This window comes from Macaca nemestrina, chromosome 1 (assembly GCF_043159975.1).
Source record: "Macaca nemestrina isolate mMacNem1 chromosome 1, mMacNem.hap1, whole genome shotgun sequence".
NCBI lineage: Eukaryota > Metazoa > Chordata > Mammalia > Primates > Cercopithecidae > Macaca > Macaca nemestrina.
Window position 1 is genome coordinate 144,378,168 of NC_092125.1, and position 101,882 is coordinate 144,480,049.

General features: G+C 38.7%; 3 protein-coding genes and 1 long non-coding RNA gene across 5 annotated transcripts; 2 read left to right on the forward strand and 2 right to left on the reverse strand.

Annotated features, from left to right (window-relative positions):
- Nucleotides 1-19,211: 19,211 nt before the first annotated feature.
- Nucleotides 19,212-65,936, forward strand: LOC105482816 (guanylate binding protein 7). 2 transcript variants are annotated; one of them, XM_011743164.2, is made up of 11 exons: nucleotides 19,212-19,367; nucleotides 23,374-23,582; nucleotides 32,431-32,558; nucleotides 45,322-45,431; nucleotides 45,635-45,831; nucleotides 47,525-47,770; nucleotides 48,554-48,834; nucleotides 50,368-50,580; nucleotides 56,496-56,598; nucleotides 63,275-63,468; nucleotides 64,320-65,608. In XM_011743164.2, exons 1-11 carry the CDS (start codon nucleotides 19,324-19,326, stop codon nucleotides 64,536-64,538), a joined length of 1,944 nt encoding a protein of 647 aa, XP_011741466.2. In that variant the 5' UTR covers nucleotides 19,212-19,323; the 3' UTR covers nucleotides 64,539-65,608. The 2 variants fall into 2 exon arrangements, with proteins under 2 accessions (XP_011741466.2, XP_070939286.1); XM_071083185.1 differs by lacking the exons at nucleotides 19,212-19,367; nucleotides 23,374-23,582; nucleotides 32,431-32,558 and adding an exon at nucleotides 42,643-42,806 and having other exon boundaries at nucleotides 64,320-65,936.
- LOC105482815 (isocitrate dehydrogenase [NAD] subunit alpha, mitochondrial-like) lies at nucleotides 27,949-28,977 on the reverse strand. Its single transcript, XM_071071752.1, has one exon. The coding sequence runs from the start codon at nucleotides 28,468-28,470 to the stop codon at nucleotides 27,970-27,972; it is 501 nt and encodes a 166-aa protein (XP_070927853.1). The 5' UTR covers nucleotides 28,471-28,977; the 3' UTR covers nucleotides 27,949-27,969.
- On the reverse strand, nucleotides 48,735-50,373 carry LOC139359649 (uncharacterized). The gene is made up of 2 exons (XR_011615887.1): nucleotides 49,464-50,373; nucleotides 48,735-48,794 (listed from the first exon to the last, which is right to left on the reverse strand). It is a non-coding gene; the product is annotated as an uncharacterized lncRNA (long non-coding RNA).
- Nucleotides 65,937-69,024: 3,088 nt separating the features above from the next.
- Nucleotides 69,025-96,052, forward strand: LOC105482809 (guanylate binding protein 2). Its single transcript, XM_011743155.2, has 11 exons — nucleotides 69,025-69,269; nucleotides 73,172-73,378; nucleotides 73,896-74,023; nucleotides 74,871-74,980; nucleotides 77,404-77,600; nucleotides 77,943-78,185; nucleotides 80,877-81,157; nucleotides 82,775-82,987; nucleotides 93,812-93,914; nucleotides 94,208-94,401; nucleotides 95,828-96,052. Exons 2-11 carry the CDS (start codon nucleotides 73,189-73,191, stop codon nucleotides 95,942-95,944), a joined length of 1,776 nt encoding a protein of 591 aa, XP_011741457.2. The 5' UTR covers nucleotides 69,025-69,269; nucleotides 73,172-73,188; the 3' UTR covers nucleotides 95,945-96,052.
- Nucleotides 96,053-101,882: the final 5,830 nt, after the last annotated feature.

The following is a 101,882-nucleotide window of genomic DNA, read 5'->3' on the forward strand; positions in this document are numbered from 1 at the left end:
CATCAAAAAGCTTATCCACCATGATCAAGTGGGCTTCATCCCTGGAATGCAAGGCTGGTTCAACATACGCAAATCAATAAACGTAATCCAGCATATAAACGGAACCAAAGACAAAAACCACATGATTATCTCAATAGATGCAGAAAAGGCCTTTGACAAAATTCAACAGCGCTTCATGCTAAAAACTCTCAATAAATTCAGTATTGATGGAATGTATCTCAAAATGATAAGAGCTATTTATGATAAACCCACAGCCAATATCATACTGCATGGGCAAAAATTGGAAGCATTCCCTTTGAAATCTGGCACAAGACAGGGATGCCCTCTCTCACCACTCCTATTCAACATAGTGTTGGATGTTCTGGCTAGGGCAATCAGACAAGAGAAAGAAATAAAGGTATTCAGTTAGGAAAAGAAGAAGTCAAATTGTCCCTCTTTGCAGATGACATGATTGTATATTTAGAAAACTCCATCATCTCAGCCCAAAATCTCCTTAAGCTGATAAGAAACTTCAGCAAAGTCTCAGGATACAAAATCATTGTGCAAAAATCACAAGCGTTCTTATACACCAGTAACAGACAAACAGAGAGCCAAATCATGAGTGAACTCCCATTCACAATTGCTTCAAAGAGAATGAAATACCTAGGAATCCAACTTACAAGGGATGTAAAGGACCTCTTCAAGGAGAACTACAAACCACTGCTCAGTGAAATAACAGAGGACACAAACAAATGGAAGAACATTCCATGCTCATGGATAGGAAGAATCAATATCGTGAAAATGGCCATACTGCCCAAGATAATTTATAGATTCAATGCCATCCTCATCAAGCTACCAATGACTTTCTTCACAGAATTGGAAAAAACTGCTTTAAAGTTCATATGGAACCAAAAAAGAGCCCACATTGCCAAGATAATCCTAAGCAAAAAGAACAAAGCTGGAGGCATCACGCTACCTGACTTCAAACTATACTACAAGGCTACAGTAACCAAAACAGCACGGTACTAGTACCAAAACAGAGATATAGACCAATGGAACCGAACAGAGTCCTCAGAAATAATATGACACGTCTACGGCCATCTGATCTTTGACAAACCTGAGAAAAACAAGAAATGGGGAAGGGATTCCCTATTTAATAAATGGTGCTGGGAAAATTGTCTAGCCATACGTAGAAAGCTGAAACTGGATCCTTTCCTTACTCCTTATACAAAAATTAATTCAAGATGGATTAGAGACTTAAGTGTTAGACCTAATACCATAAAAACCCTAGAAGAAAACCTAGGTAATACCATTCAGGACATAGGCATGGGCAAGGACTTCATGTCTAAAACACCAAAAGCAACGGCAACAAAAGCCAAAATTGACAAATGGGATCTAATTAAACTGAAGAGCTTCTGCACAGCAAAAGAAACTACCATCAGAGTGAACAGGCAACCTACAGAATGGGAGAAAATTTTTGCAATCTACTCATCTGACAAAGGGCTAATATCCAGAACCTACAAAGAACTCAAACAAATTTACAAGAAAAAAACAAACAACCCCATCAAAAAGTGGGCAAAGGATATGAACAGACATTTCTCAAAAGAAGACATTCATACAGCCAACAGACACATGAAAAAATGCTCATCATCACTGGCCATTAGAGAAATGCAAATCAAAACCACAATGAGATACCATCTCACACCAGTTAGAATGGCAATCACTAAAAAGTCAGGAAACAACAGGTGCTGGAGAGGATGTGGAGAAATAGGAACACTTTCACACTGTTGGTGGGATTGTAAACTAGTTCAACCATATGGAAAACAGTATAGCGATTCCTCAAGGATCTAGAACTAGAAATACCATTTGCCAGAAATCCCATTACTGGGTATATACCCCAGGATTATAAATCATGCTGCTATAAAGACACATGCACATGCATGTTTATTGCGGCACTATTCACAATAGCAAAGACTTGGAATCAACCCAAATGTCCATCAGTGACAGACTGGATTAAGAAAATGTGGCACATATACACCATGGAATGCTATGCAGCCATCAAAAAGGATGAGTTTGTGTCCTTTGTAGGGACATGGATGCAGCTGGAAACCATCATTCTCAGCAAAACTATCACAAGAACAGAATACCAAAACACCACAGGTTCTCACTCATAGGTGGGAACTGAACAATGAGACCACTTGGACTCGGGAAGGGGAACATCACACACCGGGGCCTATCATGGGGAGGGGGGAGTGGGGAGGGATTGCATTGGGAGTTACACCTGATGTAAATGACGAGTTGATGGGTGCTGATGAGTTGATGGGTGCAGCACACCAACATGGCACAAGTATACATATGTAACAAACCTGCACATTATGCACATATACCCTAGAACTTAAAGTATAATAATAATTTAAAAAAGACTAAAAGCTTCAACTATGAAAATGTTAGTCAAATATCGACAATTTTTTTTTATCAGGTTTTAAGGAATATTCTGTTATTTAAACTTTTCTCACATGTTTCCCCTACTTAGTGGTTCCTCACTACCTTGTTTCGCATTTATAGATAAGAACAATTTCACAATTTTAGAAACGTATTTCCTCATATCACAACCTTAATTGGAAATTACCATATGTTAAATGAGCATTAAAAATAACTTTAAGATTTTAATTTACACAAAAAGTTTACCTAAAACATTTATCCCATTCATTGTACTCAATTCTTTCACTTTTAACAAGGGAGACATGAGACATCAATCAACATAAGTAAAATGAACCTTGGTTCAGTCCAGAAAAGTGGGACAACTCAAAGTGGGGAGGGGGTTTAGGGGCTTCCAGGTCACAGGTAGGTGGAAGACAAAGGGTTCATTCTTTAGAGTTCCTGATTAGCCTTTCCAAAGAAGGCAATCAGATATGCATTTATCTCAGTGAGCAGAGGGATGACTTTGAATAGAATGGGAGGAAGGTTTGGCCTAAGCATTTCCAGCTTGAATTTTCCCTTCAGCTTGGTGATTTTGGGGGCCCAAGATATTTTCCTTTCATAAATTACTCTCATTCATCAAAAGGAAGCATACAAACCAAGATCATCTTGTATATGATGTGTTTAGCTTGTATATCTTGTATAGCTGTGTTTATATTTTATAACCTTCTATGCCAAGCACTGACATCCCAAAATATCTAGCAAAGACATACTAAAATCCAGACAAAATGTCTACTAGCAATTCTAAAGGCATTTCTATTTTTATTCTACCAATAATTTTAAAGCCAGCTTGTTCAGTAAAGATTTAAGTATAAATCACATGAACTTGAAAATTGCTTAGACTTGTTTATTTAATTTATGTGTGCTCTTTTACTTATAAGCTAATTTGGTAGACACATATAACAATAAATGTACATACAAATAAACACATCTAGACATGTATACACACACATAAATGAAGATCCAGTAGCTTGGAACCTTAGTATTGAGACAGCAGTATAAGCTTAGTGGTTTTACTTTGTTTGCCCCAATAGATAATCCAATGAAGGCTGTGAACCAAAATTTTGGGTAAAGCAGTTTCCATGGCAGTTTGATTTTTAGAGGTCAAACCTACCTGGACTCCAAAGAGCACTGGGGCCAAACAGCACCAAAAGAGAGCATCACACATTAATCAGGTCCCCTGCTTAGAACAGCAGCACAAAGGCCTGGATACATGCAACGCCATCTCACTTTCCCATTCAACAGTAAACTCCAGACTCCAAACAATATTGGGCCAAACAGTATCGCAACTCCAAGAGAAAATTCTAAGGAGGGCTTAGTACTAGAACTCAGAACCTCTGCAGAGAGTGTCCCCTTTGGAGAGGCTGAGGTGTGGGGGATTCCCAGTGTAAAAAGTAAAGTAGAGGTTCCTCTTCAAAGACTTTCCTCCCCATCTAATTAGGAATAAATAGTAACTTCTCCTAGAAGCAAACTTCATTCAAAGATCTGTGCTCCTAAATATTTCCCCTGGCATGCTTATACTGGTCCAAGCTAGCACTAGGTCATAGCCTGTTCCTATTCTTTATTTAAAAGTGTTTTTACCTTTCTCAGCATTCCACAAGTTACATCCTCCTTCCTTTGTTCTCCTCTACCTTTGCCTCTTTTAAAAAGTTCTAAGTTGCTAACCAATCGGGACAAATACGCAATGTGAGGTCCTGTTCCATCCAATGGAAACCGGTCACAGCAGTAGAGTGGATGTATCAAGTTATAAATGACCCTGTCTCCTTTGTTCGGTGTACTCTTGTGGTAAAACTGCTGGCAAGTGTACCCTTTCTGCAGGAAGTAAAAATGGCCTTACTAAATAAATTAAATTTATGTTCAAGTGCTATTTCTTTACGGCACTGGGGAAGAAGGATTTCAAACACCAGGGTGTCTCCCTGAGGGGTTCAATCTTAGAGTGTCAGTTGTCTCTGACCTTAGGTGGGCACCAGTGCCACGTGCATGTTTTCCCTCCAGGTGCAATGGCCTACTATGAGCTTTATAAGGATAGCCATGAACTCTAATGATAGGAATTGGAGGTTGGGTGGGCTTCTTTAGTCCTTAGCTAGTACAGTAGGGGAAGGGAAGAATTTAGCATAGGAAAAGGAGGTTTAAGTCACCTGAAACATGTGTGAGTTTGCTCCAAGTTGCACCACATGTAGGGATCAGGTACCACAACTGGAAAAGATAAAAAAGAGTCCTTCCCCCTTCCAGGCAGGGCAGTTACCCCCGTTGACTGCTTGGCCTTCAGGCAACACTGGAGAGTGACCCCCAGCCAGTTGCCCACAACTTCCAAGGAGCTGCTAGGAAGCAACCACTGAAAGACTGAAAAAGAAAGAAAAGAGGAAAAAAAAAAAAAAAAAAGGGAAAAGACTCTGGTCACTTAAGTGAATCTGGAGGTGGTGGTTAGGTGCTTCCACATGGAAACCCCTTAGTTTCACTGGTCACGGCAGAAACTTGCAGTTGCCTTCATGTTTAGGTGCTGCCCACCAAGGGTCCTGAGTCGGAAAGAAAAACAGAGAGAGACTGAGACAGATGGAGAGAGAGAGAGGTTGATTCTTTGTAAGGAGCAGAAAGGAAAAGGAGAAAATAAATCCCAAACTTTGGGCTTACCTCCTCCTGGCTGGCTTATCAAAATATGTTACCAGTGGAGGGAGTCCAGATTTTTGGCATCCTGAACAAAGAATTAGACAAAATGCACAAACAAAGCAAGGAAAGAAGAATCAACGAAAGCAGAGATTTATTGAATGAAAGTACACTCCACAGTATGGGAGCAGGCCCAAGCACAGAGGCTTAAGAACACCATTACAGAATTTTTAGGGGTTTAAGTACCCCTCTAGAGGTTTCCACTGGTTACTTTGTGTATGCCCTATGTAAATGGAGAGGATGAAGTAAAGTTACAAAGAAATTTACTCAGCTTACACCTTATGTAAATGGAGAGAATTGAAGTACAGTAACAAAGTCATTTACTCAGCTTACATCTTACGTAAATAGAGAGGATATTTCCTGTCATAACTGAAGTGTGAATTAGCCTTATGTTCCCGGCTTTCAGACCCTATTTTCCTACCTCAATATCACCCATGATAATTAATTTTCAAGGAATGAAGTCACCACTGTTAGGTCCCTGCACAATCATGATGTTTAAAATAATAAAGAAAGTGCCAGTATCATGCAAACCTCTCACTTCTACCATATTTCTTCTATGATTTCAGGCCACTTCTGGTGAAATAAAACTATTCTCTTGTGAACCCCCAAAATTTGAGACAGGTCTCAGTTAATTTAGAAAGTTTATTTTGCCAAGGTTGAGGATGCACACTCGTGACACAGCCTCAGCATGTCCTGATGACATGTGCCCAAGGCAATTGGGGCACAGCTTGTTTTCATACATTTTAGGGAGACATGAGACATCAACCAATATATATATGAAGTGCATTGGTTCCATCCAGAAAGGCAGGGACAACTTGAGGCAGGGAGAGGGCTTCCAGGTCAGAAGTGGGTAAGATCAAATGGTTGCATTCTTTTGAGTTTCTGATAAGCATTTCCAAAGGAGGCAATCAGGACATGCATCTATCTCAGGGAGCAGAGAGATGACTTTGAATACAACGGGAGGCAGGTTTGCCCTCAGCAGTTTCCAGCATAAATTTTCCTTTTAGCTTAGTGATTTCGGGGGCCCAAGATCTTTCCTTTTCACACTCTTCAATATGATGATCAAAACCTCTCTGAAAATGAAATCCACAGGCTGACAGAGTAGAATAATCTACACATTGTCCATAAAGCCATCAGATAGCAACACTGTGATTACTCCTCATTTCTTCCTTCCCTCTAAAGTTGTAATAGCCTAGCTCTACTTTTTTCAGGGCTTTGAAGCAATGCATAGGCGCCTTCCAGTTTCCCCAACCCAAACCACTAGAATAAGTCTTGCAGCTGAGCCAGTCACCAAATAGCCATTGGTACTACTCAGAGGAATGCCCTAACACTGCCTATCTGGGTGGTCTGGAAAAGGACAATGAGGGGGCAAGAGAGAACCCTTCTTTCCCATTAATTCTCTCCAACACATGACCAGCAATGGAGATATAAAACAGTGACTAGAAAATGCTGGCATGAAATTATAGCTTTTTATACATCAGGAAGGCATCATATTGGAAAATGTTCAGTGCCACCAAGTGAAAATAGCACTCAGGCAAAAGTTTTCTCAGCAAGGCAATTTACTTCTATAGAAGGGTGTGTCTCGTGGGTGGAGCAATGGTGAGAACACACCATACAAGGGACGGGAAGGGGTTCTTATCCTAATGCAGCTAGACCCTACTGCTATGTCTTCCCCCTATTGGTTAGGGTTGAACTGCACAGTCTAAGCTAATTCCAATTGGCTATTTTAAAGAGAGCAGTGGTATGAGCCAGAGTGGCAGGGTAAGCAGTTTTGGTAGGAAGGATGGTTACAGAGCAGGTGACTAAGGATGCCTAAGGACGGAACAAGTGATAGAAGCTAAGAGAGGGTTGTTTACTGGAACTAGGGGCAAGGAAGGTAAAGAACAAGGAAGTTAAACTTTGAAATGGAGGACAAAGAACAGGGAAGCTGACATATTAGTTCTTTGAAGAGGAACTCAGAACTCCTACTTAACAATTTTTCTCCCTCTTGAATTTTAAAGGAAGTTAACAGGCTAAACTTTGAAGAGGAATTTACTGTATCCTACAATCAAGAGTGAGAATAAGGACAATAAAAGCAGAGAAAATGATTCTCCACCCACTTTGATGTTCAAGCATAAGTTATCATTTCTTGAAATAAAGTTATATACATCCAAAATAAGGCACTGGGCAAAAGGCCTCTCACATACTTAAAAATTACTAAATAATTGGTTAATTGCTGAATTTCTCAGACTTTGTCTGAAGAAGAAATTAATGAAATCAACTATAACCAAATAGTAGTAGTAATATAAATTTTAAAATCCTCCTAAAATTGCTGCAAACTGTGACCCCTCCCCCCCCATCCCTTACACTCAAGTTAAAAGAGAATATTAACAGCCTGTCTTCTCTTTGTGGTCAGCGGACCTTATCTATACTCCCCAACTCCACATTCCTCAAAGTTTATTCCTCAAAGGCCCAGCGAGTTCCTACTTACCTCCTGCATGGCTGCAGGGTCACAAGACTGATAAGTTTAAGTTGCAAGACATGTTTCTCTCAAGATGTAAGAAATGTTTAATGCTGCCTTTGTTTCTTGCTTCTGTAACTCACTTCCTGCCTCACGTAGTTCTCGCTTTAAGATGTTTAAAAGTAGGAAAAGCCCTTTGTTCGGGGCTCAGACTTTCTGGACCTATGTCCAGCTGAGTCAGTGATCACCTTAATGTAATAAACTCTCCTGAACCTTTTTCGGTCTTTTAAGTCTTTGATTGTCCCACAACATTTCTGGGGGCCTATCCAGGATTCGGGATTGGAGACAGCAGATTTTCTGTCTCCTTTGCCTGTGGGTTAGAGCCCCAGGACAGGGGAGACCTGGGGTCCTTGGCACCACTGGGAGAGTTTCAGCCCAGAAGGAGAATGGCCCTCTTGTGTTCCAGAGCCTTCCACCAACAGTGCAAATGGAACCAGTGGAAAGGGTTGCAAGACAGTCACGGGAGCTGTGTGCAGACATCTGAACAGCAATAAGGTTTGGGCCCTAAGGCAAGACCTGTCCCAAAAGGATGGAAGGGGAGCCTGATCACCTCCCAGGGCATGATGACTTGTCCGATCTGAGGGGGTTGGGACAACGGGAGAGGCCCGTTGATTCAGATGAAACTCACACCCTAACCAACACCAGACGCAGGTAGGGCTCGCAAGTCAGTCAGAAAGGAAAACCGTTTTGGGGACGGGGGAGGCGTGTGAAAGTGTGTGAAAGAGACGGCCTCAGGAGAGACCCGTGTGGGGCATGGTGTGGGGAGGCAGAGATCTCTTAGTGTGGACTGTGTGCTGTGAGGTGAGTGTGGGAAATACCAGACCTAGGACACTGCATACAACCTATAGGACCAGTTCCATGGCTGCATCTAACTGTGACAGGAATTAAGGCACACTCCTGGCTAAGCAGTGTCTGAACCTCCGGTGATAGGACCCAGTCTGGTGGATCCAAGAGTGAAAGTGTGAGTGAAAGTGTGCCATGAGGGAGGAAACGGGAGGAAAAGGGTCAAAGCCTACGCCACTGGAGTGCATGCTGAAAAACTTTAAAAAAGGTTTTAATGTGATTATGGGGTTAAGCTAACTCCACAGAAACTGAGAACCCTTTGTGAGATAGACTGGCCGTCTTTTAATGTAGGGTGCCTGTCTATGGGGACAATAGATGGGGAGATAATTGGCCAAGTGTTTTGGGTGGTCACCAGGCTTGGAGAACAGCCCAGGCACCCAGGTCAGTTTCTGTATATCCACTCCTAATTAAGTGTAATTCAGACCCACTCTAAGTGGCTGCAGACCAGCATTGAGACCTACTGTAAAACTCTAATGGCCCATACAAAACCATAGAAAGAGACTGCAAGGCATCAGAAAAAGAAAAGGAGTCACAGGAAAAGAAGAAAAAAAACATGTCCTACAGGCTTCACCTGTTAGGTGAAGAGTTAGAAAGTCCACCCCTCTATGCACCAATTTATCCATCCCTGGCAAGCCTTAGACAGGAAACTGCCCCAGCTGCTTCTGGAGATTCAGACTCAGAAGAAAGCACCTCTCAGGCAACACCATGCAGAGAGGAGCCAGTGCCCTTTCCTGAAAAGCCAAGGGAATAACTCCAGGGGGATGAGGTCAACTGCCTTAGTCAGGCCATGCCCGAGCAATGCTGATGCCCCTCCAAGAAACACAGGGACAAATTTACTCGAATGCACAGAATGAAGTCCAAGGAGAACCGTTTGTCGTTTATCAGCCCTTCTCTACTACTGATTTCTTAAATTGGAGACAACATACTCCCTCCTATACAGAGAAGTCTCAGGCTCTTATAGATCTAATTCAGTCCATTTCCCTAACTCACAATCCTACCTGGGCTGATTGCAAACAATTTCTGTCATTATTTAATATGGAAGAGTGTTGTAGAGTTATACAAACCACTCTCCAGTGACTGGAGAACAATGTGTCTGCAGGCACAGGAGATATCAGGCAATATGCACAACAAGCACTCCTGATAGAGGCTGACCCAGGCTGGGGCCCTAACCGGGCTCAAGGGTTACAAAGTTTGCAGCGGTATCGAGAGGCACTCCTAAATGGAATAAAGGCTGGAGGGAAAAAGGCCACCAATATTGAAAAGGTCTCAGAGGTCTGCCAGAAGCCAGAGGAAGGTACCAGTGAATTTTATGAAAGGTTCTGTGAGGCTTACCAGCTTCACATGCCATTTGACCCAGAGGCTGTGGGTAATCAGTGTAAGATTAAAGCAGCATTTGTAAGCCAGGTGCAAGGGGACATAAAGTGAAAGCTTCAGAAGATAGAAGGTTTTGAAGGAATGAATATTACCCAGCTTATCCAGGTGGCTACTAAGGTGTTTGTAAATCAGGATGATGAGGCCAAGAGAGAAGCTAGACGCAGAGCTAAGGAAAAGGCAGACTTGCTGGAGGCGGCCTTAGTTGGAAGAGAAACTGGTTTTGTAAGAGGACATGGTTGTGGTCACGATCATGGTAGAGGACAAATTAGGCAACCAGGAAGCTAAACCAGGACAAGAGGGCTGACCTAAGCTTGAGAGTGATCAGTGTGCAAGATGCAAGCAGATGGGACACTGGAAGAATGAATGCCAAATTGTCTGGTGCCCTTGTTAGGAAAGGACTTGCTCCAGAAATTGCAAGTACAAATCTCCTTTAAACCAAAAGGGGACATGACTCTAAACCTAGGTCAAAGAAAAGCCATAATAATGACCCTTACTGTCCCAACAACAGAGGAATGGTAATAATTCGGATGCCCCACATGGTCATCACCCTGAAGGAGCAGAGGGGGCATCGCTGGCTTTCTAACCCTAGGTTGTTAAGATATCAAGGACTTTTGTGTGAAAATCCATGCATAACCTTGGAGACTGTGAATACTCTAAATCCAGTCACACTGTTGCCAATAGAATGGGTGGAGCATGGAAAGCCCCTGTTGTGTTTTCTCAAGCTGAAAAGACTGAAAGGACCAGCCCTTAAAAGATCCAGATGTTGAATACTTTACTGATGGAAGCAGCTTCATATCTGAAGGTGTCAGCTGGGCTGGATGTGCAGTGGTAACACTAAACTCAGTAGCCAAAGCCCACCCTCTGCCAGTTGGAACTTCAGCCCAAAGAACTGAGCTAATAGCTCTCACTAGAGCATTGATCTTGGCCAAAAGAAAGTCAGTAAACATCTATACTGACTCAAGGTATGCTTTTGCCACTTTGCATGCCCATGGAGCCATATATAAAGAAAGAGGATTATTAACTACTGAAGGAAAGGAAATCAAAACTAAAAAGGAAATAGAGCAGCTCTTAGAAGCCATATGGGCTCCAAAAGAAGTAGCAGTCATCCATTGCAAAGGGCATCAAAGAGGAGGAGGTGATGAGGCTGGAGGAAACAGGCGAACAAAGAAGCCAAAAGAGCTGCAACAACAGAGGTAACTAAGAAGGAAGAGGAAACCCTTACCATGTTCTTACAGGAGCATCCCCTTACAGAACCCCCTAACTACTCCTCTAATGAAAAGGCTTGGTTTGAGCAGGAGAGTGGAAGTTACCAGAAAGGAGGATGGTGGAAGTTCTCAGATGGGAGGCTTGCCATCCAGAAGCAATAGCCTCCCGGTTCATAAAGCAGTTTCATCAAGGAAAGCATAGGGGAAAAACTGCATTAGAGACTCTTGCAGGATGGCATTTCTATGTGCCACAACTAACTGCCATCGCTTGAGCCGTTTGTGAGCAATGTTTAACTTGTGCCCAAAACAATCCATGGCAGGGGCCAATACAATGGAAACTGCGTACAGCTTATCACCCACAGAGTTCTGGAAAAGTTGAAAGAATGAACTGGACACTCAAACAGTTGTTAAAGAAGTCTTGCCAAGAAATTCATCTAAGGTGGGATCAGGTGCTGCCCATTGTCCTTCTCCAAGTTAGGTGCACCCCTACTAACTTAACTGGTTATTCGCCCTATGAGATAGTGTTCGGCCTACCACCCCCGATCATAACTCAGATAAAAGGGGATTTAAAAGAAATTGGGGAATTAACCTTAAGAAGGCAAATGCAAGCCTTAGGTGAGGCCATGCAGGAAATACAAGGGTGGGTAAGAGAAAGAATACCTGATAGCCTCACAGATGCAGTACATCCCTTCCAATCTGGAGACTCTGTCTGGGCCAAACGATGGAACCCAACCACTTTAGGGCCTTTATGGGATGGTCCCCATATTGTGATCTTGTCTACCCCCACTGCTGTTAAAGTTGCAGGTATCACACCTTGGATTCATCATGGCCAGCTGAAACCAGCAGCAGCTGCCACCCAGCACCAGTGGACCAGTCACTAAAACCCAGACCACCCGACACAACTGATCCTGCAGCAAAACCAAGCCACTACTGACAAGGACAACTGCCCTGCTCTCATCACACCGGAGGCTGGTTGGTCCACGCACAGCTGAAGCTTGAGGAAACATCGAGCCCTGCTCCAGTCACACAACGGGAAGCTGACTAGTCTACACATGGCCGAAGCCTGAGGAAGTCAATGATAGATAAGTAAATGTGGATTGAATTTACAAACGTAGTTATACTCTTATTTGTACTGATTTTTGCTGTCATGTTATCCTTGCAAATACTGCCAAGCTTGTTGCCCAAAAGGGTGCCCAAACATAGTATAAGTTTAATCATATTAGTAATATTAAAGCCACTGACACTTTCACCTATGGTTATAAAAAGGGACCAGGAAGACTGTCATCATTATATGATAGAAGCCTGGTCTGGAAAATGTGTGACTAAAACTCTGTTATACCAGATCTACTATGAGTGTACAGGGACTCATAGGAACTTTTGTCTACAATCAGACCAGTTATTTTCTCTGTGATCCTGGCAATGGGCAGCCCCAAGTATGTTACGACCCAGAGTTCTTATCCAGTGACTTCTGGTTTCAAGTCCAAATTGGTGAACCCCTAATGTCATCATATACAAACCCTACAAAAACCAGAGTCTGTAAACTTGTAAAGAAAACAAAATTTCCCTTACTCGCATAAAGGGCCTGTGTCCATATATTTTGATGCCTGCAAAGCTTCACATCTCAGTAAACTAATAATATTGGACTGTCTGTAAAAATCTAAGACAAAAAGAGTAAGCAGCAGAGCCACCAAGGACAGACATACCACCACCTGAATAATGGCTCTGCAAAGCTACCCACCAGTATCCCAAGATGAGTACGTACTCACTCAAGAAGAAATAGCTAACTGTGGTGCTCTTTACTAATCTACGTTTTTGTCGAGCACCAAAAGCAGGGAATGAAGAAGGAATTAATGAAATCAAATATAACCTAATAGTAACAGTAATATAAATTTTAAAATCCTCCTAAAGTTGCTGCGAAGTGTGACCCCCCATACCCCTTACACTCAAGTTAAAAGAGAATATTAACAGCCTGTCTTCTCTTTGTGGTCGGTGGACCTTATCTATACTCCCCAACTCCACATTCCTCAAAGTGTATTCCTCAAAAGCCCAGCGAGTTCCTGCTTACCTCCTGCATGGCTGGAGGGTCACAAGACTGATAAGTTTAGGTTGCAAGACATGCTTCTCTCAAGATGTAAGAAATGTTTAATGCTGCCTTCGTTTTTAGCTTCTGTGACTTGCTTCCTGCCTCACATAGTTCCCACCTTAAGATGTTTAAAAGTAGGAAAAGCCCTTTGTTCAGGACTCAGACTTTCTGGACGTGTGCCTGGCTGAGCTGGTGATCACCTTAATTTAATAAACTCTCCTGAGCCTTTTTCAGTCTCTCCGGTCTTTGATTGTCCCATAACATGTCTATAGCCTACCTCAGTAGTGCTATCTTCTCACTTGTTAGGTTGAGCTTGAAGATCTCTCACAGACTCTATTTCTTACGAAAACTCTTCAGGGTTAGAGTAGAAGTTAGGAGTGGAACCTTGTTAGAAATACAAAGGAAAATAGGGCATCTCTCCAAGAATACTAGTGTGAACCATGAAAATTAGAGACAGGTCTTAGTTAATTTAGAAAGTTTATTTTGGCAAGGTTAAGGATGTGCACCCATGACACTGCCTCAGGAGGTCCTGACAACATGTGTCCTGGGTGATCAGAGAACAGTTTTTTTGTTTGTTTGTTTGTTTGTTTGAGACGGAGTCTATTCTAGGGAGACATGAGACATCGATCAGCATATGTAAGATGAACATTGGTTTGTCCCGGAAAACAGGACAACCCAAAATGGGGAGAGGGCTTCCAGGTCATAGGTAGATAAGAGACAAACGGTTGCATTCTTTTAAGTTTCTCATTAGCCTTACCAATGGAGGCAATCAGGTACGGATTTATCTCAGTGAGCAGAGGGGTGACTCTGAATAGAATGAGAGGCAGGTTTGCCTTAATCAGTTCCTAGCTTGACTTTTCCCTTTAGTTTAGTGATTTGGGGCCTAAGATATTTTCCTTTCACACTAGAAATAGTTCACAAAAACAAAAAGCTGAGGAGACAGTGTTGCTTGGTCTCCTTTGGCCTCCTTAGTCAGATGAAATCATGTCACATGTATGTACATCTAAGTGGCATCATTGTCTGGATAAAGAGAAAGGAGAACAGCTGCCTCTCTTGTGAGAGAGAGAGGCACCCAAGTGAGAATTCCAACCCACAGCAGAGTGCACCAGATTTTATAGACAGGCTTGAGGAGGTGGTGTCTGATTTACATAGGGACCACAGATTGGCTGGACCAGCTGTGATGTTTATATAACATGCCCGGAAGGCTGGCTACCCCACCCTAATCTTATTATGCAAATGGACTTTCCATTTGGCCGGAACCTCGTTGTCTGATTCTTACTGTACATGTGGCTGACAAAGAGAAGAAAGAAGAGAGCCACAATTTGAACATGCCTAGTCCCAGGCTCTTGTTGGCACAACTGCCGGTATTCACCTGTGCAAGCTTCTAGCTTGCTGGTATATGTTTGCAGCTCAATTATACAGGTTGCTCTTTGTTAGAAAAGAAAATTATTTGGGGGCTGCTTTTCATTAAAAGGAAAACCTTACCAAGGATGCCCGTACCCTCACTACCTGCCTAAATAATTTATTCTTTACTCCTATATCACATTGAATATGATATAGAGAGGAAGTAAAAACATTTAAGCGATGTGTCTGCTCCCAAGGGACGTTCCCTGTCTGTGAAGCAAACACACCCCAAGGTGGACACAGCGAGGTCCTATAGCCTCGCAGGTAGACCAGAGACAGGATCCTGTCTGGAGTGAAGGAAACTGGGCAGCAGCTCCAGTCCCTGAAATACAGCACAACTAGGATAAGTTATCAGGGCTTTGACATACCTTTCGCCATATTCATAAACGCAAACTGTGTGACTAGTTTACTTTTCCTAAACTATAACTGCCCAATGGGTTCACTTTGCCCACTGCTTAGACAGAGCTGATTTATCAAGACAGGGGAATTGCAATGAAGAAAGAGTAATTCACACAGAGCCGGCTATGCATGAGACCCAAGTCTTATTATTACTCAAATCAGTCTCCCCAAGCATTAGGGGATCAGAGTTCTTAAAGATAATTTGGTGACTAGCGGCTTGGAAAGTGGGAAGTACTGATTGTTCAGGTTGGAGATGGAATCATAGGGGATCGAAGTCCATTTTTCTTGCTGGTTTTTGTTCCTGGGTGGGATGACAGAACTGGTTCAGCCAGATTACTGGTCTGGGTGGCGTGAGCTGCTTGGGCCAGATGACTGGTCTAGGTGGTGTCACTGATTCATCAAGTATGGGGTCTGCATAATATCTCAAGCACTTATCTTAGATTTTGCAATAGTGATGTTATCCCAGGAGCAATTTGGGGAGGTTCAGACTCTTGGAGCCAGAGGCTGCATGACTCATAAACTGTAGTTTCTAATCTTGTAGCTAGTTTGTTGGTCCTGCAAAGGCAGACTGGTTCCCAGGCAAGAAGGGGTGTTTTCAGGAAAAGGCTGTTATCAATTTTGTTTCAGAGTCAAGCCATGAACTGAATTCCTTCCCAAAGTTAGTTTGGCCTAGGCCCCAGGATGAACAAGGACAGGTTAAAGGTTAGAAGCAAGATGGGGTCAGTTAGGTCTGATTTCTTTCACTGTCACAATTTCCTCAGTTATAATTTTGGAAAGGTGATTTCAAAGCAGCCTTATACTTTAAGCCCCGTGACTTCACTATCGTATCAATCCTATGTCAACGAAAAACCCTTTGTTCTTAATACAGAAGAAAAAGAAAATGCTTCCTGTGCTAAATCACTAAATCACAAAATGTTTATTTCAGACTAGGGCAATTCACATAGTCATTAACCACCTCATGCAACTATATCAAACGCCTTTGATTTCTGTCCACATCAAAAGAATAAGATTTTCATTTTAAGTACCCTTTCCTACCTGACTTGCCTTAATATAAATACTTCAATTGTATACAATTAAACACTAATGTATGACAGACTTTGTGTGTAGTCATTTCTTGTTAAATATCTGTCTTACAAATAAATGACCAATGGATTACAATACCAAATACCCAGCAGAAAATGATTATTTAAATAAGCGATCTTCTTATTCAACAGGAAAATGACTTTCTTGATGTGTATGTGTTTTCCTGGGATGATAATTTAGTCATTGAAAAAAGTCACAATATGCTGGAAAGTATAAAAATAAAAAATAACTTCTAATCTCATCAATGAGTTAGAAATACTGCTAATTTTACAGTAGATATCCTACTACTAGGCTTTTGTTCTTTGTCATTGATTTCTAGGTTTTTGAAAAATAAAATTATTTAATATGTACCATGAATTGAATTAATCAACATATTTAAATTTACCTATAGGTAACAACTTTAGTTCTTCTGGAAATGGGTATATAGGGAAAGTAGTAAATTTAATTCTTTCATATTGTTGGTGAAATAAAAGTTGTAACAAAAATGTTGTCTCCACAAAAATTTAGAAAAAATGGAATACTGTTTTATTATTAACAAGAACCAAATACATGCAGATAGGTATTCCACAAATGACTGCAAAATCAGGTTGAAAGTTCACAGAATTTATACATCCTAACACATAAGATCTCTTTATACTGCACTATTTTATTTTTATTTTTGTTGTTTGTTGTTGTTATTGTTGAGAGGAAGTCTCACTCTGTTGCCAAGGATGGAGTGCAGTGGCGCGATCTGGGCTCACTGCAACTTCTACCTCCCAGGTTGAAACGATTATTCTGCCTCAGCCTCTCAAGTAGCTGGGATTATAGGCGTGAGCCACCAGACCCAAACCTGTGCAAGCATTTCTTACTTACACATTAAAATTACATATCCAATATATATAAAATGCAGATGTAGTGTCTTTTCTTATTCATGTTTTATAAAATAGTTTTTTGAGACAGACTCTCACTCTATCACCCAGGCTGAAGTGCAGTGGTGCTATCTTGGCTCACTGCAACCTCTGCCTCCCAGGTTCAAGTGATTTTCCTGCCTCAGCTTCCCTAGTAGCTGGGAGTACAGGCATGTACCACTACACCCGGCTATTTTTTTTTTTTTTTTTGTATTTTTGTAGAGTCGGGGTTTCACTGTGTTGACCAGGCTGGTCTCAAGCTCCTGACTTCAAGTGATCCGCCCACCTCAGTCTCCCAAAGTGCTGGGATTACAGGTGTGAGCCACCTCGCCCAGCATTTACACTGCGCTGTTTTTAGCTGGTTTATATAACATGTTTCCTTAGGATCAATGCCATCCTGTTTTCCCATGACAGAACTGACGACATAATTTGCTGTTACATTCAGAACTTTGCTATACCTTCCTTGTATTCTTCATCCTATGCTCACCTTGGAAATGTAGTAGCTATTTACTTATCTGAAAGAATATTAAAATTTATCTCCCTTGGAGGAAATGGCTACAGACAGGATAGGCACGGGGCTTAAGCTCCCAAAGTGTGAGGAAGCCTGTCTTTCTGGATATTTCCATTTCAAAAGACATGGAATCCAGGCTCCTGAAGACATCTCTGGGTTGTAAAGCTGGCAATGATATTTAACCTCTAGAAAGCTCTATTTATATTCAAAAGGTTAAAGAAAGGACTCTGGCCCACTAGTCTCCAAAGAAACTCTCTAAAAACAAGTTGGGGTCTGGCATGATGGCTCACACCTGTAAGCCCAACACTTTGGGAGGCCGAGGCAGGTGGATCTCCTGAGATTGGGAGTTCAAGACCAGCCTGACCAACAGAGGGAAACCTCATCTCTACTACAAATACAAAATTAGCCGGGTGTGGTAGCTCATGCCTGTAATCCTAGCTACTCAGGAGGCTGAGGCAGGAGAATCACTTGAATCAGGAAGGTGGAGGTTGCAGTGAGCCAAGATCATGCTATTGCACTCCAGCCTGGGCAACAAGAGAGAAAATCCATCTCAAAAAACAACAAGTTGGGAAAGTGGAATCTTTTTTTCTTATAAATATATATACCCTTAAATTATACATAATTCACAAAGATTCAATTTTGCCTAGGGCTATTTTTTGTTTGCCTGATATAAACAATAGATTTTAATGCTTAGAAAAAGCAGGTGATTTCCTAGCAATAGCTCTGTTTTGAAATAACCCTGCCTTACTTTCACTTTCAGTCTCATCAATATTCTCACACACACACACACACACACACACACATGCACAGGTCTTACTCTCTGCTCTCCATTTCTCTCTCTTTCTTCCCCTTTTCCCACCCTCCTCTCTTTTAGAGACAATATGCCATAGCGAATCAATGTGATTTTAATCAAATGGATTTTCAAGTTTGAATCTCACTCAATTACTTGCTACCTTGGTGTGTAGCTCAATGGCTTTAGTTAGACATATTAATTACCCATTTTCTGATTATTTTTCCCCCTTGGACAATGGGGATAATAAACACCCTTTATCTTGAGGTATTTTTATATTTAAAATGGTATGTGTAAAGAATATGGCCTAGAATGGAACTGATGAGGAGAAAACACTGTTTCTGTACACTAAGCAAACACAGAGTATTTTAATGAAGTGATTGACAGGAAGACTTCTTGGGCCCAAATCTTATTTAGTAGCTCCGTAATTGTAACAAATTATTACATTTCTCTTTTAACATTGTGGTAAAAGTATTCCTGATAAGAATACAATGGGATAATCTATGTAAACAAAATGGGTACTGCCTTCATTATCATTAAATGTTAAGTGCCAAGACCTGAGTTAGGTGTTAATAATTCAAACATGTGTAAGACGTGGACATTCCCTCAGAGTACTTACAGTCCTCATTTCTAAACGCAAATAATGAGGTCCATTTTAAAAGAGTCTAATATTCAAGTGAATTGAACCTAAACAATATTATATTAAGCTTTCTCATTCCTGCACTTCTCAACGTGGCCCACAAACATGAGATGAATGTCATTATTTTAAATGATTCAATGAAGTTTTTTTCTTTAAGTAATTGCAAGCTGTCTCTAAGATCTCTTCTAATAATAAAATTGGAAGATTCTGTTTGAGAAATTATGTCAAATCCTCTCACTAGCACAGCTGTCAGCAATTTCTTTTATTGTTGCTAAATCACGGACTGTCATATTACTCTATTTATTCGCAGAGGTTGCGTTGCTTTTTACATGTATAAATACAGGTCTCTAGAAAGTCTGGAAAGCCCCTGACATTAGAGAGGTAAGGTAAAAGTCCAAAGTTCCAGCAAGAAAAAAAGAGGGAGAAAGCAGTGCAGCCAAATTCAGAACTAAAGAGAAGAGAATAAAGACTTGTAACTTTCTCATGGAAGCTGCCTTCTTACCAACTCCGGAGGATCTCTACTCTGGGTAAGACTAGGACTTATAAGGATTTTGTGATTTATAAGGATCCATTAGTTTTCTCTAAGTTGACCATCCCCAAGGTACGCTGCAGTTGAGCCAGCTACAGGATACAAGTCTAGATGAAATCCTGGCCTTAGGTGACTGCATGTACTTTACTGTGCTCTAATTCCTGCTGTGTCAAATTAGGCTTCAGTAGAAGTGGAACAGATATTCAGAGAAGCTAATGTTCTAAGATTGTTATTTCTTTTCTGGCACCATCTTAAATTACCGTTATCTTTAAATATCTGCCTAATAGACTCTGTCACTTTCTTTATTGCCAACATTTATAGCTATAGGTAAATGAAGGTAGGTAACTTGGGAGCTGCAAAAAGAGGCAACACATTATTATAATCGAGGAGCTTATAACATCTTTGTGCCACCACCTTTTCTGAGCCAATGATTGATTGATTCCTATTTTATGGTAGCATAGTATAAGCTATGGAATTGGACAGACCCATACTGTGTTTTCACTCATCTTCCATAGATACCCAATCTTTTTAGTTTCTGGTTTGCCCTTCTTGCTTGCCAGCAGATCCTGTAGGCCATTGCTATAAGAGGAAATGGGTCATGATCACAGAAAAATAAACGGCGTTTTTTCCATCTTCTGTTGAAGTGATGGGAAGACAGATAATTTAATAGAAGCCTCCAGTGGAACAAGTCAGAAGTAACTAACTCTATATGGAAGCAAACCACTCTTTATTATAGGATAAAAATGAAAACTATAGTATCTATCATCTATATTTGCTTGTATCTTAAAGAGATTATATACTTTGTATAATGATCACATAAGTTATAAGGATTGAGACATTCAACTTAAAAACACAAAATTAAAGCATTACTACAAGAAGGCTTTTCACTCCTTTTAACTTTACAAAACTATCAAAATATTTAATTTATCAAGTCCTGGATAAAGATAGCAAGATTACAATTGTGCACATGCTACTCCCTATACGGCAGAGATCAGACAAAAAACAAGCCATGGTTTCTCAAAGAATGTTTCCTGGTGTGACTTCATTACATGAAATAATTAAAAACAATATGCAGACTGATATACATGGAGGTAATAAAGAATCAATCTTAAAATGCAGAGAATTCAAAATCTGGTAACATAATTGAGTCAAAAATCAACAGATAAGTGTCAGGTGCGAGCTATCAGGCTTGCATGAATAATGTGTGAATGCCGATGCACAGTGAAAGGAGAAAGCCATTGGGTAACCTGAGTCCCACAGTCTGACCAGACCCTGCCCACAGAGGGGCTTGGAAGAAATCAGGACCAAGGATGGGTTAGAATGGTATCTATGTTTCAAAATATGCAGATATGTATGACACAATGTTCCCTAGATGAAAATTACTATTACTATACACATGAGCTCAGCGAGCTCAGCTTTGCTCAATCCAAAGATCTAAATGTGAACGTAAAAAGCTTCCAAAGGAAATTTTGTAATTAAGTCAGAAGAGTAAGCAGGGCACCTCAGAAACATTCCATTTTCTGGAAAATGACATACAAGATGAGCTGGTGGGAATGCAGCCTTGTACAACCTTCTGTAGAGGAACTTGGCAATATCTACAAAATTATATACTCTCATCTTTTGACCAAGCAATCCTGTTGGTAGGAATCTATCCTGAAATTACTCCTGTAACAATATAAAAATACACATTGCATAAAGTTACAGAGTTATTCATTGCAGCATTGTTTGTAATTGCAAAATATTTGAGACAATCTAAATGCCCATACATTGAAGAGTGATTGAATAAACTGGGGTATAATCCACATAAAGGAGTAGATAAATGTTAAAAGGATTTTAAAGGCTTTCTATGAACAGATGTGGAGGGATTTCCAAATTTCTATATGATATGATCTTCGTGTTAGAAAATGTGAAAAAGAAAATATGTACATTCTGGTTTGTGAAAAGAAAATCCAAGAAGGGTAAACCAAAAACTAACAAGATTGGGTATCTACGGAGGATGGATTGGAATGTGGTAGAAAGAATAGAAGACCAGTGCAATGGGAGTGGAGTGGTAAGAGGAAGGAAAAGTGACACTTCTCTGACTGTAACTTTTTGAAAAGCTCTGAATTTAAGAACCATGTTGTTTCACAAACTCAAAAAATAAATCATACTTAAAATCAACCAAGAGACCAAGATGTGAGGGAGGCCAAAATGAAACAGAAACAGTAACAAATGTAACTAACTGTTTTACAAACGAATAATTTAATCATACTGAAGAAGGTGAAGGACAAAACTAACCTAAGCAACTTTGAAGTGCAATGTTTTGAGTGTGTATATAAGGCTAAAGACCAAAAGAACTGTACGCTAATAATTTTCTTGTAGTAAGTAAATTTATTTTTCCACAGATTTATTATCAATTTTGATACTACTATATGAATATACTAGGATTGAGCAAGGAAACAAATGTATTACCTATTAGGAGACCAAAGTCTAGCTTATTTAGAGAAAATAGTTTAAAAAGGAAAGTCAGAAGCTTGAATGAGCTCAGATGTGTTGGACTGGAACTGGAAATATCAACAGAATCTCAAGCTTTATTACAGAAATGTACAAATAAAAATAAATACAGATGTGTGCTAGTATACATACATATATTTCTCACATTTGCCCCTGAGTGGGTCTAGAAATAATTAACACACCTAGAGAGATATCTTGGTGTCAAAATACCATTATCCAATGAAAGAAACCAAAGATACTGGGAGAAGTGGTGGATTCTAGGGATAAAGCAGGAAAAATGCAGATGTGTTTTCTAGAATACGTTGTGGAGCCAAAAAGAAAAGAAGCACTGAAAATATGATGGAAGCATGTGAAAAAAGAAAAAAGAAAAAAAAAGGATCCAGCTTGAAGAAGCTCTCAATGATGAAATCTAGGACAAGTTGAGTAACAAAATAAATATTGATTGTAAAATATTGAAACCCTCAGAGTAAAACTAATATCTCTGAGTCTGCATTGATACAAGTAAATGATTAAATGAGCAAACAAAATAAATAAAGAAGGAACAGCCCTTGCTCATGGTAGAACTCCAGTTAATAAATATAGAAAGAATGACTATAATAAAAAATCTATTTAGTCAAACACTACAAAAAGAATCGTCAATAAAAACTAAAAGTAGTGGCTGAAACAACAACAACAACAACAACAACAAAGTATGATGAGATTGTATTTGCATAGTCTCCAAACTGTTTCTCAAAATGGAAATGTTTTAGTGACAAAGTGGCACAAAACTCTTTACAGTGGAGAAATCTGAAATCTGGCAGCAAGCACTTTAACCAAGTGATCAAAGTGAAGGTCGCAGCACCAGAAAAAGTCATGTCAACATCATGAATCTCTTAATACAAGACACTGAAAATGGCAGAACATCACTTCTGTGACATTTGAAAAAAAAAAAAAAATGCATAACTTCAATCAATGAGGAAACATCAGAAAACTCCAAAGTGAAGGATATTCCTCAAAATCAAAGGCCAGTACTATTCTAAAATGTCAAAGACATGAAAGACAAAAAAAGAATAAGGAACTATCAAAGATGCAAGAAAACTACAGAAACATAATGACTAAATGCAATGAGGGATCCTGGATTGGATCGTGAAGCAGAAGGACATTAGTGGGAGACTGGTGAAATGTCAATAAGGAGTGTAAATTAGTTATCATGTTAAAATGTTAAAATCCTGGTTTCAGTAATTGCTCTATGGTTATGTAAAATATTAACATTAGGGGAAGCCAGGGAAATGGTATATGGGCACTCTTCATACCTATCATGCATCTTTTCTATAAGTCTGTTTCAAAATTAAGTTATTTTAAAAGGCAACCAGTGGCCCTGTCTATAGGACAACCTTAAAGGGCCACAGGTCTTCTTAGAAATGCACAAGAAACAATGCTCAAGAATAATAAACAAAAATTTATGCCCTATTGTAGAATTCAGCTCAATTGACTGACCAGACATTACTTTCTGCTTCATTTTTTCCTTGCAGACAAAGGAACGGTCCGAACATGGCATCAGAGATCCACATGCCAGGCCCAGTATGCCTCATTGAAAACACTAAAGGGCATCTGGTGGTAAATCCAGAAGCTCTGGAGATTCTGTCTGCCATTACACAGCCTGTAGCAGTGGTGGCAGTTGTGGGCCTCTACCGCACAGGCAAATCCTACCTGATGAACAAGCTGGCTGGGAAGAACAAAGGTGAGTGGCACCAGCAAAGCATGGATGAACCCCATCTGTCCAGTTACACAGTCAGTCGTGTCCAGTTTGAAGATGAGATGAAAGAAAGTTAGTGTTGGAGATAAATATTGATAGCTAACTTTGAATTCATTAGCATACTCTTTACATTCACTCTGGAGGATTAGAGTCAACTGACTCTTCCCACTTTGCCTTTATCTTCACATTTCATATATAAATAAGGTATTAATAAAAAATTAAATAATGATGCATTATTAAATATTTACTAAAATGTTTATGTAGTAATAGCAAGTTTCCACAGAACTTTAAGATAAAATGAATGTTTCAATACATATTGGATATTCTAATTTCTCTATTTTTTGTAATTAAGGTCACTATTGGTTACAATTTCTCTCTTTTACATGAGGCTGTAGTGTCAGGGACTCAGTGTGGTTTATAAAGCACCAAGCTACCAGTTAGAAGCCTGATGTTAAAGTGTAGTTTGTATGTCTTTCTAACTAAGCCAATCAGTTACTATTTCTACTCTTCATTTTCATCATTCAGGAAATGAATGATTTGACTACCATATCTTGAGTTCCTCTGTCAACTCAAAATAACAACAGATAGTCACTCTCCAAAGAAATGAATATATTCAGGAATAAGTAGGGGATTTGTAAATTCTGGAAATGCATATAACAAATCATAAGTTCGTCTGGAAATGTTAAGGCAGTGAGAAACTTTTAAAGACAAAAAGGAGACATATATGCCAGTTAATGTAAAATGAAAGTTCACTGGTTTACAGGATCATATTGCAGGTGAGGACATGTGCATTGGCTGCTGCTTGAGAGAGTTTTATGGAGAGAACCCTGACTGCAGGGACCCTGATGGCAGCAAGTAAGGCCACTTGCAAGATTGTGGTTAGGACTGGCTATTACTGGAAGTACAGAAGTAGCCTTTGTTGCAAGGTTGTAGTTTGGCAATGTCCTAATGGCAATTTCCACCACAAGAAAGTGTACAGGAAAGCCCTTCCTTCATGAACTCCTGACTCCATTTTGTTAGGGTTTGGCATAAGTGACTCCATTTTGCTTCTGACAACTTTTGCAGTTCCCCCTTTGATCAAGATCTTTCTCTGAAAGCATCTCTGATCAATCATCCTGTAGTTATGCATTATGTGTTCCTCAGTGCTTGGATGCACTTGATTTAGTTGGTTTGTTCCCAAGTCAGTCCCAAGTGATTGGTGACTGGGAGTCAGTTTCAAAACACTTTTAGCCACATTTGAGCAACAAGGATGTTTGGAAGGAGTGGGTTTCAGGCTAATTCTCCCTGGAATTCATTATGAAGTCAATTTTTTCAATTCAACATTTTTGGCATATCCTTTAAGTGCTGAGCCAGCATTATTATCTCAGGAGTGTCATTTCTGCAGAAGTCAGACAGGTAACAGGTACAAAGCTTAAAGAAAATAATGCAAAGCAAAACCAACAGGAGCATAACAAATTCATTTTGGACGATGGTTCTGAACCAAGAGCTCAATTAAACAAATTAAAAGACCATGTGGGACTGGGTAAGATTTGGTATAGGCATTGAGTCTTTTACATAGTTTGGTTAGTGATTCTATTATTTAGTATCTCATGACTTGGTTAAATTAAAGCTGAGAGTGCTAACTCTGTAAAAAGGGATCATTGGTACAATTTGAACAAAAAGTTGTGTTAAGAATATTGCCAAAGTTATTCACTACATGGAAGAAAGCATCTCTTAGATCATGTAAAGATTTGGGATTGGCATGACAGATCCAACATTCCATCAGGTACCCACAGAAGCTGATGATTATGAAATTATAACTATGGCATTATCCTGTCAAATGAAAAAGAAGGCACAAGCAAAGAAAATTTAAGAAGGATAATAGTCTCATTTTTGTAAGTATTGTTCTATCATTCTTAGAAAAAGCTGTCCATGGCATGAAACCATCAACTTCTCATACTGGTTTACACACTAAATGTCTTTGGGTATGGCATGGAGTGGTTCGGTGAACTTTCTGTGTGGCCCAAACACGAGACATGAGATTCATCCCTTGAAATTTACATTGAGTTGTGTAGCTTTAGTGTATAGAGCTTCAGGAACAGAGCAGATTTTTATTTTAGCAATTCCAGGCCAGAAAATTGGGTTGGACGAACCTAGAAGAATTGGAAATTTAGTCCAGGTTGTAGATAAATAATAATAAACTCAAAAGCAATGCATAGGGCTGCAATCTAATAACAGATAAAGTATAGTTTTCCTTTCTTAATAATAAATTTTCTCCTCTAGTCGTTGCAGTTTTTGCCAAGATAAGGCTTGTTTCAGAATAAATTTAACCTCATCAAACAAAGCCTGATTATTTATACAAGTACAGCAAGAATAGTCAAGAGACTCTTTTACGTTTGCTTTGTTGACCCTTTAAGCCAATTAAATAGAGCCCTTTCACATATCTTGTAAGCCAATTAAATAGAGTTCTTTCACATATCTTGGAAGAAAATTATTACATACACAAAACATGCAAACATAAATACACACACAAGCAAAGATCACAGGGTTTTCCACTTTAAAAAATTTAGTCATAACACTGTAAAACATAGAGATTCAAACTCACTTGTTTGTAAAAGGACAGCTAAATCCAAACTATTTTTCTGAAAAAATAGAATAAGTTAAGGTTACTTGCTCAAATGGCTAACCTTTGAGATTTTTCATTTGCCTTTAACTGTTAATTCTGTGGAGGCTGTGGACTAAATTTGGGGTAAACTGCAGTTTCCACAACAGTTTGGTTTTTATTATTATTATTTTTTAAATTTGAGGCTGAGTTTCGCTCTTGTTGCCCAGACTGGAATGCAATGGCGCGATCTCGGCTCACTGCAACCTCCGCCTCCCGGGTTCAAGCGATTCTCCTGCCTGGGATTACAGGAGCCCGCCACCATGCCCGGCTAATTTTTGCGTGTGTGTTTTTAGTAGAGACGGAGTTTCTCCATGTTGGTCAGGCTCCTCTTGAACTCCCGAACTCAGGTGATCCGCCCACCTCAGCCTCCCAAAATGCGGGGATTACAGGTGTGAGCCACCACGCAATGTTATGCAAGGGCCAAGGGAGGCCATGAGTTGTGTTTGGTTGTGGGGCCAGAGGGTAACTGTTCATGAAAATAGTGAGTGTATGAAGATTAAGAAAATCATGCTGCAGTGGAAGATAAGGGAGAGGAAGGCAGGAAGAGAAAGGAGATGCCTGAGGGTCTAAAGCTGAGCCCAAGCCTAAGCCCAAGCTCAAGTCCCGGCATGGCACAATTTTGTGAATTAACTCAGGCTGAGTTGCCTGCAATCTTTGGAATGTCATCTTATACTGGTAATGCTGAGGCAGAGGGCAGTAATTGGTGCTTTGGGATAGGAGAAGGGGCAGTTGCTGAAATACAAACTTAATATCATCCCGAGTTCCTCAATTGCAGCCAAAATAACATGTGTTCAGGCCTTTCGGCAGTATGGCCCCCAGAACTACCAGCTGTAGTGTGGTCCATTCCCAGACAGCAACATGCAAGAATAAGTTTACAATACGCTCAGCCCTTCTGGCTTAAAATCAGGGGCTCAGAGGCTCAGAGGCTGTGACAACTCATGATGCTGAAAATGCCTCCAATGAAAATGAAGTACTAGCTCTCTGCTTCATTAAAAGCTCTTGGAAAGAATATTAAATCTCGAGACAGCAAAATAATTGAATGCACAATACATTTTTCGTGTCTTTGTATCCAATATATTACCTTTGTCTTATTAATAAAAATTATATCTCTCGTTATATACTTCTTGGATGTGAAGTTTTTATTCATACTCTACTGTGAAGGACAAATCTGTCTCTATTTTCCATTTCATTTAGAAATATACCACATTCACTCTTTTTGATGTGAACTTTCCCAGGAAATTTCTCTTGTGCCCATTTAGTTTTATAAGAGTGTCATTTTGTGCTATTACATCAATATCCTGTTTTATTTCCATTATGTTTTTCAAAAACCAAAGAAAACAAGGTTTTTCTTAAAAAGTTTGACATTTTCTCTTGTTAATTCTGTATCCTGATATTTACAGCTGAAGATAAACTATTTTAACTTAAGTGTAAGATGGTTTAGAATAGCAAATGATACAGTCCACTCAGATTTTACAAAAAAAAAACATTTAGCAGGTAGACACTTAATAAACAAAATAAGCACTTGGAGAAAGTTCTTTGAAAACAGACCTAGGGACATCCACCTGCATGCATCTTTTGCACAGATTTTGTTAAGAAAAGGCCAGATCTAAAAATGTATTGTCAAGAAACAAGTAAACCAAAGCATACATCCCTAGGTATTCTAAACAGAGGTTTATGTGGGGTCCATTTAGAGTGACTGATGCAAATACCAGTTGTAGAAGCGTTAATCTAAATCTTTACTCGGCGACAGATTTCCTCTGTGAAGTCTGAGCATTTTGCATTGCCTCCCAAATCTTTTGTCAAGCTCTTTCCATCTTTAATTGTAGCAAAACACGCGGCCTCAATTCTTGCAGCATGGTCAAAAAGTCCCATGTGGCGCAACATCATCACAGAACTGAGCAGGAGGGCTCTGGGATTCGCCATGTCCTTGCCTGCAATGTCCTTGCCTGCAATGTCTAGAGCCGTCCCATGAATCGACTCAAAAATTGCAACCCCATTGGCTCCAATGTTGCCACTTGGCGTCACACCAAGACCTCCGATCAATCCTGCCCACAGGTCACTAAGGATGTCTCCATACAAATTTGGCATAACAACAACATCAAATTGGGAAGAATCTTGTACCATATTCAAACATACTGTATCAAGGTACATCTCATTAAATTTAATATCTGTACAGTTTTCTACAACTTCCCTGCATTTTTGTAGAAAAAGCCCGTCTAACATCCGCATGATGTTGGCTTTGTGCACCGCCGTGACTTTGTTCCGGTGGTTGTTCCGGGCATACTCAAAGGCAAACTCAGCAATGGGCTTGCTCGCCCCCTCGGTGATGAGCTTGATACTCTGCACAACTTCATCAATGATCACATGCTCAATTCCACTGTATTCTCCTTCTGTGTTCTCTCGAATGGTCACAATATTTACATCGGTGTAAGGGGTTTTATAGCCTTAGATAGAGACACATGGCCGGACATTTGTGTAAAGCTCCAATGTTTTGCGCAGCGGCAAATTCATAGATGGGTGACCGGCTGCTATTGGGGTCTTCAATGGGCCTTTCAAGCCCATCTTGTTCTTATCCATGGACTCTTTAGCCTCCGAAGGGATCGTCCACTTTCCTCCAGGTCCTTGAATGGCAGTGACGTTCCACTCCTCCCACTGAATAGGTGCTTAGGCAGCATCAAAAATCTTCATAACTGCAGCTGAAATTTCTGGGGCAATACCATCTCCTGGAATTAAAGTCACTGGCTGAACAACATCAGTAAAACCTCTAGTCACCTGTTTTGGGTTGTGGAATACCCCCAGCAGCAGACAGACCTTGGAGATCCACCCAGGCCCAGCCTTCGCTTCCCCTCCTGGCTCTGCAGAGACCGACCCCTTCCAATTTTAAATTCTCTTCTTAAAATGCAGTTCTTGAAAGTTCATCTGGAATGTCCCACATAATGGCCATTGTAATTCTAAATTACTTTTGGTGTAATTTCCCCATCAATTGAGAAGTGTGCATGAGATGGACCATAAATACAGCTGGCTAGAGTCCCAGAAGAAAGATTATTCTGGCATGCCTTTAAATTTGGGTGTCTTATTTTGTTTCTCATTAATCTCTGAAAAGAAAAAAATAAAATCCTATGAATCTGGTTGGGAATGTCAGAAGTTTGGACTGGTGTTTTGTTTTACAATGTACCCGGTCCAGGGTATTTGTTTTAGTTGGTGGACAATCATTGCCTTTGTTGTCCAACCCATGACCACATTTTCCCTGTTGAATAGAAATTTTCTTAAGTGTGGCAGATGCTCTAATGGTAACCTTGCCTATCCATGGCCCGTTTACCTTCACACAAAATACTTCATCTTCAGAGATTGGAGTCACTCCTTAATGATGGCACTGCCTTAACTGGTTTAAATTGGTCAACCCATGCCTACTGTTTGGTACATTTATTTTTGCTCTTGGCAGATGTTTAGAAGTAAGAAAAGACTCAATTCACCAAAATTTTAAATCAGGCAGGCAGACCAAACAAAATATTAAACCAGGCATGCAGAAGTTAAAAAAAAAAAAAAGAGTACTCACCAGAAGGACAATGTTCTTATCTCATAAAGGGCTTGCCAGAAAAAGCAAAGTCATTTTTAGGCTAAGAAGGGATTCAGGGCTTTTTATTGAGGTGACCTTATCCAAATAAGATCCTGAACCAGACAAAAAGAAGGGATTTTAACCCAAGGGGAGACTCAACACAGTACAAAAGGTCAGATGTGGAAACGAACAGATCAAAGGGCTCAACAAGGGAATACCACTCATGGTTTCAGGGGCTGCTGATCATTCCAAGATGAGCTCACTTTAGATCCCACTTCCGATGCCAGATTATGTCAAGCTAAAGTAACAACAGAGAAAGTAGCTCTCCAAAGAAATGAGTTTATTTAAGAATGAGCAGGGGACCATATGCATACCAATTCAGGTATGCACACTATAATAAATCATAGGTTGGTTGAGACAGTGGGAACTTTAAAGATAAAAAGGAGAAGTACACGCAGGGTGTTTTGAAACAAAAGTTTATTTGTTTACAGGAGCTTACTCACAGGACTTAATATGTGTACTGGCTGTTGCTAAGAGAGAGTCTTCACAGAAGGGACCCTGATTGCAGGGACTCTGATTGCAAGTTAGACCACTTGAAGTTTACAGTTAAGACTGGCTATTACTGGAAAGATGTCCTCAGAATATTAGCCTTTGTTGCGAGGTTGTGGATTGGCAACATCTTCAGTGGCAGTTCCCATCACAGGAAAGTGTGCACGAGAGCTTTTCCTTCATGGTCTGCTGACTTCATTGCATTCAAGTTTGGCATTTTGATGCTGATAACTTTCACACTTTCAGCCTTTAAAATTCTAGAACTCTTTTACTAGTCCGAGGTATAACTTTTTAATTCCTGCAGTATTCTAATACCTCATGGATTTTCTTAAATATTTTGCTGATTTTTGTCATCATCCATGTGAAACACTTCAATGGGTTCCATTACTAACAAACCTGGTCTACTTGGCTACATACTCAGGAGTTCAAATCACAGATTCCTCAACTAAATTTCAAGATTTTATTCTCACTACTCCACTCCTGGAAACCATTTCAACAGACCATACTAGAGTGGATGCTTTATACTGTCCTTTCCATGTCAGAATCTCCTCTGTTTGGATATCCTTCTGTTCAGGTGGCACCTGCATAAGGAAAAAGAGTCACTACATGAAGATGAGCCCAGCACTTGGACCTCTTGTCTCAGCCCTCTCCCTAATTTTACTTATGAATGCATGCTTTTTTCTTCCTCTTGAGCGTTGCATAAAAATACACAGGTGTCTTAGTCTGTGTCTGCCACTAGGACAAAATACATTACACAGGGTAATTTATAAATAATAAAAACTAATTTCTCACAGATCTGGAGGTTGGGAAGTCCAAGATTAAGGCACAAGGTGATTCAATGTCTAGTGAGGGCTTGTTACTCAGAGGGGGTTTCCCATTGTCCCCAAATGGCAGAAGGGACAGAAGGAACAATCAAATTCCCTCAAGGTCTTTATATATATATATATATATATATATATATATATATATATATATATATATATATATATATGTGTGTGTGTGTGTGTGTGTGTGTGTGTGTGTATATATATATATATACACTTTAAGTCCAGGGATATATGTGCAGAACATGCAGGTTTGTTACATAGGTATACACGTGCCATGGTGGTTTGCTGCACCCATCAACCTGTCATCTACATTAGGCATTTCTTCTAATGCTATCCCTCCCCTAGCCCCCAACCCCCAACAGGCCCCGGTGTGTGATGTTCCCCTCCCTGTGTCCATGTGTTCCCATTGTTTGACCCCCACTTATGAGTGAGAACATGTGGTGTTTGGTTTTCTGTTCCTGTGTTAGTTTGCTGAGAATGATGGTTTCCAGCTTCATCCGTGTCCCTGCAAAGGACATGAACTCATCCCTCAAGGCCTTTTATAAGGGCATTAACTTTATTACTGAGGACATGACCTTTCATGACTTAATCACTTCTGACTTCTTTTTTATTTTGAGACGGAGTCTCACTCTGTTGCCAGGCTGGAGTGCAGTGACGCAATCTCGGCTCACTGTAATCTCTCCACCTCCTGAGTTCAAGTGATTCCCTGGCCTCAGCCTCCCAAGTAGCTGGCACTACAGGCGCGCACCACCATGCCCGGCTAATTTTCTGTATTTTAGTAGAGACGAACTTTCACCATGTTGGCCAGGATGGTCTCTATCTCCTGACCTCGTGATTTATCTGCCTCGAACTCCCAAAGTGTTGGGATTACAGGTGTGAGCCATTGCACCCACCCCACTTCTGACTTCTTAATATCATCACCTTGGGGTTTGGTTTCAGACTTCACTGAAGTTCCAACGTATGAATGGGGGATTGGAGGGATTAATGTTCAGACCATAGTAACAGGTTAATAGAGTTTACATTAATTCTGTAATATAACTTATTTGAGCCTATGGTTAGATATGAAGTGAATAGGGGACCCAAGTACCTTCTGAGAAAGTCATTTATATAAATAAAGATTTGATTGATTTCTTTGCTGAAATGGAAGCAACCCATTTCCCCTGCCGAAAACTTACATTCTTATACATTTAACCGGTTTAGGCCTTGTCTGCCTGGATTCTGCTGTCACTATATGTTGTTTCTCCTCTTCCCTTGAAGGCTTCCCTCTGGGCTGCACAGTGAAGTCTGAAACCAAAGGCATCTGGATGTGGTGTGTGCCCCACCCCTCTAAGTCAAACCACACCCTGGTCCTTCTGGACACGGAGGGCCTGGGTGATATGGAAAAGGTAAGACAGAGCCATAGAGAAATCTTCTTTACCCTTTGATTCTCTTTTTATGTTTTTATGCATAATATCAATCCAACTTCTCTGGCCTATTCCTGAATCACAAATCTGATTATGGAAACAAAGCTAAATTTCATTTCTGGGAACTTACTTTCTGGGTAAGCTCAAATATTTTGAAGTATTAGTGATAGATCTTCTTATTTTTAACAGTTGGATGAATTATAAAATTTAATAAATACTTACTGCATAGCAGAAGTCTAGGGCTGTGTGCTAAATACAGAATCCTGAATTTCAAAGCTCTATGCTAATCAGTGAACCAGGTAAATGCTCAGAGCCTAGTGGCGAAGACAACATTGTGATCATTTAGAGTGCTTAGATGCTGGAAGTGAGGGCCTAACCCAATGATACAATTTAGGAGAAAGCTACCTGGAAGACGCTGTAACCGGTGGGATTAATGGGTGCTACTAGTTAACGTGTGTGGGGTTCGTAGGCTTGAAGGTAGAAATCAGGAAAATAGAGTTTCACTGAAATAATCTATTTTTAAATGCATAGAAAAGCACCAGCTAGCCTGGCGCGGTGGCTCACGCCTATAATCCTAGCACTTGGGGAGGCCAAGGCGGGTGGATCATCTGAGGTCAGAAGTTCGAGACCAGCCTGGGCAAAATGGTGAAACCTTATCACTATTAAAAATGCAAAAATTAGCCCAGCGTGGAGGCGGGTGCCTGTAATCCCACCTATTCAGGAAGCTGAGGCAGGAGAATCACTTGGACCCGGGAGGTGGAGGTTGCAGTGAACTGAGATCACGTCACTGCACTCCAGCCTGAGTGACAGAATGAGACTCCGTCTCAAAAAAAAAAAAAAAAAAAAAGAAAAGAAAAGAAAAAAAAAAAAGAAAAAGAAAAGCACCAGCTATACCAGGAACATTTATAAAAGTTTTTGCCCAATTTACAGGGGCAGGCAATGTAAGCATCACTGACTTCTAGAAGAGCATGAGCTAGCCCCAGACAAAAATTTGCAAATTGGATAATTCTAGATAATTTTGCTTTATAGTATTAGGTGCTGTCTTTTCCTATATTTATATTAGTCTGAGTATAAACTGAAAATAGAATTAGTCAGAAACGACAGAGGGATGTTACCACTGACCCCACATAAATACAATATTATGAAAACCTCCATGCACATAAATTAGACAATCTACACAAAATAGACAAATTTGTTGACAAATACACCCTCTCAAGACTTAACTAGGAAGAAATTGAATCCCTGAACAGACAAATGATGAACTCTGAAATTGAGGCATTAATAAATAGCCTACCTACCAAAAAAAAAAAAAAAAAAAACAGCCCAGAAACAGATGGATTCATAGCTGAATTTACCAGATGTACAAAGAAAAGCTGGTAGCATTCTTACTGAAAATATTCCAAAGAATTGAGGAGGAGGCACTCCTCCCTAACTCATTCTATGGGGCCAGCATCATCCTGATACCAAAACCTGGAGAGATACAACAACAAAAGAAGAAAACTTCAGGCCGATATCCTTGATGAACATCAACGCAAAAATGCTCAAAAAAATACAGGCAAACTAAATCCAGCAACCCTTCAAAAAGCTTATCCACCATGACCAAGTAGGCTTTATCCCTGGAATGCAAGAATGGATCAAGATATGCAAATCAATAAATGTGATTCATCCCATAACAGAAATAAAGACAAAAACTACACAATTATCTCAATAGATACAGAAAATGCTTTCAATAAAATTCAAAGTCCATTCATGGTAAAAACTCTCAATAAACTAGGTATTGAAGGAACATAGCTCAAAATGATAAGAGCCATATGTGACAAACCCACAGTCAACATCATACTAAATGGGCAAAAGCTGGAAGCATTCCTATTGAAAACCAGCACAAGACAAGGATGCCCTCTTTCACCACTCCTGTTCAACATAGTATTGGAAGCCTTGGCCAGGACAATCAGGCAAGAGAAAGAAATAAAGGGCATCCAAATAGGAAAAGAGAAAGTCAAACTATCCCTGTTTGCCAACGACATGATTTTATGTCTAGAAAACCCCATAGTCCCAGCCCAAAAGCTTCTTAAGCTGATAAACAACTTCAGCAAAGTCTCAGGATACAAAATCAATATGCAAAAATAACTAACATTCCTATACACCAACCACAGTCAAGCTGAAAGCCAAATTAGGAACAAACTGCCATTCACAATTTCTACTTAGGAATACCGCTAACTAGGGAGGCAAAAGATCTTTCCAAGGAGAACTACACTGCTCCAAGAAATCAGAGATGACACAAATAAAAGGAAAAACATTCCTTTCTCATGGGGAGAAAGAATCAATATTGTTCAAATGACCATACTGCCCAAAAGCAATTTATAGATTCAATGCTATTCCTATTAAACTACCATTGAGATTATTCACAGAATTAGAAAAGAACTGTTTTTCTGAGACGAAATGGATTTCAAAACCACAATGAGATACCATCTCACACCAGTTAGAATGGTAATCATTAAAAAGTCAGGAAACAACAGGTACTGGAGAGGATGTGGAGAAATAGGAACACTTTTACACTGTTGATGCGATTGTAAACCAGTTCAACCACTATGGAAAATAGTATGGCGATTCCTCAAGGATCTAGAACTAGAAGTACCATTTGACCCAGCCATCCCATTACTGGGTATATACCCAAAGGATTATAAATCATGCTGCTATAAAGACACATGCACACGTATGTTCACTGCGGCACTATTCACAATAGCAAAGACTTGGAATCAACCCAAATGTCCATCAGTGACAGACTGGACTAAGAAAACGTGGCACATATACACCATGGAATACTATGCAGCCATAAAAAATGATGTGTTTGTGTCCTTTGTAGGGACATGGATGTAGCTGGAAACCATCATTCTCAGCAAACTATAGCAAGAACAGAAAACCAAACACCGCATGTTCTCACTCATAGGTGGGAACTGAACAATGAGATCACTTGGACTCGGGAAGGGGAACATCACACACCGGGGGCCTATTATGGGGTGTGGGGGAGGGATTGCATTGAGAGTTATACCTGATGTAAATGACGAGTTGATAGGTGCTGATGAGTTGATGGGTGCAGCACACCAACATGGCACAAGTATACATATGTAACAAACCTGCACATTATGCACATGTACCCTAGAACTTAAAGTATAATAATAAAAAAATTAAAAACAAAATAAAATTTTTTTTAAAAACCTGTTTTTAAAAAATTCATATGGAACCGAAAAAGAACTCAGGCAAAAAATAGCCAAGGCAATTCTAAGCAAAAAGAACAAAGCTGGAGGCATCATGCTACCCGACATCCAACTATACTACAGGGCTACAGTAACCAAAATACATGGAACTGGTACCAAAACAGACACATAGACCAATGGAACAGAACAGATAACCCAGAATTTAAGACTGCACACCTACAACTATCTGATTTTTGACAAACCTGGAAAAAAAAAACCAAAAAAACAAAAAAACAAGCAATGGGGAAAGGATTCCCTATTCAATAAATAGTGCTGGGATAACAGGTTAGCCATATGCAGAAGATTGAAATTGGACCCCTTCCTTTGACCATATACAAAAGTTAACTCAAGATGGATTAAAGACTTAAATATACAACCCAAAACTATAAAAACCTTGGAAAACCATCTTGACCATATCATTCAGGACATAGGCATGGGCAAAGATGTCACGATGAAGATGCCAAAAAAGCAATTGTAACAAAAGCAAAAATTGACAAATGGGAACTAACTAAACTAAAGAGCTTCTGCACGGCAAAAGAAACCATCAACCGAGTATACAGACAACCTAAAGAATGGGAGAAAATGTTTGCAAACTCTGCTTCTGACAAAGGTCTAATATCCAGCATCTTTAAGGAACTTAAATTCACAAAAATAAAAATAAAAAGTGGGCAAAGGACATAAACAGACACTTTTCAAAAGAAGACATACATGCAGCCAACAATCATATGAAAAAAAAGCTTAATATCACTGACCATTAGAGAAATGCAAATCAAAACCACAATACTATCATGATCACACCAGTCAGAATGGCTAGTATCAAAAAGTCAAAAAATAACAGATGCTGGCTAGGTTGTGGAGAAATAGAAACACTTATCCATTGTTGGTGGGAGTGTAAATTAGTTAAACCATTGTTGGAGACAGTGTGGCAACTCCTCAAAGACCTAAAGACAGAACTACCATTTGACCCAGCAATGCCATTACTGGATATATACCTAAAGGACTATAAATTGCTCTATTATAAAGACACATGCACGTGAATATTCGTTATGGTGCAATAACAACGACATGGCATCAACCTAAAGTCCCATAAATGATAGACTAGATAAAGAAAATGTGGTACATATACACTATGGAATACTATGCAACCATAAAAGAAGAACAAGATCATTTGCAGGGTATGGATGGAGCCAGAGGCCATTACCCTTAGCAAATAGATGCAGGAACAGAAAACCAAATACATGTTCTCACTTACAAGTGGGAGCTAAATGATGAGAACACATGGACACATAGAGGGAAACAACACACATTGGAGCCTATCAGAAGGTGGACAATGGGAGGAGGGAAAAGATCAGGAAAAATAGCTAATAGGTACTTGGCTAAACACCTGGGTGATAAAATAACATATGCAACAAACCCCCATGACACAAGTTTACCTATGTAACAAACCCCTGTTTTGCAGTATGAAAGCCAAAACAAACTAATTCTATTTTTTTCAAAATAAATTTTTTAAGTGTTGTTTTTAAGCATTTGGAAAGGAAAGAAAGAAGCCTTTATTGTGATCAAATTAATTCTTTTTTATCCCCTCAATTTCTGCTTTTATTTATTTACTAAATACATATAGCACTATGTGTCAGGCACTATTCTAAGCACTCTATAAATAATAACATGTTTAATCATACAATGACCCTATAAAACATGTACTATTATTATCCCTACTTGTCATATGAGGACACCAAGTAGAGAGAGGTCGAGTAACTTGCCCATGGTCACACAGTTACCAATGGTCAAGCTGGAATTTCAGCCAGGCATCCCATCTGTGAAATCTGTGTTCTTCCCTTTGCTTCCTCCCTAAGTGAAAATTAATCTCATTTTAAAATCTTCACAGATGAGGAAGTTAAGTTATATTTTTTTCATTTTTTTATTATACCTTAAGTTCTAGGGTACATGTGCACAACGTGTAGGTTTGTTACATATGTATACATGTGCCATGTTGGTGTGCTGCACCCATTAACTTGTCATTTACATTAGGCATAACTCCTAATGCTATCAATCCCCCCTCCCCCCATCCCATGACAGGCCCCAGTGTGTGATGTTCCCCACCCTGTGTCCAAGTGTTCTCATTGTTCAATTCCCTCCTATGAGTGAGAACATGCAGTGTTTGGTTTTCTGTCCTTGCAATAGTTGGCTGAGAATGATGGTTTCCAGCTTCATCCATGTCCCTGAAAAGGACATGAACTCATCCTTTTTTATGGCCGCATAGTATTCCATGGTGTATATGTGCCACATTTTCTTAATGCAGTCTATCATTAATGGACATTTGGGTTGGTTCCAAGTCTTTGCTATTGTGAATAGTGCCACAATGAACATACGTGTGCATGTGTCTTTACAGCAGCATGATTTATAATCCTTTGGGTACATACCCAGTAATGGGATGGCTGGGTCAAATGGTATTTCTAGTTCTAGATCCTTGAGGAACCACCACACTGTCTTCCACAATGGTTGAACTAGTTTATATTCCCACCAACGGTGTAAAAGTGTTCCTGTTTCTCCACATCCTCTCCAGCACCTGTTGTTTCCTGACTTTTTAATGATCACCATTCTAACTGGTGTGAGATGGTATCTCATTGTGGTTTTGATTTGCATTTCTCTGATGGCCAGTGATGGTGAACATTTTTTCATGTGTCTGTTGGCTGCATAAATGTCTTCTTTTGAGAAGTGTCTGTTCATATCCTTTGAACACTTTTTGATGAAGTTGTTTGATTTTTTTCTTGTAAATTTATTTAAGTTCTTTGTAGGTTCTGGATATTAGCCCAGTGTCAGATGGGTCGATTTCACAAATTTTCTCCCATTCTGTAGGTTGCCTGTTCACTCCGATGGTAGTTTCTTTTGCTGTGCGAAGCTTTTTAGTTTAATTAGGTCTCATTTGTCTATTTTGGCTTTTGTTGCCATTGCTTTTGGTGTTTTAGTCATGAAGTCCTTGCCCATACCTATGTTCTGAATGGTATTGCCTAGGTTTTCTTCTAGGGTTTTTATAGTTTTAGGTCTACCATTTAAGTCTTTAATCCATCTTGAATTAATTTTTATATAAGGTGTAAGGAAGGGATCCAGTTTCAGCTTTCTACATACGGCTAGCCAGTTTCCCAGCACCGTTTATTAAATAGGGAATCCTGTCCCCATTTCCTGTTTTTGTCAGGTTTGTCAAATATCAGATGGTTGTAGACATCTGGTGTTATTTCTGAGGGCTCTGTTCTGTTCCATTGGTCTATATCTCTGTTTTGGTACCAGTACCATGCTGTTTTGGTTACTGTAGTGTTGCAGTATAGTTTGAAGTCAGGTAGCATGATGCCTCCAGCTTTGTTCTTTTTGCTTAGGATTGTCTTGGCAATGTGGGCTCTTTTTTTGGTTCCATATTAACTTTAAAGTAGTTTTTTCCAATTCTGTGAAGAAAGTCATTGGTAGCTTGATGGGGATGGCATTGAATCTATAAATTACCTTGGACAGTAGGGTCATTTTCATGATATTGATTCCTCCTATCCATGAGCATGGAATGTTCTTCCATTTGTTTTTGTCCTCTTTTATTTCATTGAGCAGTGGTTTGTAGTTCTCCTTGAAGAGGTCCTTCACATGCCTTGTAAGTTGGATTCCTAGGTATTTTATTCTCTTTGAAGCAATTGTGAATGGGAGTTCACTCATGATTTGGCTCTCTGGTTTGTCTGTTACTGGTGTATAGGAATGCTTGTGATTTTTGCATATTGATTTTGTATCCTGAGACTTTGCTGAAGTCGCTTATCAGCTTAAGGAGATTTTGGGCTGAGATGATGGAGTTTTCTAAATATACAATCATGTCATCTGCAAACAGGGAAAATTTGACTTCATCTTTTCCTAATTGAACACCCTTTATTTTTCTCCTTCCTGATTGCCCTGACCAGAACTTCCAACACTATGTTGAACAGGAGTTGTAAGAGATGGCATCCCTGTCTTGTGCTGATTTTCAAAGGGAATGCTTCCAGTTTTTGCCCATTCAGTATGATATTGGCTGTGGGTTTGTCATAAATAGTTCTTATTATGTTGAGATACATTCCATCAATACATAGTTTACTGAGAGTTTTTAGCATGAAGGGCTGTTGAATTTTGTTAAAGGCCTTTTCTGAATCTGTTGAAATAATCATGTGGTTTTTGTCTTTGGTTCTGTTTACATGATGGATTACATTTATTGATTTGCATATGTTGAACCAGTCTTGCACCCCAGGGATGAAGCCAATTTGATTGTGGTTGATAACGCTTTTTGATGTGCTACTGGAGTCAGTTTGCCAGTATTTTATTGAGGATTTCTGCATCAATGTACATCAGGGATATTGGTCTAAAATTCTCTTTTTTTATTCTGTCTCTGCCAGGCTTTGGTATCAGGATGATGTTGGCCTCATAAAATGAGTTAGGGAGGATTCCCTCTTTTTCTATTGATTGGAATAGTTTCAGAAGGAATGATACCAGCTCCTGTTTCTACCTCTGGTAGAATTCTGCTGTGAATTCATCTGGTCCTGAACTGTTTTTGGTTGGTAGGCTATTAATTATTGCCTTAATTTCAGAGCCTGTTATTGGTCTATTCAGAGATTCAACTTCTTCTTGGTTTAGTCTTGGGAGGGTGTATGTGTCCAGGAATTTATCCATTTCTTCTAGATTTTCTAGTTTATTTGCATAGAGGTGTTTATAGTGTTCTCTGATGGTTGGTTGTATTTCTGTGGGATTGGTAGTGATATCCCCTTTATCATTTTTTATTGCATCTATTTGATTCTTCTCTCTTTTCTTCTTTATGAGTCTTGCTAGTGGTCTACCGATTTTGTTGATCTTTTCCAAAAACCAGCTTCTGGATTCATTGATTTTTTGAAGGGTTTTTTGTGTCTCTACCTCTTTCAGTTCTGCTCTGATCTTAGTTATTTCTTGCCTTCTGCTAGCTTTTGAATGTGTTTGCTCTTGCTTCCTTAGTTCTTTTAATTGTGATGTTAGGGTGTCAATTTTAGATCTTTCCTGCTTTCTCTTGTGGTCATTTAGTACAACAAATTTCCCTCTACACACTGCTTTAAATGTGTCCCAGAGATTGTGCTCTGTTGTGTCATTGTCCTCATTGGTTTCAAAGAACATCTTTATTTCTGCCTTCATTTCATTATGTACCTAGTAGTCATTCAGGAACCAGTTGTTCAGTTTCCAGGTAGTTGAGCGGTTTCGAGTGAGTTTCTTAATCCTGAGTTCTAGTATGATTGCACTGTGGTCAGAGAGACAGTTTGTTACAATTTCTGTTCTTTTACATTTGCTGAGTAGAACTTTACTTCCAATTATGTGGTCAATTTTGGAATAAGTGCAATGTGGTGCTGAGAAGAATGTATATTCTGTTGATTTGGGGTGGAGAGTTCTGTAGATGTCTATTAGGTCTCCTTGGTGCAGAGCTGAGTTCAATTCCTGGATATCCTTGTTAACTTTCTGTCTCATGGATCTGTCTAATGTTGACAGTGGGGTCTTAAAGTCTCCCATTATTATTGTGTAGGAGTCTAAGTCTCTTTGTAGGTCTCTGAGGACTTGCTTTATGAATCTAGGTGCTCCTGTATTGGGTGCATATGTATTTAGTATAGTTAGCTCTTCTTGTTGAATTGATCCCTTTACCTTTATGTAATGGCCTTCTTTGTCTCTGTTGATCTTTGTTGGTTTAAAGTCTGTTTTATCAGAGACTAGGATTGCAACCCCTGCTGTTTTTTGTTTTCCATTTGCTTGGTAGATCTTCCTCCATCCCTTTATCTTGAGCCTATGCGTGTCTGTGCATATGAGATGGGTCTCTTGAATACAGCACACTGATGGGTCTTATCTCTTTATCCAATATGCCATTCTATGTCTTTTAATTGGAGCATTTAGGCCATTTACATTTAAGGTTAATATTGTTATGTGTGAATTTGATCCGACATTATGATGTTAGTTGGTTATTTTGCTTGTCAGTTGATGCGGTTTCATGTTAGCATCAATGGTCTTTACAATTTGGCATGTTTTTGCAGTGGCTGGTACCAGTTGTTCCTTTCCATGTTTAGTGCTTCCTTCAGGAGTTCTTGTAAGGCAGGCCTGATGGTGGCAAAATCTCTCAGCGTTTGCTTGTCTGTAAAGGATTTTATTTCTCCTTCACTTATGAAACTTAGTTTGGCTGGAGATGAAACTCTGGGTTGAAAATTCTTTTCTTTAAGAATATTGAATATTGGTCCCCACTCTCTTCTGGCTTGTAGAGTTTCTGCTGAGAGATCCACTGATGGACTTCTTTGTGGGTAACCTGACCTTTCTCTCTGGCTGCCCTTAACATTTTTCCTTCGTTTCAACTTTGCTGAATCTGACCATTATGTGTCGTGGAGTTGCTCTTCTCAAGGAGTATGTTTGTGGCGTTCTCTGTATTTCCTGAATTTGAATGTTGGCCTTCCTTGCTAGGTTGGGGAAGTTCTCCTGAATAATATCCTGAAGAGTGTTTTCCAACTTGGTTCCATTCTCCCCATCACTTTCAGGTACACCAATCAGACATAGATTTGGTCTTTTCACATAGTCCCATATTTCTTGGAGGATCTGTTCATTTCTTTTTACTCTTCTTTTCTCTAAGTTTCTCTTCTCGCTTCATTTCATTCATGAGATCTTCAATCAGTGATACCCTTTCTTCCACTTGATCGAATCAGCTACTGAAGCTTGTGCATGCATCACATAGTTCTCATGCCATGGTTTTCAGCTCCATCAGGTCATTTAAAGTCATCTCTACACGATTTATTCTCATTAGCCTTTTGTCTAATCTTTTTTCAAGGTTTTTAGCTCCTTTGTGATGGGTTTGAACATCTCCTTTAGCTCGGAGAAGTTTTTTATTACCATTCGTCTGAAACCTTCTTCTCTCAACTCATCAAAGTCATTCTCCATCCAACTTTGTTCCATTGCTGACGAGGAGCCGTGTTCCTTTGGAGAAGAGGTGCTCTGATTTTTAGAATTTTCAGTTTTTCTGCTCTGGTTTCTCCCCATCTTTGTGGTTTTATCTACCTTTGGTCTTTGATGATGGTGATGTACAGATGGGGTTTTGGTGTGCATATTCTTTCTGTTTGTCAGTTTTCCTTCTAACAGTCAGGACCTTCCACTGCAGGTCTGTTGGAATTTGCTGGAGGTCCACTCCAGACCTTGTTTGCCTGGGTATCACCAGGGGAGGCTGCAGAACAGCAAATATTGCAGAATGGCAAATGTTGCTGCCTGATCCTTCCTCTGGAAGCTTTGTCTCAGAGGGGCACCCAGCTGTATGAGGTGTCAGTCAGCCCCTACTGGGAGGTCTTTCCCAGTTAGGCTACTCGGGGGTCAAGAACCCACTTGAGGAGGCAGTCTGTCCATTCTCAGAGCTCAAACTCTGTGCTGGGAGAACCGGTACTCTCTTCAAAGCTGTCAGACAGGGACATTTTCTCAATTTTCCTTTTTTAAACTTTTATTAAGTTTCATGGTATTTCATTAAGTTCAGGGGCACCACTGAACTTAAAATAAAATATTTTGACTTATTTATTTTATTTTATTAAGTTTGGGGGTAAGCCTGAACTTAAATTAAAAGTTAAAAAAGAAAAAGAAAAAGAAAATAGAGGCCAGGAGCAGTGGCTCACACCTGTAATCCCAGCACTCTGGGAGGCCAAGGTGGGTGGATCACCTGAGGTCAAGAGTCCAAGACCAGCCTGGCTAACATGGTGAAATCCCATCTCTACTGAAAATACAAAAATTAGCCGGGCATGATGGCAGGTGCCTGTGATCCCATCTACTTCGGAGGCTGAGGTGGAAGAATCACTTGAACCTGGGAGATGGAGGTTGCAGTGATTGCACCATTGCACTGCAGTCTGGGCAACAGAGCAAGACTCCATCTCAAAAAAAAGAAAATAGAATTAGTGTGTTTTCGTTTTCATACTGCAAAAATTACAAATGTGTGTGGGGTCTCATTTAGAAACAGTGAATTTAAGGATACAGTTCTAAAGTTATCAATCATCATTTCAGTGTACAACAAAGATGAAATATTGATTTGAAATAGATTGTAATGTGCATAAACTTTTTTATTTGCAAAAGTATGACTGTTCAAGGAACCAAAACATACAAATATATACATGCTTGATGGAAGCAAAATTACTTGTTGGTCTTGGAATTTGTGGATTTGGTCAGCATTTAATTCTATTTATTTTAGAATTTAGAAGGCAAGACCTTCATGTCTTGCCCTGAATAGTATTTCTAGCCTTGTCTTCTCCACATACCTATTCACTCATTCAGTTGAATTAAATAACTGTAATACCATTATATGATCATACCCTAAAATTTTTGACTTGGATTCTGTTGAGTCTTTCACCTTTTTAATTCTTTCATTTCCACAAGTCCTCATTTTATGTACTCCTTAACGTCCAGCTCTTTTCAACCTACTGTCATCTTATTCTAGTTAGACACAGTAACTTCTTGCTCGAACTCACAGAGCATTTGTTTCTCTTTATTTTCCTTCCTTCTCACCTCCCATTTTTTAGATTTTTGTTTGTTTTGTTTTTTACATTATGACTTTGGTTCCACTCCAGGCAGAAATTATCATCTTGGTTGCACTTTTATGTTGACAATGCTATCTGCCACTCCTGAAAGTCATCTTCTTGTGATTATGGAACTTTGCATCCACAAAACCAAAGGCAGCATCTGCATTTTGTACATAGCTGAACAATTTTTGGTGAATTTGATTGATTAACATTTGCATTACTAATATAGCCATGATTGAGAAAATCTGCCGAAGGATTATTGTTCACTAATGACTTCATACTTACTATGCTTTAGGCACTGCATTGAATATTTTACACATTGACCATGTCAATTGCTACTTTTAATATGTAAAGAAAGTGATGCCCTGAGAAGATCAATATAAATGGCAAAAATACAGTTTGACTTTAACATGATCTTCAAAATTCATATTACACGCCTTACTATTCCGTTATATATACTACAGCTGAAATAGTGAATGGACAACCAAATGAATGAATTAATAAGTGAATAAATTAAAAGGAGACTCTTAAGTCCTAACAGTAATGTGCTTTCAAGTATCACAAATAATATCAGATCAAGTTTGGAAAAATTTAAATTTATTGCATGCAAAAAGTGGAGAGCATCGTTCAGGAGACTTCAAACCAAGATGTTCTCCTTACACAACTGATAAAGCATAAAGGAAGAAGTATATTTACTTATCATGTGATTGGGTATTATACATTAACAACATTTTTACAGAAAATAGAGATGCTTATGCTGCTTTTTCTATAGCTGATTTATTTAATTTCACCAAATCATGCTGACAAGCATATAAAGCTTACATTTGTGTTTCCTTTAGACACAGCATTTTGGGAAAACTGGAATGACTTAAGTTTTGGTTACGTGGATACAAATAGTTGACCTTGAGATGTATCTAAACTGTGGCTTCCTTTTTTCTATTTCTTTAACACTAGAGTGACCCTAAGAATGACTCTTGGATCTTTGCCCTAGCTGTGCTTCTAAGCAGCAGCTTTATTTACAACAGCATGAACACCATCAACCACCAGGCCCTGGAGCAGCTGCAGTATCCTTCCGGGAAGTGAAGAGCAGGTTTTATGGAGTTTAGGGGAATGGAAACTGATACTGTGTCTTCTTTGCTGTGACTCAGTTGTCCTGGTTGAGTAAGAAAAGACACAGTGCAAAAGGGAACGTGTATAAAACTTGTTTCTAAGTGAGATGTGGAAACGATGGTATAGGGTGCTACTACTTCCTTAGCTGAGATCCCAGCTATGTGACTGAACTAACAGAGTTAATCAGGGCAAAATCCTGCCCCAAGCCTGATGAAGTTGAGGACTCCAGCGAGTTTGTGAGTTTCTTTCCAGACTTTATTTGGACTGTTCGGGATTTTACGCTGGAGCTGAATTTAGATGGACACCCCATCACAGAAGATGAATACCTGGAGAATGCCTTGAAGCTGATTCCAGGTATCAGAGCATAAGCCTAGATGGGAGAAGGTTCAGTAGTGGGTGGGCTCAACTAGGACCTGCTCTTCAACACCTGACACAAATTTTTATATTGGACCTGACTGAGGCCCTTGCTCGTGGTGGTTGGTGATTGACAAGTGATTATGATTTTTGTGGTTATTTTTACTTGAAATTTCCCAGAGGCTGAGGTTCAAATTCATTGAGGAAATTTAAAACTCAAAGTTCTATCAAATGATTTTAGACCAATAAGTACTGTGAAAAATATATTAAGGATTACAATTAATATTGTCACATCCTAAGACTCATATATTTGTGTTACTTATTAACTTCAAGTTCTCCTCCTATTCTATTTGGAGAAAATTACCTAATAAGTTTGGAAGCTCGTAAACGCAGAATCACAAGAAGGCAAATGATCAAATTTTGGAAATATATTTGACTTGGTCTATTTTATTAGCCTGGATAGTTATATCCTTTAGAGAAAAAGGAGATTCATACAGTTAATGATTCAGGAAATTAAAAAAAAAAGACACTGACATGTGCTTCCAATAGGACTGTCAAATCTTTTATTTTACTGTTTTCATAACATCACCTACTTCATTCTACAGTCTCATATAATATGTTGTCAATCTATTATACGTTTGTTAAACAGATTATATTTAGCAGAGTGGATACCTGCTGGCACCTACAATCAATATCCATGTTTGTTCATTTGTTCATCCTTTCAACAAATATTTGTTTTGAATAACTGATACATGCCACAGAATCCCTCTGCAAGACAATGTTAGACCTAATATAATCTGACCTGAGTATTTTCTGTCTCTTTCCGACATTTTCCCCAGCCGCATCTTGTCCTTGTTTCTAGCATTACTTTATTTTTAAGCCCTACATTTCATTTCTGACATGGGGACAGTAAGATTGAGAAAGTCCATGATGCTATGTAATATTAGCCAGAAACAGGAAGAAAAATATGACAGGACCTCTTTTCTATATGGATTCTATTTTAAAACATCAAATACATAGAAACAGAGAGTAGAACAGTGGTTACCAGGGCACGGTGAGGAAGGAAATGAGGACATGTGGGTGAAGGGTACAAACTTGAAGTTATATAGGGTGGGAAAGTCTAGGGATCTAATACACTGCAGGAGAACTATCCTTAACGATATTGTATTTTACATTTAAAATTTACAGAGATTAGATTTTAGGTACTCTTACCACAAAAAAAAGGGATGAAAAGTATAGAAGGTAATGGATATATAATTTGCTTACTTAGTAGTAATTTCACTGTGTACATGCACATCGAAACTTCATGTTATAACACCTTAAATATATACAATTTTTAAAGAAAGTACTTCTTATCATATTTTAGTTAATCATAATTCAGCAAACATTTAAAAAATCATCAGTCTACCAGACATCATACAGCGGCTGAGGAAACCAACCATAAATTCCTTCACTTGAGGTGGAGGCCTTCCCTTCCTTTCCAGAAGTAACTTTCTGACTCTGCTTTGTGCAGAAATTGACTTTTCATAACTCAAGTAGATTAGCATAAGTTTGGTTGCATGAGAGGTTTTGTTGCATAGATTCACAGACATGAGAGACTGTAGTGGTTGATGCAAGGAACTTTGGAAATGAAAATCTTCAGGCTCGCTTAAAAGCTGTTCTTCAGTAGTCACTTTTTTCACTAATTCTGCAGGCAAGAATCCCCAAATCCAAAATTCTAACAAGCCCAGGGAGTGGATCAGGCATTTCTTTCCAAAACGGAAGTGCTTTGTCTTTGACCGGCCGACAAATGACAAAAATCTCTTACTCCATGTTGAAGAAGTACCCGAAGACCAACTGGATAGTAATTTTCAGGTGCAATCAGAAAACTTCTGTTCTTATATCCTCACCCATGCAAAGACCGAGACTCTGAGGGAGGGAATCCTTGTCACTGGAAACCGTGAGTCTATTTCCCTATATGGGTGTTTATTGAGGCCTACCGTATCTCAAAAACTAGTAAACTAAGCTTATAAGCACGAACAGCTGGTAAGGAGATAACATCTGTGTTATGAGGTGTGGGATAAGTGAAGGATGTTTTTCTCAGTGAGGGCATAAAAGACGTGTTGTGAATTTACACAAAACAGAAAGTAAGTAGCATGTCATGAGTTTCTGCAAGCCTAATGAGATTTTGAGATACAAAATTCAGCATAATCTTATAAACAAAGCTGGCTTCATGAACATGTTACCTGTGCAGTCTTTTAGTGCTCTGTACAGAAAAGAGCTTCTCACAGGGTTTAATGTTCTGGCACTCTCTTAACTGTTTTTATAAAGGCACCTGCGTTTACATTCAGAATCATGATCCACAAATGATATAATTTACTTTGCTGAATAAATGTTTTTAAATTTTTACTTAAGCAGAAAAGTATTCTTTTTCAAGAAACCCTTGCTCCATATTGTTTGTGATTAGTAATTAACTTTGTAATGTGATGAGTTGGAGAACAAAATAGAAAGAATAAATAGGAACACCAGGGACGTTATTGTAAGAAAGTGGCTTCGTAAAAAGTAGTAGTAGTAGTAATTAAAAGAAGGAGAAGGAGGGAAAAGTAGAATTAAAAGAAGGAGAAGGAGGGAAAATTCATGTTAAATGGAATTTTTTGTGATTTTTAGAATGATGATACATACCACTTGTAAAACAATGAGTGAAAACTTTCTATCTATTCCCTAAATTTTCTAAATCATTCAGGGCTGGGGATGCTGGTGGAGACCTACCTGGATGCCATCAACAGTGGAGCGGTTCCTTGTCTGGAGAATGCAATGGAAGCTCTGGCCCAGCGTGAGAACTCAGCGGCCGTGCAGAGGGCAGCTGACCACTACAGCCAGCGGATGGCCCAGCAAGTGAAATTCCCCACAGACACGCTCCAGGACCTGCTGGACGTGCACACGGCCTGTGAGAGGGAAGCCATTGCAGTCTTCATGGAGCACTCCTTCAAGGATAAAAACCAGGAATTTCAGAAGAAGCTTGTGGTAATCTTCGTATTTTTTTTTTCTTGATTCCTGCCTTTCTGGAATGGTACTTATAGCCCACCTTTTTAATGCCATGGTTCATCTCTTTCTCATGGTAAAGGGAGCTTGGATTATTTTATGTGACTGAATTTAATGGGCTACAGTTTTTGATTTTTCTAAAATATGGGAAATTTATTAATTTTCTATCATATATAAGAAATTATGATTGTAGCCCATTTAACAACACATTTATACAACATACTAACTACAGTTAATAACAATGTATTGCATTCTTGAAAATTACTAAGAGAGTAGTATTTAGAATGACAAATATTGGAGCTAATATATATGTTACTTAGCTTTAGTAATTTCGTAATCTATACAAGTTAAACAGAATTCTTAACTTGTACAGATTATGTTACATTTCATGTTACATTTCAAAATAACATGATGTAAGCATTATGCATATACAATTTTTGTTTTTTTATTTTCTAAAAAGGTAAAATAAAGAAGCACTTGCCTGACTCTGAGTGTGAAAAAATGCGTAAGCTCACAGCTCTGTAAGTCAGAAGTTCTTTTTAGGGCATCTGTGTGCTCCCCTCAGTGTATCACAAGCTGAAAACAAGGTGTTGATTGAGCTTACTTCTTACCTGTATGCTCAGGGGAACCTCTCTCCATCTTCAAGTCAGCAATGATGCATCAAATGTTTCTCTTGTTTCTAATCTCTCTGGCTTTCTCTTCCGCCTCAAGGTAAACAAAAAAGCTCTGCTTTCAAAGAGCTCATGTGATATGGTAATTCTTACATACTTTCTTGAGTATACTCAGTACTACTTGAATACTCTCCATTTCTAAAAGTCAACAGATATCATATAATGTTACCTAAACACTGGAGTACACTCCATCGTATTAATAAGCCCAGGGACTATGGAGAGTGTGGAAACTTCGGAGGGGAAATCCTGGGAGATATCTTAAATCTGCCGTTGGCACTGTTATTGAATAACCTTCTTTCAGTCTGTCTATTACCAGTCCACAAGTGACAGAAATCTCTTAGTACATATTGAGAAAACCCAGATGCAATCATAGCTTACAAGTGTAAGCAAAAAATAATAATGTTCCCATATCTTCACATGTTAAGATCCCTTTTGGAAGAATTTCAAAAGAGTTCCAAGCTCTGTTCAGAGTACAATCAAGTCATTACTGGGCTGTGATTATACCAGAAGGGTTGATTTTCTGTGTACACATTTTATCCATAGCAATCCATGCTCTCTAAGGACACTACTACTGCCACAACTGAATTGTCCCTTGCTTATTTTTCATAGTTAGATCACCGTTGATCATCTTTTGCTGAAGGAAAGATAGAGTTCATGAACTTTCCACAGGCCATGCAGAGAAATGATTCAAACTGGAATTAAAACAAGTCTTCTGACTCTTGGTCTACACCATATCTCAGTCCGCTCTGAGGCCATCAGACTACTTCTTCCAAGAGGATCACAGTTGGACCTTCCCTTCTAACAGCTTCTTTCTACTGTTTTTTCCCCTACACTTTTCTGGCAGGACACCATGGAGAAAAAGAAGGAAGACTTTGTGCTGCAGAATGAAGAGGCATCTGCCAAATATTGCCAGGCTGAGCTTAAGCAGCTTTCAGAGCTCTTGATGGAAAGTATTTCAAGAGGAACTTTCTTTGTTCCTGGAGGGCACAATATCTACTTAGAAGCAAAAAAGAAGATTGAACAGGACTATACACTAGTGCCCAGAAAAGGAATTAAGGTGAGGAATAAGGGGAGAAGGGAATGGATGACAGAGGACAGTCAGAGGGTCCTTGTTGCCCCTTCTGAAAATCTAAGAACAGAGCACCATTTATGGACAAAAAGTGAAGCACGGCAATACCTTGATGTTTTAAATCTTAAAATCCACAATTATTTAGCTACTCTTACTAAAATAGAACTATTTTTTTCCCAAAGAGGATTTAGAATCAGAAGTCCAGGTGAAACAAACCGTTTCTTTTATTTATCAAATAATGTGATAGTTTTTGTGCTAAATACAGAAAATACACTATGAAAGGAAAAGCTTTGTTTTCAGAAGTTTATGGTCTTACACAAGATGGACAAATTAATACTCAATTGGATATGGAGTGTTTATGCTTATCATACTGGCATACATTGATAGTGATGATGATGATGGTGATGATCAACAGAAAGGTTCATAGACATTGAGCATTCATTTTGTGTATCAGATATTGTTTTAGGTGATTTTGTTGGATTATCAATTTCATTCTCAGAATAATGTAAATTAGTTACTACTATCTTCCGCATAGGCAATTGAGAAATGTTAACGCACGAAGAGGCTAATAAAGTTCCTAAGATGACACAGTCAGCAAGTGGTGGAGCTGATGGGCTGATCTATGTACTTAAAAGCCATTGGAAACTCATGATTTTTCTTTTTGAGGAAACTGTCCTGTGTTCTATGATGACTATAGTAATTCATGTTCCTTCCAATGGTGTCTAAGCGTTCCCTTTTCTCTACATCCTTGCCAACGCTTGTTATCTTTTGACTTTTTGGTAATCATCATTCTGTGTGAGGTGATATCTCATTATGGTTTTCATTTGCATTTCTCTGAAGTTTAGTGATGCAGAACATGCTTTCACATACTTGATGGTCATTTAAATGTCTTCTTTTGAGGGATGTCTGTTCAGGTCTTTTGCTCATTTTTTAAAAATCAGTTTTGTTGTATTTCATTTTGTTGTGTTGCTATTGAGTTATATGAGCTCCGTATATATTTTGGATATTAAGCACTTATCAGATATATGGTTTGCAAATATGTTCTATTCTGTATGTTTTTTCTTTTTTCCTTTCTTTTTTCTATTGAGTGGTAACTTAGTTTGATGTAGTCCTGCTAGTTTCTTTTAGCACTCGTTGCCTGTGCTATTGGTGTGAAATTCAAAAATATCATTGCCAAGACCAGTGTCTAGGAGTATTTCCCAGGTTTTCTCTTAAGAGTTTTACAGTCTCTGATCTTATGTTTAAATCTTTAACGAATTTTTAGTTGACATTTGTGTGTAGTACAAGGGTTCCGTTTTCCTACCACCATTCCACCATTTATTAAAGATACTACCTTTTTCTCTTGGTGTACTCTTGGCACATGTTTTTTTAAAGTCTTTGCCTGTAAACATGTGGGTTTGTTTCCTGACTCTCTATTCTGTTCCATGGAGTTAGATGTCTGTTTTTATGCCAGCATTGTGCTACTTGATACCTTTGTAGTTGATTTTGAAGTCAGATAGTATGATGCCTTTGGCTCTGGTTTTCTTGCTTTGGCTATTTGGGGTCTTTTATGGTTCCAAGTGAATTTTATAATTGGTTTTCTTACTGCTGTGAAAAAAACAGCATTGGAATTTTGATAGATATTGTGTAAATCTGTAGATTTTTTAGATAGTATGAACATTTTAACAATATTAATTTTTCCAATCAATGTACATGGAATATCTCTCCATTTACTTTATGTCATCTTCAGTTAATTTCTTCAGCATTTTATGATTTTCAGTGTACAGATCTTTCACCTCTTTGGTTACATTTATTCCTAAGCATTTTATTATTTTGATGCTATTATAAATGTGATTGTTTTCTTATTTTTTCATATAGTTTGTTCTTAGTGCATAGAAATGCAGCTGAATTTGTATGTCAATTTTGTATCCTCCAACTTTACTGAATTTATTAGTTTAACGGCTATTGGTGGACTTCTGGTTGTACTTCCGAAGGAACTAAAGTCACTATCTCAAAGAGATATTTTCACTCCCATGTTCATTGCAGCATAATTCACGATAGCCAAGACATGAAAACAACCTGTGTCCATCCACAAATGAGCAAGTGAGAAAATGTGATATATATGCATATCTATATGTAAATATAGATATATAAAATAAGGTATTATTCAGCCTTAAAAAGAAAGAAATCTTACCACTGGCGACAACATGAATGAACCTGGAGGACATTATGCTTAGTGAAATCAGCCATTCTTAGAAAGACAAATACTGCATAACGCACCTTCATGTGCAATTATTTAAAAAGAGTGAAAGTTGGCTGGGCACAGTGGCTCAGGCCTCTAATCCCAGCACTTTGGGAGACTGAGGCAGGTGGATCACAAGGTCAGGAGATTAAGTCCATCCAGGCCAACATGGTGAAACCCTGTCTCTACTAAAAATAAAAAAATTGGCCTGGCGTGGTGGTGCATGCCTGTAGTCCCAGCTACTCAGGAGGCTGAGGCAGGAGAATCACTTGAACCCGGGAGGCGGAGGTTGCAGTGAACCGAGATCGCACCACTGCACTTCAGCCTGGCGACAGAGCGAGACTCCATCTAAAAAAAAAAAAAAAATTAGTGAAAGTCACAGTAGAATGGGTGGTTACCAGGGGGAGAGGGGTGGGAGGAAAGAGGAGATAGTGGGCAGTAGATACAAACATTCAGTTATAAGATGAATAAGTTCTGGATGCCTAGTGTATAGCCTGGTGACTATAGTTAAAACAATGTACTGCATACTAGAAATTTGCTAAGAGAGTGGTTCCTTGTGTTCCCACCACACACATACAAAAATAGATAACTGCATGAGGTGCAAATATATTAGCTTGATAATGGTAACCATTTCATAATGTATACATATATCAAAATATTGTGCTGTTCCTCTTAAACATAATTTTTATTTATCAATCAACTTCAAAAAACTTGTAAAACAAAATTAGAAATTAGCCTATATTATTAAAAAAGGAAAAAATAGCAGATACTGGTGAGGTTGTAGAGAAAAGGGAGTGCTTATACACTGCTGGTGGGATTGTAAATTGTAAATTCCCCTGTGGGAAGCAGTTTGGAGATTTCTTAAAGAACTAAAAATAGAATTATTATTATTATTCAACCCAGCAATCCCATTACTGGGTATAGTCCCAGAGGAAAGTAAAACATTCTACCAAAAAGACACCTGCACTCATATGTTATCACAGCACTATTCACAACAGCAAAGACACAGAATCAACCTATATGCCCATCAACAGTGGATTGGATTTTAACAATGCGGTGCATATACACCTTGAGACACTATGCAGCCATAAAAAGAATGAAATCATGTCCTTTGCAGAAAAATGGATGCATCTGGAGGCCATTATATTAAGTGAATTAATGCAGGAACAGAAAACCAAATACTGTATGTTCTCACTTGTAAGTGGGAGCTAAACAATGAATACACATGTACATAAAGATGGGAACAATATACACTGGGGAATACAAGAGAGAGGAGGCAGGGAGGGGAGTAGGGTTGAAAAACTATCTTTGGGGTACTATGTTCACTATCTGGGTGACTGTTTTGACTGAAGCCCAAACCTCACTATCATGCAATATAGTCATGTAACAAACCTGCATGTGAACCCCATTGATTGAGTTGGGTTATTTGTCCCCACTCAAATCTCATATTGAATTGTAATCCCCAATGCTGGAAGTGAGGCCTCGTGGGAGGTGTTTGGATCATGGGAGCAGATCCTACATGGCTTGCTGCTGTCTGCGTGATAGTGAGTTCTCTGGAGGTCTGGTCATTTAAAAATGTGTGGCACCTCCCCCAACCACTCTGTCTCTCCCTCTCTCTTGCTCCTGCTTTCGTCATGTGACATGCAAGCTCCTGCTTCACCTTCCACCGGGAGTAAAAGCTTCCTGAAGCCTTACGAGAAGCCATGTTTCCTGTAAAGCCTGCAAAACTATGAGCCCATTAAACTTCTTTGCTTTATAAATTGCCCCTGAACTTAAAATAAAAGTTAAATAAAAAAAAAAAAATTAAATGTAGATCCTAACTCTAAACCTAAATCATTATTGCTCACTCACCCTACAACAGTAGTGTCCAAAAAACTATTTTAAATACAGATCAGATGAAAATAAATAGCTACTTGTAATTCTCCTTGGAAAGATACGTATATCAAATCTGAGTATGATTTTTTACTTCATAAGTCCCTACCAGTTAAAGAGGAAAAAGGGCTAAATTCTGAACTGCAAGGTCTTTTGCATTCTCAGAACCAAGCCTAGTACAGGTCAGGTAATTTCACTTATCTGAGTTTCAAAGTCAAATGAAAAGAAGGTGACTGTTTAATATTTAAAAAGTCAAAATTCCAAGTGTTGACAAGAATATGAAGCAACTGGAATTCTCACACATTGCTAATGAGGTATAAATCAGAACATCAATTTGGAAAACTGTTTGGTTTCAATTGCTAAAGTTGAAAAACAAATACTGAATGACCCAGCAAATCCATTCCTAGATATATACATTCACTTAAAAGACTGGGACAGAAATGGTCACAACAGCACCATTCACAATAGCACCAAACTGAAATTTTACCCTAATGTCCATCAACAATAGAACAAGTAAACTAGTGTATTCACATAATGGCATACTATATCATAATGAAAATGAATAAGCTACAATCACACAATAAGAAAAAAATAAATTGCCCAGTCTCAGGTATTTGCAGTAATGCAAGAATGGCCTAACATACCCATTAATCTGATTTTTTTTTTTTTTTTGAAAGAAGGAAACAAGGAAAATAACAATCAAAAAATGCCTAGGTCCTTCCTTCTGTGTTGTGCCCCACCCACCCAAATTTCAGTCACTAATCACATGTTGGCTGAGGTATTTATGCCTTTTTTTCCTTCCCATGTGTGACTGTTAAGTCTATGCAGTGTTGTATTTTCCATGATTGTTAATTTCCCATTTTGGACAACCATGTTACTCCCTTAAAGTTTCAAATTCTTAAAGTTTCTCAGGCCAGGTACAGTGGCTCACACCTGTAATCCCAACGCTTTGGGAGGCCAAGGCAGGAGGATTGCTTAAGACCAGGAGATTGCAACTATCCTGAGCAACATCACAAGACTTCCATCTCTACAAAAATAAAAAATAAAATTAGTACACATCTGCAGTCCCAGCTACACAGGAGGCTGAGGCAGCAGCACTCAGCCCGGGAGTTCAAGGTTGAAGTCAGTACTACTGAGCTTATGCTTGGGTGACAGAGTGAGACTGTCTCAAAAAAGAAAAAAAAAGTTTCTCAACTGTTTAATTTTCCGTTATATTCACCGCTACTCCTGTAAATAGACCAAATAGTTACCTGTTCCGTCTTTTTAAGGTTTTAACTTTTTAAATTAAATTTGAATACATTGTTTACTTTTAGTGAACTATTATCAACATTCTTAACAGTGATCAAAAGTTAATTAATTAATTAATTAATTAATAATTAGACTAGAAAAGCTTCCAGCGAGGTAAGAGCTATTAGGTAAAGTATCAATAGATGTTATCCTAATTTGAAAAGGGTAGACAGGCTTTCAGGCAGAAGAAAAAAGAAAGCAAATAATGCAAACTATGGAGGATGTGGGTTTGTAGAACTGCATAGAAATCTGGTTGTCTGCACCCTGAGGTGGGTGGTGAGCAGCATCCCTGGGAAAAGAGGCTGGACAGGCATGAGGGAGGCTGCTGCACAGGCTTTTCATGTCTCAACAAAGAGCTTGGACGTTTTGTTGTGGCTGTGGAAAGAAAGAAACCGCTGTGGAATCTTAAGAATAATGTGAGGTTTACAAGGTTAGATTTGTGGCTTTGTTGAACGATAATTTCCTTATCACAAGGCAAGATTTCTGCTGCCTGACAGGTCTTTGCTCCTTCTTGATTCTTCAGGCAAACGAGGTCCTCCAGAGCTTCCTGCAGTCACAGGTGGTTATAGAGGACTCCATCCTGCAGTCAGACAAAGCCCTCACTGCCGGAGAGAAAGCCATAGCAGGTACAGGGACGGGGCTCAGCTTTCAGGCAAATGGGTAGGTTCTTGTAATACCCTCTTGATGTTCAGAAAAAAGGATTTTCCTTCTACCAGGAGCTTTCTTCTCATAGGGAACACATGCTCTGCTAAAACTGAAAATAACAAGGGGAGTTGGGATTGAACATTCAGCCACTCAGTTTCTTCCCACAACATTCTTAAACATGCTCATGCTGACATGGCTAGTGGGAGAATTCAGAGATTCTCAATTCCCCACCTTGGTGCTTTTTACAATGTCAGTTTGGCCTCTGAACTCAGGAGAATAGAACTCAGACAAGACTGTTACTTCCTTTTTTTTTTTTTTTTTTTTCTTTCCAACTTGTATTTTAGGTCCAGAGGGTACACAAGTAGGTTTGTTACATGGGTAAATTGTGTGTCATGGGAATTTGTTGTACAGATTATTTCATCACCCAGGTAATGAGCACAGTACCCAATAGATAGTTTTTCAATCTTCACCCTCTTCCCATCCTCCACCCTCAAGTAGGTCCTTGTGTCTATTGGACCCTTTGTGTCCATGTGTACTCAATATTTAGTTCCCACTCATAAGTAAGAACACGTGGCATTTGGTTTTCTAGTCCTGCATTAATTCTCTTAGGGTATTGACCTCCAGTTCATCCACAGTGCTACAAAGAACATGATTTCATTCATTTTATGGCTGTGTAGTATTCTAAGGCATATATGTACAACATTTTCATTATCCAGTTCACCACTGATGAACATTTAGGTTGATTCCACATCTTTGCTATTGCAAATAGTGTACCGATGAACATGCACATGCATGTGTCTTTATGGTAGAATGATTTATTTTCCTTTGGGTATATACCTAGTAATGGGATTGCTGGGTCAAATGATAGTTCTGTTTTAAGTTCTTTGAGGACTCTCCAAACTGCTTTCCACAGCAGCTGAACTAATTTACAATCCCACCAGTGGTGTATAAGAATTCCCTTTTCTTGGCAACCATGCCAGCATCTGTTATTTTTTGACTTTTTAATAACAGCCCTTCTGACTGGTATGAGATTATATCTCATGTGGTTTCTATTTGCATTTTTCTAATGATTTATGATGTTGAGCATTTTTTCATATGCTTGCTGGCCATGTGTATGTCTTCTTTGGATAAATGTCTGTTAATGTCCGTTGCCTGTTTTTTTAATGGGGTTATTTGCTTTGTTCTCAATTTCTTTAACTTCCTTATAGATTCTGGATATTAGATTTTTGTCGGATGCATAGTTTGCAGATATTTTCTCCCATTCTGTAGGTTGTCTGTTTACTCTGTTGATAGTTTCCTTTGTTGCGCATGAGCTCTTTAGTTGAATTAGGTCCCACTTGTTAATTTTTTGTTTGGTTGCCGTGGCTTTTGAAGTTTTCATCATGAAATCTTTGCCAGTGCCTATGTACAGAATGGCATTTCCTAGGTTTTCTTTTGGGGGTTTTATAGTTTTAAATTTTACATTTACATCTTTAACTCCTGTCAAGTTGATTTTTGTATATAGTGAGAAGATGGGGTCCAGTTTCAATCTTCTGCATATGGCTAGCCAGTTAACCTAGCCCTAGAATGAGTAGGGCATTCTTTCTCCATTGCTTTTTTGTTAGCTTTACCAAAGATCAGATAGTTGTAGGTGTGTGGTATTATTTCTGCTTTCTTTAACCTTTTCCATTTGTTTATGTGTCTGTTTTGTTTTGTTTTGTTTTTTGACCAGCACCATGCTATTTTGGTTATTGTAGTCTTGTAATATAGTTTAAAGTCAGGTTGTGTGATGTCTCTGGCTTTGTTCTTTTTGCTTATGAGTGCCTTGGCTACTCGAGTTTTTTTGTTGTTGTTGTTGCATGCGGATGTTAGAATAGTTTTTACTAATTCTATTTTTAAAAAAGTCATGGATAGTTTGATAGGAATAGCATTGAATATGTAAATCACTTTGGGCAGTATGACTATTTTAACAACATTGATTCTTCCTATCCATATGCAAGGAATGTTTTTCCATTTGTTTGTACAGTCTCAGATTTCTTTCAGCAGTGTTTTATAATTCTCTTTGTAGAGATGTTTCCCCTGCCTGATTAAACCTAGGTATTTTATTCTTGGTTATTCACAATGGCTATTGTGAATAGGATTGTGTTCTTGGTTTGACTTTCAACTTGGACATTATTGGTGTGTAGAAATGCTACTGATTTTTGTACATTGATTTTTTATCCTGAAACATTGCTGAAGTTTATCAGATGAAGGAGCCTTTGGGCAGAAAGTATGGAGTCTTCTAAGTACAGAATTCTATTGTCTATGAAGAGAGATAGTTTGACTTCCTCTCTTCCTATTGGATAACTATTTTTTCCCCTTTGCCTGATTTCTCTGACTAGGACTTCCAGTACCACATTGAATAGGGAATTGTGAGAGTGGGCATCCTTGTCCTTTTTTGGTTCTCTAGTGAAACGTTTCCAGCTTTTTCACATTCAGTATGATGTTGGCTGTGGGTTTTTCATAGATGGCTCTTATTATTTTGAGGTATGTTCCTTTGAGGCCCAGTTTGTTGAGATATTTTAACATGAAATATTGAATTTTATCAAAAGCCTTTTCTGTGCCCACTGAGATGATCGTGTGATTTTTGTTCTGGGTCCCGTTTGTGTGATGAATCAATTTATTGATTAGCATATGCTGAATCAATCTCGCATTCCAGGAATAAAGCCTAATTGACAGTGGTGGATTTGCTTTTTAATGTGCTGCTGGATTTGGTTTGCTAGCATTTTGTTGAAGATTTTTTCATCCATGTTCATCAGGAATATTGTCCTGCATTTTTCTTTTTTTGTTGTGTCTCTGCCAGGTTTTTAAAATCAGAATGATGCTGGCCTCATAGAATGTATTAGGAAAGATTCCCTCTTCCCCATTTTTTTGGAATAGTTTAGTAGAATTGGTATCAGCTCTTCTTTCTATGTCTGGTGGAATTGACTGTGAATCTGTCTGGTCTAGGACTTTTTCTGCTTGGTAGGCTTTTTAATACTGACTCAATTTTGGAACTTGTTATTAGACTATTCCAGGTTTCAATTTCTTCCTGGTTCACTTTTGGGAGGTTGTATGTTTCCAGGAATTTATCCATTTCTTCTAGGTTTCTTGGTTAGTGTTGGTTAGTGTGCATAGTGGTGTTTATAATTGTCTCCGAGGATTTTTTGTATTTCTGTGGAGTTGGTAGCAATGTCCCTTTTGTCATTTTTTTATTGTGTTTATTTGGATCTTCTCTTGTTTTGTTCTTTATTAGTCTAACTAGAAGTATATCTATCTTATTTATTCTTCCAGAGAACCATTGTTTTCATTGATCTTTTGTATGGTTTTTCTTGTCTCCATTTTGTTCACTTCAAGTCTGATTTTGGTTATTTCTTGTCTTCTGCTAGCTTTGTGCTTGGTTCACTTTTGTTTTTCTAGTTCCTCAAGGTGTAATGTTAGATTGTTAATTTGAGATATTTCTAACTTTCTGCTGTAGTTGTTTAGTGCTATTAACATTCCTCTTAACACTGCTGTAGTTTTGTCTCAAAGATTCTGGTAGTTGTATCTTTGTTTTCATTAATTTCAAATAATTTATTTCTGCCTTAAAATTCACTGTTTACCCCCAAATCATTCAGAAGCATATTTTCTAATTTTCAAGTAATAATACGGCTTTGAGAGATATTCTTTGTGTTGATTTCTATTTTTACTGCATTGTGGTCTGAGAGTATTGGTATTATTTGGGTTTTTTAAAAAAAAATTTGTTAAGAATTGCTTTATGGCAGAGCAAGGGGTCAATTTTAGAGTATGTGCCATGTGCAGATGAGATGAATGTATATTCTGTTATTGTTGGGCGGAGTGTTTTGTAGATGTTTGTTAGGTCCATTTGGTCAAGTGTCAAGTTAGGTCCTGGATATCTTTGTTAGTTTTTTGCCTAAATGATCTGTCTAATATTGTCAGTGAAGTGTTGAAGACTCCAACTATTATTGTGTGGTTATCTAAGTCTCTTCATAGGTCTCTTTGAACTTGTTTTATGACTCTAGGGTTCTCTAATATTGGGTGCATACATATTAGTATAATTAAGTCTTCTTGTTGAATTGAAACTTTTACAATTATGTAATGCCCATCTTTATCCTTTTTGGTCATTATTGGTTTGGAGTCTGTTTTGTCTGAAATAAGAATAGCAACCTCTGCTGTTTTTGTTTTCCATTTGCTTGATAGATTTTTCTTCATCCCTTTTCTTTGAGCCTATTGGTGTAATTGCATGTGAGATTGGTCTCTTAAACATAGAAGACAGTTGGATCTTATTTCTTTATGCAACTTGCCACTCTGTGCCTTTAACTGGGGTGGTTAGCCCTTTTACATTCAAAGTTAATATTGATTTGTGTGGGTTTGATCCACACTTGATTTTGTTGTTGTTCTGTAGTGTCAATGATCCACGTACTGAAGTGTGCTTTTGTCATGGCCGATAATGGTCTTTCATTTTCATGTTTAACACTCTTTTCAGCAGCTTGTGTAAGGCAGGTCTGGTGGTAACAAATTCCCTTAGCATTTGCTTGTCTAAAAAGGATTTTTTTTTTTTCTTATGAACCTTAGTTTGGCTGGATATGAAATTCTTCCTTGGAATTTCTTTTCTGTAAAAATGCTGAATATAGGTCCCCAGTCTCTTCTGGCTTGTAGGGTATCTTCTGAAAGTTCCACTGTTAGCTTGATGGGATTCCCTTTGTAGAAGACCTGCCCCTTTTCTCAAGCTGCCTTTTATTTTTTTATTTATTTTTATTTTTTTTTTGCGCTGACCTTGGAAAATCTGATGACCATCTCACATGTGTTGGGGATGGTCATCTTGTATAGGATCTCACAGGGCTTCTCTGATTTCCTGAACTTGAATGTCAACCTCTCTAGTGAGATTGGGGAAATTTTCATGGGCATTATCCTCAAATATGTTTTCCAAATTGCTTGCTATCTTTCCCTCTCTTTCACGGGTGCCAATGAGTCATAGGTTTGGTCTCTTTACATAATATCAATATCATATTTCTCTGAGATTTTGTTCATTCTTTTTTATTCTTTATTTTTGTTTGATTAAGTTGATTTGAAAAATGCATTTTCAAGCTCTGAGATTATTTTTTTATCTTGGTCTAGTCTACATTTAATACTCTGATTGTATTATGAAATTCTTGTAGCATGTTTTTCAGCTCTATCAAATCAGTTTGGCTCTTTTTTAAAATAGCTATTTCATCTTTTAGCTCTTGAGTTATTTTACTGAATTCCTTCAATTCCTTGGACTGTATCTCAACTGTCTCCTGAATATCGATAATCTTCATTGCTACCCAGATTCCGAATTCCATGTCTACTATTTCAGCCATTTCAGTTTGTTTAAGAACTATTGCTGAGGAGCTAGTGGACTCATTTGGAGGTAAAAGGCCAGAGTTCTTTCACTGTTTCTCATCTGTGTGGGCTGATACTCCTTTTGTCTTTGAAGTTTCTGTTTCTATTATGGGTTTCTGGCTTTTATATTATTTTATTCTCTTGAAGATTCAACTGGTATAAGTTGGGTTCATTTGACCAAGTTGTTTTTTTCTGGATGATTTCAAGGGGCCAAGGCTCAGATCAGCACTCCTGGGCTGGGGGCTTGAACCTTAGTAGGCTGGGACCAGGCCCATGGCTTTGTTCTCTGGCCCCTCTAGGTTAAGCACCTGCTGTGCTGCAGGGGGCAACTTGTTCCTGGTTAACTGGCAACAACACGCCAATGAGGGGTGCTGGCAAAAGTACTTTCTCAGAGCAGTGGCAGCGGGGTCCAAGGTCATGGGTGAGCAGCAGCAGCAGCAGGGCAGTCGTGCTGCAGGTTCTGTGCACGTGCATTGGTGGTGGCATGTTGACAGGGTCTGCATAGGTGTGTGTACCAGCAAAGTGGTGGTGAGAGGCTGCAAGCGAGTGTGTGCCAGCAAAACACTGGGGAGAGGGTGCATTGAGCGCACGCTGGTGTTAGCCCATCTGCTGAAGCTCTATGATGGTTAGGTAGGGTATGTCAGCAAAGAAGATATGGTGATGGCTGCTGGAAAGTGCTTCGGTTTGGCATCTGACGTTGCACTTTAAGTGGATGCAGTTAGGCAGGGACCATGAGAGAGGCTAGCAGACTTGGAGATGCTCAGATCATACTGGACCCATCCCACAGGCAAGATAGCCCAGTTCTATCCAGGACCAATAGTTGGCAAAAGCCAAAGCCACATATTTGGGCAGGGCAAGCCTTGGGGGATGGGAGATCCTGGTTGTGCTCCACTGCAGCCATTCCTGTGCCAAATATCTAGGCTCCACACGGGCCAGAGTCCTGTCCCTACCAACTCTCCAAGCAGCTGTCTTTGCCAGCTCAAACATCTATGGGAGTTGTGGGGTCTCTTAAAGCTAGGATTCTAGAGGTCCCTGGTGAGAGTGGGCCACTTTGCACCAATTTACCTCACCTGTGCAAGGTTCCCAGCTTCCTCTCCCTTCAGCCTTGGGTCTGCATCCTTCCTTCATCCACTCTCAATGCCTTCCTTCTGAAGTCCTGCTTGGAGTTTGTCAGTCTTCTCTATGGTCTGTTCTCTCAATGGGAGGAGCTCTTCCTGACTCCATATACTTAGCCATCATGGTTCTTCTTCCACCTGACTGTTATTTTCTTCCCTCTGTAAAACCTCTGTGGAACAGCTATGCAGGCTAAGAAGGAGGCAGCTGAGAAGGAACAGGAGCTGCTAAGACAAAAACAGAAGGAACAGCAGCAAATGATGGAGGCTCAAGAGAGAAGCTTCCAGGAAAACATAGCCCAACTTAAGAAGAAGATGGAGAGGGAAAGGGAAAACTATATGAGAGAACTGAGAAAGATGCTGAGTCATAAGCTGAAGGTGAGTCTGGATGAAGCTTGGCAGTGCTTGAGGCACAATGCCAGTTCCTCAGTTAGGGAAGGGCCAAAATTTTAAGCTCAGTCAAGATTCCAGAAGGAAACACAAAAGGTATATATTTCACTTAAATTTCAAATACATGTGAATTCTACTGAAGTCTGTAAGTTTACAAGACTCCAGCACTTTCTGTCACGTTAGACTTTGGAGAGTACACATGACATCCCCCAGGGTGCTGGGCTGCTGTTTGTGGTGATTATAGGATGGTCTCACTGTGCCCCAATTAATTAGGACCTTAGTCCACCAGCCCTTAGGATTCTTGGCACAACCATCAAAAGGACCCAAAATAGATCCATCTGGATGAAAGTATCAGATTTGGCTTAATATGAAATGATACTGAATGATCTCAAATTGCTCCATTTGTTTCTGTATCTGCCTGGCCCATCCTATACAACTAGAGTAAAATATATTCCTTGTCCCAACCTGGAACTTGACGACCTGTGTTTTATACAGGGTCAGCAGTCCCCATTATTTGCTAGATGAGCATGACCTTGCTACATTGGTGAAAAGGGGAATCAATTAGAATTAAACCTGCATTCCCTCTTGAAGGGCATTCATTGTGCTGGAACAAAATTCCTCCCTACCTCCAGTGAGATGGTGCTGAGGAAATGTCACAAAGGTGTAAATCATGGATACTCCCACTATTCAGGTCCAGTCGTCTGAAATGTCAGACAAACCCATCAAAGAGTTTCTAAGATGTTAGAGAAATGGACATGTGTTTAATGAAATTGTTAAATACAAAACTCTGACTCTTAAAAATTGGGAATTTTCCAAAGTAGGCTCTTTTACTTTTATAGGTCCTAGAAGAACCACTTACTGAAGGATTCAAAGAGATATTTGAGTCGTTAAATGAAGAGATTAATCGACTGAAAGAAGAGATTGAAGCAGCTGAAAATGAAGAGCCCTCAGTGTTTTCACAGATTCTTGATGTGGCTGGCAATATGTTTATTGCAGTGCTACCTGGGGCTGCTAAGTTAGTTGATTTAGGGATGAAAATTCTTAGCTCTTTTATGTAATAGGCTGAGAAATCCTGGTAAAAAAATTATGAAATGAGGTTTCTTTTGTTAAAATGGTGTAACACTGTTTCTCATTTTAAAAGTATATGTGTTATTGCAGTTTCCTTTAAGAAAAGTTTAAAATTAAAAAGCAAATTTCAAAGAATATTATGGCCTGAAGTTCATAAAAACAAACTTAATTTTGACTGAAGTAATAATTAATAGAAATGGTGAACAAGTTAGAAGATAAAATTATCCTAGAAAAGATTTAAATAAAGCAAAAAGACAAATGGTAAGATGAAGAAATTATTTTCAATTAATGTTATAGTCACAGAGATAATTTAAGTTATAATTAGCTCTTGTAAATCAGTGAGAAGAGAGTAACACCACATCTTTTAAACAGGCAAAAATATGATAAAAATGTTTAATTTTACTGACAATAAAAGTCGTGCAAAGAAAAACTATGAGGTTCTTGCTTCAATTTATCATGGGCATGAAAGAACAGTTTGACAGGGCACTGAGCTGGCAAGTCTTTGAGGATATTGTCAGTGTCTCATATTTGCTAATAAGAGTGTGAACTGTTGGAATCATATATGAAATATTTAAGTGCACATACTTTTGATCTAGCATTTCCACATTTAGAAATCTATCATATAGATTGATTTACTCAAGTCGAAAATTTTATGTGTAATAGTATTTATGTTGTGGCATTGTTGTAATGCCAAAGGACTGAAAAAAAAAAATTAAAGTCCCTCTTTCAGGTACTGATAAGGAAAATCTTGGGAAATACTTGTAAAGGGATACTCTACAGCTACTAAAATGAAGAGAGAAGCTCTATTTGAACTAATATGAGAAGTCTCCAAGATGTATCATAAGTAAAAAAAAAAAAAAGATGCAGGAAACATGTATAATTACTACCACTGAATTTAGAAAATAATAAATGTGTGCATATATTATCTCCTTCTGGAAAAATAGAAAATAATCTAGTATACATGGTCACAGCAGGGATGAACCTGAATGTTTGAGGTGAGAAATGAGAAGATAACTCATTTCACATCATATATTCTTCTGTGCCTTTATTTTTTTTATAAAAATTGATTGCATTAATGTTATATTTATTGTCTTTGTTGAGTGCTTTAGGTTAACAAATACAGATTTCATTTAGTTCTTACTATAACCTTGAAGGACAAATGTTATCTTTGGTTTATGGATAATAAAAGGAAGATAGGAAGATTAATCTATTTGCCCAAGATCATCCGTTAGGTTGCCAAGTTATGACCTCAACTTGTATTTCATAACTCCAAATCCACTACATGGACTCTATTATCAAGGACTGGAATAATCACTCTTAAACTGGGTTGTCAGACATATCAAAAGCGAAACAAAGATAAGATTGTCAAGATGAACACAAATATAATATACTTAGTTGAAAAAAATGATATATTAAAGGATTCTATACTACTTATAAAGTCTTCTTTTCTTGCATTCCATATAGGGAGCTCCATTTAGTTATAAAGAATTGCTGCCGCAGCATGGATTTGATCTTTGATCTAATTCTTTCAAGATTTTGGGAGGCCAAGCACTGATTGCAAATTCTTATGAAAATCTCTTGTTCTTTCCTCTTCCAAGGTGTCACGAAGTGAGAAAAAATTCCTCTGATTTGTGCACTCCAGAAGTCTTTCACTCTTTTGGCAATATGGTTTTGTCCTTCTCTCTTGAGGCTTTCTATACATTTGTCCTCTTCATGCAGGAAGCATTAACCAGGGTAACCTCAGCACCATAGTAAATTACATTCTATTGTAGCACCTCTACCAACACCGCGAGCACATAGCCTCCACCTCCATCCAGCCTCTCAGGGAGCTGAAAGTACTTTTTATATGCTAATCCACCGAAAAAAAGCATACTTTGTGATCTTCTGTGCCTTTAATATTTTATATGAATGTATTAAGGATATGTATTCAAACACGGATAAAAACAATTATTAAAATTAAAAACAAAATAATAATGATTGGATGGGGGAGTTCCCATGATAGGAAGAAGTGATTAATACCACTAGAAATAGCATAAGTCAGCTCAACAGGAAAAGCCAGCTCATCAGAACAAGGAACTAAAAAGGGCACAGGACATGCATCCTAATTTCATTTTTATTATGACTTTTCAATAAAGATTTCAAAGTTTATTCCAAAGTATATTTTCAGATACAAAGTCCCCTGGGATGTTTCTTAGAATGGTCTCTAAATGCTGTCCCACATTTATAAAGACGATGAAGTAGAAGGAAATTTTTTTTTCAGCTCAACATTTTAGGAATTTGTTTTGGCTTTCTAGTTCTCAGTACTTGAATGAACCCAAACTCCTTATAAGTCCATAAGCTGGGCATGTTCTTTTGACTGAGGGTCTTTGCAAAAGGGGCAAAGATTTCTTAAAACCCTGCTTCCTCACCCTATATCTGTTATTTCTCAGCCCCTGCTCATCCTTAAAGTGTCCTACTTCCTAACTTTCCAAGGCTGGATGAGATGCCCTTCTTGGTTTTGCCATAGCACCATCTTGTCACTCCTACCATTGAAGATGTTATATAATTGTAACATTGAAAATGCCTGTTTACCCTTGTCTACTACCTTTGATCTCAGATGCTAGGTCTTCTTCATCAACTTATCTTTACTTCCAAGCACAAAACCCACCACATAAGCTCAGGTGTGAGCTAAGTACATAAGCTACCCTCTGATATGGCCCCAATTTACCATAACCTCACTGTATTCCCAATTTCTAGAGCTCTCAAAATAAAGGACACAATTTTAGAAACTAGTGCAGAAGGGAGTCACTGAATTAGAAAGAACATGCACACTTGTCTGAATTTACTCTGTCCTCTTTGAGGGACTGGACAGCACATGGTTCCTGTTTCCTCAAGCTTCTCACCTACGATAATCACCCCAGAATGAAGTCACTGCCTTTGGCTCACAGGGCAATTACAATGTTCAGCATAGTGAAGGAAGGGCCAGAAACTTAGGAAAAAAAGGGCTCCTCTAGCTAATAAACAAGTATTCATCTTCATTTACCCTTAAACTATACATAATTCACAAAGATTCAATTGTTCCTGGAGCTATTTTATGGTTCCCTGACATAAACAATAGATTTTATTGTTGAGAAGAGAAAAAGCAGCTGATTTCCTAGAATTACTTCTATTTTGAAATAACCCTGCTCTACTTTCACTTTCAATGTCACCAATATTCACACACACACACACACACACACACACACGATCCTACTCTCTTCTCTCATTGTTTATTTTTTTTTCTCTTTCTTTTAGAGACAGCGTGGAACAGAGATATAATGTGATATTAATTAAATTGATTTTTCAAGTTAGAATCTCACGTAATGACTTGCTAGTTTGCAGTTGCTCAATGGCTTTAGTTAAACATTACTTAATCTCTTTCTCTTTTTCCTCCTTGGACAAGGAGAATAACAAACACCCCGTATTTTGAAGCAGAATTGTGTTGTTTAAATAATATATGTAAATAATCTGGCCTAGAAAGTAATTGATAAATAAGAAATGTTATTGTTGTTCACTCACCAAACACAGAGGTATTTTAGTGAAGTGGTTGATGGTATGGGTTTTAGAGGAAGACTTGGGTTCAAATCTTACTTGGTAGCTCTGTAATATTAACAAGTTGTTAAATTTCTTGGTAACATTGTGGTGAAATTATTGTAGAATGCAACGGGAAATGGGTGCCGTGGTTCAAACCTGTAATCCCAGCACTTTGGGAGGGCAAGGCAGGACAATCACTTGAGACCAGGAGTTGGAGATCAGCCTTACAACATAGTGAGACTTCATATCTACCCCTCCGACACACACGTGCGCACACACACACACACACACAAGCTGGTATGATGTCTCATTGGTAGTCCCACCTATCAAGAAGGCTGAGGCAAAAGGATAACTTAAGCCCAGAAGTTTGAGATTAGAGCGAACTGATTATGTCTTTGCACTCCAGCTTGGACAACACAGAAAGAACTTGTCTCTAAAAAATAAACAAATACAAAATAAGAATAAAATGGTCTGATTTGTATAAAGAAGTTATCACTGTGTCTGTATCAAGTGTGCAATAAATGAGAGTTACCTTCATCATTATTTATTATTTATTAAACGTTAAGTGTCAGGACCTGGGTTAGGTGCTGATAATTCAAAAGTATGTAAGACATGGATATTCCCTCAGGGCACTTAACAGTGCTCAAGCTAATATTCAAGGTAATTGGACCGAAGAAAATATTATATGAGGCTTTCTCATCCACATGCTTCTCACACTCGCCCACAAACATGAGATAAATAGCACTATTTTAAATGACCCAATGAAGGGGTTTTTAAAACTTAATATTGCAAGCAGTCTCCAAGATCTTTCCCAATAATAAAATGGGAAATTCCTGGTTGAGAAATCATGACAAACCCTCTTACTAGCACAACTGTCAACAATTCTTTTCACGGTGAATGAGTCACTGCTTTAGTTGATACTTTCAGTTTCATATTAGCCCATTTCTTTGCAGAGGTTACCTCTTTTCCTTGTCTCCCTTCAGGTCTCTGAAGAAAACCTGGGAAGCCCCAGGACGTCGGAGGAGTAAAGTAAAAGTCCACAGTTACTGTGAGAGAAAAAAGAGGGAGAAAGCAGTGCAGCCAAACTCAGAAGAAAAGAGAGGAGGAAAAGAATTCGACTTTCACATTGAAACAACCTTCTTTCCAACGCTAAAGGATCTCTGATCCGGGTAAGACTGGGGCAGGGATGGGAAAATATTTACCAGGGTTCATCAGTTTTATCTAAACTGACCATTGCCACAATAGGCCGCAGCTGAGCCAGCTGTGGGACATAAGTCCACATAAAATCCTGGCCCTATCAAGTGGCTGCAGGTTCCTTAGTGCCCTCTGCTCCTGCTGTGAAATAGGCTCCAGCAGAGGTGGAGCCTACATAGAGAGACAGGAATGTTTTTAAATTGTTATTTCTTTCTTGACACCATCTTAAACTAACTTTATCATTATTAGCATCTGCTTAATAAAGTTAGGGCTCCATCACATTCATTATTGCCACTTTTATAGCTCTAGGTAAATGCAGGTAGGCAACTCGGGATCTGCAAAGAGAGGGAACAAGTTATCATAATTAGGGAGCTTATACAATCTTTGTGCAGCTACTTTTCTGAGTCAGTCGTTGATTGATTTCCATTTTAAGGTGGTATACATCATGCTATAAAATGAAACAGAAGTCTTGCCAGAAGTCTCTGTGGGCCATTGCTGTAAGATAAAACGAGTCCTGATCACAGAAAAATAAATAGCTTTTTTGCCATTGTCCCCTGAAGAGAGGAGAAACAGATAATGAGATATAAGCCTTCATCAGAGCAAGTCAGAAGTAATCAACTCCATGTTATAAACAAAGCACTCTTTATTATAGAAGAAGGAAAGCTGTAATGCTTACGGTCTATGATGGCACGTTAAAGAAATTATAAATTTTATATCATGATCATTTTAAGTAACAGGGATTAAGATATTCAAGGCAAAAACACAAATTAAGATTTACTACAGGAAGGCTTGTCGCTCATTTTAAATTTACAAAATTGTCAAATTACGAAGGCCTGGTTAAACAGGCTTTTCCTACAATTGTGTATATACTGCTTTACATGAAACAGAAGTCAGAAAAAAACAAGCCCTGGTTCATCAGAGAATGTTTCCTGATGCTGGCCTCATTACCTGAAATAATTGAAAGCAATATGCAAACTGATATACATGCAAGTAATAAAGAATCAATCTTAAAACACAGACAGGTTAAAATCTGGTAACATAATTGAGTAAAAAATCAACAGATTTTCTACATGTTAGATTTGAGATATCAAGCTTGAGTGAATAACAGGTGAATGCTGATTCACAGCAAATATTAAGAACCTGTGATGTCCTGCTGTAGCTCAAAGGGCTTCCTGTATAGTGACAGGAAGAAGCCATTGGGTAACCTGAGTCCCACAATCTGACCAAACCCTGTCCACAGAGGGGCTTGGAAGAAATCAGGAGCAAGGCTGGGTTAGAATGGTATCTGTGTTTCAAAGTGTGGAGATATGTATGACACAGGATTCCCCAGGTAAATGTTCCTATTACTGTGTACGTGAGCTCAGCGAGCTCAGCTTTGCTCAGTCCAAAGATCTAAATGTGAAAGTGAAAAGTTTCCAAAGAAAATTTTGTAATTAATTCAGAAAATGTGACATATCTAGAAAAAAATTCTTTTTCTGAACAATGAGATACAAGATGATCTAGTGGGAATTCAACCTTTGTACCTCCTCTGGAGAGGAACTTGGCAATATCAACAAAATACAATGCTCTTACCTTTTGACCTGGAAATCTCACTTATAGGACACTATCCTAAAGTTACTCCTATAGCAATATAAAAATACACACTCACAAAGTTAGCAGAGGTTTTCATTGTAGCACTGTTTGTAATTGCTAAATATTAGAAACAATCTAAATGTCTACACCTAAAAGAATAGTTGAATAAATTGTGGTATGTCCACATAAATGGAGTAGATGCCTGTGAAAAGAATTGAGAAATCTTCCTATGAACTGATATGAAGAGATTCCCATATTTCTATATGATGTGATCTGTATGTTAGAAAATGTGAATGAGAAAATATACATGTCTATGCTCATTAATGAAAAGAATGTCCAAGAAAGGTAAACTAGAAACTAACAAGATTGGATATCTATGGAGGATAAGTGGGCATGAAGTGGAAAGAATAGAAAGACAGCTGGAATGGGATGAAGGAAAGTGACACTTCTCTGACTACAGCTTGTTGTAAAGCTCTGACTTTCAGCACTATGATATTTCGTATACTCAAAATAAATACATACTTAAAATCAACCAACAAATGAACCTAACTAGTTTACAAATAAATAATTTAACCGCACCAAAGAGAACAGAGGAAGAAAAGGTAGTCTAAGAAACTTTGGAATACAGTGTTTTGACTGTATGTGTAAGACCAAAGACAAGAAGAACTGTTAACTAATAATGCACTCTAGTTAGCAAATTTATCGTTCGAAGACTTATATGAGTTAGCAACTTTAAAACCAATTATATGTACTAGAATTGAGCAAATAACTGAATTTATTATGTATAATGACATACTCAGAGAAAATGTTTTAAAAACAAGGGGAAAGCATGAATACATTTTGTTTTGTTGAATTGGAATTAGAAATATCAGAAGAAACTCAAGCTTATATATAGAAATGGAAAGATGAGAAATAAATGTAGATGTGTGTTTTCATGTGCCAGTATACAAACAGATTTCTTAACTTTCCCCCTGAGAGGGCCTAGAAGTAATGACTACACCTAGTGTGATAATCTTGGTATCTATGTACCATTATCCAATGAAAGCAACCAGAGCCCTTGGAAGAAATGGTTGATGCTAAGGCTGAATCAGAAACAATATTAGATAAGCCTGGCATATATTGTAATGCCAGAAGGGAAGAAGCACTGAAAATATGATGGAAGCATGTCCAAAGAACCTGGGCTCTAGCTTGAAGGAGCTCTCAGTGAACTAATCTGGGACGAGTTGAGCAACGAGATAAATAGCGATAGTAAAGTGTTACCCATAATGATCAAATAAACATCTATAGGTCTACACTGATACAACTAAATGATTAAATAAGTAAATAATATAAATAGAGGAGAAAGGGAAGTTCTTGCTCACATTAGAACTCTAATAAATGTAGAAGGAATGATGAGAATAGAAAATTACCTTTAGTCAAACATCACAGTAAGTTATAAGCAAGAATTATCAATGGATGCTAAAAATCGTGACTGAAAAAATTATGAAAGTATGATGAAACTTTATTTGCATAGACTTCCAACTGTCTCTCCAAATGGTACTTTTTAGTGACAAAATGGTACATAATACTTTGTGGTAGAGAAATCTGGCAGAGAACACCTTAACCAAGTGATCAAAGTTAAGGTCACAGCACCAGAAAAAGTCATGTCAACATCATGAATCCCTTAATACAAGACACTGAAAATGGCAGAACATCACTTCTGTGACATTTGCAAAAAAAAATGCCTAACTTCAATCAACGAGGAAACATCAAAAAACCCAAACTGAGGGATATTCTACAAAATCATAGGCCAGTCAACTTCTAAAATGTCAAGGACATGAAAGACAAGGAAAGAATAAGGAACCATCAAAGATTCAAGGAAAATACAGAAACATAATGACTAAATGCAATGAGGAATCCTGGACTGGATCATGGAGCAGAAGGACATTAGTGGGAAACTGGTGGAATGTGAATAAGGAGTGTAGATTAGTTATCATTGTATCAATGAGATTAGTTATCATTGTATCAATGTTAAAATCCTTGTTCTATGGTTATGTAAAATTTTAACATTAGGGGAAATGATATATGGGAACTTTCCATACCCGTTGTACATCTTTTCTGTAAGTCTATTTCAAAATAAAGTTATTTTTAAAGAAAGCCAGTGGACCAATTTGTAAGACAGACTTAAAGAGAAACCGGGCTTTAAAAAATGTATATGAAAAAAAGTTCAAGCCTAGAAAACAAAAATTTAATCCATATTGTAAAGTTCAGTATAGCTATCTACCTAAAAATTGCTTTCCATTTCATCTTTTTCCTTGCACACAAGGGAACAACACCCTGGACATGGCTCCAGAGATCAATTTGCCGGGCCCAGTGAGCCTCATTGATAACACTAAAGGGCAGCTGGTGGTGAATCCAGAAGCTCTGAAGATCCTATCTGCAATTACGCAGCCTGTGGTGGTGGTGGCAATTGTGGGCCTCTATCGCACAGGAAAATCCTACCTGATGAACAAGCTGGCTGGGAAGAAAAACGGTGAGTGACACCAGGAAAGCTCTAAGCCCCTTCTGTCCATACACACTGAGAACATCCAGCCTAGGGATGTGAGAATAGAAAGTTAGAGACGAGAATGAATGTTGAAAGCTAACTTGCAGTCCGTTAATGGGCTCTTTACACTGAATTTGGAGGATTACAGTCAACTGACTCTTTCTTCCCACTTTACTTTTATTCTATACTTAAGAGTATAAGTGTCCCTTTCTGGAAGGAATACAATGTTAATAAAGAAAATTAACTTCTATAATAACGACTTATAAAACATTTATTAAAGTTCTCATGTAGTGACAGCAAGCTTTCAATGAACTTTAAGAAAAAATGAATGTTTCAGTGTGTATTAGATATCTAATTTTCCAATTTCCAGGATTGTAATTAAGATTCATGCCAGTTGTATTTTCTTTTATCTCTTTTAACTTCAATTATGTTAACTATTATCTCAATTTCCAGAAACACCTACTAAGTAATCGCTTTTCCCTTTTATCCTCTCCTTCTTTTGCAGGCTTCTCTCTGGGCTCCACAGTGAGGTCTCACACCAAGGGAATCTGGATGTGGTGTGTGCCTCATCCCAAGAAGCCAGAACATACCCTAGTTCTGCTCGACACTGAGGGCCTGGGAGATATAGAGAAGGTAAAAAAAATAAATATTTTAAAAATTTCACTTAGGTCGATTAAAATCTACATAAACCAGGTCAGGTCAATAACCCTCTTTGCACTATCACTCCTACTCCTGGATTTAGGACTCTAGTTAATTACATTAATATATTATTTTTTAAATTTATGTGGTATAAGCATTCAGAGTGCACAGTAAGTTCAATTGATTAATTATGGGTAAACCTATGAAATAATGGCTAACGATGTTTTCAGTCATTTTCTTTCATATTATAGTAAAATGTTTTGGTGAGGCTGCTGAAGGTGTTTATAAACTTCAGTAGACATTTTACAAACATGTCTGACTTTTTACAGCGGGATCCCATAAAGGTAGTAAAAACGTTCACATCCACAGGAGCACCAGTAGAAAGAGAAGCAAAGTGTAAAATCTAATAACATCTTTGTTCATTAAGGATAATATATTACTACTCATAAATCTTAGACATAGAAAGTTCTTATTAGAGGAGCTTATTTTAACTACTGTGTAAAAAATGTCTTGCCATGATGTGCCATGGAAATGGAATAGGGTCATAAACTAAGTTTAGGATACCAGTTTGAATTTTAGTAGCTGATCAAAATAGCTTCTGCTACCAAGTGCTCATGTGTTTCCCACTGACGCATACATTTATATATAATACCTTAAATTATACATCATAAATAAAATTTATTCTACAGGTGGAAAAAAAATAGTACATAAGGAAGTGAGTTACCTAAGTTTTCACAACTAATGAGACACAGAACTGGAGTTCAGTCAGTCTTCAGCTATCTGAATTGATTATACATTCTGCTAGTCACTCTTCTGTGTGGCTTCTACAATGACTTAACAGGGTGACAATGAGAATGACTCCTGGATCTTCGCCCTGGCTGTCCTCCTGAGCAGCACCTTCGTGTACAATAGCATGGGAACCATCAACCAGCAGGCCATGGACCAACTGCAGTATCCTTTTTTGTGGTACAGAACAGCACTAAACCTAGAAAATAACAGCTTGATTTTTTCACCAAGTACAGAGGCAGACAGACAGGTACTGAAGAATTCATAAGTCCTCTCTTTAATAAATCTCATTATGCTGAACATCTCATTCTATCTCAATCTCCACCAGAACTTCAAGTCTTCCCAGTTACATGTATCCTTAGACACTCAGCCACCCAAGACTCTGTATATCTTCTATCTGACTTAATCTCCTATCCCTGTCCAAACCCTCAATGCCCTCTAGAATTCATTGTCTCACTTTTGTAACTCTCTATATTCTTATCATCTGCCCTAAGTTTTGCCTTCTGATACCTAGCTATACACTATAGATACTATTTCTCCTACAGACCTCTCCAGTGGTCTTATGTGATGACTATTTTTTATCCCATACCTTGCATATCATAAGTGTAAGAGATGAGTTAGGTATCCTCCTTGTTCCATATTAGAGTTATGGACACTTTCTCATTCCTTTACCATTAAAAAGAGAATCTTCTTTGATACATATGCCCTCAGACAACACCACTATGCTTTGTTGCAATTATCTAGCAATGTTCCAATAAATACATCCTTCATTCATTAAAGATTTTAGCTCCTGGTGTCTTTTTAGAGAATAGCAACCAATAGACAACTATTTAACACCCTGGTGTACTCAGTTCCATCACCTTATTGGAACTCTCCACTCTTATTGTTATTCTCCACTCTCACACATTACTTAACCTAGTTCATTATCAATGACCTCACCATTTCCATTAGCTTAGTTTCAAGCATTATACTGAATTAGATTTCATCAAGATCACCTTCATATTCCTATACGTAATGCACAGTTCTCACCTCATTTGATCTTCCAATCCTCCATAAGCCTTTTTTTTCTCTAGGAGAATTTCATAAATTTGATCCCTTCCACCTTTCTGAAATGCTTGTTTCACTTGGAATTGGTTCCTATTAGAATACCACAGTTTCCTAATTTTTCACCTTCCTAATTTTTCAGATTACTTTACTCCATACTCTTTCTCCTTTTAGCCTCTAAATATTATAACTCTTAAGTTCTTGTGCCTCTTTTCTTTTTCTACTTTCAGTCCCCAGATGATCACATCCAGCTTCAAGGCTTTCAGTAGCACCAATATGTTAATCACCATCAAATCTGTATTCCCAAGCATGAGCAAATTCAAACTTTTGTATCCAGCTTCTGATGCGACATCTCCATTCAGATGTGTAAGAGACATCTCGAGCCTAAAATATACACAACAAAACTTAATTTTCCTGTCCAAAACAACTCCTTCCCAGTCTTTCCAATCACAACAAATTCCCACATCATTCACAGAAGTGCTCAGATCAAAAGCTTAGGAATCATCTTGGATGATTCCCTTTCTTATGTTTTGGAAATTATTAATCATCGAATTCCTTCAGCTCCACTATTAAAGTTATTTCTCTAGACTAGCCAATTCTCACTACTTTCTCCATGATAACTCTAAGTTTCCATTGCCTCTCGTCTTGGTTATCTTTTCAACTACCTAATTGTTTTTTGTTTCAGTTTTGTTTGTTTGCTTGTTTTATTTTGCATATGCACTTGACTCGCAGATGCAATGCCAGCCAGTATGATTTTAAAAAATATCATACTATATCCTCTCTTCACTTAAAACCCACCAATGCGTTCCCATTAACTTTCTATTAAATTTCAAACTTCTTACTTTGGTTTACAGAGCTTGCACATCCCAACCTCTACTTATTTTAACCTTCTGCCCTACCACACTGGATTTCTTGATATATGTTTCACACACTCAGTGATTTCCTATCTAAGGGGCTTGCAGGGTCTGTGATCTCTGTCTGCAATGTTTCTCCAATGGATTTGTACATGACTGGTTTCTTCAATTCATTCAGATCATTGCTCAACTACAATGTCAGAGATAATTTACCTGGAAAACTACATAAACCAGCACCACATGCAGATACACACAGTTATTCTCTGCCTTCCTTATTGGCAGATTTGGGAGACACTAGAGTGTTAGATGAGTGTCTTTTGGTTGCTAGTTTCTAAAAATACACTAGGAGCTAGTTGCCCAGTTCATTTTCCTTCAAGACAATTGTTATCAATACCTGATAATTTATTATATTTTTGTTTACTGGTTCATTGTTTGTCTCCATCATTAGAATGTAAGCTCTCTAATGGTAGCATTGTCTCATTCATTACACCATTTTTAGTCCCTAGGACAGTGCTTGGTTCATAGTAGGTGCTCAATAAATGTCTGTGAGTGAATGACTTCTGTAAATAAATGTTTGTGAATGAATGAATGAGCTAATAAAAAGAAACCAAATTATTTTAGGTAAGCATTAGGATAAAATGTAGTATAAAAAGTGGCATTTTCTGTAGTTTTCTTAATTTAGCGTCTCAGCTATGTGACAGAGCTGACAGATCGAATCAAGGCAAACTCCTCACCTGGTAACAATTCTGTAGAAGACTCAGCTGACTTTGTGAGTTTTTTTCCAGCATTTGTGTGGACTCTCAGAGATTTCACCTTGGAACTGGAAGTAGATGGAGAACCCATCACTGCCGATGACTACCTGGAGCTTTCACTAAAGCTAAGAAAAGGTTAGTGGGTCTGATGGTTGGTTGGGTAATAAATAGAGAGAAAATAATATCAAAATAACCATTTATGTGTAGTGCTAAAAATTAAAATTTTGAACTGTATTTTCCTGACTGTTCTGCTAGAGGAAATGGAGACATTGCTTGACTATATCAGTTGGAATCAATTTTAAATTGCATTACCTACCTCTTCTTGGAGACTTTCCTTTCTCTACCCCTTTAATTTTTTATTTCTTCTTCCTAATTAATTTCCTCCTTACATAGGCTTTGTGAAAATTATAAAATTGAAAGATCATATTTGAAGTAATTAATGTGAAGTTTTACTACCTCTAATTTTCATTCCTGTAGGTACTGATAAAAAAAGTAAAAGCTTTAATGATCCTCGGTTGTGCATCCGAAAGTTCTTCCCCAACAGGAAGTGCTTCATCTTCGATTGGCCCGCTCAGAAGAAGTACCTTGCTCGCCTGGAGCAGCTAAAGGAGGAAGAGCTGAACCCTGATTTCATAGAACAAGTTGCAGAATTTTGTTCCTACATCCTCAGCCATTCCAATGTCAAGACTCTTTCAGGTGGCATTCCAGTCAATGGGCCTCGTGAGTCACTTTCTCTACCCACTTCCTACCTGGACTTTCTCCTTCTGCCCATTGTAGAGGATAAAATGGAAAGCATAAGGGTCACTTCTGACAAATGCATAGTCTATTGATGGCAAGGAAAATACACCATGAAAATCATAATATAAATTTTACATGAATACTAAAACTATAGTATCATCTCATATTCCTTGCAAGGAGAAAAAAAGAAAAGAACTAGAATTGAATTCTGCTGTGGTAAACTTCTCCACCAGCTTCTCAGCTCCCTCTTTATCAAATAAACATCCAGGATATATATACTGAGCAACAAAGAAAAAAGCAAATACTGTATGTAAGTGAGACTTTGCTACTAATTGCAGTACAATTCTCTTGTTCAGCAATTCTAAAATATTTAGGGAATGTCTGTAATGTAATGTACCAACCACTGGGTATAATGATGGATAAAAGAAATGTGACTTTTATCCTCATTCCAGCATAATAGGAGCGAAAGATACTTTTGTAAAAAGTAAAAAAAAAAAAAAAAAAAGTATAATATAAATAGTGATTAACACAATGCATAAAAATAATAGGCTGCTATGGAAGAGTAAAGGGAGAGACAGGGAGATATAATTTAGAGTGTGAGAGAGTGCTCATCTGTGAAAGTCACATGTAAGATGAGAATTTAAAAATGATTGAGTTGGCAGGGCACTGTGGCTAATGCCTGTAATCCCAGCACTTTGGGAGGCTGAGGTGGGTGAATCACTTTGAGCTCAGGTGTTTGAGACCAACCTGGGCAAAATGGTGAAACCCTGTCACCACTAAAACCACAAAAATTAATCAGGCATAGTGGCTCACACCTGTAATCCCAGCTACTCAGGTGGCTGAGTCTGAAGGATCACTTGAGCCTGGGAGGCAGAGGTTGCAGTGAGCTGAGACTGCACCACCACACTCCATCCTGGGAGACAGAGTGAGACTCTGTCTCAAATACATATATACACTTTATATGTATATAAAATAAATGATTAAGAGCTAACCAAAGCACATAGAGGAATAACTTTACAACAAATAATGTAATGTGGAAATGCCCAGGGCAGGAAAGAACTTTACAACTTCAAGAAAATAGAACACAGGAGGCTCATGCCTGTAATCCCAGCACTTTGGGAGACCAAGGTGGGAGAATTCCTTGAGCCTGGGAGTTTACGACCAGCCTGGGCAAAATAGCAAGACTTCATCATTATGAAAAAATTAAAAATCAGCCAAGTGCAGTGGTACTTGCCCGGAGTCCTGGCTACTCAGGAGGCTGAGGCAGGAGGGCCCAGTGTGAGCACAGGAGTTCAAGGCTATGGTTAGCTATGATCATGCCCTGCACTTCAGCTTGGGTGACAGGACAGAATTCCATCTCAATTTTTTTAATGAAAATAGAAGAAAGACAGGTGTTTGGAACAAGAGTAGACTGAATAAGAGTGGTGTCCTAATTGGAGAGGTATAAAGGGGTCAGGTCTTGAAAGGACTGGCAGAGGACTTTGAGGAGATTAGAGTTTGTCTAAGGTCTAGGGAAGATCTTGAAAAATTTTTGGCAGTGAGGTAAGGTTATCTAACTTATGTTTATACATATCTTTTGGAATATTTTGTAGATAATTTGTTGGAGTGGTGAAAGGGAGGGAATGAGAGATGGATGCTATTTCCAGTGGTTGAGCAATAAATGGACATTGGGTGAGTCTCAGATTATGGCAGTGAAAATGGTAAAAATTGACAAGATCCAAACATACTTTGGATATTAAATCCAAAAGACCCATTGATAGAGGGAATATGGATTTATGAGAGGAATAAGAAGGAAATGCCATGCCTGTCTCCAGAGTTTCAAGTTTAGCAATTGCTTGAATGGCTGTGTTATTTAGTGAGATAGTAGTATCAGGAGGAGAAATAGTTTTTCAGAGTGGATGAAGTTTTTACATTTAGATTATTTAATATTGAGTTTCTTCTGATTTATGCAGTAAGAGATATAAAATAGGCATTAAAAATAAGATGCAAAACTTATTTTTAATCCAAAGCCTAAAAGAAATGTCAAAGCAGGAAACGAAATACACCAGCTATCCATACATATAGTACTTAAAACTACAGAGAGATGAGAAGGTACAGGATGGAGTCAAAAAGAATCAGCTCTTATTGTGTGACCAACCACTCCAGTTTGCCTAAGATGAGGTTTTCCTGGTATGTGAGACTGTCATTGCTACACCCAGCAAAGCCCTGGCAAACTCAATGAGTTGATTACCCTATCTGTAGTTCTGACGAGAGAATATCTAAGAAGACATGTTTACCTTAAGCCAGACAACAGACTAGTGGTCTGCACCACTAAAATTAATAAAAATAAAAAGGCTAAGTTTTCTCATTGACTTTTTTCATAAATTAGGAGTGAAGAGAGAAAGGGAATAAAGGGAGAGGTGAGAGAAAAGAAAGGTAAGAAAACACATTGACCTATTATCTCAGCCCCAAAATATCCTAACTTATTCATTTCAGTGTCTTCCTTTTAGGTGAAGGAAATAGGAAAGAGCAACTTCAATTACCTCTGTGACTCGGGTTAACAAATTATTCCATTACTATTCTTTATCCAAAACTTATGTAAAACTATTATTTGTGAAACTCACTTGAAAAGCACCCAAAATACTCTGTCCCACCAACTGATAGTCACATTTTTTAAAAAATTCCCTTTTGCAGGTCTAGAGAGCCTGGTGCTGACCTATGTCAATGCCATCAGCAGTGGGGATCTGCCCTGCATGGAGAACGCAGTCCTGGCCTTGGCCCAGATAGAGAACTCAGCTGCAGTGGAAAAGGCTATTGCACACTATGAACAACAGATGGGCCAGAAGGTGCAGCTGCCCACGGAAACCCTCCAGGAGCTGCTGGACCTGCACAGGGACAGTGAGAGAGAGGCCATTGAAGTCTTCATGAAGAACTCTTTCAAGGATGTGGACCAAACATTCCAGAGGAAATTAGGGGTATATTTGGTGTTCTAGGTCATGAGAGGCAGAAAAATATGGGCCCTTCTTGGGAAAATAATTCTTTCTAGACCCCAAAATAGTTACACTCAGTTATATGTACATATTTGAAATAATTATTAAAAGACTTAGACCTTTGGGAGGCCGAGACAGGCGGATCACGAGGTCAGGAGATCGAGACCATCCTGACTAACACGGTGAAACCCCATCTCTACTAAAAAATACAAAAAACTAGCCGGGCGAGGTGGCGGGCGCCTGTAGTCCCAGCTACTTGGGAGGCTGAGGCAGGAGAATGGCGTGAACCCGGGAGGCAGAGCTTGCAGTGAGCTGAGATCTGGCCACTGCACTCCAGCCTGGGTGACAGAGCAAGACTCCGTCTCAAAAAAAAAAAAAAAAAAAAAAGACTTAGACCTTTAAAAAAATGATACCTAATTTTTTACAAAAATTTGCTTTTGTTAGTTTTTCCTATCTGGGTCCCATATTTTAAGAAAGTAAGTAGATTGTACAACTGCATTATTAAAGACTATTTTAACTTATTTTGTCCTTTTAAATTAAAAATTACATTGCCTTTATGTTCCCTGGTAATTATCAGTGGGGACTAAATTATTTTTAAATAACCCTAATAATTTGTTGTTTTGTTAAATGTGAGCCAATGGTAAAATATTCAGAAAGCCAAAAAAGAGAAATTAATTATATAAATTTTATTAGAGAAATTTTTTTTAATTTAAAACAGCTTTTAACATCTGCCTCATTCCAAGTGAACAGAGTATTTTTGCATGCAGAATCGCCACTTGACAAGTGGAAGTCCTTTCCCTAGCTAGGAAGGCGCCATCTTATAAATGATACATTGCTACATTCGGAGGTTCTGGTGAAGCTAGATAGCCGGTGTCAGCAATTGTCACCCTTCCAACCTAAGGAGGAAAGAGAAAGCTTCGTAGTTAAGTTATGTTGAGTGATTTAATGTAGATAAATGTGCTGTTCTATGAGACTTTATAAATACTGAAAATACCTACGGTACAATCTTCATTACTTTCATTAGCCCTATATTGAGAAAATACACAAAAATATTCTCATATTAAAGAATGTACTAAATAATCATGTACTCCTTACTGAGCACTTCTAAAAAGTCCCTGGGCTTAATAGTTTACATCGCCTCATATAACCCTGAAGAGAAACCTATGTGATGGGTATTACTCCTCTGCTATACAGACGAGGAATCCTCGGTTCACAAAGATTGAGTGTCACAAGCCACAGTGTAGTGGATCTGGGAACTCTAGGCAGGCTGCCTGACTCCAGTGTTTGTGCTCAGAACTATTCCTGAAATGAGAGACTTGGAAAGATAAAAGTTTCATATGAAATGTGTATGTGCTTTGAGAATCATTCTCTGAAGCAGGAAAACTAGGAGAAAGGAGCTTTAGGAAATCACAAACAGAGAAGCAGATCAATTTCTGCAATAAGCACAACTTAGGGATATTCTAGGATCTAACAGCAAGGTGAGGAGCATGGCTCTATTTAGAGGCCACAATTTCTGCAGGAGAAGCATTTTCCAGTCTCTACATAGTTAACATCCTCCTCATGGCTTTATTGAAACATCTGTGCTGTTTTGTCACTTCACAGGCCCAGTTGGAAGCAAGGCAAGATGACTTTTGTAAGCAGAATTCCAAAGCATCATCAGATTGTTGCATGGCTTTACTTCAGGATATATTTGGCCCTTTAGAAGAAGATGTCAAGCAGGGAACATTTTCTAAACCAGGAGGTTACCGTCTCTTTATTCAGAAGCAGCAGGAGCTGAAGAAGAAGTACTACCAGGTGCCAAGGAAGGGGATACAGGTAAACTACACAGTGGGTACCATTTCTTGGAACTCGCTGAGGGGATGCTTTTAAAGCCTACTGGGAAGAAGGTAAATGGCACTGTGACTGGTGCCTACGGGCTCTGCCTTTCATTTTTCCATTTACTGATTCATTCAATAAGAGAGCCCACCATAATGGGAATTCCTCCTCAGAAGCACAGATGTAACCCTCAAAAAAGGTTTATTAAACTGATTCATTTATTTATTCATCTAGGCCTTCAACAATTATTTATTTTGACCTAACTGTATGCCAGGAACTTGTCAAGTTGCTGGAGATACAGCAGTTAAAAAAAGACCAATCTCTGTCAAAGTACACACAGGCAATTAGCAAATTATAGCTTATAAACAAATAATAATAACAGTTAACATTTATGTTGCACTTACTGTGTTCCAGGAGCTGTGCTGAGAGCCTAATTCATTTAATACTCAGAGCAATTCTATAAAATATGTATTACTCATATCCCAAATTTGTATTTTTTTTATTTTTTTACTTTTGTGGGTACATAATAGGTGTATATACTGACGGGTACATGAGATGTTTTGATATAAGTATGAAATGCACAATAATCACATCATGGAAAATGAGGTATTTGTCGACTCAGGTATTTATCCTTTGTGTTACAAACAATCCAGTTATACTTTTTTAGTTATCTTAAAGTGTGCAATTAAATTATTGTTGACAAAAGGGTGACAAAAATTATTAGTCACCCTTTTGTGCCACCAAGTTTTATGCTATCAAGTATGTTGTGCTATACTTGATTTTATTCATTCTTTCTACTTGTTTTTACCTGTTAACCATTCCCACCTCCCTCCCCACACCATCCCACTACCCCTCTCAGTCTCTGACAACCATCCTTCTACTCTCTATCTTCATGAATTCAATTGTTTTGATTTTCAAATCCTACAAATAAGTGAGAACATGAGATGGTTTTCTTTCTGTGCCTGGCTTATTTCATTTAGCATAATGACCTCCAGTTCCATGTTCTTGCAAATAACAGGATCTTATTTTTGTTTATCAGTTCTAATAGTTTTTTTGGTGTGGAATCTTTAGATTTTTCCAAATATAAGATATCATCTGCAATAAAGAATAGTTTGTCTTCTTTATTTCCAATTTGGATGCCCTTTATTTCTTTCTCTTTACTGATTGCTCTCGCTAGTACTTCCAATAGTGTGGCAAATAACAGTAGTAAATGTGGGCATCTTTGATGTATTCCAGATGTTAGAGGAAAGTATTTTTGTTATTCTTCCCATTCAGTGTGATAACAGCTGTGAGATTGTCATATATGGAATTTATTATGTTGAGGTATGTTCCACCTATACCCAGTTTTTTAAATGTTTTATTAATGAAAGGATATTGAATTTTATCAAATGCTTTTTCAGCATCAATTGAAATGATCATATGGTTTTTGTCCATTCTGTTGATAGAATTTAACACATTGATTGATTTGCATATGTTGAGCACCCCAGGGATGAATCCCACTTGGTCATGATGAGTGATCCTTTTAATGTATTGTTGAATTTGGTTTGCTAGTACTTTACTGAGGATTTTTGCATCAATTTTCATTAGAGACATTGTAGAGTTTTTAAAATTATTTCATTTCAATAGGTTTTTGGGGAACTGGTTACATGAATAAGTTCTTTAGTGGTGATTTCTGAGATTTTGGTGTACACTATACCCAACGTGTAGTCTTTTATCCCTCGCCCCCCTCCCACCCTTTCCCACAAGTCCCCAAAGTCCATTGTATCATTCTTATGCCTTTGTGGCCTCATATAATAGCTTATCTCCAATTTATGTGTTAGAACATAGGATGTTTGGTTTTCCATTCCTGAGTTACTTCACTTAGAATAATAGTCTCCAATTCTATCCAGGTTGCTATGGATGTCATTGTTTTTTTTCCTTTTTATGGCTGAGTAGTATTCCATAGTGTGTGTATGTGTGTGTATTATATGTTTTATATATATACAAAACAATTTTTTATCCACTCATTAATTGATGGGCGTTTGGGCTCATTCCACATTTTTACAATTGTGAATCATGCTGCTATAAACATGCATGTGTGTGCAAGTATCTTTTTTGTGTAATGACTTATTTTCCTCTGGGTAGATACCCAGTGGTGGGATTGCTGGATCAAATGGTAATTCTACTTTTAGTTATTTAAGATTTGTCTTTGTCTGGTTTTGGTATCAGGGTAATACTGTCTTCATAGAATGAGTTTGGAAGTCTTCTCTCCTCTATTTTTCAGAATGATTTGAGTAGGATTGATATTAGTTCTTCTTTATATGTTTGGTAGAAATCAGCAGTGAAGCCATCAGGTTCTGTGCTTTTTCTGTACTGGAAAACGTTTTGTTATGATGTCAGTATTGTTACTTGTTAGTGGTCTGTTCAGGTTTTGAATTTCTTCAAGATTCAATCTTGGTAGAGTGTATGTTGCTAGAAATGTATCCATTTATTCTAGATTTTCCAATTTATTGGAATATAGTTGCTCATTGTAATTACTAGTGATGCTTTGAGTTTTTTTGGTGTCAGTCGTAATATCTTCTTTTTCATCTCTGATTTTTATTGGGACTTCTCTCTTCTTTTATTAGTCTGGCTAAAAGTTTGTCAATTTTGCCTAACTTTTTGAAAGAACCAAAACACTTTTCAAAAAACTTTTGTTTCATTGATGTTCTGTATTGTTTTTTAATTTCAATTTCATTTATTTCTGCTCTGATCTTTATTATTTATTTTCTTCTACTAACTTTGGGTTTGATTTGCTCTTGCTTTTCTAGTTATTTAAGATGCATTATTAGCTTGTTTACTTGAAGTTTTTCTTTTTTATGTTGGCAATTATAGTCACAATCTTCCTCTTAGTACTCCTTTTGCTATATTCCATAGGTTTAGGTATGTCGAATTTCCATTAGCATTTGTTTTAGGAAATTTTTCAATTTTCTTCTTAATTTCTTCATTTACCCACTGGTTGTTCTGGAACATACGGTTTAATTTCCATGTGCTTGTATACTTTTCAAAATTCCGCTTATTATTGATTTCTAGTTTTATTTCATTGTGGTCAGAGAAGATGCTTGATATCATTTCAGTTTTTCTGAATGTTATAAGACTTGTTTTATGACCTAACATATGGGATATCCTTGAGAATCATCCATGTGCTGAGGAAAAGAATGTGTATTCTGCAGCCACTAGATGAAATGTTCTGTAAATATCTAGTAGGTCCATTTGGTCTATAGTGCAGATTAAATTCAATGTTTTCTTGTTGATTTTATGTTTGGAAGATCTATCCAATATTGAAAGTGGGATGTTGAAGTCCCCAGGTATTATTGTATTGGAGTCTCTGTCCTTAGCTCTAATGATATTTCCTTTACATATCTGGGTCCTGCAGTATTGGGTGCACATATATTTAAATTTGTCATATCTTCATTCTGAATTGACCTTTCTATCATTATACAGTGACCTTCTTTGTCTCTTCTTATGGTTTTTGTCCCGTAATCTATTTTGTCTAAGTATGACTGAATACTCCTGCTACTTTTGGTTTCCATTGGCATAGAATATCTTTTTCCATTCCTTTATTTTCAGTCTATGTATGTCTTTGTAGGTGAGGTAGGCAACAAATCATTGGATCTTTGTTTTTTTTAATCCATTCAGCCAGTCTGTGTCTTTTGATTGGAGAGTTTAGTCTATTTACATTCAACATTACTATTGATAAGTAATGTTTTGTTATTTGTTTTCTGGTTGTTTTGTGGTCTTCTCCTCCTTGTTTTATTCCTTCCTGTCTTCCTTTTAGTGAAATTGATTTTCTCTGCTGATGTGATTTAGTTTCTTGCTTTTTATTTTTTGTGTATCTGTTGTATGTGTTTTGGTTTGAGGTCACCAGGAGGCTTGCAAATACCATCTTATAGCCCATTTTTTTAAGCTGATAACAAGTTAACACTATTTGCATAAACAGACAAACAAGCAAAAAATGAATTAAAATTCTACACTTTAACTTCATACCCCCACTTTGCAACTTTGTTTTCTATTTATATTTTATTGTATTGTGTATGTTTTAAAAGGTATATTAATTATTAATTTTGATTGGTTTATCCCTTAGTTTTTTTACTCAAGATAAAAGGAATTTACATGCCACAGTTACAGTGTTATATTATTCTGTGTTTTTCTGTGTACTTACTATTATCAGTGAGTCTTGACTTTCAGATGTTTTCTTATTGCTTGTTAATGTCCTTTTCTTATGACTGAAGTACTCCCTTTTGCATTTCTTGTAGGACAGGTCTGGTGTCAATGAAATCACTCAGCTTTCATTTCTGTAGGAAAGTCTTTATTTCTCCTTCTTGTTTGAAGCATATTTTCACCTGCTATACCATTCTAGGGTAAAAGGATTTTTTTCCTTCAGCACTTGAAATATGTCATGCCACTCTGTCCTGGCCTGTAAGTTTTCCACTGAAAACTCTGTTGCCAAACATATTAGAGTTCCATTGTATGTTATTTGTCCCTTTTCTCTTCTACTTTTAGGATCCTTTCTTTATCCTTGACCTTTGGGTGTTTTATTATTAAATGCCTTGAGGTTAAACCCTTCTTTGGATTAAATCTACTTTATATTCTATATCCTTCTTGTACTTGGATATTGATGTTTTTCTCTAGATTTGAGAAATTCTCTGTTATTATTCCTTTGAATAACTTTCTACCTTTATCTCTTTCTCTACCTTCTCTTCAAGGTCAATAACTCGTAGATTAGTCCTTTCAAGGCTATTGTCTAGATCCTATAGGTGTGCTTCATTTTTTTATTATTTTTCTTTTGTATCCTCTAAAAATAGCCTGCCTTCAAGTTCACTAATTCTTTCTTCTGCTTGATGAATTCTGCTATTAAAAGACTGATGCATTCTTCACTATACCAATTGCATTTTTCAGCTCTAGAATTTCTACCTTGGTTCTTTTAAACTATTTCAATCTGTTTTTTAAATTTATCTGATAGAATTATGAATTTCTTCTCTGTGTTATCTTGAATTTCTTTGAGTTTTCTCAAAACAACTGATATGGTTTGACTGTATCCCCACCCAAATCTCATCTTGAATTATAACCCATATTCCCCTGTGTTGTGGGAGGGAACTGGTGGGAGATAATTGAATCATGGGGGCAGTTTCCCCCCATACTGTTCTTGTGGTCAGGAATAAGTCTCACAAGATCTGATAGTTTTATAAGGAAAAACCCTTCTGCTTGGCTCTCATTCTCCCTTGTCTGCCACCATGTAAGATGTGTCTTTCACTTTCTGGCATGATTATGAGGCCTCCCCAGCCACATGAAACCATGAGTCCATTACATTTACTTTATAAATTACCCAGTCTTAGGTATGTCTTTATCAGCAGTGTGAAAAGAGACTAATACAGTAAATTGGTATCAGTAGAGTGGGGCACTGCTGTGAAGATACCCAAAAATGTGGAAGCAACTTTAGAACTGGGTAACAGGCAGAGGTTCGAACAGTTTGAAGGCTCAGAAGAAGACAGGAAAATGTGGGAAAGTTTGGAACTTCCTAGAGACTTGTTAAATGACTTTGACCAAAATGCTGACAGTGAAATCCAGGCTGAGGCAGTCTCAGATTGAGATGAGGAACTCATTGGGAACTGGAGCAAAGGTGACTTTTATTATGCTTTACCAAAGAGACTGGCAGCATTTTGTCCCTGCCCCAGAGATTTGTGGAATTTTGAACTTGAGAGAGGTGATTTAGAGTATCTGATGGAAGAAATTTCTAAGCATCAAAGCATTTAAGAGGTGACTTGGGTACTGTTGAAAGCATTCTATTTTTAAAAAAGAAGCAGAGCATAGAAGTTCAGAAAATTTGCAGTCTGACAATGCAATAGAAAAGAAAAACTCATTTTCTGAGGAGAAATTCAAGCCAGCTGCAGAAATTTGCATAAGTACAAGGAGCTGAATGTTAATCACCAAGGCAATGGGGAAAATGTCTCCAGGGAATGTCCGAGGTCTTCATGGCAGCCTCTCCCATCACAAGCCAAGTGGCCTAGGAGGGAAAAATGGTTTTGTGGGCCAGGCCCATGGCCTCTCTGCTATGTGCAGTCTAGGGACTTGGTGCCCTGTGTCCCAGCCACTCCAGCCGTGGCTAAAAGGGGCCAAGGTACAGTTCCAGCCATGGCTTCAGAGGGTACAAGCCCCAAGCCTTGGCAGCTTCCACATGGTGTTGAGCCTGCGAGTGCACAGAAGTCAAGAATTGAGGTTTGGGAATCTCCACCTCTATTTCAGAGGAAGTGTGAAAATGGCTGGATGTCAAGGAAGAAGTTTGCTGCAGGGGTGGGCCCCACATGGAGAACTTCTGCTAGGGCAGTGCAGAAGGGAGATGTGGGGTTGAAGGCCCGACACAGAGGCCCCACTGGTGCACTGCCTAGTGGAGCTGTGAGAAGAGGGCCACCATCCTCCAGACCCCGGAATGGTAGATCCACCAACAACTTGTATTATGTGCCTGGAAGAGCTGCACACACTCAATGCCATTCCATGAAATCAGCCAGGAAGGGGCTATACCCCACAAAGCCACAGAGGCGGAGCTCCCCAAGACCATGGGAATCTGCCTCTTTCATCAGTGTGAAATGGATATGAGACATAGAGTCAAAAGGAGATCATTTTGGAACTTTAAGATTTGACTGCGTTGCTGGATTTTGGACTTGCATGGGGCCTTTAGGCTCTTTGTTTTGGCCAATTTCTGCCTTTTGGAAGGGGTATGTTTATCCAATGCCTATAACTCCCATTGTATCTACAAAGTGGTTAACTTGGTTTTGATTTGACAGGCTCATAGGCAGAAGGGACTTGCCTTGTCTCAGATGAGACTTTGGACTGTGGACTTTAAAGTTAATGCTGAAATGAGTTAAGGCTTTGGGGGACTGTTGGGAAGGCATGATTGGCTTTGAAATGTGAGGACATGAGATTTGGGAGGGACCAGGGGCAGAATGACATGGTTTGGCTGTTTCTGCAACCGAATCTTATCTTCAGTTATAGCTCCCATAATTCCTATGTGCTGTGGGAGGGATCTGGTGGGAGGGACCAGGGGCAGAGTGATATGGTTTGGCAGTGTCCCCACCCAAATCTCATCTTGAATTGTAGCTCCCATAATTCTCATATGCTGTGGGAGGGACCTGGTGGGAGATCATTAAATCATAGGGGTAGTTTTCCCCATACTGTTCTTGTGGTAGTGAATAAGTCTCATGAGACCTGATGGTTTTATAAAGGGGGAAGCCCCTTTCACTTGGCTCTCATTCTCCCTTGTCTGCCACCATGTAAGACATGCCTTTCACCTTCTACCATGATTATGAGACCTCCCCAGCCACATGAAACTGTGAATCCAATAAACCTCTTTTCCTTTATAAATTACCTACGTCTTTTTCAGTGTGAGAATGGACTAATACAACAACTATTTTGAATTCTCTGCCTGAAAGGTGACATATCTGTCTCTCCAGAATTTGTCCCTGATGCCTTATGTAGTCCATTTGGAGAGGTCATGTTCCTGGATGGTCTTGATACTTGTTCATCTGTGTCTGGTCATTGAAGAGTTAGGTATTTATTGTAATCTTCACAGTCTGTGCTTATTTGTACCTGTCCTTTGGGGAAGGCTTTCCGGATATTCAAAAGGACTTAGGTATCATGATCTAAGCTCTATCTGCTATGGGGGCGCCCCAAGTCCAGTAATACTGTGATTCTTACAGACTCCTAGAGGTACTGCCTTGATGGTCTTGGGCAAGATCCAGAATTTTCTGGTGTACTAGGCAGAGTCTTGTTCTCTTCTCTTACTTTCTCCCGAACAAATGAAGTCTTTCTCTCTCTGTTCTGAGCCAAATGGAGCTCGGTGTGAAGTGACACAGGCACCCCTGTGGCCACCACAACTAGCACTGTGCTAGGTCAGACCTGAAGCCAGCACAACACTGGGTCCTTCCTGAGGCCTGCTATCGTAACTCCCTGACTACCACTTACATTCACTCAAGAACCTGCGACTCTACAATCGGCAGGTGGCAAAGCCAGCCAGGCCTGTGTCCTTCCCTTCAGGACAGTGAGTTTCCTCAGGCCCCTGGCATGTCCAGAGATGTCCGGAGATGTCATCTGGACCAAGGACTACAGTCAAAAACCTTAGAAATCTACCTGGTGTCCTATTGTACTGCAGCTGAGCTGGCACTCAAGCCACAAGACACAGTCCTTGCCACTCTTCCCTCTCCTTTCCAAAGGCAGCGCAGAGCCTCACCCCATGGCCACAGCCACCACAGGCCCATGGAGAGTACTGTCAGACTACCACCAATATTGTCTTAAGACCCAAGGGCTTTTTCATCAGCTTGTGGTAAATACTGCCTGGCCTGGGACTCTCCCTTCAGAACAGAGGGCTCCTGTCTGGCTCAGAGCAGGTCCAGAAATACCATCCAAGATTAAAGTCCTGGAATCAGGTACCCTGAGAGCCTGCCTGGTGCTCTATCCCCCATGCAGATGAGCTGCTACCTAAAGTGCAAACACTGCCCCCCGTACTTTTCCCTCTACTTTTCTGAAGCAGGAGGAGTCTCGCCCCATAGCCACTATGGCTGAGAATGTGCTTCAGTCTCACCTGAAGCAGCAAGTCTCAGAGTCTCTCTCAAGGCCCTCAACATATTACCTGGGTATTGCTGCTGGTTATTCAGGGTGCAAAGGCTCTTCAATTAGCAGGTGATGGATCCTGCCAGGGCTGGATCCTTCTCTTCAAAGTAGCAGATTACCCTTGGCCTAGGGTGTGTCTAGAAATGTCATCCAGGAGGGCCTGGAACGGGGTCCTTGTGACTCCAACTGACACCCTGTCCTGCTGTGGCTGAGCTGGTATGCAAGATGCAAGACAAAGTCCCTCCCACTCTTCTCTTTCCTCTCCTCCAGAGGAAGGAAAGGTTCTCTTTTGGAGCCACAAGCTTTGCAGCCCGGGGTCAGGGAAGTGCAAGGACTTACCAGTATCACACAAATAATGAATGATACAGCTTGGATGCAAGTGCAGGTAGCAGAATCTATTCGCTTAGCAATTCTTCTATGCTTTTAGCAATTCTTCTATGCTGGTACACTCAGGTTACATCAGTTAGAATTAGCTTTGGCTATATGTTACTCAAAATGAAAAACAACAGTGGCTTTAAAAGGTAGAAGTTTCTTTCTTTCTTGTATGTATGTGAAAAATCAGGAAGAGAGAGCTGAATGCTGCTATGATGACTTCACATTCATCTAGATCCCTTGTTCTGCTTCAGCCCCTTAGCGTATGGCCTCGATCTTCAAGGTCAATTTCTGCTCTAAGATGGCTCATAGAAATTCAGCCTTTGGTTCCACATTATAGATGGGGTAAAAGAGGAAAAACAAAAGAGTAAAAGGGTCAACTTTCTTTAAAGAGATTTTCAAGATGTACTATATAATACTTCTGAGTATATGTTATTGGCCAGAATTTAGTCTGGCCATATGGGCACCTCAGCTATAAGGGAGGTTGAGTAGAAAAGAGAGTATTGGCCTGGTGTGGTGGCTCACACCTATATTCCCAGCACTTCGGGAGGCCTAGGTGGGTAGATCACCTGAGGTCAGGAGTTCAAGACCAGCCTGGCCAACATGGTGAAACCCCATCTCTACTAAAAAAATACAAAAATTAGCCAGGCATGGTGGTGCACACCTGTAATTCCAGCTACTCAGGAGGCTGAGGCAGGAGAATCACTTGAACCCGGAAGGCAGAGGTTACAATGAGCCATGATCACGCCATTGCACTCCAGCCCAGGTGACAGAGCGAGACTCCGTCTCAAAAAGAATAAAAAGAGAAAAAGAAAAGAAAAGACAGTATTTTATCACGACCTGCCCAGCTGGAAAAAAAAAAAAAAAATCACAGTCTGTTACAAAGTACACAGAGGAGAACAGAAATTTAGAACGACTCTAGCAGTCCCTGTCACAGTGACAAAAAACACTCTGAAGAAAAAGCAGGATACAGGTATAGAAGAGGAAGGAAAAGTGCACCAATTTTATATATATGTTCTTACTGAAGGCCTCTCAGATGAGGTCAAGTTTCAGCAGAATCTTCAAAGAAGTTAAAGAGTGAGCCAAATGGACTCTAGGAAAAAAGAACTTTCAATAACAGAAATGATCCAGATAAATAAATTGGCTTGTGTCCTAGGAATAGCAAGAAAGCTAATGTGCTGCCTGGTGGTGAACCAAGGAGCGACTGGTGACAGATACGTTCAGAGGAGTGGTCAGATACCAGAAGCCAGACAGGGGAGTATGTCGAAGTCCAGTGAAAGAAGTTGGAAACATTTTTTGATGAACTAGAAAGTTAATAGAGGGCTTTGAGTATACGAATGGTAAGATTTTTCTTTAAATAATATAGCAAATCTCTGGCTGCTCTGAGGAGAATGGACTGTAGAGAAAAAAGAGTGGAAGCAGAGAGACCAGATACTTTAACAATTGTCCAGGCTGGAGGTGATGCTGTCTTGGACTAGGGTGTTTGGATGAAGCAGGTGACAAGTGATGGGTTCTGGCTGTATTTTGAAGCTAAAGCTAACATAATTTGCAGATGATTGTTTACAGGATATGTGAGACAAGAAAGATATCCGGGATACAGTTAGATGAACAGAGTTATTAATTACTAAAATTGGGGTCATTGGGAAGGAATAGGTTTGAAGGGAGATCCAGAGTTGCATTTCAGACCTACTAAATCTGAAATACTATTGGAATTATAAAGTGAATTGTTACATGAGTGCTAAAATTAAATTGAATTAACAGATGTATTGCAGGGTTTTGCTCTGACCCATCATCACTCTTTCTTCATTCTACCTCTCTCTGTATAACCAGGCCGAAGAGGTGCTGAAAAAATACTTGGAGTCCAAGGAGGATGTGGCTGACGCACTTCTACAGACGGACCAGTCACTCTCAGAAAAGGAAAAAGCGATTGAAGGTGAGAACAGCTGAAAACACTCTACATGGTTGGAAAGCCCTCAAAATGTTAGTTAGCAATATTGGTCCACCTGAAATTATTATTGTAGAGAAAGAATGGCAAGTATCATTCATAGTTTTATGAGAGTTTTCTTAACTAATCTGTATGATCATTGGTTTTCTGGTTACCCAGGGCAAAATTACAAGAAGTTTTATCAATGATGTAAGGATAAGACAAACAAAAGAGAGGGAAAGGAAAAGGGAACACCTACAATTGAATATTCATATTTTTTTCTGTTTATTTTTCTTCCACAGTGGAACGTATAAAGGCTGAATCTGCAGAAGCTGCAAAGAAAATGTTGGAGGAAATACAAAAGAAGAATGAGCAGATGATGGAACAGAAAGAGAAGAGTTATCAGGAACATGTAAAACAATTGACTGAGAAGATGGAGAGGGACAGGGCCCAGTTAATGGCAGAGCAAGAGAAGACCCTCGCTCTTAAACTTCAGGTATTCAATAGCATCATCTCAATTTTCTCTTCCAGTGCCCCCTATTGAAAACGAAGTGTAAAGCTGAGAACCTAATGCCTCCCAAAAAACTTTCTAGCCCAGACACTACTACGTTTTTCATTCCCTAACTGTTTTTATGCCAGTCATCTCTGGTTAGTAAAGACTGTTTACTTGCAGGCTACAATCACATGGAATTCTTTATTATGCTATCACCAACAAACATTGCTAGGCACTGCACAAGTATTTTACATTATGTGATCAAATTTTCCTCTAATGGCAGAGGAACTATTAGTTTCTCATTTGCTAAATGAAGTAATTATAATTTCACGAGCAATAAGTAACTTTTCTGCATCAGAGTACCTGGAGAAATATCTAGCCCGTCTTTCCTACTGAGAGGGATCCATAGGGATTTTGTTTCTGTCATGCCTGCTATGACTTTATGTCTGGAAGCACTGTTATGAGTACAAAGATTCCCTAACCAGGTCAGGTGCAGTGGCTCACACCTGTAATCCTAGCACTTAGGGAGGCTGAGGGGGGCGGATCACCTCAGCTCGGGAGTTCAAGACCAGCCTGACCAACATGGAGAAACCCCATCTCTATTAAAAATACAAAATTAGCTGGGCATGGTGGCGCCTGCCTGTAATCCCAGCTACGCAGGAGGCTGAGGCAGGAGAATCGCTTGAACCCGGGAGACGGAGGCTGCAGTGAGCTGAGATGGCGCCATTGCACTCCAGCTTGGGCAACAAGAGTGAAATTCCATCTCAAAAGAAAAAGAAAGAAAGAAAGATTCCCTAACCATCTACCCACTTAAGCACACTGGTTAAGTGCCGATGGTGCCAATTCTTTCTTCTTCTCTGGGCTCTTTTCCACATTTATGTTTGCCCAGAAATACCCTATGGGCCACTGTAAGCCCTGATCTCCTCAGTTTATTTCTGTTACCTCTGAATTTTGGAGACTGGTACTAAATTCCATGATCAAACACTTGCCCTACTCTTGAGTTATGTAGTAACCTACCAATTGGAAATCACCTATCTTTCATACCTTCCTAGATATATATGTAAGAGTCCATACTGTATAGATCAGAAATGAACAACAACAACAAAAAAGAACAAGAGAAAGTTATGGTTTTTCCAAAAGACTGTGTTGCATGTGTGTGAAGGGTGAAGGGACCAAGGAATGAAATGCTGGGTCACTAATATTTTAGAAACTGTAGGACAACAACATTTTTGAAGCTAAAAATTCATAGAAAAATTATTGCAGATATAGGAGACTCAGAAGAGAGTGATAGAATGAAAATTAAGGGAAGAAAGCATTTCAAAAGCAAGTGTCAAAAATTCTTGAAGGATCAATATAAGTACCAAAAGGGAAACTAATTTGGTGGAAATGTGTTAAGCTGGATAGACTTAGTCTCCACTTTCCCTTTTAGGAACAGGAACGCCTTCTCAAGGAGGGATTCAAGAATGAGAGCCAGAGGCTTCAGAAAGAGATACGGGATATCCAGATGAGAAGCAAATCACAGCAACCAATGTGTCACATACTCTAAAAGTACAAGGAACAAAATTTGCCTGTCCAGCTCCCTCTCCCCAAGAAACAAGTTGAATGAGCAACTTCAGAGTGTCAAACAACTGCCATTAAACTTAACTCAAAATCATGATGCATACATTTTTCTTGAACCATAAAGATTGCAAAGTAAAGGTTAAGTATGAGGTCAATGTTTTACCTACAGAGCAATTCAATTCATGCTTATTTATAGTACTAACTTTTAATATGATCTTTAACTAAATCCTATATTTGAAATCACACACAAGGACTCAAGAGAGATATTGTGTAACTTGGATGCATTTTCCAATGAGATATCAAGCAGTTTCTGTTCCAGGTAGATTTTTTTTCTCTCATAGGTACCACCCTTCTGTATATTCAGTCCCATGCTCTTATTCGGGGATTTACTATGGTCCTAGGATAGGGCTGAAGTGTGGTGAATATGATGAAAATCTGATGAGACCAAACAAGCCATGGGGCACAGTTGAGCATCACTCCTGCCAAGTGGTCTTTGTATGGCATGCTGGCTGCAAATAAAGGAGATCTGGGACACTTAACTAGGCTTTAAAGTACAGAGAGTGCACAGTTGTCATTTGGGTGGAGACTGCATGATCTGTGGGCACTGGCAGAGAAAGTGGTTGCCTCTGTGCAGAATTCATATATGAGTAGAGGCTCCACCTTCTCTGTCCATATAAACCCTGTAGGTAATTACTGCCCCATTCCCAAGCCACCTAGATCTCTCTTCTCCAGTTTCCCTTTCTTAGTCTTTTCCCTTTCCTGAAGTTAGAAAATAACTTCCACACACAGAAGGAAAGCTTTAACTCAAACTCAAATTACTTTCCATTCTTCTGAGGACCAGGACTATAATCCTATAAAGCCTAAAATTTGGCTTCATTTTTCTCTCTGCCCCTCTGCTATGACATTATATCCTCAAAACTACTCAGGGTAAATGCCTTGCTAGGGAAAAATAAATGACAGATCGAAAAATCATTATCCTACTACAATTGTTTCAGGATGTGTATTATTCAGAGTTCTTCATAGCAAATAACAATCTGCTCAGCAATTTAAGTAAAAAGTAATTTAATTTTTAAGATCATTAGGTTGCACACAGATACTCCAGAATTGTGAGGGAGCCATACTCTACAGCTATTCCACCAAGGATAATAATACCATTGTAAAGGCATCTCACAGGAAAACAACACAGCTACCATGACCCAGCACCATGATCTCCGGATGAAATGCTGGAACCTTCTGCAGTGTCAGCTGTGAGTAAATGGATGCCGCCATCTTCACATTTTCAGTAAACAAACACTCCCCTACCCCATGAAAAGTTGCATCTTTGAGTTGCTCACATCTCCAGCTAAGCCTCACAAAAGTCAACCTGCAGGGAAGAATCGAAATCATATGCCTACCCATGGGAAAGTCTGAGAATTAGAGTATTTTTGTCTTCTACTTTTAGAGGAAGAAATTAATAATGTAGGAAATTTTCCTCTATGTTTAAGTCGACCAGTTTTTCCACGTAGATGTATGGAGATAAATCTTACAGTAGGAATAACATAAGACTAGCATTAGTATTTTTTGCATACATCAGATACACACTCTTCTCATCTTTTTCTCTGTCATTATTTTTCAATGTTCTTTTAATTTTTCCGCTGTCATTTCATGTCATGCACTTTGTTAATATTCTTTAAGATATTCTTAGTTTTCAACAATGATACTTAAGAAAGCCTTAATAGGACTATAGAATAGGTACTGCCTATTCCCCAACCATGGGAACACAATATAACATATTAGTTCATTTGTATTTAAGATTTATCTTGTTTATGCCCCAATTTAGTTATTGTTTTTACATTTTAAACAATTAATATTTTATATCTAGTTCTGTGCAAGCAAAAAGCAACTTTATTCTTTCTTATAATTCCTCTTTTATGTAATCATAACTTTTTTTCCTGTTTGTTCATTAGTCACTCTCAGATAAATGAATAGTCTCTTTTTCTAAATAAAAATAAATACCATTTGACCTAAATTTTTAAATCTCTCTCTGAGAGATTTGATTTAAAGTTTCTCCCCTTGTATCTTGCTCCCCCTCAGATCCCACTCAGTCACACAGCCAAGGCCTGATTCAGCCTTACAGGCACAGAGTGAAAAAGGAGTATGGCTTTTTATTTTCATTTCCAACTCTACCTCCCACTGCGTACACTAGCTCATGTTTATGATACCTTCAAGTTGTAACACTAGAGTGCAGGGAATTAAGGAAAAGAAACCTCACATGATACATAACTGATCTGATGTCGGCACCTTCTGGTGGTGGCTTAAGTCCTTAAGGATGATTTGGGTTCTTTGCTGATCCCCCCCTGCCAGGACCTCCCAATAGCAAGTCTCTATTGTAGTCCACTTCTGATTCCTTTCCTCAAATTCTCTCTTCTAGAGATCCACTCATTCAATATATTGTTGATGCTGAGATCAGTGCACCTTGACATGTTGACATCTTGGGCAGGAATATGACCCAAGTCCAGAACACCCCAGTGATTCTACCCCGGAGAAAAACTCATGCGCACCAGTTTAGCCATACACTGTAGGAACAGGATGCCCCCAACTCTCTTTTCTTTCCTACTTTGCCACAAACCATTCCACCCCAGACTATCACTTTTAGATGGTTTTAGGCATGAATTGGGCATCAGTACTAGTGTCTCCAAACCCCAAAGAGCACATATCAGCTTTTCAAGAGGATCTTTAAGCACCCAATGCTACTTAGTTTGTAAAGATAGTAAGAAAGCAGCACCTCTCATTGCCCTATGGGGAAAATGAGCAGTGATAAAGAGAGGGTGGATATCAGTGCACACCAATAACTCTCTCAAAAGAATTCTCTGCTGCTAAGCTATTGTGATCAGTCTCTTTAGCTCATCTTACATGCCCCAGATGTAACTTGGTGTAAGACTTACACAATCTCTCAGTACTATTCTTTTAGAAAATGAATAATAAAACTTTCAGAGTTGAGGGGAAAGGTAGAGATAGACAGTTCCAGATAATTCTAGTCCACTTTCTTTTCTAGTCTACTTTGAAGAACAAGGAGCAGTTATTAAACATAATTTAACCTTCTTTTTTTAACAAAGTGAGTTATCATTTGAACCAAGTATCAGAACCTTGTGGCATTATGAGCTGTCATAAAATGTGGTTAAAAGTCTTAGTAGTATATTTGCTGTAAAATGAGGATGATAATACTTACATCAACAAGCTTGTACTAAGGAATACATTAAATTTCATAAATAATACCTACAAAGAATTTAACACAATGTCTGCCACATAATCAGCACTAACTATAATATACTTTTTTTTTTTTTTTTTTTGAGACAAAGTCTCACTCTGTCACCTAGGCTGGAGTGTAGTGGCACAATCTCAGTTCACTGCAACTTCTGCCTCCCAGGTTGAAGTGATTCTCCTGCCTCTGCCTCCCAAGTGGCTGGGATTACAGGCACACACCACCATGCCCAGATAATTTTTGTATTTTTAGTAGAGATGGGGTTTCCCCATGTTGGCCAGCCTGGTCTGGAACTCCTGACCTCAAGTGATCTGCCTGCCACAGCCTCCCAAAGCACTGGGATTACAGGCATGAGCCACCGCACCCAGCCTGAATGCAATATACTTTTTATTATAACACTAACCCGGACTTCAATGCTGCAATGAAACTTATGTGTTATAAGGTGAAAGTATGACTTAAAAATTACTATATGAAAATATATTTCATCTCAGTAATATTTATAAACTTATGAAAACAGCATGCCATTTTCCACCTCTCAATTTAGTTAATATTAAAAAGCCTTATTCCACCTGTTTTGGGGGGTGGTGAAGGGATGGAAGCAAATTTGTTAATATATCTCAAAAGCCTTTAATAAGAACATCATCTCTGACCTTCCTGCTCCACTCCCAGTTTCATTCTTTCAATCAAAATACATATGGAAGGCTACATCCTTATATCTGGCTTTGGCGCTAGATACTCACCAGTATATAAGACACGTCCTTTCCTTCACTTGCTGCATCTCTAAGTGACTAACCTGTTCCAATATGAGTGTGTCAAATATTTGAGGAAGTTAGACTTAAAAACAATATGATTCCTCCTCATCCTTGGCTTTTCAAAATGTCACTCAAACCTGAAGTAAGTGAGATTATATTTCACATGATATGATGGGCTTTTAAAAACAACAACAACAACAAAAGGTATCTAAGATTTCTTCCAAAAATAAAATTTGAAGATGCTAACGCAACCACTAGCACAACGCCCAGAAAATTCTTTATAGTTTTAATTCACTGCTTTGCATTCAGTACTTTCAGGTTCAGTTTGTCTAGTCTATTACAGAGGTTGATTGTTATCTTTCCTTCTAATTATCTGTTCTCTGAAGGTAACTTGGAAAGCTCCAGGACACTGTAGGGGTGAAATAAAAACACAAAGATTCAGCCAGATACAAGGTCAAGATCTTTATCTGGGATAGTATCAAATATAATAGAGAAGGCAAAATTGCATCTTGAGCAGACACAACTTGATTATGAATAGAAGTGTTCTCTGCAACCTTAAAAAATAGTCCTTTTGGAGCACATTTAATATTGCAGATCCATTTGCAAAGTAAATATCTTCCTATTAAATGTGCAGGGGTGATATCGCAAGATAGGAAGGAATGTTTTTGCAGTCAAACCCCAATAGTTACAGTTAAGGGCTGAGATACAGAGAAAATCTGTGGAGTATTTGAAATACCACCTGTGTAATAGGCTTACTCCAAAGAAAAGGTTGAGCAAAGATGGCAGGGTTTCATGTAGAAAGAGTAGCAACCTTATTTACCAGGAATTGATGAAGTTGACCGTCTATATTAGTATTGTATTTACTGTGAGTGTTTAGCATAAGGCAGAATATTGGATGGTTTTTCTTTTTTTCTTTTTTTTTTTTTTGAGACGGAGTCTCGCTCTGTTGCCCAGGCTGGAGTGCAGTGGCGCGGTCTCGGCTCACTGCAAGCTCCGCCTCCCGGGTTCACGCCATTCTCCTGCCTTAGCCTCCCGAGTAGCTGGGACTACAGGCGCCAGGCACCTCGCCTGGTTAGTTTTTTGTAGTTTTAGTAGAGACGGGGTTTCACTGTGTTCGCCAGGATGGTCTCGATCTCCTGACCTCGTGGTCCACCCGTCTCAGCCTCCCAAAGTGCTGGGATTACAGGCTTGAGCCACCACGCCCGGCCTGGATGGTTTTTCTTTGTCTGGTTTTTGTGAGAACATTGATTGAACGGAATTAGGAATTTTTCTGTTTTTGTTTTCCTCTTGTAAGATGGGACAATCTTCTTTCCTGTGTCCTATTAACAATATCCAAACGTGTCCTTGTCAACAAGTCACTTGTTATAAAATGGGTAACCTAGCTGTTGGATTACTAGTGCTACAAGTTTATTTTGGAATCTGCTTCATTTTTGTTCTAAAGTCCTTTCAAAATGCTGTGCCAAGTATTGTACTGCAGATAAAGGGGCTATTTCCATTCTAATTAGTTTTCAAATTTGGTCTTCAATTTCAGGCTGAACTCCATTGGCGAAATGAGATGAAAGAGTAGCTATTACATTAACATCTTCCTTAGCTTACAAATGTTGGAGGGTATTTTCTAGTCTATTCCGAAAATCTCCTATAGTTTCATCAGTTTGCATGACTGAATTATGGTCCAATTAATTTTTGCTGGAAATGTTTCAGGTCTGGCTTTTAGGAGACTTCAACCTACTCTTAGAGCCTTAAAAAAAAATTTTTTTTTGACCCTCAGATTTATTGTGGAAAGAAGGATTCTGTAGCTCCCTTTCCAGGAAAGTATAACCAGCTTTTATCATCCAGGATTTAGCATTTCAGATTTCAACCAACATCACTACAAGTTGATACAGGTCACACATAGGTCAGTGTGTTAGACTGCTAGTGAGACAGTCAGGTGG

Coding starts and splice junctions, on each gene's coding strand:
- LOC105482816 (XM_011743164.2), top strand. CDS start 19,324: ATGGAAGCTGCCTTCTTACCAACTCCGGAGGATCTCTACTCTGG. Junction 23,583..32,430: donor GCTGGCTGGGAAGAACAAAG/GTGAGTGGCACC, acceptor CTTCCCTTGAAG/GCTTCCCTCTGGGCTGCACA. Junction 48,835..50,367: donor AATTTCAGAAGAAGCTTGTG/GTAATCTTCGTA, acceptor CTTTTCTGGCAG/GACACCATGGAGAAAAAGAA.
- LOC105482815 (XM_071071752.1), bottom strand. CDS start 28,470: ATGCGGATGTTAGACGGGCTTTTTCTACAAAAATGCAGGGAAGTTGTA.
- LOC105482809 (XM_011743155.2), top strand. CDS start 73,189: ATGGCTCCAGAGATCAATTTGCCGGGCCCAGTGAGCCTCATTGATAAC. Junction 74,981..77,403: donor CAGGCCATGGACCAACTGCA/GTATCCTTTTTT, acceptor TTAGCGTCTCAG/CTATGTGACAGAGCTGACAG. Junction 77,601..77,942: donor TTCACTAAAGCTAAGAAAAG/GTTAGTGGGTCT, acceptor TCATTCCTGTAG/GTACTGATAAAAAAAGTAAA.